A 115796-nucleotide genomic window follows, 5' to 3' on the forward strand; every position below is an offset into this window, starting at 1 on the left:
TTACAAAGTGATAATAAGATTATAAAGCCACATTGACTATATAATCGGTCAAGATATTTAAAAATTGAGTTCTAGCTCTTTGCACTCCAGATGAGCTTGAGACCCTGAGGTTTGCAAACATATGAGAGGTCTAATATGGGATGGATAAAGAAACTATTTCCACTGGTTGGAGACTACAGAACTCGGGGCCATTCTGGAACTCTCTACCAGTTGTCAGCGGAGAAAGAAACAACAGGATTAGAAAGAATGAAAATACCTACTCTAACATTGAGTGAATGGGAAGAATAACACAATACAGATTAATCAGGTAAGAGTTGGGAATAAAGAACAAAAGAGATGATAGAGAAAATTAGAAATAGAAAGTGCTGCAAAAACTCAGAAGGTCTGGCAGCATGTAGGGACAAAGAGGCAGGGTTAACATTTTGCGCTGAAAAGTGTGTTGCTGGAAAAGCGCAGCAGGCCAGGTAGCATCCGAGGAGCAGAATCGATGATTCGGGCATAAGCCCTTCTTCAGGAATGAGGCTGGTGTGCCAAGCGGGCTGAGAACACCAGCCTCATTCCTGAAGAAGGGCTTATGCCCGAAACATCGATTCTCCTGCACCTCGGATGCTGCCTGGCCTGCTGCGCTTTTCCAGCACCACACACTTTTCAGCTCAAAATGTTAACCCTGCCCCTTTGTCCCTGGATGCCCTATCAGTTGTTTACTTTAAATTTGAGATAGATAGCAGAACTAAGCAGAACTGCTAAAAGATATGAGTCAAAGGCAGATACAGTGTATGGAGTTAGACCAATCAATCACGACCTCATTGAACAGCGAAACAGGCTCGAATTGGCTGAATTGCCCACCACTGTTCCCCTCTGCTGCCAGCCCTGGAGAGGCGCGCGCGTCGGGAACGTGCGTGGGCGGGGACGCGCGAAGTCTTGGCGGTGCGGGGCAACGGCGGCGCATGCGTAGACAGGTGACATTTAGGGTCTGGCTGAAGGATGGCGTAAAGTGGAGGCCGGTGGGGGACATTATTGGTGGGTGGGCGGGTTTTATTCGTGAGGAATCAGGGGTCGTCCCCTGAACGTCTGCCGCCAGGTGACCCGCCTCTGAACTCTCTCTCTGGAGCAAATAATCAAAGCGGGCGGCGCGGCTTGTTGGGCCTGGTCCCATTGCTTGGGCCTAAATTTCATCGGTCCTCCTGGGAGACCGGTCCGTAGCTCGTCTGTCATTCGGGCTGAGGTCGAACCACATCGGGGGAGCAAAAATGAGGAAAGACGTGAGGATTCTGCTCGTCGGAGAACGTGAGTTTGAACTGAATGTGTTGGGAGAAGGAAATTGTCCCCATCCGCAGCTGTCAACACTTTGCAGGGGTTACCAGCCTGAGGCCTGGGCACAGGCGGGGAGAGGAGCTGAGTGGGAGCGGGGGGAAATCAGATACGCTGCACGCATTCACTACCCTTCTCCCACTTTACTGTGAAAGGAGTTGGTATTTAAGAGGAAAGATGCTTGCGAGAAATCCACTGAGGCGGCAGCATTCACGTTGTCGTGTACCCGCGGACGTGACCTTCCCACTGCTACTATATATTGAGAAGTGAGAATCTAAAGCGTTAAAAGTGGTCAAACGGTGGAGTAAACTGAATGGAGATTAGTAATTTCGATCTCCAGACTAACGGTCTGGGAAATCTCTCGCTGTGGTAGACGGTGGGATATGAATCTGGGAACCGACTCTAATGTCAACTGTGTAACTATAGTCGTCGTCATAAAGAAACATCTTGGCCATGCTCTCCTCTTGCCAATTAAATCTGACATCCTTGCCGACGTGTGACATTAGACCTACAGTAATGTGGTTGACTTTTAACTGTGCTTCAAGCAATTACGGATAGACAATAAATGTGGGCCTAGACAGATGTCCACATCTCATGAATGAGTGAGCATCTTTTAGCATCTAATGAAAAGAGGGTTAGGGAGAAACTTTTGTTTGGATAATCATTTTAGTTCATGGATATAGGAAAGATGTTAAACTTGAAATGATTCAGAAAAGGTTTATAAGGATGTTGCCAGGCTTGGAGAGTTTGAGCTAGAGGAAAAGGCTGAATGGGTTAGAACTATTTTACCTGGAGTGTCGGATGCTGAGGCGCAACCTTACAGAGGTTTATAAAATTGAGGGGCATGGATAGTATAAATAGCCAAGGTTTTTCCCAGGTTGGAGGAGTCTAAAACTAGAGGACAGAAGATTCGACGTTTCGGGCACATGCCTTTCTTCAGGCATGTGCCCGAAACGTCGAATCTTCTGTTCCCTAGATGCTGCCTGACCTGCTGTGCTGTTCCAGCAATAAAGTTTCAGCTTTGATCTCCAGCGTCTGCAGACCTCACTTTCTTCTCCTAAAACTAGAGGACATTGGTTTAAGGTGAAAGGGAAAAGATTTGAAAGGGACCAGCGGGGCAACTCTTTCACGGAGAGGGTGATGCATGTATGGAACGAACTGCCAGAGATGGTGATGGAGGCTAGTACAATTACAGCATTTAAAAGACATCAGGGTAGGTGTATGAATAGGAAGAGTTTGGAGGGATATGGGTTAAATGCTGGCAAATGGGACTAGGTTAATTTAGGATATCTGGTTGGCATGGACGAGTTGGACCAAAGGGTCTATTTAAGTGCTGTATACGTCTATGTCTGTGACTTTGTGGCTATCCCCACTGAGAAGGCGTATGATTGTTTCTCTTTCCCAAATTCTTCTGCCGCCTTTTTGGTATGATGTCTGCTGTCAGTATTATCCTTTCCTGTTGCCATTCTAATGTCTTTTCAACTCAGTTGATCCCGTATTAGAAAGTAAATTGTACTTTACTTGGGGCTAAAATAGCTATCTCATTCTTGAATCCTGTACCTTCCTTACCAGCTGCAGTCATAGTTATACATCATAAAAAACAGATCCTTGGATCCAACCAGTCTTGCTGAACATAATCCCAAACTAAACTAATCCCATCTGCCTGCACTTGGCCTACAAACCGCCAAACATTTCTTAATCATGTATTTATGCAAATGTCTTTTAAATGTTGCAACTGTACCTTCATCCACCACTTCCTCTGGAAGTTCATTCCACATATGAACCACTTTTAAGGTAACAAGAGAAAGATTTAAAAGTATAGCCCTTAGACTTGAAATCCCCTACCCAAGGGAAAAGATACTGCCTTATCTGCTCTGAATCCCACCAATCTTACAGGCAGTCCAATGTCTCCTTTTGTGAATTCTCAAGAATAGTGATCACAGTTTTCCACTTCTTTATCCATCTTAATGGTTAGAAAATTGAAGGCAAGAGAAAATGACATCTTAGCCAGTGGCACAAAGAGCTTCATTTTTTCCCTCTGCTCTAGAAGTGAGGTAAATATTGGCCAGGATATTGGGTGAACTCTCCTGCTTTTCATTGAGAATTGTTGCACCCTTCAGAAAAATGCTTGTTAAAATATCCAGTGTTCCAGATGACACTTGCCTCACTGAACTGTTACCCTCACGTTATGTCATCAAATCTCTTGAGTGGAAATTTGAAACCTTCAGATTCTGATACAAGAGTGGTGACTGCAAGCCATGACTAACGTAATTGATTATGGGGGTGGTGTGGATTTTGAGGTAGTGGAGGGAATCAGTAAGATTTGTAATAATGTTTGAAGGGAGTACCCACACAATATTTTGGAGTAAGGCAGGCCTTATTTGATATTTGGAAAGGAAACGTTGCTTGTTGGAGAGGGAGCTGCTCCTGGTTGTGCTGTACCACAGGTGAACCTTTGGGGCCATGGAAGATTTGTGCTTCAACCGGAAGCTTTCATAGAGATTCCATAACATCCATTCCCATTTAATCAGCCAGTTCTCTGTTAACAGTCACTTAACAACTAACCTGCTACAAAATGTACATTTTTTTAAAAAAAAATCTTCTGCCAAGTATTTTTGTCAGATAAAAAGTACTGCAGTTGCTGTAATCTGAAATAAAAACAGTAAGTGCTGGAGAAACTTAGCAGGTCTGGCTTCATCTGTGGAGAGAGAAACAGAATTGAAGTTTCCAGTCCATTGTGACTTCTTTGAAACTGAAGAAGTTATATTGGACTCAAAATGTTAAGATCAACTAGGAGAAAGTGAGGACTGCAGATGCTGGAGACCAGAGTTGAAAAGTGCGGTGCTGGAAAAGCGCAGCAGGCCAGGCAGCATCCGAGGAGCAGGAGAATCGATGTTTCGGACATAAGCCCTTCTTCAGGAATGAGGCTGGTGTTCTCAGCCCGCTTGGCACACCAGCCTCATTCCTGAAGAAGGGCTTATGCTCGAAACGTCGATTCTCCTGCTTCCTGGATACTGCCTGGCCTGCTGCACTTTTCCAGCACCGCACTTTTCAGCTCAAAATGTTAACCCTGCCTCTTTGTCCCTACATGCTGCCAGACCTCCTGAGTTTTTGCAGCACTTTCTATTTCTAATTTTCTCTATCATCTCTTTTGTTCTTTATTCCCAACTCTTACCTGATTAATCTGTATTGTGTTATTCTTCCCACTCACTCAATGTGAGAGTATGTATTTTCATTCTTTCCAATCCTTTATATTTTTAATTCACAGCTGTTAGAGCTCTGGAAAATGGAAGTAACAATCTCACATTCTCCTTGACATTCTGAGGAAGAAGATAATACAATAGGACAGTAACAATACTGAAGATAACTTACTTATAATTGCTTCCTACAACTTTGCTTATCAGGGCACTTAATAACTTGAGGAGTATCCCCAATTTACTGAGTTTAAATTTGCAATGTTAGTGAAAACCAGATGTTAGACCATGAATTCTCATTTCCCTGGTGGCAAATTCATGCTAGTGCTGGAACATTAATGGAAATATATCTAGCTATGCCACACCCAATCACCACTAAAGTCTGATATACATCTAGTGTAATGAAACCTGACAGAGGTCAGAACTATACGCCATTTTAACTCTTATGCATTTAGATGCTCTGACTTTCATTTGTTACCATTGAGGGTGGGTCATCGAATCCCTGCAGTGTGGAAATGGGCCCTTTGGCCCAGCAAGTCCACACCAACCCTCCAAAGAGTAACCCACCCAGACCCACTCCCCCACTACTCTATGTTTAACCCAGACTAACGCACATCCCTGAACACCATGGGCAATTTAGCATGGCCAATTCACCTAACCTGAACATTTTTGGATTGTGGGAGGAACCTGGAGCACCTGGAGGAAACCCATACAGGCACAAGGAAGAATGTGCAAGGGAGACACCACGCAGTCCACTGAGGTTGGAATTGAACCTGGATCCCTGGCACTGTGAGGCAACAGTACTAACCACTGAGCCATCGTGCCATCCTAGGTCATACTGTCGACAGATAGAAAACCCAGCTCGGATTTAATTTGAGTTGTAATAAACGTGAATGTATAAGTTGTGTTATGAAGAGACTTGAGTTCGTAGGACGTGACATTTCACTATCAGCTGTAATCCCTATGAATACTCGACTGTGTGGAGAAATCATTAATTATTGCCATTAGCTTTCTTTCAACTTAGAATCACTAGTTGATTGGTTCATGAGCTTTCCTCTGATTCAATTTTTCTGTTAGTTGAGGCTGACCAATCAGATGGTATAAATATACCAATGTAGGCAAAACTTGAATTATGGTACAGTATATAAAAATGAACTTACTTTAAGTCTCTGTCTGACCAAAGAGCAGGTATTGCAAAATCCATTTAACACCACAATGCCCCAAGTCTTTGAATCAACTCTTACCCTAAATATGTAGTATGTGTGTTGTGTTTGCTACGCATATTCAACATGAACTACTGGCAGAAGTTACAAAACAGTAATGTTCTCATATTTATCAAGGACATAGATAATACGCTATAATGATACAGAAAGCTCAGATTTTGAATCGATTGACAAGTTTTTTTTTCAGTTATCTAAATATTGAATAATTCTTGGGATGGGGTGAGGAGGGGTGATTATCTTAAATTTCAGACACTCTGTATCTGTTAGAGCTTAGAAGAATGGGAGATGAACTTATTGAAACATACAATGTCCTGAGGGGATTGGGTAGGGTGGATGCTGAGAGGATATTTCCCCCTGTGGGTAGACACTAGATTTAGGGAGCACAGCTTAAAAATAAGAGTTTCTCGTTTGATGATGAAGTTTTTTTTCTGGTTGTGGGTCATATCTGTGGAACACTCTCCCCAGAGCTGTGAAGGCAAGATCATTGAATAATTTTAGGGCAAATAAAGGTAAACTTGTAACTAATAACTGACAACCGGAAGCGGCAGAGACAAACCACTACAAATGCCGGAAGAAAGATCACAGAAGCGCTTCACAGGAGGCTCCCCAGCACTGAGGATGTCATCTAGACAGGGGACGAAACATCTGCAACACAAATTCCCAGCTCGGCGAATAGGAACAGTCCATTAGAGCCCTGTGAGACTCTCTGCCATTTAATAAGAACTGATCTGATTGTGAGCTCAACTCCACATTTGTGTACAACCTGATACTCTTAGATTCTTGACTAACAACGAAGACACTCTGCATTTGAAAATATTTAACAGCACTGTCTCCATTGATCTCTATTGAAGAGATCCAAAGACACTCAACCCTCTGAGAGAAGGCTCATTTGCACCTTAAAATAGGTGACCCCTTATTTTTAAACTCTCTCTTGCTTAGTTCCCATCTCTTTCACAAGGCGAAACATCCTTTCGGGATGCACCTGTCAAGTCCCGTTATGTATCAACAAGATTGTCTCTAATTCAGTTGAACACGAATGAATGCAGACCTGACCTCTCCATCCTTGCTTCATAATGTTACAACCCATCCAAGGTATCTGTCCAGTTCTAGGCTTTGTATAACATCTTATGTTCTTCCTTAAATAAAGAGTCCCAAATTGTGCACATGTGGTCTCACCAACACATTATACTCCCACAGCAAAACGTCCCACTTTCAACCCCAAAAGAGAAAATGCTGGAAAATCTCAGCAGATCTGGCAACATCTGTAAGGAGAGAAAAAAGCTGACGTTTCGAGTCTAACTCCTTTTCTCTCCTTACAGATGCTGCCAGACCTGCTGAGATTTTCTAGCATTTTCTCTTTTGGTTTCAGATTCCAGCATCCGCAGTAATTTGCTTTTGTCCCACTTTTAAATTTCATTCCTCTTGTAATAAGCAACCGCATTCCATTTGCATTCCTAATCACTTGCTGTATCTGCATACTGGTTTTGTGATTCATGTAATAAGGCATCCCGATTTCCCCCCTCGTCAGAACTCTACAGTTTCTCCCTATTTAAATAATATGCTGCTTTTACGTTCTTCCTGCAAGATGGCTAAGTTCATATTTTCCCACATTATACTTAATTTGCCAAATTCTTTGCCCAATCACTTGACCACTTTGTAGACTCCCCTTAGGTCATCTTCACAACTTTGTTTCCTTCCTATCTTGTGTCATGAACAAATTTAGCCACTATAAATTTGGTTCTGTCATCTGAGAAATTTATATACATTGTAAATAGTTGATTTTCCAGCACTGATCCCTTTGGAACATCACTCTTCACAACTTACTAATGCAAAAGTGACGCCTTTTTTTAACCTGTTTAGATTTTTAGATTAGATTACAGTGTGGAAACAGGCCCTTCGGCCCAACAAGTCCACACTGACCCGCCGAAGCGAAACCCACCCATACCCCTACATTTACCCCTTACCTAACACTACGGGCAATTTAGTATGGCCAATTCACCTGACCCTGCACATCTTTGGACTGTTGTTTTCCTGTTAACAAATCAGTTGTCTTAAAATGCAATGACATTCATGAAATTCTTCATTTTTAGTTCCTAGTTGTGGATGAACTGATACTTGACCATATGTGGCACTGAAGTGTCATTTTGCATTTTGTAGTCTTTGCGCTTGTACACTTCTGCGATGAAGTTAGGAAATACAGAATTTTGTCCTAGCAACAATGAAAGAAAAGTATAAAACTAGATTTGGATTATGTGACTTGGAGCTCTTGGTTATGAAAGTTATATATGTAGAAGATATTTCTCAGGTAATCTTGGTGAGTTGTTGCAATGTATTTTTAAGGAGAAAGTGAGGTCTGCAGATGCTGGAGATCTTCCTGAAGAAGGGCTTATGCCCGAAATGTCGATTCTCCTGTTCCCTGGATGCTGCCTGACCTGCTGTGCTTTTCCAGCAACACATTTTCAGCAATGTATTTTTACTAAATCAAACAATGTTTTTTATATCTCTGTAGTATTGATGCTGCATTTTATGCCTAATAGGGTAGACGCAGACAATTTTCTCCCAAATGCTTATATCATGCTGCACTAACTCCTAGTTCAAATGAGTAGTTGGGTGCCTTGATTTAATTTTATTTTACTTACTTTTTTTGTGGTCAGACAGTTAATTGAAGCAAAGACACATAATGTTTAAATGGGAGGCAGGAGTTACCAAGGAAACAAAAAAAAGTTGAAAATACACACCAGAGAGCAGGTTGTAGTTTCTGATGTTAGCCAGGCTGTCATGTGGAAGTTGTTGAATAGTGATTCCTATGAAAAGTTAGATAGCATTGGGGTAAAAGGAATGTTAAAATAAACAAGCAATCACAGTTGGTTCCACACCAGCATTCTAATTCACAGCTCAATTCTTCTAAGTGTCCGTTTTTGATTATAGCTGAAAATGTGTTGCTGGAAAAGCGCAGCAGGTCAGGCAGCATCCAAGGAACAGGAGAATCGACGTTTCGGGCATAAGCCCTTCTTCAGGAATGAGGAAAGTGTGTCCAGCAGGCTAAGATAAAAGGTAGGGAGGAGGGACTTGGGGGAGGGGCTTTGGAAATGCGATAGGTGGAGGGAGATCAAGGTGAGGGTGATAGGCCGGAGTGGGGTGGGGGGCGGAGAGGTCAAGAAGATGATTGCCGGTTAGGAAGGTGGTGCTGAGTTCGAGGGATTTGACTGAGACAAGGTGGGGGGAGGGGAAATGAGGAAACTGGAGAAGTCTGAGTTCATCCCTTGTGGTTGGAGGGTTCCCAGGCAGAAGATGAGGCGCTCTTCCTCCAACCGTCGTGTTGCCATGGTCTGGCGATGGAGGAGTCCAAGGACCTGCATGTCCTTGGTGGAGTGGGAGGGGGAGTTAAAGTGTTGGGCTACGGGGTGGTTGGGTTGGTTGGTCCGGGTGTCCCAGAGGTGTTTTTGATTATAGTACAGACTTGCATTCTGCTTTGTCATATTAATAGAGAAAATTGTCCACCATTGAAATGGAGTGAGTTAAAAATTCTTTTATGATTCTAAAATTATTTCTGTGGTTATATCCTTGGCATGAACGATCTTTTGTTTACAACGGAGGTGAATGTGCTACTGTTTTCGTGGAAGACCAGAAGAAAGAATAAAAATGGCAACAAAATTGTTTTGGGCACGGTGATTCCAAGACTACATGTAGTTTTGATTACTGCTGTCTTATCTGAAACTAATCCAGCATGCAAAATAAACTGAATACCCTATCTATGCTCTGTTACCATGCCATTTTTAACTAATTTGCACTCCTGAATCGCCTTTTACCATAGTAGAGTGCCCTATTCTGTGTCACAAAAAGACACACTGGACACTGAGCAGACACTGGGAAAGAGAGAAGATGAATAAAGATGTGGTCAGAAGTGGGTTTTGAGGCTTTTTTTTAATTTAAAACTAGGATAAGATAAGCAAGATGGAGAGGTTTAAGACATTTTTCTAGGAGGAAATTATACCCAGTGAAGGCTTCACCACCAATGGTTTGATTGCAAAACTTTTCATGAAGTATACAGTGGCCCAGGCACAAGTAAAGGTTTTTTAAAAAGTCTAAAGAAATGTGGATGCTGAAAATCAGAAACAAAAACAGAAATTGCTGGAAAAACTCAGCAGGTCTGCCAGTGTCTGTGGAGAAAAAGCAGACCAACCCAGTGGCCGTTCTGCAGAATGGAAGAGTTAAGTGTGTAAGCTGAGAAGTGAAGTTCAGTTGGGTGACAACTCAACATTTGAATGTGGAAAGTCATCGAAGGACCTGAAATTGAGAACAATAATTTTGAACTAGAAGTGATATGGAATGGAAAGGAAATTAATTGGGTGAGGAATGAGAAATTGGATGAATGGTGCATAATATCGGATAAAATGCATCCTTGATCAGCTGAAATTTTGGGTATGAACTGGGTACTTTCGTGCTTGAAGGGGACAAATAATTTGTATTAATGCTGTCATAAAAACAAAGTACTGACAAACTCAACAAGTCTGACAACATCTATGGAGAGAGAAAAAGTTGATGTTAGTTCCAAACTGTCTCCTTTGGAACAGTTTATACTATATGACCCTGTTTTAGCACTTAAATAATAATATCTTCAGTTACTTTTTAATTATTTAAAGGAAAGGAATTCTATCAACATAGGTTTTTCATGCTCACAGGACATCTCGAAGTTTTTTGCAATAATTTATTACTTTAAAGAGCAATCTTTATAACATAGGTAAGTATGACAGACAATCTCTATGCAGCAAGGCTCTACAACGTATCTGTTCTTGTTATAGGAGCTCTGATGAAGAGTCATCTAGACTCGAAACGTTAGCTTGCTTTCTCTCCATGCATACTACCTGACCCGCTGTGATCTACAGCATTTCTTGTTATCTGTTTTTATTATGTTGGCCTAAGATTCTGGATAGGAGAAAGTGAGGACTGGTGCTGGAAAAGCACAGCAGGTCAGGCAGCATCCGAGGAGCAGGAAAATCGACTTTTTGGGTAAAAGCCCTTCAACAGGAATGATGAAGCTTTTGCCTGAAACGACGATTTTCCTGCTCCTCGGATGCTGCCTGACCTGCTGTGCTTTTCTAGCACCACTCTAATCTAAACTCTGGTTTCCAGCACCTCCAGTCCTCCCTTTTGCCTAGAAAGTGAGGACCGCAGATGCTGGAGATCAGAGTCAAGAGTGTGGTACTGGAAAGACACAGCAGGTCATGCAGCATCCAAGGAGCAGGAGAATTGACGTTTCAGGCATAAGCCCTTCATCAGGAATCCTGACAAAGAGCTTACGCCCGAAAAGTTGATTTTCCTGCTCCTCAGATGCTGCCTGACCTGCTCTGTTTTTCCAGCATCACACTCTCAACTAAGATTCTGAATGAACTGTTTTTATGTACAGTACCATCTGATCTTCTGTAGTAATTTGAACAAGCAAACAACATTTTGATGTAGTACTTATACATTAGAACGCAAACCTTGGATTGGGGCTTGAAATTGAATCAGTTTTAGCAGTCAGTGAAGTAGATAATGTGATTATTAATAATTCAATTCTTTCACATTTTGAAGCTCTGTAACTTCTCCAATCTAGTAGCCATTTTAAATCACCTAACCAGAAGGTGGTACTCCTTTAGACGATTGTAATTCAAGATTTTCGTTTTTCACTACATGCCAAAAAATACTATGGAATGTCAACAATATAGAAGATTTATCTTTGCAAGCAAAATAGATCTTACACCTGCTTGCCAAATAAAAATAGCCATTTAAGGACTAGATAGCACCTTGTAAAATAATCCTATTTTTAGTGTCAAAATGCATATTTAGGTACATGCTTGAATATACAAGTTAATTCTTCCACCACATTTTTAACGATAATATACTCCAATTCGGAGGTGGCCTCAATTTTTAAGCTCAGAAAAACATTGCTTAGGTTTGTATTCACGTTACAAATCGGTAGATGGAATCAAACAAGCAATACAACCTTTGTTAACAAGAAGTTGCTCAGGAATCTATATAGCAGATCAAATGACTATCAATGAACAGAAATGGGTTCTCCTGCAAAAATCAGTGAAGTATGAAGCTTGTTTCAAATTAAATGTTATGCCATTTGCCAGCTCATCAAATAAGGGGGACTTAATGTTGGTGGAAAACTGGTGGAGAATAGAAGAAGGAAATATCCATATTAAGGAAGATGCCCAAACCCAAATGCATCATTGGGTCAACCAATGGTCTGATATTGAGCAAAATGTATCATATTAGGTTTTTCAAATCATCAGAATAGTTACACAGTCGTGCAGCATGGAAACAGGCCCTTTAGTCCAACTTGTCTGCGCTGACTGGACATCCCAATCTGACCCAGTCCCATCTGCCAGCATTTGGCTCATATCCCTCCAAACCCTTTCTATTCATTTACTCATTCAGATGCCTTTTAAATGTTGGAACTGTACCCAGCACTTCCTCTGGCAGCTCATTCCAGGCACACTCTATCTTCTGAAACGTTTCTCCTCAGGTTCTTTTTCCCCTCTCACCTTCAACCTATGGCCTCTAGATTTGGACTTCCTGCAACACATATATATGTATTTAAATGAACCAATCACGCTGGTCCAGCAAATACTTCAAGGCAGCAGCTAGTTGGTATATTGCTTCTTTATGGAGCAAAATGTTTATTTTTGCAGTGGAAGATCAAGAAATTTCAGAATTTCCAAGAGATCTTGATGCCCAAGTTATCAGTTCCCAGATATTATCTTGGAGAGCAGTGAGTACCCACTACATCATATTGACAGCACAAATGTCCATGAATTTGTTATGCCCAGGGGTTGAACTGCGGAGCATTCCAGTTAGTCATAGAGTCATAGAGATGTACAGCACGGAAACAGACCCTTCAGTCCAACTTGTCTATGCCAACCAGATATCCCAACCAAATCTAATCCCACCTGCCAGAACCCAGCCTATATCCCTCCAAATCCTTCCTATTCATATACCCATCCAAATTCCTTTTGTATGATGCAATTGTACTAGCCTCCACCACTTCCTCTGGCAGCCCATTCCAGACACGTACCACCCTCTGTGTGAAAAAGATGCCCCTCTCACCCTAAACCTATGCCTTCTAGTTCAAGACTACCCAATCCCAGGAAAGGACTTTGTCTATTTATCCGACCTATGCCCCTCATGATTTTATAAACCTCTGAGGTCACCCCTCAGCCTCCAGTGCTCCAGGGAAAACAGCCCTAGCCTATTCAACCTCTCCCTATAGCTCACATTCTCCAACCCTGGCAACATCCTTGTAAATCTTTTCTGAACCCTTTCAAGTTTCACAATATCTTTCCGATAGGAAGGAGACCAGTATTGCATGCAATATTCCAACAGTGGCCTAACCAACGTCCTGTACAGCCGCAACATGACCTCCCAACTCCTGTACCCAATACTCTGACCAATAAAGGAAAGCATACCAAACATCATCTTCAATATCCTATCTACTTGCGACTCCACTTTCAAGGAGCTATAAACCTGCATGCCAAGGTCTCTTTGTTCAGCAGCACTCCCTCGAACCTTACCACTAAGTGTATAAGTCCTGCTAAGATTTGCTTTCCCAAAATGCAGCACCTCGCATTTATCAGAATTAAACTCCATCTGCCACTTCTCAACCCATTGGCCCATCTAATCAAAATCCCATTGTAATCTGAGGTAATCTTCTCCATTATCCACTACACCTCCAATTTTGGTGTCATCTGCAAACTTACTAACTATATCTCTTTTATACTCATGTCCAAATCATTTATATAAATGATGAAAAGTAGTGGACCCAGCACTGATCCTTGTGGCACTCCACTGGTCACAGGCCTCCAGTCTGAAAAACAACCCTCCACCACCACCACCCTCTGTCTTCTACCTTTGAGCCAGTTCTGCATCCAAGTGGCTGGTTCTCTCTGTATTCCATGAGATTGAACCTTGCTAAGAGAAAGTGAGGACTGCAGATGCTGGAGATCAGAGCTGAAAATGTGTTGCTGGAAAAGCGCAGCAGGTCAGGCAGCATCCAAGGAGCAGGAGAATCGACGTTTCAGGCATTCCTGAAGAAGGGCTCATGCCCGAACCGTCGATTCTCCTGCTCCTTGGATGCTGCCTGACCAGATTGAACCTTGCTACCCAGTTCTAGTAGAATTTACATTGTATGAGAAGACGCATTTCCTTGAGGTAGAAATCTGTACAGACAATAGATCAAAATTAAAGTCTGTGTTGACAGTCAAGTTTCGAACAGGGATTTTTGTGCGTATCAATGACAACAGTTGGTTAGGTGAAGATGACTTGGTCGTATGTGGAATTGCTGTTCTGGTGGCTTCAGCAATGTACACAGGTTATTAGCATGAAACATATTCCGATCCCATATAGTCATTAAGATCAAGAGGTACCTGCAAAGAAACAGTTCCCAAACTATAGTTATAATGGGGGTTCTAACAACTTAATTGAATTTTTAGAAGTCTGTCACAACAAGGTTTTCGAGGATCATGTTCACACTGATTGGAATAGATCATTAGTTGGAGTTTAAAAAGAAGTTCACCAAGTGTCAAAATGTGTGCAGCTGATTTGACGTTTTATTTGGTTTTAGTACCAACTTATGGGATGCTTTTAAAATCATAAAAGGAGCGAGTAAACTATTTGGCCCCTCAAACTTTATCTGCCATTCAATAGGATCGTGGCTTATCTGACCATTCCTCATGTCCATTTTCTTGCCTTTTCCCCTTAACCCTTGATTCCCTTCTGTTCAAGAATCTATCTAGCTCAGCTTTAAATATACGCAAGAATTCTGCCTCACAGCTCTCTGTGCCATGGGTTCCAAAGTGTCTCAACCCTCAGAAGAAATTCCACCTTGCTTCAGCCATAAATTGGTGCTGCTTTTTTTCTGTGGCCATGTCCTCTGATCCTTGACTCTCCATTGGGGGAAAACATCCTCGCAGTATTTACCTGACAGGCCCCTTAAGAATCCTATTTGTTCCAATGAGGTCACCTCCCATTCTTCTAAAGACCTGAGTGGAATAGAACATAGAAAAATACAGCACAGTACAGGTCCTTTGGCCCTCGATGTTGCGCCGATCCAAGCCCACCTAACCTACACTAGCCCACTATCCTCCATATGCCTATCCAATGCCCGTTTAAATGCCCATAAAGAGGGAGAGTCCACCACTGCTACTGGCAGGGCATTCCATGAACTCACGACTTGCTAAGTAAAGAATCTACCCCTAACATCTGTCCTATACCTACCACCCCTTAATTTAAAGCTATGCCCCCTCGTAATAGCTGACTCCATACGTGGAAAAAAGTTCTCATGGTCAACCCTATCTAAACCCCTAATCATCTTGTACACCTCTATCAAGTCTCCAATGAAAACAGCCCCAAGTGCCTCAGCCTTTCCTCATACGATCTTCCTACCATACCAGGCAACATCCTGGTAAACCTCCTCTGCACCCGTTCCAGTGCCTCCACATCCTTCCTATAGTATGGCGACCAAAACTGCACACAATACTCCAGATGCGGCCGCACCAGAGTCTTATACAACTGCAACATGACCTCAGGGCTCAGGAACTCAATTCCTCTACCAATGAAAGCCATATGCCTTCTTCACCGCACTATTTACCTGGGTGGCAACTTTCAGAGATCTGTGTACATGGACACCAAGATCCCTCTGCTCATCCACACTACCAAGTATCCGACCATTAGCCCAGTACCCCATCTTTTTGTTACTCTTACCAAAGTGAATCACCTCACACTTACCTACATTGAACTACATGGAATCCCAACCTGTTTAGCCTATAATTAATGCACAAACTGTAATCATTCAGAAAATTGGAATGTCCAGTTCAATGAATGGAGAGGGTGGTGATTAATGTGGAGGGATGATTATGAAACTGAAAATGCCATGTCTGATGCTAATGGGATCTGTACAATGAAGCCCATAGCCAAAATGACTTGGAATGAATTTGGTGAACTTTGTGTAAATGCCAGAAGATGCTATCTGTGATTGTTTTTTGGTTAAAGCTGTATTTGTAGAACCATTTCATTAAATAAAATATGACACATGGAGACCACTGACACCAACAATGATGGCTCATATTTTATACTCTGCATATAACTTGATTTCCATTTTTGGAAGGACATTTTAAAGGTTGAATTGTACGTTGTGATCTACAGTAATTTCCTCCAAACTTTTAATTTGAAAAGTAAGATGCAGTTGCAATACCAGTTTTTAAGCATTATTATCAATGACCGTGTTATTTCAAAGTCATACAGTAACTACAGTCATAATCATTATTGTGTTTGTGTAGGTCTACAAATTGCAGAAGTCAGGAGGTTAAGAGGTGATCTGATGAAAGTCTTCAAGATATTCATAGGAAAAGACAGGGTAGATAAAGATAATTATTTCCGCCAGTTTAATATTCCAAGTTTTGGGGATAAAATCTAAACTTTAGGGCCAGACCATTTAGGAGAGATGTTAGGAAGTACTTTTATACACACAGGCACAGACAGACGCACACACAAAATTTTAAATTTGAGATGCATTTTTTTGGTAAACAAAGATAATAGGGGATATGTGCCAAATGCAAGTATATAGAGTTAGACCACAGATCGGCGATGATCTCATTGAATGGTGGAACAGGCTCAAGGGGCTGAATGGCTGCCTTCTCTTCCTATGTTAGGTTGGGCTCAAAATATTAACTCTTCCTATCTGCAAAGGTCATGCCAGATCTGCTGAGTTTCTCCAGCACTTAGAAATAACAAAGTGTAGATAGCATACCAGTCAATCACTAGCATCAGGCCATGAACATAAATAGTTTTTTTAAGGATTTTGCGAAGATTTGTAGCTCGGGTTGTGGATGCGGTTGTTGGTTTGCTTGCCGAGCTGGTGGGTTGTTATACAAACATTTTGTCACCGTATTAGGTAACGTCATCAGTGTAACTTCCGTGAAGCGATGTTATTCTACTCCACTTGATGTTTATATCATCTGGTCTGTTAAGGTGGGTTGTATCATTTCCGGCTTTGCTCAACAGTAGTTTGTTTATGGGGTCTATTTCTACATGCTTGTTGATGGCATTCTGAGTTGAAAACCAAGTCTCTAGCAATTCCTGTGCATGTCTCTGGTTAGCTCGTCCTAGGAGAGTCAATCTGCTGGCCTTCCTTGTCAGTGTGTATTGAGATGAGGGGGAATTGGTTGAACCCCATCCAGCAGCAAAGCGGCACGACCAATTCTCCCTCATCCCAATACACACTGACAGAGGGCCAACAGATTGACGGGGACAACGTAACTGTCCTGGAAAGAACTAACCAGAGACAAGCACGGGAATTCCTAGAGGCCTGGTTTTCAATGTGGAATGCCATCAGCAAGCATGTACAAATAGACCTCCTATAAAAACCACTGCAGTGTGTCACAAAACTGGTCTTTTTTTCTAAAAGCTGGGTTTTTTTCTCAACGATACTATGTCCTTGGTTTTTTTTCGGCGGGGTTGCAAACAGGCAGGGCTCCAAACGGCTGGGTTTGGTGCAGAGATGAAAGGCCTTTTTGTTTATATATAAACAGATGAGACTTTAGGCCAAAGCTTTTATGTTTTTAGAAGTAACCTGTATAAGTCAAGGGGGTGTGGCCAGTTCTCAGCTGAGCAGTTCAGTCCAGAACTAGTTAGGAAATTCAGCTGTGGAGCTGTGTGGAAATAGGTTGCTAAACTCTCTCTCCTTCTGCCCTTCTAACTTGAACCTGTAAGCCTTTGTTTCATTTTTTACTGTGTTTAAGTGGGTTTGTTTTTTGGAACTGTTGTGTACATTTGAAACAGCATAATTAAGTGTAGTTTAGATAGACTGGATTTCGTAGACATTCTTTTTTTGCGTGTTTCATTCTGTAATTTTGTGAATAAATTTTTGTCTGTTTTAAAACCTGGTAGTCAACCTAGCTAACGTACTCTGGATAATTTTCACTGTACACTTAGCAAAACAAAATGCAAAGTTATGGTCTGGGCTACCTGCTTAAGAATATTTTGAGTGGTCTGGCCTAGTCCATGACAAGAGCAAAACCAGAAATGAGACAACCCACCTTAACAGACCAGATCATATAAACATCCTAGGAGAGTCAATCTGCTGGCCTTCCTTGTCAGTGTGTATTGAGATGAGGGGGAAGTCACACTGGTGATGGTATCTAGCATGATGATGAAACATTTGTATGACAACCTGCCAGCTTGGAGAGCAAATATAGGTGAGAATGGCAGTGCTACAAACCTAGATGATATTACACATTGCATTTTGGATGGCTAATATTGAAGCTGCAGGAATTACTTTTCACATATATTAAAGATTTGCAATGGCAGGACGCTCTTGAATGTAGGGACTCCACCCCAAGTGACCGAACGATTCCATGAATTATGATAGGTTTTGCATTTGAAAATTAGCATGTAAACCATATAGCCAAACTCTAGTGATAAATGAGTCCACAGATTCTAACACGTTAAGGGTGCTGTACTGGTTTGTAATTCAGGGGCATCAACAGCCTGGGTTCAATTCTCCACTGCTGAGGTCACCATGAAGGTCTAGACTTCACCCCTCACCTGAGGATAGTGACCCTCAGCTTAAATTCATCACCAGTTGTGTCTCTAATGAGACAGTAGCCCTATGGTCCTGTGGGACTTTGACAACCACTATTGTCAGCTTACTTAAAGATGGGGAATTTGTGCAGGAGTTCATGGCTCTCAGTTTAAGCTTCACCTCTTTTGATGGTTTTCACATATGCGGTAATATCCTCTGTTGCATTGTCGGCTTTGAGTGTGTTACTATGCATGCCTCTCTGTTACTCCCGAGTTTGCAATTCCATTTGACGCCATTCTATTATGGGCGGCACGGTGGCACAGTGGTTAGCACTGCTGCCTCACAGCACCAGAGACCCGGGTTCAATTCCCGCCTCAGGCAACTGACTGTGTGGAGTTTGCACGTTCTCCCCATGTCTGCATGGGTTTCCTCCGGGTGCTCCGGTTTCCTCCCACAGTCCAAAGATGTGCAGGTCAAGTAAATTGGCCATGCTAAATTCCCCATAATGTTAGGTAAGGGGTAAATGCAGGGGTATGGGGTTGCGCTTCGGCAGGGTGGTGTGGACTTGTTGGGCCGAAGGGCCTGTTTTCACACTGTAAGTAATCTAATCTAATCTAATCTAATCTATTTTAGATGTTTGGAGAGTCTGAACCTCACGGTGGCAGTGGTCCCAAAGAAAATATGTCACGCAGTTTAAATATCCACTTGACATTCATAGTAAGGAAGCTTGGCATTTGCTAAAGACTTCAGCTTTCAAACATAAGTACCTTGAAAGTGCTTATTTTATCCAGTTTTTAGTGAACCGACCGTTGTATTTTGCCCTTTATCTCCCATGCAATAATGTATTGTTTTGGCTTTGTGATTTTATAATCATGCCTGTATAAACAAGATATACAGTTAATAGGAAAAAAGGGCAAGAAAGGTAATTCATTTCATCACTAATGCTTACTCAAAAGTGTCTGATTATTCTACAACAGATTTCCACTATTTTTAAGGACAATTTTGTTGTCCAGTATATATTATTTAATGTCTAACCTATTGAAAACCACTTCATCTGAAAGATGACAATTGACCTCACATCATGCTTCTTTACTATCATCATCTTAAGAAATTTGCAACATATTTCTTTAGTTTAGGAAAACATCTTTGTCTATTAGCTTAGAAAAATGAAAATAAATTTCAGTCTTGAATGTGTCATTTCTGAAACTAGCATTGACTGCTCACCTTATCCTCCCCATCTAAATTTCATAACATCCTCACGAATATACTCTTCATACCATCTTAATACGATAAATATGATAGTTCCAAACCGGTTTACTAACTGGCCTCAAATTCGGTCTGATCTTATTTTCTCTTTGTATCTTGGATTGACATGTACCATCCTTGGACATTCTATATTTTGGAGTGTTGAAAAATATGAACCAAAGCATGAGTTAATTTCCAAGCAGGGTGTATGCCACTTTTCTTTATAGTAAAACTATTCTTCTGTGCTTAGTCATGATCTATTCCAAAATTTTTGTAGGTACAGCAATAATTAAGTACTACTGACCGCTATTGAGATAAATGTTACTCAGTGGTAGTTACCAGCGTTTGCAATGTAAAATCACAAATACATTGCTGGTTGAGTAATCAAATCATACAGCGCGGCAATAGACCCTTCAGTCCAACCACATATCCCAAATGAAATTAGTTCCATCTGCCTGCACTTGTCTTTTAAACATTGTAACTATATTCGTATCCACCACTTCCTCTGGAAGTTCATTCCACACACGAACCATTCTGTTTAAAAAAAAAATTGCTCCTCATATCTTTCTAGAATTTTTCTCTTCTCAATTTAAAAATGTCCCCAGTCTTGAAATCCTCCACCCTAGGGAAGAGACACCTGCCATTCACTTTTTTAAACCACTTTATAAACTCCTTATAAAGCTCTACAAGGTCACCTCTTAACCACCTCCAGTGAAAAAGCCTATCCAGCCACTCCTTATAGCTGGAACCTCTCTTCCTAGCAATATCCTAGAAAATCTCTTCTGAACCATCTCCAGCTTTATATTATCCTTCCTATAATAGGGTGACCAGAACTGGAAACAGTACTCCAGAATAGACCTCACCAGCATGCTGTACAACCTCAACATGACATCCCATCATCCATATTCAAAGGTCTGAGCAGTGAAGGCAAGCATGCTAAATGCCGCCTTAACCACCCTGTCTACATGTCACGCAAACTTTAAAAAATTATGTACCTGAACCTCTAACTTTCTGTATTCTCCAATACTGACTAAGCCCCTACTTATAATTGTGTACATCCTAGAGGAAAGGAGCTGCCATCCACAGCTGAGTGAACAGCCCTTGTATTGATGTAGGAAAGTTGTGATTTCAAGTGCCAATCCAAAGATCAAACTATTGGTTGACAGTCCCTCAGTACCACACTGAGACTATCATATTGTCAGAGGTGCATGTGCTATTTCTGATGAGATATTAAACTGTGAGGCCCTGCAAGCTCTCTCAGGTAAATGTAAAATATTCCTTAATATACATGCAGAAGAAGAAGAATGATTTTCCCAGTGTCCTCCTATCAGTATTTGATTGACACAATTTGAAGCACGTGCTTGAATAAAAGTAGAATACTGCAGATGCTGAAAATCTGAAACAGACAGGGGGAATGCTGGAGAAATACCACCAGGTCTGGTAGCATGTATGGAAAGATACAAGAGTTCATATTTTGAGTCTAGTATGATTCTGGTACAGGTCTTAAGAAGTCCACCATTTTGCTGTGGATCTGGATTTGCACATAAACCAGACTAGGGTAAGGATGACAGATTTTCTTCCCTAAAGGACATTAGTGAACTATTTGGATTTTAATGCAATTAATTGTGATTAAACAGTTGCCATTAGGTTGGATTTTAATTTCAGACCTATTTAAATTTCACCAACTATAGTGAGATTTGAACACATGCCCTTAAACATTAGTCAGAAGTCCTGTGATGTTTCCCCTTTCCTTCCAGATGACCTAGAGGCATGTAGGAAATTTTACATATCAACCTGTTCAGAGCCCAATGGTATGGAAAGTTTTTAAATTTATTTTATCTATTTTTCTGATCACCTTGTTGGGAGATGTTGTTATTACACCCCTCTGGAGCAGGTAGGATTGAACACAAGTCTCCTGGTCCAAGGGTAGGGACACCACCACAAGAGCATGCCCCTTATGGTTTGTTTTTAATTTAACCTATTGTTGTAATCAACCCATTCAGAAATATTATTGCACACCTCTGGAGCAGGTGAGACATGAATCCAGGCCTCTCAGTTCAATGGTAAGGATACTACCACTGGGCCATAAGAGGACCTTAAATAAAAGAACTTGAGATGAAGGTTAACACCCTGAGCCTGCTGTAAATTGAACACACACAACATTCTGATCTGTAGTCAGATAGTCCACCATTGCACCACAAGCCCAGCTCTGAATGCTATGTGTGTCTGTGCCATCAATATTTTCTACCTGCAGCAAAGCTGGAAGGTGAGGGTATTTCATTCAGCTAAATGTCTATATGAGAACATGCCATCAGCTGCAAATGAGAGAGAGGAAATAACAGCTGTGATTGGAGTAGCTCCTAACTGAATCCACTGTACTTGTATTGACTTATCTCTCGTTGCACCCCCCCCCCATCAACATTATACTGACTGCTGTCCCCACCCCCACCAGGAAATTAATGATTGGGTATTCTGAGACAAATTAATCCATTGTTCCTGTTGGGAATCTGAAAAATAAAATTGGAGTCTACGTTTCTTTATAGTTCAGGCTAAGAATGAGAGCAGTGCAAAGCTAAGATATTACTACATCACTAGCCAGATTATGTTCTAAATTTGCAGAAATGATTTTCATTTATATGTGTTGGCATTAGAATTGATAAAGGAAAAATTGACAAATATTTGCAGATGTAAGTTTTTTTTACACTTTAGCAGTTCATTGCATTTCATACAGGTAACTTCAGGTGAAGTAATGTTCAAGATGGAGTGATATTTGGATAAAGCTGTGTAAATGCAATTGACAAATATCTCTATACTTTAAAATTATATATTCAATTCTTATTTTAAAGTCTTCAGTTAGAAATTCTTGTTTTTACATTTATAATGAAAGCTTCTGGTATAAACTTGTAATTCTGTAATTATTGCTGTTCTCTAGTGATTGCACTAATGCAACTCCACTTGACAGGTGAATGTGTGTACAACCAATATTCATATTTCTATATCCTCTTTCCAATTTAGGACTTGTCAAGACTTTTCACAGCCAATTTTTCTTGAAGTGTGATCTCTTTTGTACTGTAGGAAACATTTCCAATTCTCCCCTACAATTTACTGGTGTATATATTTATATATGCACAAAACTGGAATATTATACGTATTTTAGTTACAGCAGTTAGTGCCAAGTTTATTCAGATGCTGAAGTATTGTACACTGCAAGCTCCCACAAACTGAATATCTGACTATCATATTGATATTTACAGTGGTTGTTGATGTGAGGGACAAATATTGGCCAAGACATGGAAGAACATCCATGGAAATAATGCCATGGGTTATTTTCAGTCCACTTTAGAGAGCAAATATGGCCTCAGGTTATTGTATTATCCAAAAGACACAATTTGTGGTAGCTTCCAATAATTACAGTTTCATAAGTATGCATAAAAGTTCTTATTAGAGTTGTGCAGAACAGAATTCATGGAAAATTGAGAGACTTTGAATATATTTTATGTTGGTAGCAGGTCCTATATTGCCTGGATCAAAGATCTGGTTAATTCTCTTGAGTATGAGACACAAATCAGACTTTTGCTAATTGTTGGTAAGGATTCCATTGAGGTCACACCTAATTCCTTGCATTTGGTTTTAACAATACAATTTCAGACTTGTCCACATTCAGTAATCTGAAAAACCCTCTTGAAGGCAATATGTTTACTTCATAATTTTTATTAACAAAACCTAATCTCAATATTGTAGCACTAACATTCACACCTTTGCAAAAAGACTTTGGTTCTATAATCTATTAAAGTAGAAGGTTGAAATCTACCATATTGTGCGATAACAGAAAATCCCAGAGCTGCTGGTGAACACCCTGATGTGTTGTGAAGATGGTTGTGAATCTTTGGTAAAGCTATTTGTTTTCTTTTGTACAGCGAAGGTTGGGAAGACATCTTTGATTATGTCTCTGGTCAGTGAAGAGTTTCCTGAAGAGGTAGGTGATTTATTCTTAAACAGGGCCAATATGTGTCTCCTCTTTTAGTTTTTGATTAAAATATATCTCAGAATAAGGAGATCAAAGAGGAAATTTGGTCACAACTGTAGTGTTCTGTAAAATTCATAGTACTGAAGATTTGTGCTCCAGAACTTGCTGTTCCCTTCACCAAGCTGTACCAGTACATCTACTCAACAGTATGAAAAAGTGCCCAGGTGTGTCCTGTATATTAAAAAAAAATCACAGGACAAATCCAACTCAGCCAGTTACTGTTCCATCGACTCTTGATCAACAGTAAAGTAATAGATGGTGTAATCAATAGTACTGCAGCAATAACCTGCTCAGGGACGCTCAGCTTGGGTCCCTGACCTCATTACAGCCTTGGTTCTAACATGGACAAAAGAGCTGAATTCCAGAGGTCAGTTGAGAGTGACAGCACTTGACATCAAGACTGCATTCAACAGAGTGTGGCGTCAAGAGCAATAGCAAAACTGGAATCAATGGGGTTTTTAATTCATTTGTTGGACTTGGGTGTTGCTGGCTGGCCAGCATTGATAGCCCATCCCTATTTGCTCTTGGAGGTGGTGGTGAACTGCCTTCTTGAATCGCTGCAGTCCACTTGCTGTGGATTGCTTTGTTGTGACTTTCTATCGACTGATGCAACTAAGTGGCTTGCTGGACCATTTCAGAGCGCAATTGAGAGTCAACCACATTGCTGTGGCTCTAGAGTCACATGTAGGCCAAACTAGGCAAGGATGGCAGATTTCCTTCCCTAAAGGACATTCGTGAACTAGATGGGTTTTTCTGACAATTGACAACAGTTTCATTGTCATCAGTCGACTCTTAATTCCAGATTTTTTTTTAAACCATCAAATTCTACCATTTGCTGGAGCGGGATTTGAACCCAGGTCCCCAGAACGTTATTCTGGGTTTCTGGATTAATAGTCGAGGGATAATACAACTAGGCCATTGCCTCCCCACAAAGGGTACAAACTCTCTGATGGTTGAAGTCCTACTTGGCACATAAGAAGATGATCATGATTGTTGGAGGTCAGTCATCTCAGCTCCAGGACAACTCTGCAGGAGTTTCTCATGGTAGTGTCTATGGCCCAACCATCTTCAGCTACTTCATCAATGACCTCCCTCCATTGGAAGATCAGAGTTGGGGATGCTCGCCGGCGATTGCGCAATATTCAGCACCGCTCACGACTCATCAGATAATGAAGCAGTCCATGTTCAAATGCACCAAGATCTGGATAATATCAGGCTTGCGCTGACAAGTGGAAAGTAACATTCACGCCATACAAATGGCAAGATACGGCCATCTCCAATAAGAGACAACCTAATAGGGCAGCACAGTGGCTAAGTGGTTAGCACTGCTGCCTCACAGCGCCAGGGACCCAGGTTCGATTCCAGTCTCTAGCGACTATCCGTGTGGGTTTCCTCTGGGTGCTCCACTTTCCTCCCACAGTCCAAAGATGTGCAGGCTGGGTGAATTGGCCAAGCTAAATTGCCCATAGTGTTCAGGGATGTGTAGGTTTGGTATATTAGTCGGGGTAAATGTAGAGTAATAGTGCAGGAGAATAGGTCTGGGTGGGTTACTCTTTGGAGGGTTGATGTGGACTTATTGGGTTGGAGGGCCTGTTTCCATACTGTACAGATTCGATGAACCACCAATCCTTGACATTCAATGGTGTTACTATCACTGAATTCCCCCACTGTAAATCTCCTGGGGGTTATCATTGATCAGAAACTCAGCTGGACTCACTGCATAAATACAATGGCTAGAACAGCAGGTCAGCAGGAATACTGTGGCAAGTAACTCCCTACTTGACACACCAAAGCCTATCCACCATCTACATGGCACATGTCAGGACTATGGTTGCAATATTTCCATATGCTTCTCTGACTGCAGGTACAACAACACTCAGGAAGTTTGACATCACCCAGGACAAAACCCACTTAATTGGCACAAGTATCCACTCCATCCACCACCGATGCTCAGTAGCAGCAGTGTGCATTCTCTGCAAGATTCTCTGCAAGGTGCCCTGCAGAAATTCACCAAAGATCCTCGGACAGCACCTTCCAAACCCGCAACCAAGCCCATTGAGAAGGATAAGAGCAGCAAGTACATGTAAACACCACCACCTTCAAGTTCTCCTCCAAGCCACTCACCATCCTGACTTGGACATATATTACTGTTCCTTCACTGTTGCTGGGTCAAAATCCTGGAATTCTCTGTGAACAGCATTGTGGGTCAATCCATAGGTGGGCTGCAGCGATTTAAGAAGGAGCTCACCACCACCTTCTCAAGGGTACCTAAGGACAGACGGTCAGTGCTGGCCAGCCAGCGATGCCCACATCCCACAAATGAATAAAAAAAAGTTTCATCTGAGGACCTAGCGTATAGGAAAAAGTGAGGACTGCCGGTGCTGGATATAAGTCAAAGTGTGGTGCTGGAAAAGCACAGCAGGTCAGGCAGCATCCAAGGAGCAGGAGAGTCGACTTCGGGCATAAGCCTTTCATCACGAATGTCATCAGGAAGGCCATATGCCCGAAACTTCAACACTCCTGCTCCTCAGATGCTGCCGGACCTAGCATATAATCTTGGAGTGAGAATCATAGGATTAGGGAGAAGTATAACCTGCTAACCGTGCTTATTGCCTGTGTTTTTTTTTAAGTTGCACAACTAATTCTCTGGATATTGTTTCAAAATCTGTCCCTCCTGTGTCTGTAATGCTCGGTGTCTTTAAGTTTTTCCTCTTTTAACAATTTCCTTAGTGACCTCCCAGTTCCTCCTCTACCAGTTCCTTTCTGTGACTGTCTTTAAACACGATAAAAAATGTTCAATGCAATGTATGTTTAGAATGCAAAAAATTTGAAAATCCAACATACTTTAGTTACGGCAGTTAGTACCAATCTAATTTAGAATTTGAAGTCTTTTAAGTTTGAAACCAAAAAACATGTTAGAAATAATCAGGTCCTGCAGTACCTGTGCAGAAATAAAACAGATCATGTTTGAGGTCTTTGTGAATAACCCACAACTGAAAATAATCCAAAACAGCATGCTATGCTAAAACAGGTGAACTTACACCACCAGGTGATAATGTGATAGTGATGTTACTGAACCAGTAATCCAGAATCCAGTGCTTTGGGAACATGGCTTTGAATCCCATCATAGTGAGATTAGTAGTACTGAGGAAATATTGAATGGTGAGATTTGAATTGAGCATAAGACGAGTAAAAAGCTAATCAAATTGTAACCATTGTCGATTGTCATAAATATGCAGATTATCTTGTCTACTTTAGAGAACAGAACACCTAATTTGAAAGACAACTCTCAAACAGTACAGTGTTCCCTCAGTATTGCATTGAGGTGTTATCATAAATCAAACCTCTGACATGAGATTTGAACCTAAACCAGCTTAGCAGGGTTAGCTCTGTTGACTTGATGGCTGGTTTGTGATGCTGAGTAATACAATGCAGGTTCAGTTCCCACGCTGACTGAGGTTACCGTGAGAACGCTTCTTCTCAGTGCCTCCCTTTATCTGAGGCATGGTGACCCTCCAGTTAAACCACCACCAGTCTTTGCTCCCGAATGAGAGAGCAGCACTGTGGTCTTTCAAGGGTTACTACCAACTGAACCCAGTGGACACAAAGTAAGTTGGAAATGATATTATTTCAATGAAATTCTTGCATATTATTTAGATGTTTTCTCGTATTGAAACCACTTATTCTACCAACTGCCTCTGCATATTTAAATTTTTTTGCACGAAATCAGTGTTCGTCAATTTTAAGACTATTTTTCTGTGGATGTTTTCATAATCTTTGGTATTGCCAAAGTTTTTATTACTGTCAATGCAGTTTTTTTTTAAGTATAGCCATTGTTCAAATGTGGGAAGCATTTATCTACAGAGTTATAGAACATTACAGTGCAGTATAGGCCCTTTGGCCCTCGATATTGCACCGACCTGTCATACCAACCTGAAGCCCATCTAACCTACACTATTCCACGTACGTCCATATGCTTGTCCAATGACGACTTAAATGTACTTAAAGTTGGCGAATCTACTACCGTTGCAGGCAAAGCATTCCATACCCTTACTACTCTCTGAGTAAAGAAACTACCTCTGACATCTGTCCTATATCTATCACCCCTCAATTTAAAGCTATGTCCCCTCGTGCTCGCTGTCACCATTCTTGGAAAAAGGCTTTCTCTGTCCACCCTATCTAACCCTCTGATTATCTTATATGTCTCTATTAAGTCACCTCTCGGGGGATCCAAGATGGCGGCGACCCAGCAAGTCTGAGTCTACAGTGCTTCCCCCAAGACTTGGGCAAAGTGGGTCACCCTCCCCAACCACACTCACCAAATCATTTAAAATAGTTCTAACTTAATGTAATTAGTTGCTCAGTATTAAATTTAAACAATCTAATCTTTAGTAAAAATGACTAAAGGGAAGGGAGCCCGCAGCTCTCAGCAAGCAGGGACCCCTCCCCCACCCTCTCCAGCTGCAGCAGAGGTGTCCGCAGCCGCCCTGGGGGATTTATTTATGGCAGCGAGCCTCGTGGAAATAATCTGCAAACTCGATGCGAGGATCGACACCTTAATTGAAGTGTCCTGGAGCTGATGGGACTCGCTCTCGGCTGCGCTGCAAAAGCACGACCGAGACATCAAGGAAATTGAGTGCCGAGTCGGAAGGGCGGAGCTAAAGGCCGCGACCTCCAAAACTACAGCAGAATCGGCCGTGGATCGGGTCCGGACTCTCGAACAGCGAGTCCGGACCTTAGGGAATCACGAGGTCGTCGAAAAAATATTCATTTGCTGGGCCTTCACGAACGGGAAGAGGAAGACCAGCTTACAGTGTTCCTTGAATAGTGGCTTCCACAGCTTTTAACTCTGGAGGCAGGATCAGGCCAGGTAAGGGTGGAATGGGTCTACCAGGTTGCAATACGCGGGCCCGGCTCGAACCAGCGCCCCCACCCGGTCCTGTTCCGGCTGCAGAGCTATAGGGAGAGGCAGATACTCTTAGAAGCCTCCAGAAATCTTGGAAAAGATTCCCAAGCCATGATCTATAAAGAATCCAAGATCATGTTATTCCAGGACTTTTCCCCAGCTCTGGTCTGAAAGAGGAAGGCATTTGACGAGGCGAAGAAGTGTTTAAGGGACTTAAATAATCAGTACTCCTTGCGCTACCCATCTATGCTACGCTTTAACCATGAAGGGTCCGTGTATAACTTCGGATCGCCGGAAAAGGCCAAGGAATTTTTGGACTCTCTTAGATAAATTGTAAGAGTTAATTGATGTTGGTTTGCTTTCCCCCCCCACTCCAGTTTATATACCCCTTGTTTTTATATATTAATCCCTTTTTTTTAACCTTACTGTTTAATATTATCTTGGGGGGGGTGGGGTGAGGGGTTTATTTATTTGTTCTCTACTTAATGATTTTCTCCCCCTCTTTTAATTCTCTCTCTCTCTCTCTCTCTCTCTCTCTCTCTCTCTCTCTATATATATATATATATATATATATATATATATGGGTCTCGTTAATGTTGGTGGGGGGAGGTGGTTACCTTATCCTATTTTATCTCTGTCTCTAGGAGCGGGGTTGTTTTCCTTTGGTTATTTTGTATTATTATATTTAATTATTACTTGTTGAGGCTGTAATTTTATAGTTATATATGCTTATACATGGTATTAACATTACCAAATATATCCAGGTGTTGATGTGGGTGGGGGGAGGGTCCTCACTGTTAACTCTCTAGCTCTGTAGTATATTTGAATTTTCTTCATCCTATTAAGGAGCGCCTGGGTCAAGGTTGGGGCACTGGTTGGGAGAGGATACGATGGACTTTTGGGAACAAGGAGGAAAATCTCCATTTAAATAAGTTTTTTTAAATTTAGAAATAGTTTTTTATTATACTGTTGTGAGTGCATGAGAGAGCCTTTATTTTTGTGAATTTTATATGCTCTATGCTCAGGATGTTCTGGATAGGGTTTCCCCTCCCGAGGGGTCTCGGATTTGCCCGGACGATTATGGTTGATCAGTCGGTTAGGTGGTGCACCTGGAATGTCAAGGGGAGTAATTCACCAGTCAAAAGGAAGAAAATATTATCAAACCTCAAGAAAGAAAGGGTTGATATAGCTCTCCTACAGGAGACACACTTATTGGATAAAGAACACTTGAAATTACGACAGGGTGGATTTGATCAGGCCTTTTTTTCTTCTTTTAGCTCAAAAAGCAGGGGAGTTGTTATTCTTATTCAGAAGAATTTCCCTTTCGCAATCCTAAATAAGATAAAAAACAAATCTGTACGATATATTCTGATTAAAGCCCTTATAAATGGAGAGGATATGGGATTTTAAATTTGTATTGCCCCCCGGCACATCCTTTTAAATTTCTAATGGAAGCCTTCTCAAAATTGATGGCTCTCGGTGCTCATCATACAATTATAGGGGGAGATTTTAATCGTATTATGGATCCGGACATAGATAGGATTCCCAAGAGTACTGCAGGAGTATCTCCCAGATCTAGACAATTGGTGGATTTGAACAAAGAATTAGGATTAGTAGATGTATGGAGATGCCTTCATCCACAGGGCAGAGATTTTTCTTTTTACTCCAGTCCACATAAATGTCATACCAGAATTGATATGTTTTTTGCCCCCTCGATTTTTTTTAAAATTCCATATCATCCTGTAAAATAGGCAGTATAGCAATTTCCAATCACGCTGCTGTATATATGGAAATCAAGGCAAGGAACAATGAGACATCCCGCTCCGGCATTGGCGTATGGACCCCTTACTGATGAAAGATAGTAAATTTGTAAAGTACTTCTCTCAAGAATTTAAAACTTCTTTAGAAATTAATTCAGGTACAGCTAGCAACCCATCAATGATGTGGGAGACCATCAAAGCTTACGCGCGAGGTTTGATTATCTCATACTCAGCGACCCAGAAAAAATTAAAGGGAGAACAACAGCGTCTGCTCGAAGCTCGCTTAAAAGCAACTGAAACAGCATAGGCTGACAGACCATCTATTATCAAATTACAAAGGATTACGGCCCTTATGACAGCTCTAAACACCATGCTTACCCAAACAGCTAAGAGGGAAATATTATTTGCAAAACAAAGGTTATATGAATTTGGTGATAAACCTGGTAGATACTTAGCATTTCTTGCAAAGAAAAAGAAGGCCCCTCAAACTATCACGTCTATCAAGGAAAGTACAGGTATTTTGACTCGTGATCATAAAAGGATTAATGCAATCTTTAGAAAATTTTATTCTGATTTATATAAATCGCAGGATTGCGAAGACAGAACTAGGAGGATACAGTCATTTTTTAAAAACCTGACCTTTCCGGTCCTAAATCCGGAACAGGTATCGGTCTTGAATGTTCCCCTAACAGTCCAAGAAATACTTGACGCAATCAGGCAGCTTCAGAGCAGTAAGGCACCTGGCCCAGATGGCTTTCAAGCTGAATTCTATAAAGAATTTACAGGAATATTGGCTGGTCCACTTATGGACATGTATAACTCCGCATACAGTCAGGGCTGTCTCCCGCCTTCGCTGAAAGAAGCGAATATCTCTCTTATCCTTAAAAAAGGAAAGGACCCAGAAGATTGCGCGTCATACAGACCAATATCCTTGCTAAATGTAGATTTTAAAATCCTCTCTAAAACGTTAGCATTGAGGCTAGAAAGGGTATTGCCACGTATTATAAAGGAGGATCAGACATACCCCGCTTAGCGGACGGTTCCCTTTTTCCCTTTCGCTGGTCCCTGGAGGGTTTCTTAGATTTAGGCATTTTTATTACTCCAGTATTTGGTCAGTTGTATAAGGCTAATTTTGTGAATTTATTGGAAAGGATAAGGCAGGACCTCCAGCGATGGGGAGACCTGCCAATTTCCTGGCTAGGTAGAATAGCATTAATCAAAATGAATATCCTGCCCCGTCTCCTATATCCTATGAGAATGCTTCCGGTGATGCTGCCGAGGACAGCTTTATGTAAATTATACGGCTGGCTGAGTTCCTTTATCTGGAACCATAGGCGGCCCCTCATTAAGCTGAAGAAGCTACAGCTTCCACAGGCAAGGGGTGGATTGGACTTCCCAGATTTTAGGAAATATCAATTAAGTTCCCTATTAAGTTATATAGCTGATTGGGTCTTGTCTGATCCACAATCAATCTGGTTGGACATCGAGGCTTCTCAAGTAAAATACCCACTTATTAACCTTTTATTCTCAGACAAGAGGAAAATCATTACAGATCACTGTAAAAACCATATAATACTGAATACAATCAAGGCTTGGAATATAATGCGGCAAAATGAGGGTAATTCACATAAAACATCCCCCTATGCACCGATAGTGGGAGCATGGGGATTCCAACCGGGGTTAACAGATGCCACTTTTAAACTCTGGAGAGCCAGGGGTATCTCATGTCTCGGGGATTTATTTAAAGATGGGGTCCTGATGTCTTTCGGACAGCTGCGTCAGAAATTCGGATTACCCAATGGAGACCTCTTTCGATACTTCCAAATTCGAGATTTTATACAGAAGAAGACTACGTTATTAGATAGTCTTTATAAATCCGATAGAGAATGTAGTGTCCTACGACCAGTGGGGGTATCTTCCGTCAGTAATATTTATCATTTGCTACATGATGAAGTATCGGGAGATATGGATAATCTGCTTAAAACATGGGATCAGGATCTGGGACTAGAAATCTCCACAGAAACGTGGAATGATATCTGGGAAAATGCTAGAAGAATTACTATTTGTAACAGAACCCAGGCTATCCAGCTGAAGATACTTCATAGGGCCCATATAGCACCGGTTCGATTGGCAAAATTTAAGGCAGGAGTATCTCCAATGTGTCCTAAATGCAAAATAGAGGTGGGCACTCTTGTACATTGCTCATGGACCTGTCATAAGATCCGTAGATATTGGACTAAAGTAGCAAGTACCCTGACAGAAATTTTAGGAATGGAAATAAAAGTGGACCCCGTATCTCTCCTATTGGGCTTTTCGAACTTTCCCTCCCTGGACACGTACGGGAAGAGACTATTTTCTATTCTTTCTTTCTGTGCAAGGAAAAATATTTTGATGAACTGGGTGGCGGAGGGCCCCCCTGGACTTTCAAATTGGCACAGACTAATTATGGAATGTATTCCCCTTGACTTCCTTACAAACATGGTGCACCGAAAGACCGAATTATTTTATAAAATATGGCAGCCCTTTTTGAATTACATAAATACAGATATTTCGGCTATCCTAACAAGGGCTTTTATTTAATTGAGACTACAGACCTGGCTGGTCCGCGGCCCCTCGGGGGAGGAATCCCGCACGAATACGGGTTTTATCATATCTGATGTTAACACATCCCGAGCATGTAAGAGACTTAAATATACACCCTGGTTAGTTGTAGGTTAGATTAGTAGATAGTTGAGTTTTGTCTGTTTGTTCTTTTTTGTTGTTTTCTTTCTTTTTTCGGTTTTTTTTTTGTTGTTTTGTTTTTTTTTGTCAAATTTTGGCTATTGTATATTTGAGCTAATTGTATATCAATGTTTATATCTGAGAGTTTTGTTTATTTTTGTAAACTTGTAAAAATGTTAAATTTCTAATAAAAATATCTATAAAAAAAAAGGAGGATCAGACGGAGTTTATTAAGGGCCGTAGATCATCCAATAATGTCAGAAGGGTTTTGAATGTGATTCAAGCCTGCCATCAGGGAAAGGTACCAGGAGTAGTAGACTCATTAGAAGCAGAAAAGGCATTCGACAGGGTTGAATGGTCATATTTGTTTTACACATTGGAAAGGTGTTAACAAATGGGTCTCAACATTATATAGTTATCCCAAGGCAGTTGTGATTACCAATGGATTAGGCTCGGATAGCTTCAGTGTGGATAGGGACTGCCATCAGGGATGTCCTCTCTCGCCATTGCTATTTACGCTAATAATTGAGCCACTAGCAGAAGCTATACGGGCTGACCCTAATATAACGGCCCCGAGGATTGGTATAGGTAAACATAAGATTGCCCTTTATGCAGATGATGGTCTTCTATTTCTCAGTAATCCTTTGATGTCCGTGCCTCGCTAATCCAAGTTATTAATACATTTTGTGTATTTTCAGGCTATAAAATTAATTTCTCAAAATCGGAGGCTATGCCAATGGACGGCCTTGCTAGTATATCCCACTTGTTGGACGGATCCCACTTTCCTTTTCAGTGGTCCCTGGAGGGTTTCTTATATTTAGGCATTTTTATTGCCCCAGTATTTGGACAGTTATCCAGCGATGGGGAGACCTTCCAATTTCCTGGCTAGGTAGAATAACACTAATTAAAATGAATGTCCTGTCCCGAATCCTATACCCTATGAGAATGCTTCCGGTGATGCTGCCGAGGCTGGCACTACGTAAATTATATGGCTGGTTGGGCTCCTTTATCTGGAATCATAGACAGCCCCTCATTAAGCTGAAGAAGCTACAGCTTCCACAGGCAAGGGGAGGATTGGATTTCCCAGATTTTAGGAAATATCAGTTAAGTTCCCTATTAAGGTACATTGCTGATTGGGTCTTGTCTGACCCGCAATCAATCTGGCTGGACATCGTGGCTTCTCAAGTAAAATGCCCACTTATTAACCTTTTATTTTCAGACAAGAGGAAGATCATTACGGACCACTGTAAAAACCCTATAATACTAAATACAATTAAAGCTTGGAATATTATGCGGCAAAATGAGGGCAACTCTCATAAAACATCCCCCTATGCTCCGATAGTGGGAGCATGGGGATTTCAACCGGGGGCTTACAGATGCCACTTTCAAACTCTGGAGATCCAGGGATATCTCCTGTTTAGGGGATCTGTTTAAAGAAGAGGTCCTGATGTCTTTTGAACAGCTGCGTCAGAAATTTGGATTACCTAATGGAGACCTCTTTCAATACTTCCAAATTCGAGATTACATACAGAAGAAGACTATGTTATTAGATAGTCTTTATAAATCAGATAGAGAACGTAGAGTGCTATGGCCAATGGGGGTATCTTCGGTCAGTACTATTTATCATTTATTACATGAAGTATCGGGAGATATGGACAATCTGCTTAAAACATGGGATCAGGATTTGGGATTAGAAATCTCTATAGAAACGTGGAATGATATTTGGGAAAATGCCAGAAGAATCACCATCTGCAACAGAACTCAGGCCATTCAGTTGAAGATACTTCATAGGGCCCGTATAGCACCGGATCGATTGGCAAAATTCAAGGCAGGAACATCTCCAATGTGTCCCAAATGTAAAATAGAGATGGGCACTCTTGTACATTGCTTATGGACCTGTCATAAGATCCGTAGATATTGCACTAAAGTAGCAAGTGCTCTGACAGAAATCTTAGGAACGGAAATTAGAGTGGACCCTGTATCTCTCCTTTAGGGCTTTTTGAACTTACCCTCCCTGGATATGGACAGGAAGAGATTATTTTCTATTCTCTCTTTCTGTGCAAGGAAAAATATTTTGGTAAACTGGGTGGCTGAGGACCCCCTGGACTTTCAAATTGGCACAGATTAATTATGGAATGTATTACCCTTGACTTCCTTACAAATATGGTGCACCAAAAGACCGCATTATTCCATAAATAATGCAGCCCTTCTTGAATTATATAAATACAGATATCTCGGTCATCCTAACAAGGGCTTTTATTTAATTGAGATGGCGAACCTGGCTGGTCCAGGGCCCCTTGGGAGAGGAATCCCGCTCGAATACGGGTTCTGTTACGATTTGATGTTAATACATTCCGAGCATGTATCTCACCACCCAATTTCTGTGTTATCCGTTGGGGTTTTTTTTTCTCTTATTTGAATAATGTAAGAGACTTAATTATACACTCTGGTTAGTTGTAGGTTAGATTAGTAGTTAGTTGAGTTTTGGTTTTTTTCTCGGTATTTTTCTTTTGTTAAATTTTGGTTATTATTTATTTAAGATCTAATTGTATATCAATGTTTATACTTGGGGTTTTTAAAAATTTTGTAAACTTGTAAAAATATGTTAAATTTTCAATAAAAATATCTATTTTAAAAAAAAGTCACATCTCCACCTTCTGATCTCTAACGAAAACAACCTCCAGTCCCTCAGCCTTTCCTCATAAGACCTTTCCTCCATACAGGCAACATCCTAGTAAATCTCCTCTGTACCCTTTCCAAAGCTTCCACATCCTTCTTAAAATGCAGTAACCAGAACTGTACACAATACTCCAAGTGCGGCCGCACTAGAGTTTTGTACAACTGCAGCATAACCTCATGGTTCCGAAACTCAATCCCTCTGTTAATAAAAGCTAAAACACTGTATGCCTTCTTAACAACCCTGTCAACTTGGGTGTTATTATTTGATTTGTGTCAAATGTCTGTTGAAGTTACTGGTCAAATTATTCTGATAGAAGATTGTGGGCCTGAAATGTTTTCTCTTTTATTATGGGCAAGTGATAGACGGAATAAATGTAATGTGCATTGTGTCAATTAACTATTGCCTGTGGGTGCATCACATTGCACAATAATGCTTTGCTTTGTTAAAGGTTCCTCTACGTGCAGAAGAAATCACTATTCCTGCAGATGTCACTCCAGAGAAGGTTCCCACACACATAGTAGACTATTCAGGTAAAGAATGATGTCATCAGGATTGGTTTTGTTCCTAGGAAGCATTGCCTTGTCTGTAGCTAAATTCGTGTGAGACATTGCCAGTCTGGGATCTCTTGATGATTGTTTACAATATCAGCAATATGATTTCACTAACTCAGTTGAATCTGTTATTTGATGCTCACTACTCTGATTTCAGTGAAATGTTGTGAAGAGCATGTGAAATCTTTGTACAAACGGACAAAGAAACCCCAGATTTAATCTTCAAATCCGTTTTGGTAGTGCAATCAAACCCTGTCCCCTGGATTACGGAAAAGAAAAATCACTGAAGATCAATTTTTCCTGTGATCTTGGCTAGAAGTTTCATGTGTGTGAGACTGGATGCCCATTTTGATTTGATATTCCCGTGACACTACACATAACTACTCGGATGAAATATCAATGAATGCCCATAGCCAGTGCTGCAGTTCCACTGCATAAAGTCACAACTCCAGGAAAGGAAGAAAGAATATAGCAAGAAATATCTTAAATTAGCAGCTGTGATTTCAGCTATCTAGATCCTAAAAGCTAGCTACTTCTCTTAATCTCTCCAATCTCCTCCTCTTTTGAGTCAGTCTTTAAACTCCACCTCTCTAACTAAGCCATTTATCTTAATAGTCTTTCTTTGTGTGACAAATTCTGATAATGTTCGTAAAAAAAATACCAGTTTAAAGTGTGGGAAAACAACCAGATATAATACGAAGAGGAAATGGTTCACACAGCACATGTTAACATTTGGAATGCACCTTCTGAGTCATAGAGATGTACAGCACAGAAACAGATCCTTTGGTCCAACTCGTCCATGCCAACTAGATATCCGAAATTAATCTAGTCCGATTTGTCAGCACTAGGCCCATATCCCTCTCAATCCTTCCTATTCATATACCCATCCAGATGTCTTTGATTTCTTGAAACTCAAGGACACTCCTGAAGAGACAGTAATGCTGCCTTTAACCCGGTGGCCAGCAGATAAAACTGCTGATGTTGTAATTGTACCTGTCTCCACCAGTTCCTCTGCCAGATCATTCCATACACACACCTTTACTTGAAAACATTGCACCTTAAGTCTCTTTTTTTAAATTGCACATTCTCCCCGTGTCTGCATGAGTTTTGTCCAGGTGCTCCGGTTTCCTCCCACAATCCAAAGATGTGCAGGTTAGGTGAATTGGCCATGCTAAATTGTCCACGTGCAGGTTAGGTGAATTGGCCATGGTAAATTGTCCACGTGTAGGTTAGGTGAATTGGCCATGCTAAATTGTCCACGTGTAGGTTAGGTGAATTGGCCATACTAAATTGTCCATAGTGTTCAGGGACGTGTGGGTTAGGTGCGCTAGTTGGGTAAATGTAGAATAATAGGGTAGGGAAATGGACTTGGTGGATTACTCTTCGGAGGGCCAGTGTGGACTTTGTTGGGTCAAAGGGCCTGTTTCTACACTGTAGGGATTCTATGATTCTAAATGTTTTCCCTCTCGCCCTAAACCTATGCCATCCAGTTCCCCAACCCAGGGAAAGGACCTTGTTTATTTATCCTATCCATGTCCTTCATAAGTTAATATCCAGGATAAAACAACACATGATCACCACTAAGTTAGATTCAAGATTGTTATGGAAAAGGTCAGGATGGACCTGAAATCAAAAGTTCTAAATGGGACGAGGGTGGCTGATTTTAATAAAAACAGATATGATCCAACAGGAGTGGACTGGAAATAGATATTTCTAGGTAGATCTGTGTCAGAACAGTGGGATGTATTCAAGAAAGAAATTGGGAGAGTTGAGGCCAACATATTCCAATATAGATAGAGTGAGACCACAAATCCAATGAACTCTGGATATCGAGGGATATACAAAATTGCAAAGAGGGAAAACTAGGAGACTTCTGTCAGATACTGAGGGCTCAAAACACCAGACACCCGACAGGAACATAGAATGTACAAGGGGGAATCATAAAAAGGAAATTAGGAGAGCAAAAAGGGGACTAAAAATAATAGCATGTAAAATAAAAGGAAAATCCTAAGTTAGTTTAGAAGTACAAGAAGGACAAAAGGATAACTAGGGGAAGGATAGGGTCTTGAAGGACCACGGTGCATGGAGTTGGAGATCACATGTAGGGACAGAATTAATCTACACTTGGAGAGGCAGGGATTAATCAAGTAGAGTCAGCATAGTTTTGTTAACGGAAGATTTTAGGTAAAAACAAGGACTGCAGATGCTGGAAACCAGATTCTAGATTAGAGTAGTGCTGGCAAAGCCCAGCAGTTCAGGCTGCATCCAAGGAGCAGGCAAATCGACGTTTCGGGCAAAAGCTTTATTAGGAATAGAGCTTCAGGGTAGAGGGAATGACCTGGGAGTTGTAGTGGGAGAGGGACTCCCTGAGATTCTTGTAGAGAGAGGAGGAAAACTTCTTCAAGGCAGGCATCCTTGCAAGAGGATTTGCAGTAGGGTTAAAATCAACTAGGTAAAAACGAGAACTGCAGATGCTGGAAACCAGATTCTAGATTAGAGTGGTGCTGGAAAAGCACAGCAGTTCAGGCAGCATTCGAGGAGCAAGAAAATCAACATTTCGGGCAAAAGCCCTTCATCAGGAATAGAGTTCTGTTCCTGAGGAAGGGCTTTTGCCCGAAACTTCGATTTTCCTGCTCCTCTGATGCTAACAGAAGATTTTGTCTGACCAACTTGACCTGAACTTTTCAAGCAGGTGGCCAGATGTGTGTGTCATGGAGAGATATTAACCTAAACTATCAAGAGTTTTGATCGAGTAAATGCAGAAAAACTTTCTACTGGTGACCTGAGAATTAGGAGGGAAGATGGGGTTCTTTTTTACATGGCAAGTTATGATCATAATGCACTGCCTAAAAGGACGGTAGACATGGGTTTAATGTTATCTTAAAGAACTGGATGCATTTTTATTTTGAAGGAATTATATTTGCACGGCTGCAGGGAATGAAATTAATTGGATAACTTTGAGTTGCACAGGCACAATGGGCTTCTGTGCTGTATGATTCTATTATTTGCAACGTGCTTTGATCAGAGTAATGCTGGTTGCAAAGTGTGATACCTCAATAAATATTTCACTTGACACGTTCCTACTTGAAACAATTGGAATAGATATTGCTATAAGATTCAACATTAAAGTCCTGTTCAAAGCGAGTGCTCACAACAAAATTGTGGCATTTTACCTCTAGTTAATTTATTGTACCTGAGAAGAGTGCATGTTTTAATTTCAAGCCAGGTATTTTATTCTTCTTTGGCTGCCAGCATGTTAAACAGATGAAAAGTTATAGTTGCATGATTTCAAATTGTACTTCTGACAACAACACTTAATTTCTTCAGTTTTAACAAGAACTTTGAAAATAAAGAACCTGAGGGATTAATATTGTAAAAATGGCAGAGTGCAGTGGATGCTGAATAACCCAAGCAATTTAATTTTCTTTTATCATAGTGGTTTTAGGTGTTTTAATTTTATTTCCTTGAACAAAAGTATATAAAAGAAGAGAATTTAGAAATACATAACACGATAAAGCACACTTTATAATGGGGTAATCATGCCTGAATCATTCTGAGAGGAGGTAACAAGCTGGTTAGATAAAGAGGAAGTTGTGGACTTAAATATATTTTGATCTTCAGAAAACATTTGTTAGATCTCGTGTTTTCAGATGAGAGTCCATGTCCAGCGTTAGATTCAGGTACAACTTTATTTTGGTACAACTTTGTTACAGCTTCAGATTTCCTTTGCAGTAAGGCACACATAAACTTCAGATTATAAACAGTGCACATGGCAAAAGTGAGGACTGCAGATGCTGGAAATCGGAGTCTAGATTAGAGTGGTGCTGGAAAAGCACAGCCGGTCAGGCAGCGTCCGAGGAGCAGGAAAATCGCCATGCACATGCCCCACCCAGTGGTGCTTGGTTATCCCTCTATGATTGGCTCTCTGGTACAGCATCTTAAAGAGACAGACAGGCTGGCGGTCCTGGTCACTATATTTTCACAGACTTTGTGTTTATTTAACCCAAATTCCATTGTCTGATAATTTGTGTCCTCCCTGTAATGATAAGAGGGGCCACTTTTGCTGTCTGAACCTGGTTTGAATCTTTTCCATGGTGATTTGTTTTGTATATATGCAGATCTATGATTATCTGAAGGATCTGATCTAAAATCTGTTATTAATATTGTAACAGGTTGATTAAATAATTCAAGAAAAGCAACTACTTTGTGTAAAATGTTCTTTTCTATGTAAGAAATTGCAGCTGTATATTCCATCTCAGCCAATTGGACAAAGTGAGGACTGCAGATACTGCAGATTCTCCTGCTCCTTGGATGCTACCTGACCTGCTGCGCTTGTCCAGCATCCCAGCCAGTATCATTTATTAAACAGCCTTGTTCGACTTGCTAAGACTACATTAAGCAAGTATTTTTCCACACACTGTAACTATCATCAGCCATGTTCTGCAGAGTTAGTCTGGCAGTTGTCAACCGTTTTGTTCCGCTCAGTCATGGGCAGCCCGAATAGCATTGCACTATTTCATAAGATAAGACCCATGGAATTGGAAGTAGTCTATTGGCACGGATATAGGTTTAACTAACCAATCGAAGAGAGATTTTGGGATAATGGGATGGTAACCTGTAACTTGTGGAGTGCCCCAGGTATCCGTGCTGAAGCCACATTTATTTACAGTATACAGTTAGTGATTTGGATGAAGAATGTGAACTTACTGTTGCCAAATTTGTGGATGAGACAAAAACAGGTGGGAAGACAAGAGGTGAAGATGACACAAAAAGTCTACAAATAGACATAGACAGGTTCAGCAAGTAGGCAAAAACTTGGTAGCTGGAACATAATGTGGGAAAATGTGAGATTGTGCATTTTGACATGAGCAGAGGAGCAGAATATTATTTCAATGCAGAAAGGCTGCAGAAAGCTAAGGAGCAAGGGATTTAGTAATCTTCATGCATGAATCATAAAAAGCTAACATTCTAGTATATCAGGTATTGAGAAGGCAAATGCAGCATTGGCCTTTACCTCAAGGCGAATGGAGTATAAAAGTAAGGAGGATTTGCTAAAAGGATACAAGGCACTAGGCAAACCACTAGTGGCTTGTTCCGCTTATCTAAGGAAAGAGATAATTGTATTGCAGGCAGTCCAGAGAAGATTCTCTCGGCTGATGACTGGTATGTAGGGCTGTCATCTAAGGAGAGTTTGAATAGGTTGGACCTGTGTTCGTTGAAATTTAGAAATTTACAAAGTTTGTGTTAAGTAGTTTGCCATATCTTATCTCTGTCCTTTTACCAAAATGGTGTGTTTTAGCCTTACGCTTCAATAGTTAATGTAGTCACTTGTGTTAAGTGATAATGTGGATAGGTCTCCTCTTAAATTAGTTGGTTTAGCATATAATACTACTTGGAAGTTCGAGGTTAGGATAAAACAATAAAGGACTCGAGAATTTGTACAAGCTTTCTGGGGTTTTTTCACTGTGATTAAAACTTTGAAATGTAAAAATACCTCCTTTTATTGGTTTGTCCAGTTTTTACTTGCTGTATTTCTGAAATATGAGCATCCATGTGCACCCAATAGAATTCTTTTAAAACATTCTTTAAGTTAAATGCATTTCACAATAATGGCAATTGTATAATCTCCAGTCGAACACTCGTTTTTCACCAACAGAAGCAGAACAGACGGAGGAACAACTTCATAATGAAATTTCAAAGGTGAGTCTAAAGTTAATATAGTTGGTGTGAAAGCCCTTTTGATATATTTCAAAATACCCTAATTTCATTGTTTTTATTTTTGATTAGTCTTTTTATAGAGGAAGGTTTGTTACAATTAACTTATTTTCAATCATTTGATTTATTATGAAGATGGGAAGTAGAAGATAAAATACTTAGTAAAGAGTTTGAAACAGAAGGCAGAAACAAATACTAAATCAAGCTTAAAATAAATGTGCACAAACTTTGAAGTTTATCAAATTTTACCAATTTTGTCAAAGTATAGATTCTTTGTCATCAATCATTGGATGTGGCAGCATTTGTTGTCTTCAGGACAGATTCCAGCATCAGCAGTAATTTGTTCCTACAAAATCTCATTGCCCTGTAGAAGCAAGAAGAAATTTGTCCATTCTCTCTGACGTTTGAGTATGACTGTAAAAGATTCACAAAAACAGAATTGTCTTATTCTGGGATACTCTGAATCCTGGTTTGGTTTCATAAGGATTTCATCTTTGTAACCAGGCGAAAGTGAGGACTCCAGATGCTGAATGGCGGAGTGGACTCGATGGGCCGAATGGCCTTACTTCTACTCCTATGTCTTATGGTCTTAACATTGGCAAGGCCAGCATTCCTTAGTTATCTTTAATTGCTGTTGGTGATACTGAACCTCTACTTTGAACTGCCACAGAGGTATGATGAAGGTGTTCCTGCAGTTTTGGTAGAAAGGATGTTCCAGGATTTTGAAAGTAATGCTGATGGAATGATATATTTTCAAATCAGGTTGGAGAGAGAGAGACTTAGAGTCATAGGGATGTACAGTGTGGAAACAGACCCTTCAGTCCAACTCATCCATGCCGACCAGATATCCTAACCTAGCGATTTTTGAGAAGATTTGTAGCTCAGGTTGATGTTAAGTATGCAAGTTAGCTCGCTGAGCTGGAAGGTTTGTTTTCAGACATTTTGTTACCATGACTAGGTAACTCCAGTGAGAGTAAAAAAACACTACATTAGACAAACCAGCAGGAAACTTGCCTCCAGGATACATGAGCACCAATTAGTGCGGTGTGTGTTTTAGTGGCTATCACCAGTTTCCATACATACAGACAAAGAAGGACACCACTTTGACCGGGACAACACACATATCTTAGAGACAGACAAAGACACGTGTGAGAATTCTAAGAGGCATGGCATTCTAACCAGCACTCCATTAATAAACACATTGACTTAGACCTGTCTACATTCCCTTGAAAAGAAAAACCCGAATAAACATTGTTTATCTAGGTGGTACAAATCTTTGAGTTGCTGCAGTGCATCTCATAAACATGTTGCCCTAGTGATGGAGAGAGTGTTAACATGGTGAATACAATGCTGGTCAACTCTTGATTTGCCCTGGAAAGTATCAAGCCACTTTAGTATTGTTTGAGCTGTTATTCATTCAGGCAAGTGGAGAATTTTCCTTCACAATTCCAGCATATGCCAAGCAAATGGTGAAAAGCTTGTGGAGATTCAGGAGAAGAGTCACTCAGTGCAGTGTTACTCTGACTTGCTGCTATTTCCAAAATATTTATATAGCTGGTACACTTAACCTTTTGATTAGTGACTTCCAGGACGTTGATGGTGGGAAATTTGACAATATCTCCAATGCCTTTGAATGTCAATGAGAGATGGGCACAATGTGGCTTATTGGATATGTTCTTTACTCTGTCATTTATGTTATTTGCCAACTTTTCGTCCAAGCCTAGATAATGTTCACATCTTGCAGCATTTGGGCAGGGACTGCTTCATTATCTGTGTCAGTGTAAGTGGAACCGAACACTGAACAACAGCATCCATCTTCCATTTTGCTCAGTTTGACTCCAATCAATGGAGAGTTACTGCTCTTTACCCATTTATTTCAATTTTCTGAGGTCTCCTCAGTACCTCGCTTGGTTCAATGCTGTCTTGTTGTCAAGAGCCATCGTTCTCATCTCAGCTTTGGAACTCACCTCTATTCTTTGAGAATGGACAGGATCTGGAATGAAGTCTGAAATGAATAGTCGTCATTCTGGTCAACAGCAATAGCATTGACTGCTATGTTGCAAAAACACCTAATTTCATAATCTGTGTGTTTTAGCAATGAAACTTTAGAGTTGGGATTTTAAATATAAGCTAATAGAAGCACTTAGTCTGAGAAGTTGTTAGACAGATCTCGATTATTTGCGATAATAGCCTGTACTTATTTGTTGGGGAGACCAAGGAGAGGAAATGTCTACATTGGTCTCCATAAGAGTTTAAATTATCTATGTGAGTTCTACATCAAAAGAAGATTTGAAAGCAACAGGTAAGAAAGGGAAGTACCAATGTGGATTTCAGATCAAAGACTGTTATCACTTTTAACTAATGACTTTAAATCTCCATTTGAAACATTCCAGGTACATGCCTCCTTTCAAAGGAAAGGGTTACAGGGAACTACTCTTTTGATTCAATTTTATCTTTGTAAGACTTCATAAAAACAGACAATAGTTTCTGACTGGCGTTAGTACGGTTTAAAAATATGCCAACAGCTAAGACCAGAGCAAAAGGCAGATTTTAGTAGTTGAGCAAGAAAGCAATGAGCCCATTCTTGAAGAGAGTTGGAGAATCACCTGGTTGAATGCTAGTGGAAGAACTCCAAGCATATCGTACTTTGAGAAAAGAACTATACAAATAGGAAAAGGAGCAGAAGTTGACCATTTGGCCCTTCAAGGCTGCTCCGCCATTCAATATGATCATGGCTGATCCCACTTTCTGCCTGTACTGTTTGTTCCCTTTAGCCGCAATATATCTTAACTCCAACTTGAAGGCACTTAATAATTTGGCCTCAACCACTTTCTGTGGCAGAGAATTCCACAGACTTATCACGCTCGGGTTGTAGAAATTTCTTCTCATCTCAGTCCTAAATGGCACTCCCCACTTCCTTAGAATGTAACTGCTCGCTCTGGACTACCCGGTCATCAGGAACATTCTTCCTGCATTGACTTGGTCTAGTCCTGTTAGAATTTTTTAGATATCCGCATAATCTTTCTAAACTCCAGTGAATACATTTCTAATTAATCCAGTCTGTCCTCATACCTCAGTGCTACAGTCGCAAGAATCATTCTAGTAAACCTTTGTTGCAGTTCCAGCATAGCCAAAGCATCTTTCCTCAGATAAGGAGACCAAACTGCACATGGTTATGACTGCACCAAGGCTCTGTACAATTATAATAAGGTATCCCCACACCTTGAATCCTTTCACTGTGAAGGCCAAAATTCCAGCATACCATTTGCTTTCTTCACCACCTGTTGCACCTGCATGCTTATTTTCAGCAACTGGTTTGCAAGGATGCCCAAGTCTCATTGTATCTGCCCCTTTCCTAATCTTTCACCATTCAGATAGTAATCTGCCACCTTAGTTTTGCTACAAAAATGGATAGCATCACAATTTTTTCACATTATACTTCATCTGCAATATATTTGTCCACTCAAATTGAGCAGAATCAGATGAACCTCTGAGAGCTGTGGCATTACCTTGATTTCGTCTCAGGAGAAATGAATGAGTCATTAAGGCCCTGTAATGTATATCCGAACTCTTGGATGGGAATAAAAATAGAATGATGAGTGATGCATTGAGATTTTTGGTTTTAGAACAATTGGTTTAGAAATATATTGTTAGGATATTAGTACTTGCGTTATTTAGCTCTTGTACAATAGAGGTTTTGGTTTAAAATGCGAAACCTTGTGGTTTAAGTGTTTAAGTTAGCAATTGAGTTTAAATGTCTTTTAAAATTTTTGGTCTCCTTCAATCTTTACTACTTTCAATGAGTTAAGTATACCAACTAACTTAACAATCCAAGCTCCGTCAGGGTCGAAAACTGCAGCACTCAACAGGTCAAGCAGCATCCGAGAAGCAGGAGAGTCGATGTTTGGGCATAAGCCATTCATCAGGAATCTGGAGAGGAAAGGAGGCTGAGAAATAAATGGGGGGATGGGCTGGGGGGAAGATAGGTGGGAAGTGATTGATGGCTCGGTGGGGAGGGTGGGTAGGATAGACGGGAAGGATGGACAAATAGGTCAGGTGAAGAGGGACATGCTGAGTTGGAGGGTTGGGTCTGGGGTGAGGTGAGGGTTGGGAATATTTGGAAACTGGTCAAGTCAGTGTTGATGCTAGTGATTGTATGGTATCTATCAGTGCCGTTATAGCATTTTATATACGATGAAGTCTTGCCAAGCTCTTGTGTTTCGTCTTTGAATTTGCTTTTCCACACAATGTATTTAATTTTATTGATCACTGCTACTCAAGTATTTGCTGTTCTTAGGGACTAAATGAGCCCACTGCGTATGGTTTCACAAAAATCAACAATTGTGACAGTTTCCAGCAGCACCCAGAAAATGTCAGGACTTCACTGTGTTAAGAGAAAGCTGATCAATGTTTCTATTTGTACATACTGATTTAACTCTACTTGTTTTATGCTTTCTGTTGCAGGCTAATGTAATCTGCATAGTGTATGCTGTAAATAGCAAAAATTCCATTGACAAGGTGGGTGTATTTTAAATGTTAAAATGTATCAAGTTTTGGACTGAAAAAGTATTTTAGTACATCAATTTCTTGCAAAAAATAGTCAATCAGATTTTCTTTGGCTAAATTTGAAGCTTATTGTTGCAAAATTAAATGTTTGCCTGTTGCAGGTAACAAGTCGATGGATTCCTTTAATAAATGACAGGACTGATAAAGATAGCAGGTACTGTGAAATTAATTAGTACAGCAATTTGCTTTGAAAGGCTAGAAAGTGAAATGGTTAAAGAGAGTTTTTGCAATTTAACTTGTATGCAGCTTTCTGGCAAGATATTGTCTTGCTCTCTGTTTATTTAATAAGAAGTTAGAATCAAATCAAAATTACTACAGAAAATCAAAATTTGTTTTTAATCAGCTTTAATGAACCAACCTTAATCCTTATAAATGTATCCTTTTTCCAGAATGCCCCTCATACTGGTGGGAAATAAATCTGATCTTGTAGAACATAGTAGCATGGAAGCTATTCTTCCCATAATGAACCAGTACACTGAAATAGAGACCTGTGTTGAGGTACGTCATTCTTTCAGTACTGCACATTGGATTTGCAATGTTGAATTATAGTTTACAAAGAGGAGCATTTAATTGATTTTAATGTATCAAGTTAAGAAGGAAATCAAAACTCTGTTCAGCTGCATAACTGTGGAAATTTCTCTTTCTTTTGCTGTACCCCTCCCCCAACAAACAATATTTCCAATTTTGTAATTGAAGTTTGCATGAGAGAAGGGCATTACTAATTGTTAAATTGCTGCATTTGGGCACTGATCAAAGGTTTATTGATTGGCACTTTGTTTATCATTGATGTAATGTCAGAATCTAATGGATAAATTTTTGTGTCAGCATCATAAGTTTTTGAATCATTTGTAATTTCATGCTCTGATTTAAAGATTTAGACGGAAGGCGTGTCTTTTTTACGCAAAATAATAATTAAACTTCAGTGACTGCATTTGTTATGATTTTGTTTTAGCAAATATACAAATTAGAACTAAAAATTCAAACTATTTTACTTGTGTGTTTTGGGACGAGGTGTTTGTCAGTATTGGTGAAAGCTGACAGCAGAAAGCGGTCTTGACATTCTTTAGCAGATATATCTCTGCAGTAATGTAAGCTTCATCGCTAAACTTCATAGGAAAGATGAAAGTTTCTAATCCTTTCATTTCTCCACTTAGGTTTTTCTCGATTTGAGGTGCTTGTGACCATATCACTTGTTAGTATGAAGCCTTACTAATATGACCATATTTACTTGGCTTCAGCATTTGGGTGGCAGTGGTTCAAGAAGGCTACCCAAAACCACTTCCTCAGGCACAACTACACGTGTGTAGTAAATGCCTGCCTTGCCAACAACACCTAAACGTCCCAAACAATATGATCATTCATATCACATGCTCAGTTCACAAAGACTGGTTTATTTTCATTGTCATTTTAACTTCACAAAACTTGTAGTTGTTACTCAAAAATAAATTTACAACTTTTTTTTATAAAAAGACAGTCAGGCAGCATTAATAATATGACTTTAAAGAAATACTTAAAATTATTTTACAGTCTGATAGTCAATTCTATGGAGATTTTTTGCAAAGAAATTAATCATTTTTGTTGGCCCCATTAAGAATTATTTGTAAAATGTCCTAATAGTTAAACTGATATGTACTGTAACTATTGAATTATTTTTAAATTATTGAAAATGTGAAATTTTGTTAAATTTTTCAGTGTTCAGCAAAGAACCTGAAGAATATTTCTGAACTATTTTACTATGCACAGAAGGCTGTTCTGCACCCAACAGGTCCGCTGTACTGCCCAGAAGAGAAAGAGGTAAAGACAGCCCTGGGTGAAAAATAGCTGTGTCCTTCCAAAGTGCTAGCATACCATAAAATGTCCACATCATGTCTCTGTTTACATTGTATTGAGTGAACCTCATTCCCTGAATAATTGTGTGCAGGTAACCTGTTATCAAAGGTCTGTTAGAACCACTCTTAATTTGCAGCCACATGTGAATTAGGAGCAGCAGTTGACCGTTGCATCTGCTTAATAGATGGACAGTGACTACATTTTGTGGCGGCACAGTGGTTAGCACTGCTGCCTCACAGCGCCAGAGACCTGGGTTCAATTCCCACCTCGTGCAACTGTCTGTGTGGAGTTTGCACATTCTCCCCGTGTCTGCGTGAGTTTCCTCCAGGTGCTCCGGTTTCCTCCCGTAGTCCAAAGATGTGCAGGTTAGGTGAATTGGCCATGCTAAATTGCCTGTAGTGTTAGGTGAAGGGGTGAATGTAGGGGAATGGGTCTGGGTAGGTTGCTCTTTGGAGGATCAGTGTGGACTCGTTGGGCCGAAGGACCTGTTTCCTCACTGTAAGTAATCTAACCTAATCTAATTTTAAAAGTGTTTTGTTAATGAAAAATACTTTTAACAATCTGTCTCAAAGAGTGCTGTATAAAATGCACGTCTCTCTTCAGCTTTTCTCCTAGCCTTGTTTGGCCTTATCATAATCATCTGGCCTTGCAAGATTGTGGATTGTCAGGAGATTGTAGGTATGAACCCGAAGCATGGCACTCTGGTGAGCCAGAGTCCTGATATACTGTGTCCCTGCGAGTGCTTTCCATTATTAAAGCCTTAATCTTGGATAATTATGTCTTGGTTTTTTAAGCATTTTTACTTGTTTTTTTTAATCACAGAGTATACGTTTTTTTAAAAAGTCTCTAACGAGTAAACCTAACGTGTTTCACTTATTTATCTACTTACAGATGAAGCCTGCCTGTATCAAAGCCCTAACTCGTATTTTTAAAATATCAGACCAGGATAATGATGGGATTCTCAATGATGCAGAACTCAATTTTTTCCAGGTAGAAATCTAGTGTATGCACACACTAACAGTGCTTTTTATTGTTTGGAATTGTTTCGACCTAGAAAGGTCAACCAAATGGAATTAGTAAAGAAAGGTCATGTCTGACAAGCTTGTTTGGATTTTATTTGAGGATTTAATGAATGTGGCATATTTCCTGTATCTACATTTATTTTATGATTTCACTGGATGTGGAAACTGCTGACTAGCCCAGCACTTTTGCTATTTTCTAATAACCCTTGAAAATGTGGTGATGTGCTGCCTCCTTGACTACTTATTGCCATTCGTAATTGCCCAGATTCAACATTACATCCAATCTGGAAGCACTGCCTTTCAACAGCTAAGGAGCAAAGCCTTTAACTCTGACATCCATGCTGATACCAAGTTCCTTGTGTATATAGATCCTTCTAACTCCTCTGTACCGCTCTACACCTTTGATTATGTGTCGGCATCGCCTCAAGACCCTTGAGAAGTACATCAATGCGATTTAAGACAGATTCTCCACATCAACTGGAAAGAGGCTTGCAAACATCAGCATCCTTAGAGCAGCTCACCAGCATTAAAGCCGTAATAATTGAAAACCAATGTCAATGGGCCAGCCACGTGCTTGAGTTCTGACTACCAAAACAAATCCTCTTCACCCAGATCGAGGAAGGGATTTGAATGAAAGGAGCACAAAGTGTTTCAAAGACTCCCTGAAGGCTTCCTTCAAGAAATACAGCATCGATGTCAATGCATGGGAGACCTTTATTCAGAAGAAACCACCTTGGAGAAAACCCATGAATGAAGGGACACATTTCTTTGAGAATGCCAGCGACAAGAAGTATGGAAAAGGAACTGGAGAAAGGAATTCCAATGATCTCAAGAACCAGTTCCGCCATCTGGAAAAAATTGCCAATTGTGTGTTTAGAGGTGTGAATGTAGGATCCCTGCTCATCAGCCATGCAAGAACTCATAGAACCCGTGACCAGTGACACAGAATTTCCCAGAAGGACAATCATACTCATTAACAAATGTTTACTGACGACGACAACAACCCCCTGAGAGAAGAACTTTTTCCTCCTCTCAATTCCAAATGATCTACCCGTACAGAGTCATAGAGATGTACAACATGGAAACAGTTCCTTCGTCCATGCTGACCAGATGTCCTAACCTAATTTGGTCCCATTGCCAGCACTTGGCCCATATCCCTCTGAATCCTTTCATATCACTGTGACCCCTGTTCTCAGTCAGGAAACTGGGTCATCTGTCTAACCCAGTTAGAATTTTATACATCTGCCAGATCCCATCTCATCCTTCTAAAACTCTGGTGAATACAGGCCCAACGAACCAAAGTCTTCTCGCAGGACCATCCTGCCAAACCCAGCATCAGCCCAATGAACCTCTGCTGCACTCCCTCTACAGTAATTATAGCTGCATGCAATTTTCCAGGTGGTCTTGCTAAGCTTCTGGTGTATGTGGATTAAGTATCTCTGCTTTTGAACTCAAATCCTCTGCAGTCTGAGACAGAAGCATTCTCCTCATATCCATCTTGAATGGTCTGCTGTAGTCCATGTGATGTAGGTGCTCCCACAAAATGCTGCTAGGAAGGGAGGTCCAGGATTATAACCTGAGACAATGAAAGAACAGCGATATATTTCTAAGTCAGACTGGTGAGTTGCTTGCAGGTGGTGGGTCTCGTGCCCTTGTCCTTCTGGATGATAGTGGTCATGGGTTTAATGAGTTACTGCAGTGCATCTCATAAGATTATACACACTGCTGCCACTGTGCATTAGCCATGGGATATGGTGTCAATCAAGTGGGCTGCTTTGTGCTGGATGGTGTCAAGCTTTTTGAGTGTTATTGGAGCTGCACCCATTCAGGCAAATTGGGAGTACTCCACCGTACTCCTAACTTGTGGGCAGGATTTTGGAAGACAGGAGATTAGATTAGTTTCCCTATAGTGTGGAAACAGGCCCTTCGGCCCAACAAGTCCACACCGACCCTCCAAAGGGTAACCCATCCAGACCCATTCCCCTATGTTTACCCCTGACTAATGCTAAATTGCCTGTAGTGTTATGTGCAAGGCCATTTCATCTGACCTGCACATCTTTGGATTGTGGGAGGAAACTGGAGCACCTGGAGGAAACCCACGCAGACACTGGGAGAATGTGCAAACTCCACACAGACAGTCGCCCGAGGTCGGAATCGAACCTGGCTTCCTTGCGCTGTGAGGCAGCCATGCTAATTACTGAGCCACCATGCCAGCCATGGAGAACTATTCATGTAAAACACCGCCTCTGACTTGCTGTTGCAGCACAGTATTTACTAATTTGCGTGTGAGTATTTAAGCCCCCAGGATTTTGATGTTAAATGTTGATGCATAGATATTAGCAAAACTATTAATGAGTTTCACAATTTGGATCCAAGGCAAAGTGATATTAGATCCAAAATTGTCTCAGTGGCAGGAAGCAAATGTTTGTGTTTGACAGGAGTTTTTGTTCCTTGAAAGCTGTTTCTACTCCGGTCCCTTCGGGCTCAGCACTGGATTCATGATGCACAGAGTATATTGATGGTTGATTTATGCTTGCATATAGGTAGTATGATTAACCATTCTCAGATGTAAATAAAATTGTTGGTGTGGTTGTTAACTGGGGATAAAAGCTATAATCTGCAGGGAAGTACCGTTTGGATTGGTCAGGTGGACAGAAAACTAGCAAACGGAATTCAATTCTGCTAAGTGTAAATAATGCATCTATAAATGACAAACATGGAAAGGGGATGCACCAAAAAAAAGTGCAGGTTTCTGAGAAATATAGAGGACCTGAGGGACATTAGAATATGTCTGTAGGTCTCTGAAGGTAGCAAGGCAGCAGTCACTTGTTCAGTTCCCTTTATTGTAAAGAAACATTTTAAGATGCTTCACAGTGGCATTATTAAGCAATATATGACACCATTCCTTGTAAGTTAGGTATATACAAAGCCATGGTCATTTTTTTTTAAATGCTGTGAAAGTTTGTTTTTAATAGCAGATAAATGAAGTGGTTAATTCAACATGGATTTAAAAATGTAATTCAAAGATGTGTATGGCTGTGGAGCACCTTAGTGAAAGATTGGAGCTGTGTGAAATTAGAACTCAGGTGCTAATCTTTTCTTTGTTGTCAGTTTGAGACTGTATAAATGTATGTTGAAGACCTTTGTGTTCATATGACATGAATTATTAAATGTGCAGTTTTCCTTCCGTCATTCTTCCAAAATATTAAAGAGTCTAAAATCCAGAATCTTGACTGTATCACTGACCTAGTAAATCTTAGGTTCTGCATTTCCTCTGTAGCCTTTCCTATCTGTTGAGTGGAAATTGCTGATTTCTAGTCTTTAGCGGGCCATAAAGAAAAGTTGACGAGAGTAGTAAATGGACGTCATGGGTCTTTGTTTGAATGCCAGTCTCTTGGACATTACAAAAATGTCTTTCCAACCCAATGCTATTAATTGCCACTCAGATGTCCTGGTTAGTGGAACATAGAACATAGAACAATACAGCACAGAACAGGCCCTTCGGCCCACGATGTTGTGCCGAACATTTGTCCTAGCTTAAGCACCCATCCATATACCTATCCAATTGCCGGTTAAAGGTCACCAATGATTCTGACTCTGCCACTCCCACAGGCAGCGCATTCTATGCCCCCACCACTCTTTGGGTAAAGAACCTATCCCTGACATCCCCCCATACCTTCCACCCTTCACCTTAAATTTATGTCCCTTATGTACAACACTCTGTTGTACCCAGGGAAAAAGTTTCTGACTGTCTACTCTATCTATTCCTCTGATCATCCTATAAACCGCTATCAAGTCACCCCTCATCCTTCGCCGTTCCAATAAGAAAAGACCTAGCACTCTCAACCTATCCTCGTTCGACCTATTCTCCACTCCAGGCAACATCCTGGTAAATCTTCTCTGTACCCTCTCCAAAGCTTCCACATCTTTCCTAAAGTGAGGCGACCAGAACTGCACACAGTACTCCAAATGTGGCCTAACCAAGGTCCTGTACAGCTGCAACATCACTTCACGACTCTTGAATTCAATCCCTCTGCTAATGAACGCTAATACACCATAGGCCTTCTTACAAGCTCTATCCACCTGAGTGGCAACTTTCAAAGACCTATGAACATAGACCCCAAGATCCCTCTGCTCCTCCACCTTACTAAGAACCCTACTGTTAACCCTGTATTCCGCATTCTTATTTGTCCTTCCAAAATGGACAAGCTCACACTTGACAGGGTTGAACTCCATCTGCCACTCCTCAGCCCAGCTCTGCATCATATCTAAGTCCTTTTGCAGCCGACACCAGCCCTCCTCACTATCTACAACTCCACCAATCTTCGTATCATCTGCAAATTTACTGACCCACCCTTTGACTCCCTCTTCTAAGTCATTAATAAAAATTACAAACAGCAGAGGACCCAGAACTGTTCCCTGTGGAACTCCACTTGTAACTGGGCTCCAGGCTAAATATTTACCATCTACCACCACTCTCTGACTTCGACTGGTTAGCCAGTTTTCTATCCAACTGGCCAAATTTCCCTCTATCCAATGCCTCCTGACTTTCCGCGTAAGTTACCATGGGGAACCTTATCAAATGCCTTACTAAAATCCATGTACACTACATCCACTGTTCTACCCTCATCCACATGCTTGGTCACCTCCTCAAAATATTCAATAAGACTTGTAAGGCAAGACCTACCCCTCTCAAATCTGTGCTGGCTGTCCCCTAATCAAGCAGTGTCTTTCCAAATACTCATAAATCCTATCCCTCAGTACCCTTTCCATTACTTTGCCTACCACCGAAGTAAGACTAACTGGCCTGTAATTCCCGGGGTTATCCCTATTTCCTTTTTTGAACAGGGGCACAACATTCGCCAATCTCCAGTCCCCTGGTACCACCCCAGTTGACAGTGAAGACGAAAAGATCATTGCCAACGGCTCTGCAATTTCCTCTCTTGCTTCCCACATAATCCTAGGATATATCCCGTCAGGCCTGGGGGACTTGTCTATCCTCAAGTTTTTCAAAATGCCCAACACATCTTCCTTCCTAACAAGTATCTCTTTTAGCTTACCAGTCCGTTTCACACTCTCTTCTTCAACAATACGGTCCCTCTCATTTGTAAATACCGAAGAAAAGTACTCATTCAAGACCTCTCCTATCTCTTCCGACTCAATACACAGTCTCCCACTACTGTCCTTGATCGGACCTATCCTCATTCTCATGTTTCTCACATATGCATAAAATGCCTTGGGGTTATCCTTGATCCTACCCGCCAAAGATTTTTCATGCCCTCTCTTAGCTCTCTTAATCCCTTTCTTCAGCTCCCTTCTGGCTATCCTGTATCCCCCCAACGCTCTGTCTGAACCTTGTTTCCTCAACCTTATGTAAGCCTCCTCCTTCCTCTTTACAAGATATTCAACCTCCCTCATCAACCAAGGTTCCCTCACACGACCATCTCTTTCCTGCCTGACAGGTACATACATATCAAGGACACGTCGTATCTGTTCCTTGAAAAAGTTCCACATTTCCACGACATCCTTCCCTGACAGCCTATGCTCCCAACATATGCTCCTCAGATCCTGTCTTACAGCATCGTATTTACACTTCCCCCAATTGTAAAACCTACCCTGTTGCACGCACCTATCTCTCTCCATAACCAAGGTGACTTGCTGTATTGTGGACATTTTGTGACTGTTACTAATGTATTTTGTTTAGAGAACCTGTTTTAACACCCCATTGGCACCTCAAGCTCTGGAAGATGTGAAGAATGTAGTACGGAAGAACATGAGTGATGGTGTTGCTGATAATGGGCTGACATTGAAAGGTAAACTTTACTTCATTGAAATCGGAGAAGTGTATAACATTTTCTTTTGGGGGAGGTGGGGGGGTGAGTTATTAGCCATTCATCCACTGAGCATTCACAATACATGTTTCTATAGAAATAATCGTATAATGCCTTCCTGATTTCTTCAATTCAACTTGCCTCTGCCTCCCTGTTTTAAAAAATTCTCAAGGTCAGGTTCGTAGGAGAGTAGTCTGACACAGAACAAACGACCAAGAGGCGAGTCTGCTAGAATATGAGCATTTTATTCCCCGCAGCGTCGCCACAACCAGGTCTCATACTTACAACGGGTCTGGCTTATACTCACTCTACATGTTACCGGAACTGGGAGCCGTCAGTTCTCGTAGAGCGGTTGCCAACAACCCACGCTCGGCGGTTAAACGTAACCCCGGAGCAGACTCCCGGGTCTGGCTTATACTCACTCTACATGTTACCGGAACTGGGAGCCGTCAGTTCTCGTAGAGCGGTTGCCAACAACCCACGCTCGGCGGTTAAACGTAACCCCGGAGCAGACTCATCGAACTGGAGACTTTTCCAGCTGATATACTCTTTTCCAGATATAAACATTCATGTGAACAGCAGAGCAAGGCTAAAAAACACATTCCATTCTGGTTACATACAGATAAGAAGATTCACACGGGGAGGTGTGTAATAAGATTCACACGGGACTAAGCAACACCTCCATTCCGGTTAGATTCACACATGTATTGGGACATAATTTTTAACCGTTTCACCACACTCCCTCATTCTTTCATGCAATGCATTCCAACCTGAACCACTCTGTGTTGCATCACGTTTTTTATGTTTGCAAATCATTTCAAATCTTTGCCCTCTCATTCTCGATCCTTTTAAAGAGTAGGAACAATTTCTCCCTATCTACTCAATCCAGACCCCTCATGATTTTGAAAATTAATCTATCTAGAGAACTAATATTTCTTACCTCTGGAGCCATTTTTGTAAATCTCTTCTGCACTCACTTCAGTGTGTTCACGTTCATCCTATAGTATGACACCCAGAACTGATCACAGTAAACCATCTGCGGTGTAGCAAGTTCATACAAGTTTAGCATTTCCTCCTTGCTCTTGATCTATGCCCCAATTAATAAAATCCAAAGTTTGTGCGAAGATTTGTAGCTCGGGTGCTCGTTGTTGTGGTTCTGTTCGCCGAGCTGGAAGTTTTCGTTGCAAACATTTCGTCCCCTGGCTAGGCGACATCATCATAAAATCCAGTTTACTGAATGCTTTATTAACTGCCCTCACCACCTGTCCTGCCATCTTAATGACCAATGTACCCAAGTTGTGCTATAAGCTTGTCTCTGACTATATTTCCATGAGGAGCTAGCATCCAAATTGGGCAACCATATTTTGAATGGGACCACAGGGTTGTTCTGCACTACCTGCCTATTTCTCTTGAATGTGGTGTTCACCTGTTCCGTTCTGCCTCCAGGCCCTTAAGCTACAGTGTGACTACCTCTCTGAATGTGCTATCCATGGATGTGTGACAGTATCTCCAGCTACTGTTGGAGTTCTGAACCCCAGAGCTCAAGTTTGTGTCGCTGCACTTGTGATTGTCTAGGACACCATTAAGGCCTATGACTCCCTATATTACAAGCTAAGCATTCCACTCAATTGTGACATGCTGCTATGTTTAAATTTACTTTGCATTAACTTTGCTGTACTTTGGATTTCTTACAATTCTTGTTTTAACACCTCATTAGAACCTTAAACTCTGGAAGTTGTGAAGAATGTAGTACAAGTCAGAAGTAGGTGTGCTTACTGATAATTGCACAACGTTCAGCACTATTTGGGACTCCTCCGATACTGAAGCTTTCCAAGTACAAATGCAGCAAGACTGGGACAGTATCCAGGCTTGGGCTGAAAAGTGGCAAATAACATGTACGCCACGCAAATGTCAGGCAATGACCATCTCCAGTAACAGACAATCTAATCACCATCCCTTGACATTCAATGACATTGCCATCATTGAATCCCCCACTATCAACAACCTGGTAGGATTGCCATTCACCAGAAACTGAACTGGACTTGCCATATAAATACAGTGGCTACAAGAGCAGGTCAGAAACGAGGAACACTGGTGAGTAAACCACTGACTTCCCAAAACCTGAAGGCACAACTCCGGAGTGCAATGAAATGCTACCCACTTGCAACAGTTGACTCCAACTGCAACAGCACTTAAGCATGACACCATCCTATTGAAGGGCTTTTGCCTGAAATGTTGTTTTTCCTGCTCCTTGGACGCTGACTGACCTGCTGTGCTTGTCCAGTGTCACTCTAATCTTGACCATTCAGGATAAAGACCACTTGATTTGGTACTGCATCCATGAACATCTACTCCCTCCACCACTGGTGCTCAGTAGCAACAGTGTACTATCTACAAAATGCAGTGCAGTAATTTACCAATGATCCTTAGACAGCAACTTCCATTCTGATAATCAGTTTTGTCTCGGGCAAGGGCAGTGGATACATGGGAATGCCAGCACCTGCAAGTTCCCTCCAAGCCACACACCATCCTGACTTGGAAGCATATTGTCATTCCTTCTCTGTTGTTTGATCAAAGTCCTGAAATTCCCTCCTCCAACAGTATTGTGGATTAACCTAAGCAGATGGGCTGCAGTGGTTTAAAGAAGGCAACTCACCACCACCTTCTCGAGGGCAACTAGAGATTGGCTAGACATTTTTATGGCCTGTGACATTCTCTTTCCCTAAGTGAATAAAAATAAAATCCCTTAAAGTCCCTAATTTGTGTTTGTTGGAAGAGCTAATAGCCCAAGTCCCATGACATATAGCTACATGCCAAAACTGGGTCATGATAATGTTTTATGAACGGGAGGAATCAGCTTTATTTTACCAAACTGACGTGTGGAAAAGCTTGCATTTTTTAATTTAATAAATAGCTTATGAACTTTTGAAGCTGCAGTTTGAAATTTGGTTGACTGGTAGCTGTTTAACTTCTTTCGAAATTTACCCCATTTATACAACAAAGCAATCAACAGCATCTTTTCCAAAGGTCTGTAGAAATTCAGTTTTAACACTCATCAATGTGAGAGTTTACTAGCAAGGCCACCAGAAAACGCTTCAGTGTATAAATCCCTGCACGATCTTGCCACAAGAGGGGAGTGTGTTCAAATGTGCATATTAATAAATTATTGATGCTTGTAACTGGAAACAAAACTTTGCTGTTAGAATTCTCTCTCGATGGATAAAGTTTTATTTATTTTGACTTCAAATTCTACTGAATATAAGATTCTATTCTCTTTCCTTAACTGTGATATTCCTGATCTGCCACTACCTGTAGGTGATAGGGTAACCGAGTAACCTAACTCAGGCTTTGGTGAATATGATTTCTTTCTATCTCCCTCTTGTGTTTGGCCTTGTTCACAATAACAACTGAGATATGAGAATTGAAATGAGAATGGTGCAGTTTATACACTACATATGTTTTTGATACTGTAAATATGCCCAGGTATGCATTTTGTTGTATTTCTAACAGAATCTAGGACTGGAGAAAATGAAGAATAACCATTTTTTGGCTTGGCATCTTTTGATTGAAAATGCAAGCTTACAGTTGCCAATGGATAACTCCTGCTAAGTTGCTTGCTTCTTTACAGTCCAATTTTCTACAAGATGATGCTTGAAATACTGAGAATATATTATTAATAGGAACAATTCCAGAGAAATGTAAACTGCTTCAGAGATTGAGGTCGTCATTATCTTTTGCGTCTTATACAGACAGTCCGATTAAGAGCAGAAGTAAGTTGTTTTGCCAATCAAGCCTACTCTGTCATTTGACACAATCATGGCTGATCTGGTTGTGCTTCTGCTTTCCTGTCTACCCCAAAACCCTCTGACGTTCTTTCTTGCCTCCGTTGTTCTCCATGAAAGACCATTCTATTGTCTAACGACCCTCAGAAAATTTTCTCCTTCATCTCAATCTTCAGTGGAAAGGCCCTTTTTAACTGTTAACCCTAGTTCTAGTCTCTTCCATAGGGTGAAACATTCTTCCATAATCCTGTCAAGTTCCACCCTGTCAAGTTCTCAGGATCTTGTGTTTCAGTCAGACCATCGCTCATTCTTTTGAACTCCAGTGGATATAGGTTGAACCTGTCCCAGAATTCCTCATAGCACAACACATGATACTATAGTCCTTGTGTGGTCTCACTAAAACCCTGTATGTCTGTAGCAAAACCTTCCTACTTTTATGTTGCATTTTTGCCAAAAACGGCAATATTCCATTTGCCTTCCTAATTACTTCCTGTACCTGAGTACTAACTTTCTGCAAATCATAAATCAGGACACCTAAATCCATCTCCCCCCACAAGTTCTGCAATATCTCTCTTTAAATAATGTTATTTCTATTCTTCCTGGACAAGTGAACAAGTTCTCCTTTTTCCTCTACATAATATTGTATCAGCCAAATTTTTGCCCTGCACTTCAACCAATCCATATCACTTTACAGACTCCTTATGTCATCTTCACATTCTGCTCTCCTGTCTTTGAGTCATCAGTAAATTGAACTTCCATACATTCCTCTTCCAATCTCAATGAAATGGAGATTATTTTACTTTGAAAATTTTCAGTCAATAAAAAAGCACGAAAGAAAAACTGTTTGCATTATTGTATTCATTTAATTAATGCATTAATTGAAATTGATACCTGTTTTGAGTGATTAATAAGGAAAGTACCACCCAGAAAGATGTTATCACTTTAAATCAGGAATATCAGGATAAACTGATCAGGCATAAACACGTAATAATGCATCAATTCATTATTCGTGGGTGACCTGTAATTATCTGAACATTGAGGAGCTCCACAATGGACCATGCCATAAGGTTGCATCTCGGGCTGAAACCATAATTTCAGGCTACAGTCAAATGATTATGAAATATAACCTGTCATGTATTATTTGGTTTTTAACAGTTTTTCCAGAACTATGTAAGATGATGCTTTTTTTAAATTTACCATTTTATTTTCTGCCTTCCTCTTTATCTGCAGCTGACTACTCAGTGGGTTTTGATTCCAGCACACCCTTGTCCTTTAAATTTATGGACACAGACACCAAGGTGGAGCACATAGACATTGAGATCTAATCTACAAACCTAATTCTCATAAGGATCATTAAGATTTATGACTAGCAATGAAATTCTGGCTTATTTTCCTCTAAGCGAAAGTGAGGGCTGTAGATGCTGCAGATCAGAGGCAAGATTAGAATGGTGTTGGAAAAGCACAGCATGTCACATCCTGCTCCTCGGGTGCTGCCTGACCTGCTGTGCATTTCCAGCACCATTCTAATTTTGCCTCTTATTTTCCTCTGCTTGACCCAGAGAATAAACTCATAACTAATATATATTTGTGCCTCTCAAATTAGGTTAGATTGACTTGTATAGACAATTAAGTAACCATGTTATACTTTCAAGTTTTGTTTGTATTCCATTAAATCACAGTATAGTTAATCTTTGCAGATGTTGCTTGAGAATGAAATTTTGGCCAGGGCACCAGGAGAATCCAGTGCTTCAAATGATGTACTAAATGTCTGGATTATTGTTCAGAGCACTGAGATTAAGAATCAGGTTGACACTTTTAATAATGTAGCACTGTCAATATTACATTGAAGTGTCAGTTTTGATTATGCACACAAGCTCAGTAGTGGCATTGGAATTTATAACCTCCAGGCTTAGCAAATGGTATTGGTATCGTGTTGGAACTACATTAGTGAGACTTTCCATTTACACACCCATTTGCTGTCAATAGATAGTTTTGGATATTGTCAAGGGCAATTCCAATCAGATGTTTGATCATTCTGCTCTGTTGCAGGTTTTTTATTTTTGCATACATTATTTATACAAAGAGGAAGACATGAAACTACATGGACAGTTTTACGTCGATTTGGATATGATGATGACCTGGAGCTCACACATGAATATCTGTTCCCGATGTAGGTATTGGAGATAAGTATTCCACTATTGCATTGTGGAATGGTGACTTTTAAATGTTGCATATTTACGCAAGAATTTTTCTAGAGAAAGCGGATGTTATTAAGTGACCGCTAAATAATAGCAGATTGAGGAGTGAACAAAAGCTGGTTTTGTTGTTCTATTCAGTTTGGGATAAACTGGAAAATCACTGAGCAAACTGTCCTCTTTGCTTCAGTTTCTGCATCTGCTTTTGTTTTTATTCATGAGGTACATATGCCCCTGGCAAGGCCAAAATTTATTGCCTATCCCTATTTGCTCTTGAACTGAATGGTTTTCTAGAGGGCAGTTAAGAATCAATTCACTTTGCCATGAGTCTGAAGTCACAGGCAGGTAACGTCTTTCCTGCAAGGACATTAGTAAGCCAAATGGGTATTTATGACAATCCGTGATTGTATAAGACACCATTCAGATTAGTTAATTGAATTCTAAGTTCCAGATTTTTTTGTTAATAAATTCAGATTTTATCATCTGCCATGAATTTGAACTCTTGCCCCCAGAACATTACTCTGAATTGCTGGTCTAATATTACTGCTAATACACTGTCACTCCCTGTCAACAGCTATGAGGTACACTGTAGACTTAGAAGTTAAAATGCAAATATTTAAGTGAAAATATGTTTTGGGGTTTGAAGAATAAATATTTTGTGTCAATTTATTTTTAACCTTGTAGTTAACTGCCATCTTGTCGTTTAAATATTTCAAGCACTTCTTCTCTGATGAATTGCATTGATTTGGTGTGACTGCAGTTATTTAGTACAGATTAAGTTGAATATCCATTATACACAGGCCCAGAAAAAAGTTTATCTCTGACAGATCATTAAGTAGCTTAAGTAGGCATTTAAATCTAGGCCATATCTGAAATTTGCTTTCTTGGGTATCTAGGATTGTTTTGTGATGGTATTTAATTGCTTCACCCCCTTGTTCTACTCACATTGACTTTGCAAAGCGTAAACTCCATAGTTAGAGTAATTGGCTGGAGGTTATCAGACTGAATCCAATATCTTCGATACTCCTGCTTAACTTGCAAATCTGATACTTGATGATGAAGTAGGCCAACTGATCCATGTGCCATGATAGCCAAACTATCATAATGAAGCACTTTGCGCTTCCCACCATGTCATATTTTTACCTGTTTTACTTCTATTTTACTTAACCGTAAAGAGCTGATGTCTTTCCCTCCAAGTTCTAGAAATCAATTGGCTACCAGAGTGTGAGAAAGCCAGTTCCCCTAATAAAGCATTTTGTTTCCCGTATTGAATTTGTATTGAATACATTATTACAGACATTTTGGTTGAAGTTCTTTTCAATATTACAATTTAAAATAGAAGTTCACTTGTATGATTTTAACATTTGTACACTTAATGGTTTAATTTATTTCTGTAGATAACCAAAATATCGACTCCAAAAAAATAGTTTTGGTTAACATTCACAGTATGTAATCTGATGGCAGTAATGGGTGCACAGGAATACAATGGGCTGCAACTGAGGGAAATCAGGTTAGCTATGGTCCTTTATTTATTCAGTGTGCCTGTGTTTCCCACTTGTTCATTGCCCCATCCTATTGAATGCTAAAATTAGTTGCTGGTTGCCATTCAATTTAGCTGGATGCATCAATATAATACTTCAAATTGTGGTGTAATCTTGTATTAGGTTCAGCCAGGATTGCTTTTTTTTGGTAGGAAAGGGTGCGTAGGTTTTTAGAAATTTGTAACTTGGATGTAGATTCTGTCCTGCTATGAGATGCTAAAGCGTGCAAAGACAGATTTCCCACCTTTTACAAAGTGATATTGTGGGGAGACAAATGGGATGGAGCAAAGGTGAACATGAAAATGCTGTCTTTTTTTTCCCCCTTGTCTGTAATGAAAAGGGGCAAATACAACATCAGAAGGTGGGAATTGATTAATCATTGATTAAATTCCTCACAAGTCATTCCCTTGTGAGAGTGAAACCAAAGAATAAATCTCATTGATTTATTTTGCATATACTTCATACAAGGAGGGAGATTTGAAACCATGTGGACAGTTTTACGTTAATTTGGATATGATGACCTGGAGTGCTCACATGAATATCTGCTCTAGTTCTTTAAGTTAAGCACAATCTTGCTACTCCCTCAGCTTAGCTTTTAAGAATCAAATTAAAAATTGACATTACATGGTCACATTATTCAATGTTGCATTATTCACAGGAATGGATTTTTGGATTGCTTTGCAGTTCTGCAGGAACATTGTAAGGTAATTGATTTGTCACATAGTGTGACTTCATTGTGAATGACAGACTGATTTTTATTTCCTTTTTTTCACAGATTAAAAATTCCTCCAGACTGTACAACTGAACTGAACCATCATGCATACTTATTCCTACAAAGCATCTTTGACAAACACGATTTGGTGAGCTAATAGTGCGTGTTTTGGCTGATTTTTGTTTTACTTGATTCCAACCGCTGTTAATACTAGGCAAGTAAGATTCCAGAGTGAAATCTGGATTGATAAATCAAAGTCTTAATTTTTGTTATTTAGTTTTCAGTAACTGACCTCTGCCAGTCTACTGGTAACAAAATACCATAGAGATTTATCTCACAAAGGAAAAAAAAACATATATTACATGAGGCAGGAACTATTGGAGCAGTCTCGTAGTAAACTTCAGGGAAAAAAAATCTATCATTTTTATTCCAGCGATACCCTTCCAATACTCAAATCTCGTTGAATAGATACCTCTGCTCCACATTGCCTCCTTGCTCATTAGGCTTGATTGTAATAAGGTTTCTTTCAGCAAACTGCATTCATTAGACATTGTTTAAAACAGATGGCCAACTCAGTTGGCTGTTGTTTAACATGGGTTCCCTAAACTCATTCTTCAGCAGCTTTTAGGATGTCTTCCTCTCTGACACACACCCCCACAGCCACCTTCTTCTCAGACATTTAAGCATCTCCCCATTCCTGAATGCTTAGAAACGTTTAATAACCACACCGCTGCTGGTATTGGCCTCTCTCCACTGCATGAACTTGCTTCTGGTTTCTCCCTGTCTCTATTTCTGGTGACCATAAAACTCAAATCAGTAAATACCTTGGCTGTTATCTCCCCAGTGGAGCTCTAGCCATTTAACTGAAATGATGCAATTTATTGAAAATACTGTTTTGAACTCAATTTTCAAAATGGCCTTCTGGTTGCTTTCTTAAAAAAAGTCAGATCTTCACAAAACTGGAATATTAAAATCCATTTTTTTCTCTATTATAAAATGCAAATTATCAAATAATATGTTAAGAGCTTTCATAACAGTTTTCCCTTTTATATGTCTATAAAAATACTTAGTTATGCCTTTGTCCTCAGTAAAACCCTTCCTCATTTTTGTTCTCATATGTCTGCTTGAGAATTAATATTATTAGTTTTGAAGATAGACATAGTTCTTGGGACTAAAAAGATCAAAGGGTACAGGGAAACAGCGGGAACAGGGTACTGAGTTGGGTTGATCATATTGAATGACAGAGCAGACTTGAAAAGCCAGATGGCCTACTCCTGCTCCGATTTTCTCTGGTTCTGTTCTTCAAAATAATAAGATGCTTCAGTAAATTTTAAAAATTGTTTATTCGAGATGGATTTGTGTTTTAAACGTATAGCCAGACTAGTTATCAATTAAACTACTATGCAGGACTAAATTATATTCTTCATGAAGACACTCATATTTGTGCAAAGGACAAGAAGAAATAACTCTACAGAGCAATTATGAGTGGAAAAATAAGGAAAACCCTGTTGAGCAACCCAAAGTGTAAAATTAGGTGACTTTCTCAATGTTCTTTTCGGTTTCTTGTTGACGCAATCATGTTGCTGTCAGCTTAAAAGTGATTGTAGGTAACCCTTCAGTTAACAAGTCAGTTACGTATAGATCTTACTACTAGTTTGGCATTCAGAGTTTGTGAGGATATCCAAGGTATTCATTTCTGAAAATTTCCCTGATTCTCATGAGAATATTACACTCGGATACCTCTTCAACTGGCTTCCTTTAAGAGTTATCTTTTATTTACTATGCAAGAGAGAGAGAGATATCATTGCTTCCTTGTACGCTCCTACACAACTGTCCATCCAGTCTGTGGTAAAATGCATATACCACTTCAGTCAGAGGCTGTTACTAGGCAACCTTCAGAACCAAGACACTTCCACCAATGTTTTCTGATGTAATTTTGAAATAATCTCTTGTCTCTCTCTTTTTATAAGCTTTTCTCCCACGTCATTAATTATGTAAACTTCAGAGTATCCCCATTTCTTTTTAATGTTTGATTTTTTGACTTTTTAATTCCAAGAAAATACATATTAAACTGTCTGCAACCCTGAAATTCTCCAAACCTTAAATCTTTTCCAATTCTCAATCCATAAGATGCAGTTTCTTTGCTATTAACCTAGTTTATGTCTTTGGTCACCATTTTAGACTGAGGCAGACTGTTCTTGTCTTGGCATTGCATTAACCTTAAACTGAGCTTCTTACTCCATAGCTTCCTTAACACAGAGATTACCTGTTTCCATGACACCACTTGTCTCCATTCCTGCCTTAGTTCATCCCTTTATAAAGATCTCCTCTGTAGTTTCGTTGTCATCTAGCTGGCATTCCATTCTGCACAAATTCTGCAGCTTAATCCAAGCACACATCAAATAAGACATCAGTATCATTCTATGCTTGTTCTTTGCCTCCTGATCCACCACAGCTTTTATTTTAAAATTCCCATCCTGCTGTTAAGATTTCTTCTTGGCCTCACCCCTCCCTATCGTTATGACCACCTTGAACTCTCAAAATATCTAAATCTACTCCTCTAATTCTGGTTTAGAAGATCTTCTAGAAACCTATAAAATTCTAACAGGACTAGATAGGTTGGATGTAGGAAGGATATTCCTGATAGTGGGGAAGTCCAGCTTGTGGACTTCTAGGACTGAAATGAGAAATTTCTTCACTGAGAGAGTGGTGAGCCTATAGAATCCGCTACCGTAGATAGTGGTTCAGGGCAAAACATTGCTTTCAAGAAGAAGATAGATGTAGCTGTTGTGGCTAAAGGGATTAAAGGAAGAGGGAGGGGTGGAATTAAGATATTGAGCTCAAAGATCAGCCATGATCATATGGAATAATGGAGCAGGCTCAAGGATTTGAAAGGCTTACTCCTGCTCCTATCATCTACGTTTCTATGGTCTTTTACACCATTCCATCCCCATCCAATGACGGTTATGCTTTCACTTGATCTTTCTCACCACTAAATCTGTCTTCTTAAAGACCTAGTTTTAAACCTATCTCTTCAACCATGCTTTTAGTTACCAATTTTCTTCTTTGGCTCAGTATTCATCTTATTTCAATATGTACCATGTTGTGGGATTTTTCTACTCTGTTGAAGACACTGTATAAATGTCAAGTTATTTAACTTTATTCTTCTGGGTTGTTTCTCAGGATCGGGATTGTGCATTGTCACCTGATGAACTAAAAGACTTATTCAAAGTATTTCCTTACATGCCTTGGGGTCCTGATGTCAACAACACTGTTTGTACCAATGACAAGGGATGGGTCACTTATCAGGGTTATATTTGTCAATGGACGTGAGTAATTTTCCTTCGAAAATTTCAAACAGTGTTTTAAGTTTATCTGCTTTCTATTTAAAATCTCAAACTTTTGAACAGCTGAATATTTGTGTTTTGAATTAGGCTGACCACATACCTTGATGTTCAGCGGTGTTTAGAATATTTAGGTTACCTAGGATATTCCATTCTAAGGGAACAGGAGTCTCAGGCAGCTGCTGTCACTGGTAAGCAGTAGACTTTTATTGAACTTTTACAGGGAGTTGACATTTGTTTGATCTAAAACACCAGAGTGTTCTAAACTAATCCATACTGAACAATGATAATAGCAACAAATCTACATCCACTCGAGAAAATCTCCTGAATTTAGCTGATACCAAAAGTATTCTATGTGACATTTTACACATTGGGAATGAATGTTTCCTACTGTGTATACTCAAGTAAAGGTAGATCTCATGTAAAAGTTAACCTCCTATATTTGATCAAAAATCTGGAATTTTCCGTGTATTTTATATAAAAGTCAACCCTAGTTCTTCACAAATAACAGATCAACATTTGTGAGTCAATGTATTATCCTGTACGTAAATGTTACAATGAGAAAATGAATTTTTTTTTGCTATTATGTGTTTTGATATGCAATTCACACCATGTTAGGCTACAGATTTCTTAAGATCATTATCGAACGAACACTATAATCAGTATGATACAAATTTTATCAACCATCATTTCCTATATGAGATAGGCCTATATGCATTTACTTCACTGTAATTATTGTGCAGCTGTTGATGATTTGTCACAGCTACAATGATCGGTGAGACTGTATGAGAGTCAAATGTTTGATAACTTTTTTATCAGAAATAAAAGCTTGAAATGTCAGTTTGAAAAACTAAAACAACAATAGACAAGAGAAAACAAAGGGAAATGGAAGAATATGGCACAAAAGTCTAAGACACATCAGATCAGAGTCAGATGACACCCTCTCTTTGTGTGCAGCTCAACTGAGCTCAGTTCCCCTACAGCACTTGTGGAATTACCATACTTCATTGTGCATGAATTTCAGCCCCACATAAGTAGTATTGATGTAATAGTCAAATCCATAAATTTAACCTTAATAAAAATCTAAAATGATTGACTTTTACACGAGTATATGGTGTGTACATATTATCTGAATAATTCAAACCGACCTGTTGGCCTGTAAGTTTCTTTGCTGCCCCAACGAGTTCATCAAGTTGTCTGTCATTTATTCTTTATTCTCTCATTGAACGTGGGCTTCATTGGCAGAACCAAGTGAGAAAGCATGGGTCCTGTTCCTGTTCAAGGTCCCTGATTCTATGCCCTCCTCTATCTTTAACCATTGTCTCCATCGTGCATATTGGTTTTTTTTGTATTGGCTTGAATTTATGTTTGACTTATTAATCTGAAGCAAGTATGTCTACAGTGTAATTTTTTCTAATATTGAGCTGATCTTGACAAACTCAAGCATTTTTTTAAACTACCGCCTGTTTTGCATATCATTTTTATGTTTTGATATAGCATCAGTTGTCTGTTTCATTAAAGTTTCTATATTAAGAGTGGAGAGACATTGGCATCTCCACCTTGTTGATACCCTCCTACATTTATTATTTTGCATTGTACACTGAAATACATAACTTTATATTTCAAATTCTTAACTTTTTTGAATGCTATTGAAGTTCTTCTTTCTAACATACAGTAACAGATATTAATTTATAACTAGCTAATTTACTTTGAAGAGGTCTGTAATAAATTTGAAATTTACATAAAATAAATGTAAATTGTAATGAGGGACTATGAGATTAAGCAAATCTTCCTCTCCAGATCTGAAGGGCAGTCATTTTCAACTCAGTGTTAACTCTGAGATGTTATCAAATCTGTTGAGTTTTTCCAGAGCTTTGATTTTGCCTCAGATTTCCAGCCTTTGTGGTATTTTGTTTTTATTTTAGTTAAGCACATCATTTTAATTAAAATGCCATTTATGTGTTTTCTTATTTTTCTTGCCTAAATGGGATGGGTGTCATTCAAATTATGTCTGCGCTTGCTATTATTACATGTGTATGAGGAAATGAATTAAATCTTCCCACCCATCATCCCAGCTAGGTTTTAATGATCCCATTACTGATGATAAAAACCTTTGCTATTACATCTCAATATCATACCACCGGAACAATAGACCTTAAAACCCATCAATCCTGCTCTGCCATTCAATGCAGTCATACTAATCTTGGTTGAACCCTAGCTTCAATTTCCTGCTTCCCATAGCTCTTTATTCCCTGAGATATCAGAAATGTGTCCATTCCAACCTTACTGCTAATGGAATCTGAGTACTATTAATCGGTTCTGCTTAAAAGAGATGCAATGTTTGCTTTTATTCAAGGTATTTTTCCATCTGATGAAAAGCAATGATCATATGGATATAAGTTAGCTCACTGAGCTGGAAGGTTTATCTTCAAATGACATTAGTTTTAGGTTTATTAGTTGCTGTTTAAGCGTGTTGGTAGGTTTGTGGGCTACCATGATGACAAGGGGTCTGAGTAGTCTGGAAGTCATTTCCAGTGTTTCTTTGATGTAAGGTTATGTGGTTATAGAATTTGGTTGTGTTGTTTGGGTCTGCTACATGGATAACACCTTTGTCATCACAAAATGGAACAAATTGGAGGAAACATACGACACCATCAACAATGTCCTTACTGGCATAAAATTCACAAAAGAGGAGAACAACAACAGATTTCCATTCCTAGATGTGACAGTTAAAAGTACAGTAAATGCAGAGCTTCAAACCAGCGTCTACAGAAAAACAACAAACACAGACCAAATACTTACCTTCAGAAGCAATCGTCCCAACACCCACAAATGGAGTTGCGTCAAGACGTTATTTCAATGAGCTACATCACATTGCAGCACCCAAGAACTACAAACAGCAGAAGAAAAATACCTAGACAACGTTTTTGAGAAAAACAGGTACCCAATACGGAGAAACCGCGATTATCCGAAAATCAGATTATCCGAAGGAGATCTAGAGGTCCCGATAGAAACATTACATCAAAAATATGTTTCCAACAGTGATTGCGTCTTTTGTTTAGTGATTTAAACAGGCACCGTCTCCAAATGACTAACAGCCCGCCCCCTCTCCTCACTCTTTCCCTGGAGTTCAACCCCCCCACCCCCACCCCACCTTGCTTCCCCAGATAACCTGTCAAAAAGTTGCAGTGAAAAGGTGGATGTGTGTGTGTACACACTATTTGGAGACTTGACCTCACAAAGGCAGCTGCAGCAGCAGTCTTGGTGTACAGTCCGGCTGCCCCTGAGAGCGGGCGGGGTGAATGGGAATTTGAGGGTGGCATTGGACAGTGGTGGGGGGGTGTTGGATGAGGGTGGGGGGGCAGGGTTGGATGGGGTTCTGGAGGTAGGTGGGGTGCGGTGACTCACGTGCTTTGTGCTGGTGGGTAGGGATGGTGTTGGAAGGGGTTTGGGGGGGGGGCGGGGTCTCGCACGCTGTGTGCTTCTGCAGTCTCCTGAACAGGGAGCAGACTTTAAAAACTCCGAACCCCAGCGGAAAGGCATTGAATCGATTAACCGAATAATCGATTATCCGTGCAAGATAGTCGATTCCTCAGAAACAAACCCAAACAAGCAGATACCCTTGTCACCATGGTAACCCACAAACCTACCAACACGCTTAAACAGCAACTAATGAACTGAAAGGATCTTCAAAGTTTGTGAGAAGATTTGTAGCTCGGGTTCTGTTCGCCGAGCTGAAAGGATCTGTTAGATACTACCAGCAAATCTAACGTCATTTACACAATACCATGCAAGAACTGTGTAAAAACACTGCATTGGATAAACTAGCAGGAAACTTGCCACCAGGACTGATAAACACCAACTGGCCACCAAAAGATACGCCCCACCATCACTAGTTTCCATACATACAGACAAAGAAGGACACCACTTTGACTGGAACAACGCACACATCATGGGACGTCGAAACAAAAACACACACGAGAATTCCTAGAGGCCTGGCATTCTAACCAGAACTCTATCAATAAACACATCGATTTAGATCCCATCTACCTTCCCTTGAGCAAAGCAGAACCGTAAATGACATCACCCACTTTAAGAACCAAGACCTATGAATAGTGAGGCAGGCCATACCACCAGCACTTCACCTGAGACTCTCACTGATGATGTTACCTATTCATGGTGACATACCTTCTGGAAACAACCCTTCTAGTTCAGCGAGCTAACATACATCCATATTATCAACCTGAGCTAGAAATCTTCTCAAAAATCGCTAACAATGATCATTATAAAAATGTGAGCAACGTATTTCAGAAAATTCTAATCTAAACTCTTTAACTGATTACATTACTATTTGCAAGGACTTTATGTAGCATTACAAAACAGCACCATTGAAAGCTTTGGAGACTGAAATTGGAACATCAAATTCGCTTTATAATTTCATTAAACCACTCAATCCCAGAAAATATTAATTTAGTACTGTGGTGCAGATGTTGAGACACCAAAATACCTACTGTAGCTTTCAAACTTTCCTGTATTTGGTAGATTCTGCAAATATTGACCCTTGATATCTCTGTTCCTGCTGCAACGTTTAGACAGAAGACAAAAAATGCTGGAAATCAAAGCAGGTCTTGCACTATCCGTGGAGAGAGAGCAAGCTGATGTTTTGAGTCTAGATGACTGTTCAGAGCTCTGCACTGATTCAAATATCTGCAGAAATGTGCTCCTACAGCATTTAGTCACTTTATACAGCATTGCCTGGAACATATATGTTAGGTGGGAAAGAAAGTGGGATTGCATTTACTCTGAGTGTCTGATAAATGATTTATTAATCAAACTTTATATTCTTGCAGTAACGAGAGATAAGAAACTAGATCTGCAAAAAAAGCAAACACAAAGGAATGTGTTTCAGTGTAATCTTATTGGCATGAAAAACTGTGGCAAAACTGGAATTCTGCAAGGCTTTCTTGGCCGAAATTTAATGGTGAGCACCTTAGAATTTTTAGAGTACTGCATTCCTCCTCTTATTTGCATTTTAATGTGTACAGGTCCTGAAATTCAAATTATTGAACAACTGTCTAGTTTAATGTATTGTAATGTATTAGTAAAAAGAAAATCATTATTAGTTATTAAAGATAACACTACAAAACTATTTATTGAGAACTAAGTACTCATCTAAAATTATATGATCATTCTCTGTAACATTGTACTTTGATAAAATTACCACCTACGTTGCAATGTAATGGTACACAAATCATGCAGATTTTGTGAAAGCATGAAGATTTCTGTACTACTGTATATTGGAATAGTTATAAACCTTTTAAAACATTTTTTGGTGTATCAAAGAGTAATTATGGAGTCACCTTCTATTCATTTTCTACCCATTAGAGCTGTATAACTTTTATTCATTGGTAGCCTCTCGTAGAATATGAAATGGAGATTGAATCTCCTATTCAATTCTTTCCATCCCTCACCCCCGACTCCTAAATTTTTTTTTGCATTTTGTGCTTTCTGGAATGAGACTTTGGGTGCAGGGTGAATATTCAAGGAGTTATTGACCTTTCAAAGTTGAACATTGAGTTATAGATTTCCTGTACCTTGCTCAATATAATTGTCAGAAGGACGCCATAGCAGCATCAGTGACATCTTTATTTCCAACATCAGCCACTTTATTGATCTGAGAACAAGTTATTAAAGTCTGGATTTTGTTTTGATGTTGGATTTTTAGGTCTTTGACTTGAAAGTATTTTTAAAGCCACAGATGTTACACTAAGTCCTAGAGTGTAAAGGTTTTAACCCTCTTCTATACGGGACTATTCAATTTGTAAAGAAATATTTTCAGAACTCCATTTTGCTTCTGGTGGTGGAATTTGATGACACAATAAGAAGATGTCATTGTTCAAGTCTTTAAAATGTTGAAGTATGTAGATAAAAAGCCTCAAGGCACAGTAAATGACAGTGGCACATGCAGGCTTTTCAACCCTGCAAAAGAGTCCTCATACTAACAACTAGAGGTTTCTCCCAAAGTTTTTACAACCGTCCCTCAAACTAATCAAGCGACAGTCTGACATAGTCATTCTCACAGAATCATACGTTATAGCCAGTATCCCAGAGACTAACATTGACATCTCTGGGTATGTACTGTCTCACCAATAGAGCAAATCCAACAGAGATGGTGGTACAATGGAAAACAGGAAGCAGTTGGCCTTGGAGACCTCAACATTTACTCTGGACTTCATGAAATTCCGTAGCATAAGGTCAAATGTGGGCAAGTCAAGTTTCTGCTGATTTCTGCCCCAGCTGATAAATCAGTTTTCTGCCATATTGAACACCACTTGGAGACGTACTGAAGGTGGCAAGGACACTGAATGTACTCTTGGATGGGAACTTGGATGTCCATCATGGAGTGGATTGGCAACATTCTTACTGATTTCTAAGCCCATAACCTCTACAGCATAGAAGGACAAGGGCAGCAGATATATGGAACACCATCACCTGCAAGTCAATCCAAACTAACAAAATCCTGACTTAGAGCCATAATCATCATTCCTTCACTATCACTCCCTCCCTAATAAACACTGTGGGTAAACCTATGCCTCAATAGTTTAAGATGTCAACCACCACCACCACCACCTCAATTAGGGATGGGCAATAAATGCTGGTCTAACCAGCAAATATCCACAGCGTGTGAATGAATAGTAGAAAGACAGAACGTGAAGATTTCTTCCACTTGCTATTAAATATTATAGAATAATTTCCTTTCTCTTAGCTGTGCAAAACATTGAATAAAGATCGGAGTTGAATCTTTGAAAGACCTGAGGAAAAAGCTGATCAGTTTTGGCTGTTTATATTTAGAATATATCTCATGTGTCATCTGGAACCAGGGAGGCTATTTTTCAGTGCTATTAATTTAAGGTGAATGAGGTGGATCAAAATGTTTGTTTAATGCTCTGGAATAAAACAGGAAATATTTTAATACTTTATCTTCCTGTATATATTGGGTTTTTTCACTTATTTAGGCAATTAAATTATGTGAAGTACATTTTTTATATTTAAATCCATTTTTCATATGAGTTGTAACTTTCATCATCTGTGATTAACTGACTTGCTTTGTTCCACTTCACAGAAACAAAAACAGATAAAAGAGGAACACAAGTCACTTTATGCCATAAACACAACCTATGTGTATGGGCAAGAAAAATACTTACTGGTAGGTAATTATGTGAATATGATCAAAATGCACAGCATGTTCACACCTCTTTCCTTCTGTGATCCATGCTATCTTACTTTAGATCCAAAGTCATAATTCTTCACATTTCTGTTTACACCTACAGGAAACATCTTGGGAAGAAAATATTAAATCTATTAAATATTGAACTTTTCACGTAGTGGTTCATTTATTTTCTTGGAAGTTTTGTGATGCTGGTTGTTAAATTTGATTTCTACAATTCTCTAAAATCTTTAAATAGAAGAATGATGTAAGTTTTAATGTTAACTAGCTTTTGAACAAGTGTTCCTGTGAAGGGAGTAGGTTGCAATTAAGTTGACATTGTTTGTTTACTACAAGATACTTTACCTACTTTGTCAGGTGAATTCCTTGGAGAAGCACTTCGTTTATAGCCAGAAAAAGTCAAAGGTGGAAACTTTAACAACTTTTGCATGTACATTTTTGAGGATAATTTCCATCACACTAAGTAATCACCACAATAGTATTTTTGAATTATTATACTGAAAAGCAGCAATTGAACTGACCTGAATTTATCAGTTTAGTTCAGTGGTAATACTAAATCAGTGTCTAAATCAGTTTCAAGTCCCACTCTCTGACTTCAGCAGTTATCCTGGACTAATGTTTTAATACAATTCCCAGATGATAGAACAAAACAAAGCCTAGACTGTCTGTCTCACCATAAATTAGATGGGTGTAACAAAACTGAGGTGACGACCTAGTGCTTTTCTCGCTGGACTGTTAATCCAAAGACCTAGGTAATGTTCTGGGGACCAAGGTTTGAATCCTGACATGGCAGATGGTGGATTTGAATTCAGTAAAAATTTGGGATTCAGAGTCTCATGAATATTGTCAGAAAAACCCATCTATTTCACAAAGGACCTTTTAGAGAAGGAAATTGCCATCCAAATCTGGTTTGGCTATATGTCACTCCAGACCCACAGCAATGTGATAGCTCCTTAACTGCCCATTGAGCAATTAAGGAAAGGTAATAAATACTTGTCCAGCTTGCTATGTCCTCATTCTGTGAATGAATTTTCTTTTTAATTGTTATGTCAAGAAACAACCTGTGCACTTTACTCGGGTATGAGTGTTAACAATGTCCCAATTGTAGACTATAGACTGCATTTCAAGTCTTAGTTGCATCCATCTTTAAATTGTCCCACATAGTCACAACACTGAAATTTATCTGACAATATGGGCATTTCCTTGGTATACATGTCCAAGACACAGTAATCAATTTGGACACCACCATGTGCACTGTCTAGCAGCTGCTACCGCTGTTATTAATGTGTTGTGGTTACAGTGTGGTCTGCATTTTCTGGCTGGTGAATGAATAAGATAGCAGGAGAAGAGGGAGGTGCATTTCAATATTTTTGCAATGTACATCATCATTCACTTTTAGTAATTTGTATATTAACATGCTATTGTCACAGATAACTGTTCAAAAGTAGTAATTTTTCTGTCATGAAAACTGAATATGAGGTTGCATTAAAATAAGCAATTATTTTCCAAATGGAAGTTCTGTTTTCTATTGTTATAGGGTGTTTGTTGATTCTGATTCAGCACAAAGGAAATATTTTACATTTTATTGAAATGGTGCTAACTAGTTTGAATTCAAATGGCATTTCTCTTTAGCTGTTCAACAAAAATATAATCCCAGTCAGGTTATAAATAAGACATTTAAATAAAACTGGTCATGCTATTACAACAGAGATGTGGGAATATTATACTAAATTCAATTTGTTCAAAAATTCAACATTACATTGATGTGTTTAGTTAAACTGCTATTTGCTCATTTACTGAAGTAGGATTCAAACTGTGTTTCACACTGTTTATTTGCATTTTTTTTTTGTTGACTGTATTGAAGCTGCCTTGCTTACCCTCTCTTTAGACTGAAGCCTGCAAACTGCTTTAAACTTTTTTTGCACTTCATTAAATAATTAGTAAAAGATTGACCTAATGTACTCTTTCAAGCATGATAATCAACATTTGTAACCTAGTATTGTATATGGTAATTAAATTCACATGATTTTAACTGTCTACCAGATATGCCAATAAATGGGAACACAAATGCACAAACATTGTTTATTAATTTTCTCATTTAGATATCTCTAGAATTCTAATATTCACGGTTGTACCACAGTTGATGTCATTCTTTGCAGGATTCCTCTTTTAAATTTTCCAGTTTGTGCTTTAAGCTTGCATTTTGTTTTAACAATCTTTTAAACATGAAGACAACTCTAAGTTTGTATTTCTTTTCCTTTTTAAAGCTACATGAAGTTTTGTCTGACTCCGAATTTATTACTGCCTCTGATACCGTTTGTGATGTTGTTTGCTTGGTATATGATGTCAGCAATCCCAAATCATTTGATTATTGTACAAGGATCTTCAAGGTATTTGCAGCATCTAGTTTAAAGATTTGCACAGTGTTTCCTTTCTCTCAGTTTCTCTTTATTTTGTGCATCTGTATGATTGTGACAACAATTTTCTCTACAAAATCTTTACTTTTTTTTCAAATAGTGAATGATAATTGCCAAATTTAATGATCATCCAACAGACTTTGAGAAGTTTTGGACTTGTCTGATATCTTTTGATTTGTGTAACTATCTCTTAATCATGCAAATAGATACTGTGTTTTTAAAAGCAGAAATGGCCAACATTGCATTTGTCACATTTTTCCACATTTGTTCAAAATCTTTACTTGTAGATCCCTTGGTGGGTTGCCTTCCTCTATTACTCTAACCTCCTCCAGTCCTTTCTCGGTCCTTGAGTTTTTGACTATGGAGCATCCAAGTTCCTCCTCTTGGTGGCAGGACCTTTAGTAACTCGTGTTAAGGTCTGAAACCTTCTTCCTAAATATTTCCAAATTTCTATCCTCTGATCTGACATCTAACTGTGTAGCATTGCAATATCTTTCTACAATAAAACTGCTACGCAAGAGTAAATTGTTGATGAAAAGTTCAGACCTTGCTATATTTTGCTGTGCTGAACCTAGTTTCCTGACTAAGGTTGCAGACAGTTTCATTAATATTACATATTATTTGAGAAGACCTGCTCAAGAGATTCCAGACAGATGAAAGGGCATACCAGCTTTCATATGTTTATTTACCAGTTTGTTGCACAGTGTCTTTTTTTCATGTGTATTTTATCTTATCAACTAAACAATACAACAATGCCTGATACCCAAATGTACAATTAAAAATATGATTACATTTTTGCCCTTGAACAACTTGATGGAAGTATTACCAATAGGGTTCTGTTTCAATGTACAATATGTTGAGTTGTAGCATACATTTTGCACGTGCGATTTTATACCCTCTGTATCTGATCTGTTGGAGTTGTGGCAATGTGTACTTCCTCATTGGGAAAATATAGAAAAGTAACTGCTCATGTACATATCAATCAAGTAGGACTGTAAATGATGGCATTGACAAGGAGCAAATCATCAGAGGAACTATGTATGATGAGACGGTGCTAAGAAAAGATATGTTTATAATTTCTCTAAAGTAAGTCCTTTAAAACCATTATTGGAACCTTAATCCAGTTCACTCGAAAGCTATTTCTAAACTTATCACAAAAAAATTGTTAATAAATATTAATTTGTCGTCGTAGCTGACACTGCAACTAATGGAAATTTTTTTTTATTTTTGTAGCAACATTTCATTGATAGCAAAACACCATGTATTATTGTAGCTGCAAAGTCTGATCTGCATGAAGCTAAACAGGATCACAGCATTTCTCCCATTGAGTTCTGCAACAAACACAAAATGCCACCACCTCAAAGTTATACTTGCAACAGTGTCGGCACACCAAGCAAAGACTTCTTTGTCAAAGTGACTACCATAGCCATGTATCCGTAAGTACAGGGCATCAAGCCAGTACAGTCTTGCATGAGTTGTGTTAAGATTTGCATGGATCACCATCATTAACTGCAGTTTGAAGCAATATTTTAGAGGGTAATCTGAGATAATAACAGGAAAATATTCTGCAATTATGAAAGAAATCATAGTATGGTGACAACACAGAAGGTGGCCAGTTGGCCTGATAGGACTGACAGTTCTGGGGAAAAGCTGATATTCTATATATATTATATACTCCCCATTTATGCCCTATAGCTCTGCAAATTTTCTGTCTCAGATGGTTATTGAATTCTCTTTAAGGCCTCAGCGAATAACAACTTAAAATATTCTCAGAAGAGCCACATGTTAATTTTTTAAAAATGTATTTGTAAAGCAACCAATGGTTGGACAGTATGGCCAAATGTCAGCACAAGGCAGAGGTGTTGGGATTAAGTTTACACTGTAGATGCAGTGATAGTGTTAAAGCTGGGCCAATTGTTTGCACTGATAGTCTCCCTTAATTTGGGCTGCTCAAATTATCATACTCTCAGGCTTGCATCCCTTGCCTGATTAGTTTTCTAATTTTAGTATTTCCTCCTCAAGCATATGCAGAGAAAGTTGGTCAGTCTATCTTTTGAAGTCTCCCTTTTTTCATATTGTATTCTCAATAATACTTTTCTGCTAGTGTTTTGCTTGAAAAGTACAAGCACCTAGACTGAATAAAAGCTGCCTATACAGCTATGATTATCATTTCTGGTGGTTTCAGTTGAATGATGGGAAGCTAATCAGAATATGATCTTTCCATGGAGAAACATTGGCTCCATTGCACTTGCAAAATGAATTTCAAGAAAATGTGTAGGAAAATATCGAATTTATTGGGCAAAATTATTCTAATGCATATGTCAAACAAAAATAAGTTTCCATCATGGGGCTCTCTTGACCCTCATAGGTTTAAAGTAAAAGCAAGTTATTCTTAGAACTGAAATATGCTGATGGATTTCATCTTAGGGTCTTAAAAGGAAGTAGCTAGTGAGATTGTTTATGCATTTTAATTTTCCAAAGCTCACTAGGTTTGGAGAAGATTCTTTTAGATTGAAAAATAGCTAATGTAACTGTTCAAAAAGGAATGGAGGCAAAAAGCAGGGAGCTATAACTATATTCACTTAGCTTAACATCTCTCATAGCATACATATTAAAGTTAGTATCAAAACTGTTAGTGTCCTAATGCATGAATCACAGGAGGTTATTATGCTAGTACTGCAAGTAATCAGGAAGGATGATAAAATGTCATGTTTTATTGCAAGGGGAATTGAGTTTGAGTAGGGAAGTTATGCTTCACTTTTGCAGGGCATTGGTGAGTCTGTAACTCGAGTACTGAATAGAAGACTGGTCACATTCTTGTAGCAGGATGTTAATGTATCAGAAACAGTTTAGAGAAGGTTTATTAGACAAATGCCAGGAATGATCACGTTGCCTTACGAGGAGAAGCTCGACAGACGAGGCCGGTAGCCTCTAACATTTAGAAGGGTTAGATGAGATTTAATTGAAATCAGAAACAGAAATTGCTGGAAAAACTCAGCAAGTTCGGGAGCATTTGTGGAAAGCAAGCTGAAGTAACATTTTGAGTCCAGTAAACCGTCTTTAGAGGATCCTGAGTGGACTCCATTTAAAATAGAGATAAAGAAACCTCTTTTTTTTCCCTGAGGGTTTAGTCTTTGGAATTCCCTTCCTCAAAAGACAAGAGTACAGAGTCTTTAAATATTTTTTGAGACAGAAGTAGATAGATTCTTGATTACCATGGAGATGAACGATGATCAGAGTTATACAGGAATGCAGAGATTAGATTAAAATCAGATCAGACATAATTCTATGGAATGACTGAACAGGGTCAAAGAGCCAGCTGATCTACTTGTGTTTCTTTTAGATATATATTGCCAGTGTTTTCTTTGCACTGGGTACTTATTCATCGGACAATTTTGGACCTGATTTTTTCTAAACATAATAGATTGGAGAGACTGGAGCTAAGTGTGAGCCCCTCCGAGGAACAGACCTGTCCCAGTCAAACCTGATGGACTGCTCACTGCACTGCATGCAAATTAAACAAAATAGAATATGCTGTCGTTGGCATTCCGTTATTCTGGAACATTTCTATTTTATAATCTCTCAATCCAATTTATTTGCTGTATTATAAGGACAGTCTAAAATATTGCTTCCTTTAGGATGTGATGGAATTAAGTGCATGCAGGTGACTTCTGATATATGTAATAACTGCAGGCTGTTGACAGTATGACAGCTGGCACTCGTACATTCATAGTTTAATTACTTGAACTCCTCTATAATGCAGATTTTTCTTTTCTTAAATAGGTAAAACATTACAAAATATATCTTGACCTCAGCTGAGAATGGCAGACAGTAATGCACTAGATTATTACAAAGGCTTGGTATTATTTTCTTTCATATGCAGTAAACTGGACCTGCTGCAGTTGCATATTATCTTTTAAACACAACAAAAATAAAATTATTGTATGACACACATGCTTTTAATGTTCTTTATCATCATTGTATCTGTTCTTACAAGTAAGATTTGCTTCCTCTGCTCATGTAGGATTGTAGCATGTTATGTGTTCTCCCCATGGCAACTTGCTGAAATGTGTTCAGAAGTGGCATTGGACATTTGGTACCTTTGCAAGTGATTTACAAGAATGGTGTGAATCTGAATTTTTTTTAACTTTGTAAGCAGAGACTCAATTGCCTTACTTCTGTGTGTTTTCGCAGCCATGCCCGGTTACGCTGTTTATGTACCTGCAACAGGTGTTCATTTTGCATCTGTCAGAACTTCCTCAACTCAGACTTGCTGCAATCTGTAAAGACCAAATTCTTCACTGCAGTTCTTAACAGGTTCTTCATTTTATTTACTGGGTTTCAGAAGGTTTTTTCAAATTGTTTTTCATTGGTGGGTGGGAGAGGAGTAACCTTCAAAGTCAGCTTCACTCAGCATATCCACTGAATTATTTACATTTTCAAGATATTTATTAATAGGGATTTTAAAAGTCTTTACTGGGGGAAAAAATCCTTTGAAGCCCTTTGCCCTCACATGCAAGAATAATGGTGGCCATTGAAATGCATATTTCAACATGATTACTGAATGGTGTTCTTTTAATATATATTCCACTCTTTATCTGGTGTTCTTACCAATAATTGGCTGGCAAGTCTGAAAAGTCTATCTGTTGAAGGAAGGATATAACATATATTGAGCAAATATGTTGTCAGTAGGAAGGTAGCTGAATTTATTCTGTATTATAGTCACCTGCGCAACGAAATACTTCGTACCTGTCACTGTGTGCAGAATAATGTTATTAGTTTCTCATAAGTAGGTAGTTAGATCATAAGATGCTGTTTTTCAGGTACCAATATATATTGGCCTAAGTGTGGATGCATTGCCAACTTTTTAATTGTTAAAAAGAACTCTGTTGTTCCTTCATGTCTCTAATGATCCAAGTGTCACATATAGGCATAATTAATATCTACTGCTTTCCTCAATTCCAGAGTGCTGAGAGTTGGCAATACAACGGTAGTAATCATTTAAAACATTATAATTTAAGAATCTCCAACTTTTGTCTCTTTGTCAAAATTGTTACTTTGCTTTATGGAGATGCACGATGAGGGAAAGAGTGTTGTTCCAAAATCTAAGTTTCAAGTTTTCAATTTAAAAGAAGCTTAATAGGTATTCCTTTTTTTCTAAATCTCCCCTCAGGATTGTTGAGATGATGCATATAAGACAGTGTCCTTGATCAGGCATTTTTAAATCTCTGGTAGTGTGTGTTTCTTCAGAGCTTTCCAGATGAGAATACTTGCAAAATATTAGTAATGTATACAGTGCTTGTTAAATATCACCTTATCTTATCTCTAAGAAATACCAAATTTGTTCACAAACTGCTTTGCCATATAGCATTCTACAAATTTCAAATTGAATGGCCATTTGGCGAGACTTCATAAACAGCAGTAAGATAAATGACGAGTTGATCAGTTTGGTGATGTTGACCAAGAAAAAAGGAGTTTCCCAGTACGACATACAAATGCACAAATCAACAAATCAAGATCACACATAGTCTATTGAACTGATATTGTTGTGTTCTGAATTCCATATTCCATCTCTTCTCCACCCCCCCCCCCCCCCCCCGCCCAAAATAACTATAGATTCTGAAATGAAAATAGAAAATTCTGGAGAAATGTAACAGATCTGGCACTACCTGTGGAAAAAGAAGTAGAGTTAATGTTTCGAGTCTAATCCGACTCTTCAAAATAGGTCTCTGCAGTGTGAGCCTTTATCATATGCTGAAGTACAGGAATGGGACTTGAACCCAATTCCTCTGACTCAGTATTTCTTCATAAACTGTATTATAGATTAACGGACTTTGAGCGAACTTAAGTATTACTGAAAAACACACATTTTGTCAAAGCTCTTTGTATTGCATTCGTCAGAACAATTCACAAAAGTACCAATTGAAATGGGCCTTTTGGCCTACGATGTTGTGCTGAACATGATGACAAATTAAATTAATCCCTTGTGCCTGTCCTTGATCCATATCCCTCCATTCCTTGCTTAAGCATGTGCTTATCTAAAAGTTCCTTAAATCCACCTGTCACATCATCATCCCTGGCAGCGTGTCCAAACTCTCACCACACTGTGTTTTTAAAAAAAACCTTGCCCCTCACATCTGCTTTGAACTTTCCCCCTCTCACCTTAAATGCATGCCCTCTAGTATTAGACATTTCAACTTGGGGGAAAAATGATATGACTGTCAAACCAGTCTATGCATCTCATAATTTTATAAAGTTAAAAATCACACAACACCAGGTTATAGTCCAACAGGTTTAATTGGAAGCACACTAGCTTTCGGAGCGACACTCCTTCGTCGCTCCGAAAGCTAGTGTGCTTCCAATTAAACCTGTTGGACTATAACCTGGTGTTGTGTGATTTTTAACTTTGTACACCCCAGTCCAACACCGGCATCTCCGAATCATAATTTTATATACTTCTATAAAGACTCCCCTCAGCCTCCAATGCTCCACGGAAAACAACTCAAGTTTTTTCTAGCCTCGTCTTATAGCTCATACCCTTCAATCCAGGTAGCATCCTGGTAAACCTCTTCTGCACCCTCTCCAAAGCCTCCAGATCCTTTCTGTAATGTGGCTACCAGAATTGGACTATAACCTGGTGTTGCGTGATTTTTAACTCTGTACTTTCCTGACCATCTTATCTGCTTGCGTGGCCACTTCAGACAATCGGGTTGTCTGAAACCAAACCAAACCAAACCATTCACTCTGCCTTGGTTTGACGATATCCTCATCGAGCATGGTCTCCACCTCCATCTGGATCTGTCTCGCTTTGAAAGGATTAAGCTTAAAGGGGTGTTGTTTTATCGGAGCAATATTCCCTACTTCATGTACAATAGCATTAGTCCTCCCCATCTGATTCTTATACTGCAGTAACAAATCTTGCAACTACATTCTATGCTCATGAGACAGGTAATTTACTAACCTATCCCACTCTTCAAGGACTTCTGCATTTTTAAAATATTTTGAGGCACATCAAAATCCACATCCTCTGGATTTGATTCCTCGCTCTGCGGGGCAGTAACTAATATGTGTTTCTCTAGTTCTTTCTCTCTAGTATAATATGATTTCAACCTGTTCACATGACATGCCCGATACCATTTTTTTTTGATCTGGCATCTTTACCAGACAGGTCTCAACTTTTTCTCCAATTTGATAGGGACCACTAAACTTGGCTGTGAAGGCATCTCCTATAACTGGTAACAGTACTAACATGTCATCCCCTCGGGAAAACATGTCTCAGAGTCTCAGCTTTTATCTGCCACCAGCTTCACTCTACACTGTGCCTTCATTAGGTGCTGTTTAGCCCATTCACCACTTCGATTTCATCTTTCCCTCACCTCTGATATGTAATCCAAGTGTGAGATCTCCGACTGTGGTCCTGTCAATTTTTCTTTAATTAATTTCAAAGGGCCCCTCACTTAATGCTCAAATATTAACTTGAAGGGAGTGAACTGAGTAGATTCATTTGGGGCATCTCTAATGGCAAACAATGTGAATAGGATAGCTATATCCCAATCATTCGGGTAATGCTGACAGTATGTTCTCAACATGGTCTTCAAGGTCTGATGTCACCTTTCTCATGCTCCCTAGTAGCCCAGACCCTAACTTTGCTAGTTGTTTTAAGCAGGTGTCAAGTGGATATTCCAGGAAAGAATCAGCTGGTGAAACCACTTAGTTTTAAACAAAACAGAATTTATTTACAGGATTACTGAATGAAACACAAACAACAGAGAACAGAATACCGAATAACCTATTCTATGTGAAAACCTAGCAGACTATCCCAACATAATGATGCTGTTCCAAATATTTGCAACAATCCCCATAAACACCCCTTGACTCAAAAGGAAAAGTCAAACACAGGTTCTTAAAGGATAGAAGTCAGACAGAGAGAGTATGAGAGAGAGAGAGTACTAGCCTGGACCTGCTTCTTTGGGTCCAGCAGCCTTTCTTTTCCTACTCCTGCTAAAACCAAACCAAACCAGAGTAAAGTTGAGCTGGAGAACTGGCCACACCCCTTTCATTGTACAAGTGTTTTGTTTTAACTTGAAAGCCTTCTGCCTGAGGCAGTCTCTGTTAGCTATTCTCAAACTGGCCCAAAAACCCTTCAACCACGACACTTCTTTTTGGAGTCTCTGTCGTTTATGACCTCTCTGAAAAAACAGCCAAGGATTGCATAACTTTGTTAAAGAAGCAGCTTCGTCACAGTAGGCGAGCCAATTCTGAATCCATGTGACCAAGTCATTGTGAATCCTTTGCATCTGGATAAGCCGACTGTGAGAGACCTTGTCAAACGCCTTAATAAAATCCGTGTATGCAGCATGGATTTTTACTCCTGAAAATGTCCAGCCTACTTCTAATTATTTTGAAAGAGTGAGATACCTTAAAAGGTTGAACAACAGTGAAGTTAGTTGTTTCACATGTTACTGTGCAATAGCAATGCAGGATGTTACCATCAAGCTAAAAGGGTATTCTATTACACAAATGGGTCATGTGGTATAAGAATTTCATTGCTGGTGTAATGTCGGAAACGGAGGCTATACATTCTAGAGATTGATGGATTGTGTCAAACAGCATGTCCCTTTAAGTTGTTCAGAACAAGAAAGGTATTAACTGTATCCTACCAGCCTGCACCTGCAAAAGGATCCAGCACAACGATCAACATTAAATGCAATTTTGCAACTGGACATCATTTACTGGATAATCCTAAGTATGCAAAGAATATTCTTGACAATCAGTTGACCAATCAGTGTGGGAAAATTTGTGTTGTTGGAAACAACATTTACTAATACACAGGGCCCTGTTTTTTGCAAAACAAACACATTGCGGATTCATTGGTCGGGGGACTTTCCGAAGATATCAGTCAACCTACCTGGTTTAAACTTTAAACAAAGCCTGACAGTTATGTTAATCAGTATTGATCGGTGTGTTCTCCATGATTGCTTGAGGCACTATCGGCTGTCTACTGTCATGCAGTATAAATGTTGGCTTTCCACTTGAATTGATAGTCTTGTTAATTGTCCTGATGAGTTCAAAATAAAAGCTTTGACAGAATGTGACCTTTTTTCAGTGAGACATAGGTTATGTACTATCAAATGATTATTTGAGTAAAGTTCCTCTATCTTTCCTTTTTTTTAAATTGCCAATTCTACAGCTTAAAACTTGAGATGAGTCAGTATATTTTTCTGCTTGCCTAACATTTACGATTACTTATTGCTAGATTAATGTTAAAGTTGGTGCTTTAATACTATGCCTCCTAAAAGTTTTACAATAACTGCTCAGTATATTATTGAAGCTGATCAAATGTAGGTCCATGTATTACCAAATAATGAACATGTAGTTTGAATTGACACAACTTTTATTGTTGTACATTCTTGTACATGTAATTTGGGCAAAGTGATGGTCCACTGAAATGGAAGCTATTTGAAAACAGAATGAGGTGCTAGTGATGGAGAAGCTGGTGATTATTTGACTAGCAATTCAGTTGGATACAGGAACTATATATAAAAGGCATATTTTCATACCGAAACCATACACACTTGAAAAGATGTGCTGTCATTATTCATGTACCTAATCACTTTTTGCTCGTGAATATTTGCTGTGTATGTATGTGTCATTCATAAACTGACCACTGCCATCTAACAATCCTGCTCATAACTATGCTATGATCATGTTTTAAGTATACAATTCAGCAGCCCCCTATCCCTTCCCCTTCCTGTTGCCTGTCCCAAAGGTTTTGGATGTTTTGGGGTGTAGAGACATCATTGGAGCATTGTAATTTATTGCCCAGAAGTTGCAAATGTAAAACAGAGGTACCATAATCTCTCCCTTCAGTGGATTTAATTAAAAGTTTATATAGGTTGATGAGTGAATATGTGAAGTTATAATTTGGGTGGAACTTGGCACCGTTGTGATGATACATTTTGTTCAAGTTTTAAAAAAATAAGATCTTGATAGTCAATACATCTTGTACTTGAATTGTGATTCAGGCTACTTATTCTCTTTTTTTCTAGTGCTCAAATTTAATTTCGAATCTGGCCAAAAAGTGTTCACTTAGAACATAGAACATAGAAAAATACAGCGCAGTACAGGCCCTTTGGCCCTCGATGTTGCGCCGATCCAAGCCCACCTAACCTACACTAGCCCACTATCCTCCATATGCCTATCCAATGTCCGTTTAAATGCCCATAAAGAGGGAGAGTCCACCACTGCTACTGGCAGGGCATTCCATGAACTCACAACTCGCTGAGGAAAGAATCTACCCCTAACATTTGTCCTATACCTACCACCCCTTAATTTAAAGCTATGCCCCCTCGTAATAGCTGACTCCATGCGTGGAAAAGGTTCTCATGGTCAACCCTATCTAAACCCCTAATCATCTTGTACATCTCTATCAAGTCACCCCTAAACCTTCTTTTCTCCAATGAAAACAGCCCCAAGTGCCTCCGCCTTTCCTCATACGATCTTCCTACCATACCAGGCAACCTCCTTGCACCCGTTCCAGTGCCTCCACATCCTTCCTATAGTATGGCGACCAAAACTGCACACAATACTCCAGATGCAGCCGCACCAGCCTTATACAACTGCAACATAACCTCAGGGCTCCGGAACTCAATTCCTCTACCAATAAAAGCCAGTACGCCATATGCCTTCTTCACCGCACTATTTACCTGGGTGGCAACTTTCAGAGATCTGTGTACATGGACACCAAGATCCCTCTACTCATCCACACTACCAAGCATCCGACCATTAGCCCAGTACCCCGTCTTTTTATTACTCTTACCAAAGTGAATCACCTCACACTTACCCACATTGAACTCCGTTTGCCACCTTACTACCCAGCTCTGCAACTTATCTATATCCCGCTGTAACCTGACACATCCTTCCTCACTGTCAACAACTCCTCCGACTTTCGTATCATCCGCAAACTTGCTCACCCAACCTTCTAGCCCCTCCTCCAGGTCATTTCTAAAAATGACAAACAGCAATGGTCCCAAAACAGATCCTTGCGGAACACCGCTAGTAACTGCACTCCAAGATGAACCTTTACCATCAACTACTACCCTCTGTCTTCTTCCAGCCAGCCAATTCCTAATCCAAACCTCCAACTCGCCCTCAATGCCATACCTCCGTATTTTTTTGCAGTAGCCTACCATGGGGAATCTTATCAAACGCCTTACTAAAATCCATATACACCACATCTACCGCTTTACCCCCGTCTACTTCCTTAGTCACCTTCTCAAAGAATTCAATAAGGTTTGTGAGGCACGACCTGCCCTTCACAAAACCATGCTGACTATCCTTGATCACATTATTCCTATCCAGATGTTCATAAATCCTATCCCTTACAATTCTCTCTAAGACTTTGCCCACAACCGAAGTGAGACTCACCGGCCTATAGTTACTAGGGTTATCCCTACTCCCCTTCTTGAACAAGGGAACCACATTTGCTATCCTCCAGTCTACTGGCACTACTCCTGTAGACAACGAGGACATAAAAATCAAGGCCATTGGCTCTGCAATCTCCTCCCTTGCTTCCCAGAGAATCCTAGGATAAATGTCATCAGGCCCAGGGGACTTATCTATTTTCACCCTTTCCAGAATTTCCAACACGTCTTCCCTACATACCTCAAAGCCGTCCATTCTAATTAATTGTGACTCAATATTCACATCAGCAACAATGTCCTGTTCCTGAGTGAATACTAACGAAAAGTATTCATTCAGTGTTTCCCCAATCTCTTCGGCCTCCACACGCAACTTCCCACTACCATCCTTGACTGGAACTATTCCTACCCTAGTCATTCTTTTATTCCTGACATACCTATAGAAAGCCTTTGGGTTTTCCCTAACCCTACCAACTAAGGACCTTTCGTGTCCCCTCCTTGCTGCTCTTAGCTCTCTCTTCAGATCCTTCCTGGCTACCTTATAACTCTCAATCGCCCCAATTGAACCTTCATGCCTCATCTTTACATAGGCCGCCCTCTTCCATTTAACAAGGGATTCCAATTCCTTATTAAACCACGGCTCCCTCACACGACCCTTTCCTTCCTGCCTGACAGGTACATACTTATCAAGGACACTCAATAGTTGCTCCTTGAACAAGCTCCACACATCAATTGTGCCCATGCCTTGAAGCCTACTTTTCCAAGCCACGCATCCTAGGTCGTGCCTCACCGCATCATAATTTCCCTGCCCCCAGCTATAACTCTTGCCCTGCAGTGCACACTTATCCCTCTCCATGACTAGAGTAAAAGTCACCGAATTGTGGTCACTGTCCCCAAAGTGCTCACCTACCTCCAATTCTAACACCTGGCCTGGTTCGTTACCCAGAACCAAATCCAGTATGGCCTCACCTCTTGTTGGCCTGTCTACATATTGTGTCAGGAAACCCTCCTGCACACAATGGACAAACACCGACCCATCTAACAAACTCGAGCTATAGCTTTCCCAGTCAATATCTGGAAAGTTAAAGTCCCCCATAACAACCACCCTATTACTTTCACTCTTCTCCTGAATCATCCTCGCAATCCTTTCTTCTAAGTCTCTAGGACTATTAGGAGGCCTGTAGAAAACTCCTAACAGGGTGACCTCACCTTTCCTATTCCTAACCTCAGCCCAAACTACCTCAGTTGGCGAGTCTTCATCCATCGTCCTTTCCACCGCTGTAATACTATCTTTGACAAGCAATGCCACACCTCCCCCTCTTTTACCCCCACCTCTGACCCTACTAAAACATTTAAACCCTGGAACCTGCAACAGCCGATCCTGTCCCTGTTCTACCCATGTCTCCGTAATAGCCACAACATCGAAATCCCAGGTACCAACCCACGCTGCAAGTTCACCTACCTTATTTCGTATACTTCTTGCATTGAAGTATACACACTTCAAGCCACTTTCCTGTTTACAGGCACCCTCCTTTGAGATTGATGCCATGTTCCTAACCTCCCTACACTCCAGGTCCTGCACCCTAAGCTACAGTCTAGGTTCCCATGCCCCTGCAGAGTTAATTTAAACTCCCCCAATGATACTGGTGCCCCTCAGGTTCAGGTGTAGACCATCCTGTTTATAGAGATCCCACCTTCCCCAGAAAGAACCCCAGCTTTCCAGATACCGGAATCCCTCCCTCCTGCACCATCCCTGTAGCCCGCATTTAACTGTTCTCTCTCCCTATTCCTCGACTCTCTATCACTTGCAATCACTTAAGTTCATATTCACTGGTTGAGGCAATACTATAAGTAGCCCAGATGTGAAGAAATTTGTTTGAACACTCCAATGTTTTTGCACCCACCTCAGGAAATTCCTCTTGATTTTCACCAAGAAGGGATTTGTCCAACTGGTGAACTGTGAGGCCAGAACCAATTTCGTAGAACGTTATACTTCCTACTACTTGCATATCTTATGGTCTTCATTATGTTTCATAATGATGCATCCTCCCTATAAGATACACCTCAACACACCAAAGCTCCTTTAACTCATGTCTACCAAACCAGCAATCTCTACAACACAGAAGAACAAGGATCCCAGTGCACAGGGAGGCCAACACTTGCATGCTGTCCTCTAAGATGCATACCATTCTGGCTTAGAAATACATTACTGGTTTGTGGATCAAATATCCTGGAAACCCCCTGCTCCACTCCTCCATCTCTAGTAGCACTGGGTGTACCTACATTAGATTGACTGCCAGGATTCAAAAAGCAACTCATTGCCATCTTTTCAGGGGCATGTAGGGCTGGGAAATAAATTCTAACTCTATCCAGTGACACCCACAATCTTTGGATAATTTTTTTTTAAATCATCTTGTACAGATTTAATTATAAATGGTGAAATTTTTAAAGCATTCATATTGCCAATCAACTAAAACCTTTCATGGTATAATTTTGAAAAATGTTTTGCATTATGTTTATAACTACTGATCTCCTGAAACACAAATTCCTTGCAGTCAATGGATGTGTTTCAATACTTGCGCTCTGGATGTGAACTTAATTTCTACATAGTTTTCAAGTTAATGTTTCTAGCTTTATTTAAATATTAGAATGGTGCCAATTAATCCTATTGAACTGAAGACCTACTTCCACTTTATAATCCATTTATAGCATTAACTCCTAATTTCTTTCTTGTAATTCTGTGTAAGTCGATCATGGTAGTGCATTGCAGGTTTTCACCATTGATCTCAGGCCCTTATTCTCATTCTTTCCCAATTTCGTACAGTAATTTGTATTCCAACAAAAGATCTAGCTTTACATAATATATCCTGTTTGCTAATCTCTGGAGTAGAGCAACAAATTGTGACCAGGCCTGAAAAGCTACCTTGTATTTTTGGCATTTGAGTTAAGATGTCTGAGTCTGTCATGGGCAGTTATCTCTCGACAGTGAGATGCCCTCTTATTAATGCAAATTTCTGCACAGTTCATGACACTTTTCATACCAACCTTTTGCTTAAAGGGCCAGTAATTAAAACTGCTGGTCCACTAAGAAATTTGTTCCTATCCAGGAAAATAGTGTGTAGCTTCCTAAACTTGTTCAGAGATCATGTACAACCACCTGGGCTTGCAGACTAATTGGTTTCATAATTTTATTTTTTTAAAATCCCTCCTTCAGGCTAGCTTGTGAGTTGAAGCGAAAAACAGTGGATATGCCGTGAATAAGGCTGTTATTGAAGAATCTTTAAACAAATGCAGGATTCCAGAGTACAACCAACTTGTTCAGGAATGCTAAAATTTTGATCAAGTGCTTCCCATAACAGACATCCTGCATCTTTAAGATATTCAGTTCACCATCCAACTGAAATTACTGAAAACTAGAAAAGTTTTTTTTGGGATGCGGTGGGGGGAGAAGAAAATGATTATTATGAAAATCCTGTAGGTCTGCAAGTGCAGACCCACTCTTAAGTTGGCTGACTTTACCAAAGTGGATTAAATTACTATATACGAAAAATTACTATTTACTATATAAAAAAATTAATACTAATCTTCTTTGCGTAGGCAACAATAGTTCCAATGCAATGTAGAAAGACTGAATATTTTAGTGAAGACTTGTCAATTTACATTGATGCAATGAATGGTGTCCTGAGTTTATTTGAAAATTACTTTACCTGTAGTTCAGTTGGTTGTATTGTTTGATTTCTGTCCACAATGCCTTTATTAACAGCAAGGGGTAGTAAGCTTTTCCCTGCTCTGGATCTGTTTTGAGAGTTCAAACCTTCATGCTAGCATTAATAAAAGGGATCCATTCTGTCTTGCACATAAGGACACAGACAGACTATCTATTTCAATTTGGAAGGTGCATGCTGGTAAATTAGTCTCTACTTAGCGATTTGACTTCCATCTATCTCTTCAGCCCTCCACACCTTAAGTCTGCCCTCCATAAAGGTATGGTGTTGATGGAGCATAGAATCTTCTTCTGAAACAATTTTCTAGAATTATAAAGTCTGTGTGTAATATGCACTGATATATACCACCTTAAGTAAATTGGCACAAAATATATTAAACTGGAGAAAATAACTCATGGACTAAATCAGTGACAAAGATTGAATGCAAGTAACAGCACATCCTGGATTCAATGTGTGCCCAGTGATGAGTTAACTGAATTCAGCCAGAGTGATGCAGAGCCACTGTGAATTTTCCAAATATCTACAGACTATAGAGAACAATATCTACCAGAGTTTATGCTCTGATCACTTAGATTAGATTCCATACAGTGTGGAAACAAGCCCTTCGGCCCAACAAGTCCACACCAACCCTACGAAGAGCAACCCACCCAAACCCATTCCCCTACATTTACCCCTGACTAATGCACCTAACACTACAGGCAATTTAGCATGGCCAGTTCACCTAACCTGCATATCTTTGGACTGTGGGAGGAAACCGGAGCACCCGGAGGAAACTCACGCAGACACGGGGAGAACGTGCAAACTCCACACAGACAGTTGCCCGAGGTGGGGATTGAACCCAGGTCCTTGGCGCTGTGAGGCAGCAGTGCTAACCAATGAGCCACCGTTCTGGCCCTTAACAGAGATGCTTGTTTTTGAATATCAAAAATACGACAATGATTGTAAATTATTTTCGTTCTATTTGGATGGAAAGGTTTATGTATCATTTCAGTTCCACATAGATACTAAATAACTTCACTAGGATTTTTATTTAATAAACTCTTACCCTGCAGAATAAACACTTCTCAAATAATGCATCATATTAATAGCTAGCTTGAGTTTTTGAAGTGAGAATTCGTTTTAATTTTTCAATGTCCCTGATCAAATTTCTTATTGAAAACCAAGTTTAAGTTTTCAAAATTCCCAATCTTTCCTTACATATTTTTGCTGAACTCTAACTTTTATTTCATAAAGATGCTGATTGCTTAATATAGTGGAATGGACAGGTGTTGCAAAAAATAAATGATCTCTCACTCATCTCATCATTTGAATGGGCTGTTGGAATGACAGGCAGAATCTTAATTTGGAAGTTAGTTTAGATTTAAAACTTCTTTTGAATAAGGAATTGTTATCAGAATTCTAATTGTAATTTTTGATTTCTGGGTGAATGTGAATAGTTTGCCTTATACTGTGCATTGTGTTCTGCCGTCATACGTGTCAAAATTTTAGACATTCCCAACCCAATGTGCCCTTTCCATTTCTTAAGTCACAAAGCATGATGGTTTGAACTACTGCTATTGCATTTCCTGTTGTGAAGCTGATGAGTCATTGTTGCATGCACATGTGAAGACAAATTGTGGATAATTTAGTGTGTCATAACATGTACTTTTTCTTTTCTAATTTTCTATCTTTTGGGTGTTTGTTTATATTTTGTTTGCCTGCTGGCACTGTTTCTATTCCACTTGCACCATATTACTTTATTATTACATCATGTCTGTTTACTTATCCTTCCTTACCCCATCTCTGATGTGAGAATGATTTGACTTTATTCTTGGGGATGGAAAAAAAATCATCTGCTTTGGATTGTGATATTGATATTTATGTCCAACTATAGCTTTTGGTTTATTATTCTCACTCCTCCCTTCAGCAGGATTTCACTTTGGTATTTGAGCAATGCTGATGACTTGCAGGTTTTTCGTACAACAAATATTTAGAGATTTTACTTCAAAATGTGTCATTATTGATCTGATGGCATGAAAATACACCCAGATCCATTTTGGAAGGACTAGTTGTTTCATTGCCAATGCAGCCATTCAGTTTTTTTTTTAAGTCTGCTTATTATAGTGTTTATGGAAAACAAATACTGCAATATCTTAATCTCATAATAATTTTGATTCAAATTGAATTTCCATACAAGCACCCCTTCATGCTTAACAGTCATTTCAATCAACATGTTTCAATACACACTAGAAAATCTAGTGTCGCAACAGTGTGTGAAGAAATTTTGTTTTTCCAATTTCCTTTCCATGCATGCCTGCACAGTCACCAACGCTATATTGACTTTTGCCAAAAGTGTTGTAGCTTTTGTCATTTTGTGAAAACTTTGAATAAAATTGACTGATGAGACTGATATTTGGGCTTGGATGTCCTTGTTGAGATTTCAAGTGTTGTAACAACCCCTTAGTCATCTGTTGGCCATGTTGCATGTAACTGCTCTTGAAATGAAATGTGGGTGTAACAGTTATGTACCTTAAGTGCATAACTGTTGACTGTAAATTTTATCGCCCTTAACTTAGAACACATGCTTATTGTGAATATATTCTTTACTGAAGCCATTTATTAGATAGACTGAGTCTCACATTCACAATTGCATTTCTTCTTCTTGCTGCACTGCCTTCAGCTGGCCAGTTTTCTGTGAATGTGTATGTTGCTGCTATTCACATCGTGGTCTACTGGTGTTTGAAGTCCACTGCACCATAACCGAGCCATAACCAGGAATCTTGCTAACCCCAAGATATCTTTGAATTATACTGACGTTTCCTAACTCTCGTTAACTAGGCTTGAGCATGCTCAGTTAGAAAGTAACTGCAGCCACTTGTCACTAACAGGCCATTGTATTCATGTAAGCCTCTGTTTGTATTGGTCAATTTGATATGGACATCAGAACAAAGAATTGTTATTGAAATAGTAGGTGGCTGAAATTGGAACTGAATGATCATATAAATAATCTTTGTCATCCTGATAAAGGGGCAGTCCTGTTAAACTGCAAATCATATGAATTTAATGATGTAATTTAAAGTTTATACCCTAACTTTTGGAAATGGAGCAAAATCTAGGAGTTTTAATTAAGTAATATCCTTACTTTGCTATTTCCTACAGAAAGATCTATCTTCATTAAAAGTACTCCACAGTTTTTTTTTATTAATGGCAAATCTTTGCCTAATCCTGTAGCTGGTCTGTCTCATTGCTGTTAAACTACTCCATAATGCTGCATTTTATTTTTTACCCACATACATTGTTGAACAGAACCAGCATCAACAATTAGTTTTATTGAGTAATTTTTATTTGACTCCAGAAAAGTGAGAGTCAGGATTTAGATTTAAATCTTTTTTAGTTTATTAGTTCTGCTGTTCAGAATATATTCTTCTTGTATGTCCTTCAGCAAAATTCCTTTCCTAATATTCTGTATTGATATCTCATCCCTTGTGTTCCTGCCTAGCTAATGCTAGTTTCTCTTGACCAAGAAAGGTAATTTCAGTTTCCTTTAGGATTTCATGAGCCAATGGTTTACCAATATCCTTCTAATGCTAATTTTAACCATTTTTGATTATTCCCTTTCAAGTGTCTGCTGTTTTTAATCTCATTGTTCCATCAGAACAACTACTACCCTACTACTCTACTTCCCCACTTTATTTTTCAATTGCTAACTTCTTAATTGGCCTGGAAATTCAGAACTACCCAAGAATTTAAAAGCATATTGATTATGCAACCATGGATCTTTTTCTACTCAAAGGAAGTAACATCTCCTTAATTATAGCTTCTCCATTCTTAGTAAAATTTTACTACTGCTGCCTGAATTCTGATATTTTGCTTCTAAATCGACCTTTGTATATCTCCCATTCCGTTTCCCAAAACTCTTAAGTATTTGAAATTAAAGGAATGCCTTGAGAAGATAAAGATTTGTATATTGTGATTAAGGATTCAAGTACTCTTGTTAATAAAGCTGAATTGATACAGGGCTGCTCCTTGAATTAAATCATTGGTAAAAATCACAAATTGTTTGCTCAATGTAAATACTGTTAGGTTGACATGCGTCCTGTTTTGTACCATATTATGAACTGCATACTTGTATGCATGTGTGTGTATATATACATAAGGTTAAAAGACCGAGTAGACGAGGTGGGTGCTATGCTGTTGGCGAATGATGAAGGCAGTCTCGTTCATCAAGTACACGCCGTAAGCTTTGTTGAAGATTCTATCTTCATGGAGTCTTCTGGTGCTCACAGTTTGCAGAATGAAGACAGGTAACTGTACACAGAATAAATTCTCCTCATCTGGACTATGGTTGTCATTTGAATACAATTCCTGATTGGAGGAGTAATGTTGATGAACATATTTTTCATATTCTAGCAATGTTTTTTAAATTAGTTGCTGATTTTTTGATTTACATCGACTTTAATTCTTCTTTTTTGTCTCCATGTGCATCAAATTCAAAACATAGCAACTGAATATGTCAAGTTAAAGTCATATGGCAAGGAGACCTGGAAATTCTTACCTCTTAATATCTGTCGGACATAAATTGAAACTAAAAAGAACAAGTTGCAATGAACTAATGTGGTAATCTTAGCTTTGAAAGAATACTGTTTCATATGTTTGTGACCTAATGTGACACTGTTGCATTCAGAGCAATATATATACACACTCCAGAAAGGCTGCACAGCTACTTTAAGCTAGTGAGATTCAATGTAGAGTTCTGTAGTTCTTGTAAGTGTTGGAATGTTGAGCATGGCAGAATCTGCATTCCTCTGATCATGTGTGATGTAGACAGACATCGTGTGCCAGCAAATAATTGACCAACCTTTAAGTATTTAAGCATTATCTATTTTGCAATCTCTGTAGTATGACTAACTTAGAATGATGAAGGGCTCTCGCCCGAAATAACGGTTCTCCTGCTCCTTGGATGCTGCCTGACTGGCTGTGCTTTTCCAGCACCCCACTTTCGACTCTGATCTCCAGCATCTGCAGTCCTCACTTTCTCCTATATATTTCGTAGACCTTGTTTTTAATTACATCAAAGAAAACCTTAGCTTTTGCAAGTCCAATTATACACTGTTAGCTGTTGAACTGTGCTGTTTGATTTTTTTTTTCCCTGAATTATTACTGCAATTCCAACTCTTGTCCTCCATTAAGGATATTGTCTGCAAATTAAAAGAACAATCATACGTGATCTGAGTTGTGCTCAGTACACATTCAAGCACCTGCACATAAAGTGTGAACTTAAATCATATCTGTTCCCCATGTACTACGAAGTTATAGATAATGATAGTGGTAAGGAGTTAAAGCAGTATATTTTTATCAAATACAACTAATGGTTAGAAAAGCAGGAATTATTCATAAACTACATTGCTCAAATGTTTTCTTTATTCTGATTGAGCCGGGACTGTTCAAATTGATCGATTATGTTTTCATGGATCAAATGGCTGTTATGTTGGCAGATGTTACCCATTGTGAGTTTTCCTTCAATCAGTGAAAATACAAGGGAAGAAACAAAATAAGAAAGGAAACAAATGACAGATTTAGTATCAAATTTTTAAACTTTAAAAGCTGTTGAAATGTTTGTTACATGCAGCAGGTCAACTTAGTTTGCTAAGTTTTTATTACATCAAGATTGTATCTAGTGTGTTCCTGAATTCAGATAATGAATACTAAGATACACAAACTTCGAAAACATAGAACATTCTGGTCACAGCAGCACTCTTGGCACTTATAAAATCAGTTACATTTGCCACTAATAGTATTTACTGTAAATTCTAACCTGTCCTTCCCTGCAAAATTGTTTATTCACACTATATTCCCATTACTATGTTTATTTAGTCTTACCTGTAACTATTGTTTTACTAACTTATCCTGTGTTTAACCCTCTTACTGACTTGCATTCTGTGGAACAGGCAAGATAAAGTTTTTAAAAATTGGTATTTAAAGATTTTTAATGCATATAGTGATAGATAATTGTTACAGCATGTTTATTACAAGAAACTGCCATATCTGGTATGAGCAACCAAGATGCGGATATTAAACCTGATTAGTAACACTGCTGCTTTAACTAATTTTGCTAAGCTGTCGTACTGTGAGGAGTCTGGCTCAGTACTTAATTGAGCATGCTCAGTAACTACCTATTGTGTTACATATTACACTGTAGACACATTTAACTGTTTTAGTCCACACCCTAAATCTTTTCAAGTGCACAAAGCATGTCTGCCATACTTACGTCACTGCTTAATTTTATTCTCGTCTGTTGTGTGTTTAATTTTCAATCAACCAATTCTACAAAACATCGTCCAGTCCATATTTTTTTTTCTAAATATAGCTAAAACTTACTGACCCTTAATTCTGTTGTACTGTTGCTATAAAATTTCAATTCCTTACTGTAAATGTTTTTTTTTGTAGACACACAGCACAGGCCGACCTGAAGACCTCAACCTTCTGGCTTCGAGCAAGTCTTGGAGCTACAGTGTTTGCTGTCCTAGGATTTGCTGTGTACAAAGCATTACTGAAGCAACGGTGATCAGAATGGGTGTATCATTCGTTCATGATATGTTTTATATAAGGTTTCAAGAGGCTGCAATGAATATTGTGTTTTTATTTTAATATGCAAACTTATTTCTTCAACGGGTAGCGTGCAAGAAAACAAAGATGTTTAAAGGTCAAGCTGGTTAGTAGCTCCCATGTCATCTGAAAGGACAGTGCAGATCTGTAATGACTCTGTTGTAATTTCAGAGCCTGTTTCTGTTTGCCATAGGTACCGGTAATGTTATCTGTAAAGGTTCTGTACAATGAGATGCTGCCAATGTCAGATAACCCAAAAGAGACATAATTATGTAAATAATGTAAATATTTGCACAATCAGCAGAATGACATTGTTGCCCTGGGATTCCTGGTACAGTTAGGAAATCTAGGTTTATCATGCAGCAATTTACCTGTTGGAATGATTGTTTCATGTGGATATTTAGAAGTTTATCCTCCATTCAGACTTGCCTGGTATTTAAAACATTTGTAGGTGTTTATTTATTGTTTAAGTAATATTTTAATCTCAAAAGAAGCAAATCTGCACAAAATGAAACCACCAAGATACTCTCAGGGTATCAGAGTACACAGAATAACAATTTTTATTTAAATCTCACAGTATAACATTTCTATATGTATCCCTAAACTAATTGTGTATCAGAAGAAATGGACATTTTATTACTTGTCTCTTCCTTTCCCCTATAATCTTCCCCCTGCCCACAGTATTATTTTTTTTCCAAGCCAGGCAAGAAGACAAAAGTTGTTTTTTGCGGCCTTTGAAGGATGCAAATCTTCCAAATCCCCATGATCTTGCACTCAAAAATAAATAGCATTAGAGACTTCTTCCTCTTACAATCTGAACTGTGTTGCAATGCAAAACAGTACAGTTATTGCTTTGTTAGTGTGTAGTAGTTGCGTGATTCACAGTACAGTTAACTCTAAAATACCACCGAGCATCCTTACAATTTTCTGTTACAATGAATTTGCATTCTTCCTGCATATTGAACCAATAACTGTTGCATCACATTGTTTTTCATCCTTGACTTTTTCAAACAATTTCAATAAATATCTACATACTATATCATGTGTCCTTACAGTTAATTTCTTTGTTTTCAAAAATCTTTATTCCTTTTAAGACATTAGGATTTTTTTTAATATAATCGAATGCTTGATTTAAGGTTTGGGGATTGGTTGGAATTGGAATACTATGCTTTTTGGCACTATAATTCAATTCTATTGCTAGATGGTGGAATTAGTGTATTCTCTCAGCCCGTAAAATGACTACAGAATAGATTCAAGTATCCTTGACCCATTTCTTGGAAGTTGTGGAATGCTGTACAAACAGTAAGCAAGCACAAAGATATCAGCTCAAGACAGAATGAGCTTAGGGGTTTGGCCAGTGAGGGAGGAGGTGCTATTTTGCTTTTTTACATAAAAGGAGTGAGTCAAGAGAGGGTGATTGGGAACAGGGCATGAGAGCATTAATTATCTGTGAAGTTAGGTGAGTTTTTAAGTTTTTTTTTCCTCTTGAATGGGGGCCAGTTGTTTAAACTGGTATTGGGAAATATAAGTATTGCATTACATTTATAGCTTTCTTAAACCACTAGATATAACAGATCAATGAACAATATTTCTAAACTTGAATTAGTTAAATAAAATACAATAATGGTGGCAGGGTAGATGATATGTTGCGGTTATAGCATGTGGGGGCCAGTGAACACCTGAGATCTACAAGTGAGATTTGATCTTTTGACACTGCAATCTGTCAGGGAGGGGACAAAATACCTGGTTACTTTGTTCTGAGGATTATTACAAAGGATGTATTACAGAGCATTTAGAAACACAATTTAATCAAGCAGAGTCAGCGTAGCATATGAAGGGGGGAATTATGCCTGTCAAATTTATTGGAATTCTTTGAGGAGATAACAAGCAGAGTAGATAAAAAGAAAGCAGTAAATATAATATATTTGAATTTCTGGAAGTTATTAGATAAGGTGCCAAACATTCTTATACTTAAGAGCCTGTGGTGTTTGAGGTAGTATGGATAGAGTATTGGATAACTAATAGAAGACAAAGTTGGGATGAGGGATGTATTTTCAGATTGGCAACCCACTGTAGTTAGTGAAGTACAAGAGGGATCAGTGCTGGGGCCACAATTATTTAAATTATGTGTTGGCGTGGGTGAGGAACGTGCAAGTACAATTGCCAAGTTTGCAGCTGACATACAAATAGATGGGAAGGCAAGTGGTGAAAATGACACACATTCAGTCTGCGGAGGGATTTGGGCAAGTTATATCAGTGGACAAAATTGGCCAGATGGCATGTACTATGGGAGGAAAGATGAGGCTACGCACTTTGACAGGCAGCCCCAACAACAATCGAAGCTGGTCGAGGGGTAGCAGATGGAGTTTAGATATATGAGGTGTTGCATTTTGGAAAAGCAAATCAGAGCAGGACTTGTACACTTAATGGTAAGATCCTAGGGAGTGTTGCTGAATAAAGAGACCTTGGAGTGCAGGTTCATAGTTCATTGAAAGTGAAGTTGCAGGTAAGCAGGATAATGAAGAAGGGTGTGTTGGGATGTCCTGTTGTGGCTGTACTTGGTTAGGCTATTATTGAAATACTGCATTCGATTCTGGTTGCCCTACTATTGGAAAAATGTTGATAAACTCGAAAGGACTCAGAAAAGATTTACAAGGATGTTGCTAGTGTTGGACATTTTGAGCTATAGGGAGAGGCTGAATAGACTTGGAACTATTTCCCATGGAGGATCAGAAGCTGAGGGGTGACCTCAGAAGTTTGTAAAATCATGATGGGGCTTGGGTAGGGTAAGTAGCCAAGGTCTTTTTCCCAGGGAATTGGAATCCAAAACTGGAGGGCTTAGTTTAAGGTGAGGGGAAAAGATTTAAAAGGGATCTAAGGGGCAACTTTTTCATGCAGAGGCTGATGCATGCGTGGAACGAACTGCCAGAGGAAGTGGTGGAAGCTGGTACACTTACACTACTTAAAAGGCATTTGGATGAGTACGTGAATAGGAAGGGTTTAGAGGGATATGGACCAGGTGCTGGCAAATGGGACTAGATTAATTTAGGATATCTGGTTGGCATGGATGAGTTGGACCAAAGAGTCTGTTTCTGTGCAGCACATCTCTATGACTCTGTCTCATGAAAACAAAAAAAATCATTAAAAGTGGCCAACCAGTTGGCATTACACATTCAATAAGTTGCACAGCAGGACCACATTTTACACAAGTTTGTAGGTAGTGCATAACTCTGCCCTTTATAAAACTTCTTCTTTAATGTATTATTTTTCAGGAATGGATTTCAAATAATATAGTTGGAGAACTAAATTCCATCAATATAGTTTTTTAAGTCAACATGTTCTCTGATAAAGAAATGTAGTCTGTGTAATAACAGTTTCTTCCACAATGTTGTCTGTTTTTAAATTGTTAAATACTTTTGCTGACAGTTGGCCAGTTTTCCTTAAATAACTGACGGGCTGTTTGATCCCCATCTCAACATCCTGCAGTAAAACACCCCCACACTGTCACTGGCATCAATAGCCAGTTTGAATAGCTTCTCCTAGTTACACACAGCCAAAACCACCATGGTAGTCAGCATAACTTTCAGGTTTTCAGAAAACTTTGGCACTCTTCTGTCCATTCAAATTCTCTGCTTTTTATCACTAAACCTGTTTAAAATGCAACAACTCAGTCAAAGTTTGAAATGGACATGATAAAAAATCCATTTATACCAACATAAGGCAAAATTTGATGTTTCATCCAAAGCACAGGAAAATGTATAATAGCCTGTATTTTCACTGCTGTAGGTGCTCCTTGGCCTTGTCCCTCAGTATCGCTCAAATAAATTACCTTGCATTGGTAAATTCACTCTTAGCTAGATTTATAAACGGACTGGCTTTTTTGTAGCCAGCAAAGCAGTTCAGTTAATTGGTATAAATGTTCTTTCTAGATTTGCCTAAAAGCAGTCAAATAACGATGTTAACACTTACGTAATCCTTCAGTTACTTCATTAGTTAATCATTGGAATGTGACTGATGCATTTTTCATTCCAAATTACATAACTTTGTACCAATAAAGTCAATCAAACAAAAGCTGAAATTTCTTCTGTTCTATTAGTCAATGGAACTTTCCAATATACTTTTAACAAGTCGATCTTTGAGACAAATCGTGCGTGTCAAACTTGTTCTATATAATCGTCCTGTCTGTTTGGGATATAGGTCCACTTTTATTACCACGTCAACTTTACACTTTGACTGCCCTTATCCAAATAATTACAGAAACTAATCACAATGGATTTATAGGTCATTCAGCTGTGAAGTGGAATTCCAAAGAATGGGTGTGATTAAAAAAACTTCATCTATCATGATGTTAAGTGAATGGGTGGAATTCATACCCCATTTTGTGTCAATGACCAGGTCATCAGTGACAATACATGAGGACAAACCTCAAACAGATTGTTGTTCGTAGCAAGCTGCCCGGCTCTCAGGACAACTCCATACAACCCTGTCATGGTAGGCGCTGCAAGACGTGTCAAAGTGTGGACATAGATACCACCATCACACGTGGGGACACCTCCCACCTTGTACATGGCAGGTACCCATGTGACTCAGCCAACATTGTCTATCTTATACGTTGCAGGCAAGGATGCCCGGAGGCATGGTAATTGGGGAAACCGAGCAAAGGCTACGACAACGGATGAATGGGCACCGCACAACAATCAACAGACAGGAGGGTTCCCTCCCAGTTGGGGAACACTTCAGTGGTCCAGGACATTCAGCCTCGGACCTTCAGGTGACCATCCTCCAAGGTGGACTTTGGGACAGGCAGCAGCGAAAAGTGGCTAAGCAGAAGCTGATAGCTAAGTTCGGTACCCATAGGGAGGGCCTCAACCGGGACCTTGGGTTCATGTCACATTACAGGTGACCACCATTGCACTACACACACACCCACAGATACTCCTACACACACACACAGACACACACACACACACACACTCTCACACACACACCCTTACATTCCTGAAGAAGGGCTCATGCCCGAAACATCGATTCTCCTGCTCCTTGGATGCTACCTGACCTGCTGCACTTTTCCAGCAACATATTTTCAGCCTACAGACACATACACTCCCACACTCACACATGCACCCCCTCACAGACTTAAGACACTCTGCACTCACTATACACACACACACACACACACTTTCTCACACTCTCAACCCCCAACCCAGACAGACAAAGACCCACATGCACACATATATTTTGTGGGGTGAATTTGTACTTGCAGAGTTACACTGTACTTTGCTCAAAAACTGTGTGCATTCATGTAGAACTCTGAGCTCAAAAACTGCATGAATTTATGTAAAACTCCATTATCTCACTTTTTAGATTAGAATCAATCTAAACATCATGGCATAGACAGAGATCAAAGGGGGCCAACACCTTCAACATATTGTCTAGCTATCACCATTGTTAACAGCTAACCTGAGAATGCAACATTTTTTTAAAAAGGGTTTGTGATTTACACATGAAAGAAGTGAAACTATCACTGTATTCTAACAGATGAAAGGCTTAACAGACAATCAATTTTTCAATGTATAATTTCACTTACATCACACTGTAAATTTTTGCTATAAATTCTGTGTGTTAGGATCGAGCCCTCCACTATCACCTGATGAAGGAGCGTCGCTCCGAAAGCTAGTGTGCTTCCAATTAAATCTGTTGGACTATAACCTGGTGTTGTGTGATTTTTAACAATGTAAAAAAGGCAGTGGTCACATAACAGAAACTAGGTTTCTAATAAGGGCCATTGAATAAAACATGTTTCAGAGCAACAAGAGAAAAACAGGAGCTTCCAGACCAGCAAAAACACAAAATGTTGCCTAAGAAGGCAGAGAATTCAGGCTGATTTTTATCTGTTTGAAGAGTCAAATCAAATTTTTGTCCAGGACTTTGAATGCATCTTGAGAGGAGTGAGCCCGGAGAAATCTATGAGTACAAGCTGTGAACCATTGCCAATTCATTTTCATTATCTGTGTTTCTTCAGTGGATCATAAGGAATCGCAGGCCTGCGATACTTCAAGATTTTATCTCAAAGCAGGCAAAGTTAAGAAGGAATTCTTGGACATTTAAGACATCAGTGGATGCTACTTTTTGTGTGTATGAGAGTGTCAGTGATTGTAAGTACATTTTGGGTGTTGTCTTATAAACATTTGTCCTTTCTAAACCAAACATAAATGAGCAATTTTGAGACAATGCTATTTGTCCATTTTTAGTAGACACTGTGCACTTGATATTTCAGATTGTTCAATGTTCCAGGGCAGATTAATTTTAGGTTTAAACTGGAAAATCCTCAAATCATTTAGTGGGTCAGACAGTAGTGTACAATATCAGTTTGATTAGGGTGGATAATTTCCAAGGGTGGAAAGGTCAACTACCACAGGACACAGGTTTAAGGTTAGTAGGGAAAATATTTCACACAGAGGGTGGTAGGTGCCTGGAATGCAGGTGGAAGAAGCAAACATGCTAGCAATACGTAAGGTGTATCTTGATAGATACATGAACAGGAGATGGGCAGAGAGATATAAACTGTGCATGGGAAATAAGTAGCAGGTCTAAATAAGGATTAGAATTGGCACTGACTTGATGAGCTAAAGAGCCTGTTCGTGTACTGCATTGTATTGATTACCTTTTGTCACTTTGACTTGGAAAGTTAGTGCTGTTTTTGTCTCCACAAATGCTACCAGACCTGTTGAGTTTCTCCAGCATTTTCTGTTTAGAGTCTAGATATACAGCATCTGCAGTATTTATTGTGGGTTTAGACCCAGGCTCATTATTACCTGCTTGATAGTTACAGTTTTTTTCACCCAGGTGATGTAACAATGAATTAATTTGTATGAAACTGAATTGCTAATGGAATAAACAGAAGTTGCTTTGTTTACGGGGAAAGTTGCAGACTTTTCTGTGGCTTTTCATGGGCCATCATCCCTAAAAAGCATCAGAAAGGAGTAACTGGGTGAGGGTATTCCTTTCTCAAAGCTTCTTGCAAATGTCTGTAACCCAATACCAAGTTCAGTGAGAATGGACTTATGCATAAATAAATCTTTGTGCAAACTCTGGCATTCAGGAAGTATCTATTACCTTGTCAGTACAGCCCAAAGCTTTAGACTGATATAATTCCAAACCGTGTCCATTTGGTAGCAGGAGAAACAGCGAAAGCCTGAGGGAATGGATTACTTAGAATTAGATTAGATAGATTAGATTCCCTATAGTATGGAAACAGGCCCTTTGGCCCAATTAGCACATTTAGATTTAGATTAGCTTTTAGTTTATTATTGATTAGTATTCCAATCAGTTTAACACATTTCTGCACTCATTTCAGGGACTTGATATCCTAAACTGTGTCCAAAATTGTATCCAATACTCCCATCAATCAGAAACTGACTTGGGAAACTGCTGACTCAGACACTGCTGGAATAAAAGGAATGCACCTGACATTGAATGTTTGAACCCTAGTTCCAAGAATGACTACAACCAACACTTGAACAGTTCCAAAGAGTCATTGGACTCAAAACATTAACTCTGTTTCTTGCTCTGCAGATGCAGCCTGATCTGTCAAGTTTTATTATAAAATCTCTACAGTGGAAAAAAGCCCTTCAGCCCAACAAGTCCATACCGATCCTTCGAAGAGTATCCCATCCAAACCTATTCCTCTACCCATTACTCTACATTTTACCCCTGACTAACGCACCTAACCTATAGATCCTGGAACATGATGGGCAATTTAGCATGGCCAAGTCACCTAACCTGCACATCTTTAGATTGTGGGAGAAACCAGAGCACCCGGAGGAAAACCACGCAGATACGGAAAGAATATGCAAACCTCACACAGGCAGTTGCCTAAGGCTGGAATTGACCCAGGTGCCTGGCGCTGTGAGGCAGCAGTGCTAACCACTGAGCCCCCGTGTCACCCATAAATTCTTACAGCTTTATAAGAACAGACAGCAACCTACCCCTACCCTGCCCAGTTTTCCACTGGGATGGTTAAAGTAGAATAGGATCTTGTTGCCTTCAAGCACAGACACTAGCACATGCTCTCAGACTGTTGTTAGACAGCGAAGATAGAACAATGGTTTCCACTGTTGTTTGCAATCCCAAACAAGTACCAACAAATCTGTGACCCTGATCTAGGTTTAGGTTCACAGGCTAATGCCTGATCAAGTTAGCTTGTGTAACACACAAAGGGATTTCCCCCATGGTATAAAACGCATGGTGCTGAATCTTGCATTTAATTGATTAACTCCAAGTTGCACTGAGTTTTTTGGATGGTTTCTTACCATGAGACCTAGTGAGTTGTCTCTTTATCAAACTTGCCTCATTAATTGCATACTCTATGGCACTCTTCACATTCCAGATTCCATCCCACCTTACTACTCGCCATTCCTGGAATAAATCATCAATCAGTGGATATCCTGGAATTCACTGAGGTCCATTGTGCCCACACCATCTTAACAAGCATATGCTAGACACAGACAAACACAGTCAATCCTGACAACTCCCCACATGCACTAACTATAATAGCAGGGCCACCTGCTTTTGAGTTCAGTAATACCTGCCTGTCTCTCATTCCATGAAGAAAACAGGCCACAGTAGGATGGAAATAGTCAATTTGAAATTGTCCTCTTTGACAGAAAGAATAGAAAAGGCCTGTGACTAGCGGAGTGCCTCAGGGGTCAGTGCTGGGCCCATTACTGTTGGTTATCAGTATCAATGGTTTAAATAAGAATGTACAAGGTATGGTTGGTAAATTTGCAGATGACACTAAAATAGACGGTATTGTGGACAGTGAGGAAGGTCCTCAGAAATTGCAGCAGGATTTTGATCAGCTGGGGAAGTGGGCCAAGAAATGGAAATGGAGTTTAATATAGATGTGTGAGGTCTTGCATTTTAATATAGATAAGTGTAAGGTCTTTCGTGATGGATGGTAGAGCCTTAAGGAGTATAGTGGAACAGAGGGACCTTGGAGTTCAGGTGCATGGTCTCTGAAAGTGGAGTCACAGGTAGGACAGTGAATAAGGCATTTGGCACACTGGCCTTCATCATTTGGGGCACTGAGTATAGAAATTGGGAAGCTATGTTGCAGTTATACAGGATGTTGGTGAGGTTGCACTTGAAGTATTGTGTTCAGTTTTGGTCACCTTGCTACAGGAAGGATGTTATTAAACTGGAAAAAATGCAGAAGAAATTTACAAGGATGTTTCCAGGACTCAATGGTCTGAAATATAGGGAAATATTGGACAAGCTAGGACTTTTTTCTTTAGAGTGCAGGAGATGGAGGGGGTATCTTAGAAAAGTGTATAAGATTATGAGAGGCATGAATAGGGTGAATGCACTCAGTTTTTTTCCCAGGGTTGAGGAATTGAGGACCAGAGGCCATCAGTTTAAGATTAGAGGGGAAAGAATAAAAGGGAACCTGAGGGGCAACATTTTTACACAGAGGGTGGTATGCATATGGAATGAGCTGCCAGTGATAGAAAAGGCATTTGCACAAATATATGGATAGGAAAGGTTTAGAAGGATATGGGCTAAGTGCAGGGAAATGGGGTGAGTGTGGATGGACATTTTGGTCAGCATGGACCAGTTTGGACCAAAGGCCTGTCTCCGTGCTGTACAAGTCTATGATTCTAATGAAAAAGCATATTATTAAAATAGTGAGAGGTTGCAGAGCTCTGAGAAGCAGTGAGAGCTGAGTGACCTAGCGCACGACTCACGGAGGTTAGTGTGCAGGAAAGATCTTGGCACGTGAGGGGAACTGAATGCAAAGAATTGTTAGGTTATGCTCCAATTATATTGGTGAGACTGTATCTGGAGTACTTTATACAGAATTGACCACCATATACTTAAATAAGGATGTTAGTGCTAATAACTAATAATAGACTAATAACTTATACCTGGAATGAGTGGATTGCCTTATGTATCCTATGGTATTTAGAAGAGTCAGGGGGGACCTAAATGAAACATATCAGATTCTGAGTGGACTTGATCGGGTGAATGTGAAGGATTTTCCTCTTGATTGATTTAGTTATTGTCATGTGTACCAAAGTACAGTGAAAAACTTTGTTTATGAGCAGAACAGGCAGATCATAGTAAGCAAGGATTAACAGAACAAAAGATTTAGACAGAGACATAGAGGAACATTGCACAGGGCATATAAGAGAGTTGAAAATGTGTTGCTGGAAAAGCGCAGCAGGTCAGGCAGCATCCAAGGAACAGGAGAATCGACGTTTCGGGCATAAGCCCTTTTTCAATTCTCCTGTTCCCTGGATGCTGCCTGACCTGCTGCGCTTTTCCAGCAACACATTTTCAGCTCTGATCTCCAGCATCTGCAGTCCTCACTTTCTCCTCGAAGCATATAAGAGAGATCAATGTTGGGAAGATTGGCATTATTTGAGGGAGACTCCAGAACTAGGGGGTTATTGTTTAAAAATAAAGGGTCACCCATTTAAAATGGAGATGTGGAAGCATTTTGTTCTCTCAGAAGGCTGAGTGCCTTTGCTATTCCCTTTCTCAAACATCAGTGGGTGAAGAATGTTTAAAGGTTGAGGAAAGAGCTAAATAAATTCATGCTTATGACTTTGGAGAAGATTTGTAGCTCAAGTTGTGGATCAGGTTATAAGCTTGTTCACTCCCTTCTTGGACCTCACAGTAGAACAAAAAGCCAATGGAAAACTGCAGACCAGCGTTTACAGGAAAGCCACACACACTGACCAGATACTCAACTCCAGGAGCAACCATCCCAACATCCACAAACACAGCTGCATCAGGACGTTATTTAAACGGGCCACAACACACTGCAACACCCAGGAACTACATGAAGCCAGAAAAGGCATCTGTACAACATATTCAGGAACAAGGGGTACCCTATAAGTGCAGTCCACCAATTCCTGCACAACGGATCTAAACAGGAAGACACAACACGCCCAGAGACTCTAGCTACATTACCACACATCAAAGACATCTCGGAGATGATAACCAGACTACTCCAGCCCCTTGGCATCATGGTAGCCCACGAACCTATCACCACACTGAACAGCTCCTGTTGAATTTACAGGACTCCGTACCAACAATCAGCAGAACGAACATCATATACAAAATACCCTGCAAGGACTGCAACAAACATTACCTTGGACAAACAGGCATGAAGCTAACCACCAAGATACATGAGCACCAAGTAGCCACCAAAAGAAACTATCACTTGTACCCATACACACAGACGAAGAGGGACACCAATTCTACTGGGACAATACATTCATCCTGGGACAGGCTAAACAGAGACACACACAGGAATTCCTCGAGGCCTGGCATTCAAACTGGAACTCCATTAACAAACACAACGATTTGGACCCCATTTACCAACCTCTCAGAAACAGAACCAGAAGTGAGATCACCCACCACAACAAACCAAGGCAGATAAGTAACAAGTGGGACTGAACACCAGCGCTTCATCAGAGACTCACTGATGATGTTACCTAGCATGGTGACAAAACATCTGAGAACAAACCCACCAGATCAGCGAGCAAACTTACAACCAAATTCTCGCTTACCAAGGGGGTGAAAGGTTCTCCAGGCCTTTGCAGAAACGTAGAGTTGAGGTTAAAATCTGATCAGCCATGAACTTATTGAATGATGTAGCAGGCTCAGAGGGGCCGAGTGGCCTACTCTGGTTCTACCTTCATAAATAAGTACTCAGGTTGGTGTGGCGTGCTACCCGCCATGCAGCTCCTCATCAGCAGAGGTGCCTGTTTTGGAGTGCCTCCCCCTGAGGATATTCTGTTCTGGGAATCAGAGGCTGCCCTTGTCTTACCAGGATCCCTGAGCAAGGACTATCTCACGTGACTGGACTGAGACTTGCTAACAACTAATACAAGATTCCTGGCTTTGTATCTGCATTAAACAACATGGCAGAGACTACAGCTTGGTATCTCTGGCTGAAGGGGCAAAGTGCAAACAGTAGGAGCATCCAGCTCGGCTCAGAGAGAGTGAGCACGATGACAGTGAGTAAGGAGCCTAGAGCTGCAGCCTGGTACAGTCTCTGAGCTGGGTGTGTGTCACAGAGCACACAGTATCCTTGCTGTATCCACAGTATCACTTTGAGAGTTCCTGGGGAAGCCTGAGATACAACATTGAGGTGTAGTAGTGCAGAAGTGTAATATGTGAATTGGAGATATGCCATTGGATTGTCATTGGCTGGTACAAGTCGTATACCAACATTTGTGGATGCACAGTATGTGTGGTTGGTGCCCTGAGATGTTGGTGCCTAGTGGTTCAGAAGAAGCAGCGAGCTGAATCTATCAGCTGCCCACCCTGGTTCCCTTGTCAGGTTTTGCCACATTGAGCGAGTGTGTCAGGTTTGATTAGAGGGGAGCATACATATTGATGAGGGAGTCATGATGTTAACAAGATGTTTAACATTCAGTAATGAGCTTGAATTGGTATCTCACTACTGCCCAATGAGTATCTTGCCTCACTGCTCATCAAACACATAAAAGATGGAGTGAGATGATCTCAACATCGAGGTGGAGTGGAATTCTTTCTCGATTTTGCTGCACAACCCACCTTAGCTCATATCGTTCAGACCCCAACAAGATTCCAACCTTGACTTCTACCTGCTTTTAGATTAAACAAGGGTTTATTGGACTGTGTAAGGGAACAGAAGTGACACCAGAAATTAATTTCATGCCTAACTATCATTTAAAGTATTCACCTGTATTAATTTAAGGATGATTAATAATAAACAACCAAAATGAAAGTTGAGAAGTATGTTTTCCTTACAGTAACAAGTATGGAGTATGAATAAATACAACATTCATTTGCCAATACACTGGAATCTATATAGTATAGATTTAATTTTGCCTTACTCAAAGTACAGATGCGTAATTATTTCTGGTTTACGATGTCTATGTCGAAGAATCTATTTTGTTTCTATGGACTTCCCCATTGATATTGCATTGGCAGTTTATGGGAAATAACTTCTCCCCATAGGGTTTTACCCATATTAGGTGTTCCTATTTGCATATCTGTACAACTGACTTCTCTTTCTGTTTGCTATTCCCCATATCCTTTGTAAAATTACATGACTACACTGTTTGTATTCAAAGGGTTTAATTACAGAATGTGGTGTGTTATGATGCATCATATCCTGAGGTGGGATTTCAACCTGGATCTTATAGCCCAGAGGGATGGACACCACAGAACGCACCAGATGGCCTCCTCCTTCAAAGACCGCAATTTCCCCTCCCACGTGGTTGATGATGTCCTCCAGCGCATCTCATCCACTTCTCACCCTCAAATCCAATTGCAACAAGGACAGAACCTGCCCCACCCCCGCCCCGGTCCTCACCTTCCTCCCTACCAAACTCCGTATACATCGCATCATCCTCTGCGATTTCTGCTACCTACAAACAGATCCCACCACCAGATATTTTTTTCCCTCCCCTCCCCTATCCACTTTCCAAAAAGACCATTCCCTCTGCAACTCTCTTGTCAGGTCCACGCCCCCCCACCAACCTCCCCTCTGCCACTGCAGGAATTGCAAAACCTGCGCCCACGCCTCCCCCCTCACCTCCGTCCAAAGGCCCAAAAGGAGCCTTCCACATCCAACAGAGTTTTACCTGCACTTCCACACATGTCATTTATTGTATCCATTGCTCCAGTCGCGATCTCCCCTACATTGGGGAGACAGGACGCCTACTTGCAGAATGCTTTAGAAAACATCTCTGGGACAACCAAGCTCACTGTCCCGTGGCTGAACACTTCAACTACCCCTCCCACTCTGCCAAAGACATGCAGGTCCTGGGCCTGCTCCATCGCCACATGCTAACCACCCAACGCCTGGAGGTAAAACGCCTCATCTTCCACCTCAGCACCCTGCAACCACATGGGATTAATGTTGATTTCACCAGTTTCCTCATTTCCCCTCCTCCCACATTATCCTAGGCCCAACCTTCCAACTCGGCACTGCCCTCATGACCTGTTCTACCTGTCCATCTTCCTTTCCACCTATCTGCTCCACCCTCCTCTCCGACCTATCACCATTAACCCTATTGCACTCTCAGCTACCTTCCCCCCAGCCTCACCCACCTCCCATTTATGTGTCAGCGCCCTTGGCCCACAAGCCTCATTCCTGATGAAGGGCTTTTGCCCAAAACATTGATTCTCCTGCTCCTCAGATGCTGCCTGACCTGCTGTGCTTTTCCAGCTCCACACTCTTGACTCTGATCTCCAGCGTCTGCAGTCCCCATTTTCTCCTACTGAATTTTCATTGTTCCATCATTTGTAGCTGTGCCCACAGCTGTCTGAATATCTCCTCCCTGACCTATCACCTTCATCTCCTCCCCCACTCACCTATGGTACTCTATGCTACTTTCTCCCCACCCCCACCCTCCTCTAGCTTATCTCTCCACGCTTCAGGCTCTCTGCCTTTATTCCTGATGAAGGGCTTTTGCCCGAAACGTCGATTTTGCTGCTCGTCGGATGCTGCCTGAATTGCTGTGCTCTTCCAGCACCACTGATCCAGAATCTGGTTTCCAGCACCTGCAGTCATTGTTTTTACCCTGTCTGAATACTAACCTCTCCCTGTATCTCTCTACCTCTCTTCTTTTAAGATCCATCTTAAACATATTTTCTTGATCGGGTTGGCACGGTAGCTCAGTGGTTAGCACTGCTGCCTCAGCGCCACAGACCTACGTTCAATTCCATTCTCAGGCAACTGTCTGTGTGGAGTTTGCCCTTTCTCCCCACATCTGTGTGGGTTTCCTCCCACAGTCCAAAGATGTGTAGTTTAGGTAGATTGGCCATGCTAAAATTGCCCATGGGATACAAGGATGTGCAGGCTAGTAGGTTAGCCATGGGAAATGAACTGTTACAGGGGTAGGAGGCTGGGTCTGGAGGGTTGGTATGGGCTGAATGGCCTGTTTCCACACTGTATGATTCTATGATCTGTTGCGATATATCCTACATATCTCTGTGCTAAAATTTGTTTGGCAATGCTCTTTGGAATATGATAATGTTCTTTATGGCACTTTATAAATTCAAATTGTTGGTGTTGTTGATCCATGTTAAAATTAAGGTGTAAATAAAGGTCTCGGGTGGGATCCAGTTTCACCATAGGTTTAATGCAAGTATTTTTAGTCAACCTGTTCAGAAAGGTTACAACACACCTCTGGAGCAATTGAACTCAGGCCTCTTGGTCAGGATGCAGGGACACTACTGCAGCACCACATACAGTCAATGTATAAAACAAGTTTTATTGGCAGTATGCACTGATCATTAGTTTTAATTTCCTTCAGACATGAGAGAACTAAGACCTTTGAATGAGAATGCAGCACTCAGGTAACCTAAAACCCTTTTTTTTAAAAACAAGAATCACTGCCACACAGTGCATTTACTCAATAGAATAATTTCTTTCTAGTCTAGTCTTCTACCTTCTGGGCTTGCATTGGATAAGATGGTGTCTGTGGTGTAGGGATATTGTTTTCTCCAATTAACAGGTTAGATTTGAATGAAAAAAACAGTTTGGTGAAGGGATCGTGTTACACTTGTTAACAAGAGATCATCGTAATTAATGCAGCAGATATTCGCTCGTCTATGTTCCCATCTCACACCATCACAACCAGAATGGATTTTGTACCTTTTTAGATCATTTTTACCACCTGGCCAGTTGTAAAGTTTTGTAGTTAGAATTGACAGACCATCTGACCTTTCAAGTAAGGGCTAAATATTTTCCTCCTCATGATCCACCAAAATTCTTTTCCAAGTGACTATTAAGTTCCTTTTAAAATCAGTTCATGGTCTCTCTCCTAAGTGTCATTCTGAAGACTATAAATGGTTGATATGACCTTAAATTGTAATGTTCTCCAGATAAAATTGGTATCTAAACTGGAGGGACACCTGTGTCCTAGCAGGGAGGATTGCTAGTACCACTTGGGAGGGTTTAAGCTATGTGCCAGGAGGGTGGGAACCAGAGCAGCAGGTCAGCATGTGGAGTGATTGAGAAGGTTGAAGTCATTGAGTCTAATAAGAAGAACCAGCTGGGCCAGATTAATGCAATTAACACAGGCAGGAATGGCTGTCTGTAGTATATCCTCTTTTACTATGGCTATCTTGGAGAGCTCATCCAGTGAGGGTATATGGGTAGATCTCAGGAATAAGAAAGCTGCAATCACTATGATGGAATTGCAATGTATTATAGGCCTCCCAATAGCTAACAGGAGATAGAGAAACTGATATGTAAGCAAATTGTGGAAATATGTAAAAATAACAGATTGTTGTAGTGAGTGATTTTAACTTTCCCAATATTGACTGGGACACCCTTAAGTGCTTGGGCTTAGATAGGACAGAATTTTTTAGGTGCATCTGAGAGGGTTTATTGAAACAATATGTTGATAGTCTAACTAGAAAAGGGCAGGAGCTGTACTAGACCTTATATTGGGGAATGAGCTTGACCAGGTGATCAAAATTTCAGTGGGGAGCATTTTAGGAACCGGGATTATACTTCTTTTAAGTTTTAAAATAGTTATGGATAAGACTGTTTCTTGGGTGAAAGTGCTGAATTGGGGAAAGGCTAATTACAACAGTAAGAGGCAGGAACTGGAGAAATTAGATTAAGGGAGGCCATTTGAGGGTAAAGCCACATCTGACATTGTGGGAGTCTTTTAAAGACCAGTTGATCAGAACTCAGGACCAGCATGTTCCTGTGAAGATGAAAGATAAAGATAGTAAGATTCAGGAACGTTCTGTGACAAAAGATCTTGAAAGTTTACTCAAAAAGAGGAAACACATGCAAGGTTTAGAAACCTGAAATAAAACCGGGTGGTTGAGGAGGATAAAAGAAGCAAAAAAGAATTTAACAAGAAATTAGGAGGGCTAGAAGGGAGCATGAAATGTCCATGGCAAGTAAGGAGAATCCTAAGGCATTTTATAGATATATAGGAGCAAGAAGGTAGCTAGGGACAGGGTAAGTACACTCTAGAACAAATGAAGCAATTTACATATGGAACCTGAGGAAGTGGGTGAGGTCCTTTAATGAGTATTTTACATCAGTATTCACCAAGGAGAAGGGCATGATAATGATAAGATTAGGGAGGGGTATGTTTATGTTCTAGGGCATGTCAATAATAAAAAGGAGTTGTTGGGTGCTTTGAAAAGCATTAAGATAGATAAGTCACCAGGGAATCTAACCCAGAGTAAGGAGACGATGGAGGAGATTCGGGGGGACTTTGACAGAGATCTTTGTGACTTCTTTAGCTGCAGGCAAAGTCCCAGAAGACCAGAGAACAGCCAATGTTGTTCATTTGTTTAAGATAGTCCGCATCCCTCTATTCCCTATGTGCAGACAGATGTGATTAGTTTGGAATGGCATCGTGGTCAGAGCAGGCTTGCTGGGCTGAAGGGCCTGCACTGCTCAATGTTCCATGTTCTACTTATCAGCCCTCTTGGCTTTTTGATGCTGAACCAATGTTCAATTCAATAGACTTAAATGTTCTTTTCGCTAAATGCTTTATCCTTTAATTCTTTTTTTATACAAAATGTTTAAATTTTGCTGGTTTCATTTGGACAAATGAATAATTAGCAAAATGTCCTTAATCACATGGGCCATTGTAGATGCCAGACCAGATTTTCCCCCTGCTGTGACCCCACATGGAGTTTTGAAAATTGTCCCATCCC

General features: G+C 39.8%; 1 protein-coding gene across 4 annotated transcripts; it reads left to right on the forward strand.

Annotated features, from left to right (window-relative positions):
• The first annotated feature begins 1054 nt into the window (after window positions 1-1054).
• LOC122562292 (mitochondrial Rho GTPase 1) lies at window positions 1055-99133 on the forward strand. Of its 4 annotated transcripts, none has more exons than XM_043715098.2 (21): window positions 1055-1287; window positions 23456-23514; window positions 36081-36162; window positions 41840-41883; window positions 46363-46416; window positions 46566-46618; window positions 46854-46962; window positions 48157-48258; window positions 49186-49284; window positions 55021-55129; window positions 60979-61099; window positions 63441-63525; window positions 66561-66706; window positions 66812-66912; window positions 71572-71702; window positions 73845-73928; window positions 76217-76339; window positions 77600-77802; window positions 80561-80683; window positions 95648-95794; window positions 97938-99133. In XM_043715098.2, the coding sequence occupies exons 1-21, from the start codon at window positions 1251-1253 to the stop codon at window positions 98053-98055; spliced, it is 2130 nt and encodes a 709-aa protein (XP_043571033.1). In that variant the 5' UTR covers window positions 1055-1250; the 3' UTR covers window positions 98056-99133. The 4 variants fall into 4 exon arrangements, with proteins under 4 accessions (XP_043571033.1, XP_087856880.1, XP_043571034.1 ...); XM_088000754.1 differs by having other exon boundaries at window positions 23461-23514; XM_043715099.2 differs by lacking the exon at window positions 95648-95794.
• The last annotated feature ends 16663 nt before the right edge of the window (window positions 99134-115796 follow it).

Source organism: Chiloscyllium plagiosum, unplaced genomic scaffold, assembly GCF_037043375.1.
Source record: "Chiloscyllium plagiosum isolate Xiang-an unplaced genomic scaffold, Cpla_swu_hap1 HiC_scaffold_25, whole genome shotgun sequence".
Taxonomy (NCBI): Eukaryota; Metazoa; Chordata; class Chondrichthyes; order Orectolobiformes; family Hemiscylliidae; genus Chiloscyllium; species Chiloscyllium plagiosum.

Excerpts from the sequence above, each read along its gene's own strand:
- LOC122562292 (XM_043715098.2), top strand. The coding sequence starts at position 1,251 with ATGAGGAAAGACGTGAGGATTCTGCTCGTCGGAGAAC. Across the intron at positions 48,259-49,185 it reads ACTGCCCAGAAGAGAAAGAG|ATGAAGCCTGCCTGTATCAA; the intron begins GTAAAGACAGCC and ends ATCTACTTACAG. Across the intron at positions 76,340-77,599 it reads ATTGTACAAGGATCTTCAAG|CAACATTTCATTGATAGCAA; the intron begins GTATTTGCAGCA and ends TTATTTTTGTAG.